General features: G+C 55.3%; 9 protein-coding genes across 18 annotated transcripts in view; 5 read left to right on the top strand and 4 right to left on the bottom strand.

The window, feature by feature from the left end:
• The window catches only part of LOC139322808 (tumor necrosis factor ligand superfamily member 10-like), a 7,483-nt gene extending 2,802 nt beyond the window's left edge, over positions 1-4,681 (bottom strand). The window contains exons 1-5 of the mRNA XM_070952048.1: positions 4,415-4,681; positions 1,274-1,420; positions 957-993; positions 703-798; positions 1-218 (exon numbers count right to left, since the gene is read on the bottom strand). The exon at positions 1-218 is cut by the window's left edge and continues 2,802 nt beyond it. Of these exons, the coding sequence (XP_070808149.1) occupies positions 1-218; positions 703-798; positions 957-993; positions 1,274-1,420; positions 4,415-4,681 (765 nt within the window). The remainder of the gene's footprint in view (positions 219-702; positions 799-956; positions 994-1,273; positions 1,421-4,414) is intronic.
• An 8,167-nt stretch (positions 4,682-12,848) lies between these two features.
• Positions 12,849-22,362, top strand: CCNB3 (cyclin B3). Its single transcript, XM_070951938.1, has 13 exons — positions 12,849-12,879; positions 13,187-13,277; positions 13,573-13,692; positions 13,950-14,033; positions 14,193-14,311; positions 14,673-14,790; positions 15,123-15,221; positions 15,436-15,528; positions 20,053-20,190; positions 20,982-21,137; positions 21,270-21,419; positions 21,784-21,914; positions 22,188-22,362. Exons 3-13 carry the CDS (start codon positions 13,603-13,605, stop codon positions 22,255-22,257), a joined length of 1,248 nt encoding a protein of 415 aa, XP_070808039.1. The 5' UTR covers positions 12,849-12,879; positions 13,187-13,277; positions 13,573-13,602; the 3' UTR covers positions 22,258-22,362.
• Positions 22,363-24,761: 2,399 nt separating this feature from the next.
• On the bottom strand, positions 24,762-48,896 carry DGKK (diacylglycerol kinase kappa). The gene is made up of 29 exons (XM_070951717.1): positions 48,714-48,896; positions 38,104-38,214; positions 37,586-37,666; positions 36,549-36,653; positions 36,257-36,389; positions 36,067-36,173; positions 35,826-35,951; positions 35,255-35,357; positions 34,445-34,607; positions 34,121-34,229; positions 33,433-33,572; positions 33,162-33,243; positions 32,967-33,058; positions 32,396-32,495; positions 31,934-32,162; positions 30,627-30,728; positions 30,313-30,412; positions 29,254-29,361; positions 28,490-28,586; positions 28,197-28,304; positions 27,778-27,891; positions 27,549-27,683; positions 27,160-27,326; positions 26,595-26,715; positions 26,344-26,430; positions 26,123-26,242; positions 25,659-25,776; positions 25,094-25,224; positions 24,762-24,836 (listed from the first exon to the last, which is right to left on the bottom strand). The coding sequence occupies exons 1-29, from the start codon at positions 48,894-48,896 to the stop codon at positions 24,762-24,764; spliced, it is 3,447 nt and encodes a 1,148-aa protein (XP_070807818.1).
• A 5,671-nt stretch (positions 48,897-54,567) lies between these two features.
• On the bottom strand, positions 54,568-69,255 carry SHROOM4 (shroom family member 4). The gene is made up of 11 exons (XM_070951709.1): positions 69,085-69,255; positions 65,779-65,930; positions 62,333-62,464; positions 58,999-61,123; positions 58,764-58,825; positions 57,547-58,230; positions 57,136-57,236; positions 56,793-57,054; positions 56,226-56,397; positions 55,726-56,004; positions 54,568-54,867 (listed from the first exon to the last, which is right to left on the bottom strand). The coding sequence occupies exons 1-11, from the start codon at positions 69,253-69,255 to the stop codon at positions 54,598-54,600; spliced, it is 4,410 nt and encodes a 1,469-aa protein (XP_070807810.1). The 3' UTR covers positions 54,568-54,597.
• Positions 69,256-73,340: 4,085 nt separating this feature from the next.
• Positions 73,341-76,446, top strand: BMP15 (bone morphogenetic protein 15). Its single transcript, XM_070951710.1, has 2 exons — positions 73,341-73,668; positions 74,408-76,446. Exons 1-2 carry the CDS (start codon positions 73,341-73,343, stop codon positions 75,256-75,258), a joined length of 1,179 nt encoding a protein of 392 aa, XP_070807811.1. The 3' UTR covers positions 75,259-76,446.
• Positions 76,447-79,756: 3,310 nt separating this feature from the next.
• On the top strand, positions 79,757-96,238 carry PHKA1 (phosphorylase kinase regulatory subunit alpha 1). 3 transcript variants are annotated; one of them, XM_070952137.1, is made up of 33 exons: positions 79,757-79,964; positions 81,384-81,542; positions 82,445-82,492; positions 82,684-82,852; positions 82,994-83,076; positions 83,512-83,592; positions 83,902-84,000; positions 84,229-84,375; positions 84,490-84,543; positions 84,999-85,121; positions 85,247-85,342; positions 86,118-86,225; positions 86,657-86,735; positions 86,988-87,122; positions 87,372-87,481; positions 87,814-87,958; positions 88,095-88,173; positions 88,337-88,512; positions 90,152-90,328; positions 90,495-90,583; positions 90,883-91,022; positions 91,366-91,522; positions 91,607-91,686; positions 92,087-92,165; positions 92,246-92,375; positions 92,524-92,625; positions 92,811-92,926; positions 93,303-93,341; positions 94,144-94,188; positions 94,271-94,441; positions 94,759-94,812; positions 95,067-95,267; positions 95,561-96,238. In XM_070952137.1, the coding sequence occupies exons 1-33, from the start codon at positions 79,887-79,889 to the stop codon at positions 95,732-95,734; spliced, it is 3,723 nt and encodes a 1,240-aa protein (XP_070808238.1). In that variant the 5' UTR covers positions 79,757-79,886; the 3' UTR covers positions 95,735-96,238. The 3 variants fall into 3 exon arrangements, with proteins under 3 accessions (XP_070808238.1, XP_070808240.1, XP_070808239.1); XM_070952139.1 differs by having other exon boundaries at positions 88,337-88,416; XM_070952138.1 differs by lacking the exon at positions 93,303-93,341.
• Positions 96,239-96,837: 599 nt separating this feature from the next.
• On the top strand, positions 96,838-101,647 carry HDAC8 (histone deacetylase 8). 7 transcript variants are annotated; one of them, XM_070951852.1, is made up of 11 exons: positions 96,838-96,920; positions 97,055-97,107; positions 97,206-97,336; positions 97,427-97,568; positions 97,674-97,786; positions 99,237-99,314; positions 99,440-99,548; positions 100,027-100,199; positions 100,635-100,729; positions 101,089-101,194; positions 101,289-101,647. In XM_070951852.1, exons 2-11 carry the CDS (start codon positions 97,061-97,063, stop codon positions 101,309-101,311), a joined length of 1,017 nt encoding a protein of 338 aa, XP_070807953.1. In that variant the 5' UTR covers positions 96,838-96,920; positions 97,055-97,060; the 3' UTR covers positions 101,312-101,647. The 7 variants fall into 7 exon arrangements, 6 of the variants coding, with proteins under 6 accessions (XP_070807953.1, XP_070807951.1, XP_070807952.1 ...); XM_070951850.1 differs by having other exon boundaries at positions 96,846-96,963; XM_070951851.1 differs by having other exon boundaries at positions 96,846-96,951.
• Positions 101,648-102,235: 588 nt separating this feature from the next.
• Positions 102,236-107,489, top strand: RPS4X (ribosomal protein S4 X-linked). Its single transcript, XM_070951676.1, has 7 exons — positions 102,236-102,268; positions 102,605-102,682; positions 103,877-104,057; positions 104,626-104,723; positions 105,409-105,580; positions 105,830-105,987; positions 107,315-107,489. The coding sequence occupies exons 1-7, from the start codon at positions 102,266-102,268 to the stop codon at positions 107,414-107,416; spliced, it is 792 nt and encodes a 263-aa protein (XP_070807777.1). The 5' UTR covers positions 102,236-102,265; the 3' UTR covers positions 107,417-107,489.
• A 23,283-nt stretch (positions 107,490-130,772) lies between these two features.
• Positions 130,773-134,110, bottom strand: part of TSC22D3 (TSC22 domain family member 3) — a 7,578-nt gene continuing 4,240 nt past the window's right edge. Inside the window, exons 1-3 of one of the 2 annotated variants that reach the window (XM_070951688.1) lie at positions 132,375-133,303; positions 132,231-132,282; positions 130,773-131,769 (exon numbers count right to left, since the gene is read on the bottom strand). In XM_070951688.1, coding sequence (XP_070807789.1) covers positions 131,521-131,769; positions 132,231-132,282; positions 132,375-132,496 — 423 coding nt within the window. In that variant the 5' untranslated portion in view covers positions 132,497-133,303 and the 3' untranslated portion in view covers positions 130,773-131,520. Of the gene's footprint in view, positions 131,770-132,230; positions 132,283-132,374; positions 133,304-134,110 lie in introns of those variants that run through there. The other variant, XM_070951687.1, reaches the window with a different exon arrangement.

The following is a 134,110-nucleotide window of genomic DNA, read 5'->3' on the forward strand; positions in this document are numbered from 1 at the left end:
CACCAGCTGGTGGCCCAGGGAGCGGGCATCTGCCCCCTCGGTGGGGTAGCGGAAGTAAATCTGGGCATAGACGTAGTATTTGCCCGCCTGGCTCACCTGCAACTGCCCGTCCTGGTAGGTGAGGTTCTGGAGGTGGGCATGCATGGTCCTGCTGGCCCAGTGGCGGATGGGGTGCTGGCAGGACTGCTGCAGGTCAGGGAACTCCGGTCCCAGGCCTCCTGGAGTTGGGGTAGAGACCCAAAAAGTCACCCCAGGTGGTGGAAGAGATGCACACACAACTCTGGAGCTTTTTTGGGGGGGAGTGGCTGTGTTCATGAGGACACCAAGGACAAAGAGCTGAGAAAAACCCAGCAGCCTCACAGGCTTTCCAAGGATGACAGCTCACACTCAGCCAGCCAGCCTTCCTTCCCTCCCTCTTGAGTTGAGCCAGGCCCTGCCCCAGCCCCTCTCTGGGAGAAGCCCAAGGGAGGCCCAGCCAGGAACCCCCCCCCACCTCCTGCTGGCATTAAGGGAACCTGTCACCTCGTCTTTTGCCCAGCTGTAGAGAGGCAGGCATAGGAAGGGCCCAGGACTGCCTGCAAGGACCAACTGCAAAGGTCCACTTGGTGAGTGACAGCTGCTTGGATCTTGTGCAGCCCCAAGAGGCCCCCCAGCCCCCAGGACACCCCAGCCAAGGAAAAGGCCAGTTGCCTGCAGACTCACCTGGCTGGGAAGGGCTCGGCCTCCTGAGGGTGAGATGTGCCAAGGGCCGGCTGCCCAGCTGCCAGCTGGAGTTCCTCTGCTTCTGAGAGGCACTGACTAGGAAGAAAGGGGCACAGGGCAGCAGAATGAGAGAGGGAGGGGAGCTGCTTGCTCATCTCAGGGCGGGAGGCTCTGCAAACCACCTGCCCCTTAATCTGCCTCCTGACTGGTTCTCCTTCACCTCCAATCGCTTTGCACCCCATTGGCAGACTCACCCCTCGGGGCGCTTCTTCGGATGACATTTTCAGTAATCTGGAAGGGAATGAGATGAGACTTAAGGCCAGGGTCCAGCACTCTGTCCAACGGGGGTCGTTCTGGATTCCCCCCACCCACGGGGTCAGCCTTCAAGTGGATAGGATGGGGACGGATGCCCAGCCGAAGGGGGGGGGGGGAACCGCTGCTTGGGCATATTTTGGAGAGGACTGGCCTAACCCCCCACCTCCCCTCAGCTCTCCCGGCAACCCCACCATCTGCACTCCTTGACTGGGCTCAGGACTTTGGGCTCTGGAATCCCAAAGGAGAGGCCTCTCACCATGGCAACATAGTCCTGGATGCCGAGTGCCAGCTTGAAGCACGGCTGGCTGCTCATCAGCTCCTCCAGCTCAGAGAGTTCCTGCAGCCTGTTGAGCAGCTGGAGGCACCTCAGCTCCTCCGAGGTGCCCTGCGTTTGGGCCTTCAGCTAGGAAGGAAAGATGGAAGGGTCAGCTGGGGGATCCCAGCAACTGGGCGGTGGGGGAAAGGTGGCTTCCCACTGCTCTCTCCACTCGGGTAGGTGGCCTCCAGGTTTCCTGAAAGTTTCCCTGCCACATTTGCTATGAGGATGTCCATTTAAGGACATGGCAGAGATCTTTGCTCACCAGGCTTGGCATTAGGTTGTGGCCCTGGAAATGGCAAAGGATTCAGGGGAACAGGACACCTGGGGGCCTCCCTCCCTTTGCCATGAATTCCCCCCCCCCCAAGCCCACAGCAGATGGAAAAGGCTGTTTCGTTAAGCCAAAGGGGCAAGCCTGGCCCAAAAGCCCCAAGGTGACTCACTCTAGCTGGCATGCTGGGCGCCCAGCCTGAGACCAGGAACTGGGCCAGGTGTTGCAAAATCAGCACCAGTTGTAAACTGCACACACAATTGCTGCTGGGCTCTGGCGATGCCAGTCAGCACATGTCCTGAGCCAGAGCTCCCGCAGGACCCCCACCAAAAGAGCTCGCTCAAAGAAAGGTAAAGAGCACCCAGCAGCCTTTGCCCACCAGTGTTTTTTCGCTACTGCAGGATGCTTCTAATCCTTTTGCAGATGTGGGGCTCACGTTTAACCCCCGAGTGTCCTGAAGTGCCCCAACCCCAGCCAACCACGAATGCTGTTCCTGCTTCTGCCTGGGGGAAATGCCCCCCTTATCTGCAGCATCGACTTAGCTGACTAGCAAGGCTAGGGGTGCTGAAGAGTCACAGACAAGGCGGGGGTGGGGGGGCTTTGCGCTTTGCTGTGAGGAGCACATCCGAGAGGCTTTCTGGGCAGCACAGGCTCCCTGGGTGTTTTTGCAACCTGAAAAGATTTGGCATAGCAATTAAGAGAAAATGAAAGCCAAACTAAGCCTGTGAGTTGCTCAATTCAGGAAACTTTGGCCACACCCATCCTTCCCTTATGGCAAAACAAGCAGATGCATGCAAAGCCCTTTCTCCCAAGAGCTAGCAGGACTGAGGGCTGGGCAGAGAAGGCCTGCGAGAGTTGTAACTTGTAAACATTGTGAGCAAAGGGCCCATGAAACTGGCCCACAGCACAACCGCTCTGTAAGCCGCCTCTCCTTGCACGGCCTTCTAGTTGGGGTCCAGGGCGACGGTGCAAGCCCCAAATGTCAAAGGGAAAGGGGTGTACATTGGCAGATACCCCCCTCCAGCCCTGGGCAACTTTCTGTTTTGGAAGGTCTATAAAAGTTGTAAGGGCAGATTCCAAGAAGTGACAAGGAAGTGCCTTTCCTGGCTAGGTTAATTATTAGACTGAAAGTTTACCTCCAAGTCAGGACAAGACCTTGAGGGCCCAGCACAGTGGCCATATGCTGACCCCTTGACTCAAGAGGAAGGCTGGCCTCTGGCCTCCTGCTTGCCCCTCTGAAAATCACAGAGCCCCATTCAGGTCTTCTGATGTTCTGGGCCGAGCATCTGATTGAAGTGAGGTCCTAAGTGTGCCTCAGTCCCCCACAAGGAGGCTACAGTGAATGCTAGCCCTGCCCCTCAACAGTCCTCCGGCTAATGCTCCTCCAGGCTCTCAAGAACCAGGACTGGTCTGCTCCTCCAAGCAGTGGAAACCCCACAGCATTAACCAGTGGAGAAGTGAGCAGAAGCAGCTCAGACCCTCCCTCTTGGCGGAGCTGGAGAACCCCCTTCCCCCCTCCCGCTCCTTCTCCAGCCAGGGTGGTGGGTTTGTGTTGCTACAGGACTAAGCCAAGTCTCTCTTGTAAATACTTTTGCCCTGGACCCCACACCCCTGCTCCTTCCAGCAACCAAGGCTCAGACGAGGAGCAGATCACGGAGGAGGGATTGTGCAAAGCCCGATCTACAATCTCCTCCGCTCCTTATCTTTGCCCTTGGGGGCATCAGGCCCCTGGCCACAGCCCACTTGCCCTCTGATTAGCTCAGAGATGTGGAACAGATTGGGGGAGGGGGCAGCTAGGCAATCGGAGCATGGCAGGGGTCCGGAATGAGCATCCTGAGCAAATGGGCTGCAGGAACAAATCCTGCAATGGAAACACAGCGCATTTGGCTTCCTGTTCCAGTCAAATTCGGATTTTTTCCCTCTCATATTCACTTGAAATCTGCTTTCCTATAAATTCAATCTGTTGGTATTCCGTCTCTCCCACAGGTCTGTTCCTTCTCCCTGTGACCTCTCTCAAGCCCCTCTCCACTCCCAGGCACTGTTTCTCTCAGCACTGAACATACCAGATCCTCTCTGCCCCACGCCTGCAAGCAGAGGGGAGGAGGCTCCAACAAGGCAGAATGCATGAAGCAGCTGCCTGACGTCACTGGAAATTACATTTCTCTATTAAACCAATGCTTTTCCTTCTTTTTTTCTTTTCTTTTCTTCTCTTTTCTTTCCAGCCACGTCACCCGGCTAGTTTGCATTCAGCTGGCAACCTGCTACTTGCTCCCCCACCTACATGTTGCATTTCATTTTTGTTTCCCAAACAAAACCAATTGGGTCTTCTCTGAGTCCCTTTCCCTCTCTTGCTTTGCTAAGCCCTCAGGATCATTTCTGGGCTATTCAGTAGCTCCCTGGAGCCGCAGATTTGATCAGCACCTTCCAAATTGGAGGTGTTCCCCCTTAGTCCTCAGGCCACCCAGGCGCACTTCAGAGAGGGGAACCCCTTTCCAGAGATGCGTACACCAAAGGCGCCAAAGTTGCTCTGGCCAGAGCTCCCGGCTGCCGTCCGCTTCCTGCCATAGAACGACTCGTAGGTCGTAACTCTAAATGCTTCTCTAGGACGGATGTCCGGAAACTCTCGGGACAAAAGTCGAAACCTCCTCCTCCTCCTGCGCGCCATCCTCTCCTGCGGCCGCCCAGAGCCTCTTTGGGGCTCCCTTGGCGACTGCTCGCCTCCCGCCCGCTCGGTCGCGCTGCACTTTCCCCCAGAGCCCGTCCCGCACAGCGTCCTCGGGCCTCCTTTGTTCCGCCGCTGGCCGGCCTACCTTGGCGATGGACATGGTGAAGTAGACGAAGAGGCCGGTGGCCGAGGCGATCTGCAGCGCCACGATGCCCATGGCGGCTACGGCCAGCCAGACCGGGCTGCAGCGCTGGCGGCGGCGGCGCTTCTCGGGTTGGGCGGGCGGCTCGGGCTCGGAGCCGCTCGGGCTGCCCAGCATGTAGGCGGCCGAGTCGCTGCTGTCCGAGCGAAAGTACTGCTGGCCCGCCGGGGCCGCCGCTGGAGCCAGCTCGGGGCCGCGCCACGGAGCCATGCGGGGAACGGGCGGGGAAGGCGCGAGCGCAGCTGCCGGCCACGGAGGCGCTCGCCCGGCGGCCCAGGGGCGTCTGCGCTCGCGGCTGCTCCCTCCGCAGGGCGCGGGGAGCGCTTGGTGGCGGCCGGCCGGGTCCGCCTCCTTGGCAGCGTGCGGAGGGCGGGGCGGGCGAAGGGCTGGCCGGCGGATAAACAAAGCGGTCCGCCTCTCCCCCGGTGCCCCTCGGGGTGGGGGCGGGGAGGAGCGGCCTGCGGAGGCTCTCGGAGCCCAAACGAGGCCGGTTGAAATAAGCGAGGACGATTTTGCATGCCCGTCTCTTGGATTCCTTTCTTTATTTATCAGATGGCTACATTATTATTGTCACTTGGGCTCCACATTGTCTTTTCTTTCTTCAACAGCCCAAAAGCAATCTGGGGCTTAAAATCACGGTCATTGGCACTGCTAATATTTTCATATATATATACATGTGTATATATATATATATATATATATATATATATATAAAAGTTTTTTTTATTTTTTTAAAACAAACAAACACATAATACATCAATCCTCCTCAGTGTTTCTTCCGTGACTTCTTCTTTTTATTCCTCCTCCTATCTACATTTCTTTCTTAATAATTTCTATTTCTGTATTACAATATTTATAACATTCTCCTTATTTAATTATCACAATCTTTTCTAACCAATCATAAAATTTCCCCCGTATCTTATAATAATCCGTATTCTCTCTCTCTCTTTAATCATCAAAGTTAATCTATTCATTTCTGCACAATCTAAGATTTTTTTTTTTATTGAAAAAGTTTTACAAACAAATAGTTTTTAGCTAAATGTTGTGTAGAAATGTATAGTCTATAAGGGGCGGAATAGTTTATTGTGATGTAAAAATTTATAGTGCACAGGGAGGGGAATAGAGAGGTGGTAAAGTATGACATAATATAATGTGGATGGATTTCACCTTGGGGAAGTCATGGGGAGGGAGGGATGGGGGGGTTAGGGAGGGATGTGGGGGGGAAAAATGGGGGAAAAATTTGTTGTTTGAATCTAAGATTTTTTTGATTACTTCTCCTTCCAAAGGGATTTTCTCTGCTTTCCATCTTTGCGCAAATGCTATCCTCGCTGCAGTTATTATATGTATAATCAAGTATATATTTTCTTTACTAATTTTCTCTGGTAGTATACCTAATAGGAACAGCTCAGGTTTTAAATCAATGTGTTGTTGGATCATTTCTTTTAACCATGCCTTAATTCTGCTTCAATAGTCTCTAGCTTCTGGGCATGTCCACCACATATGATAATAAGATCCTGGTATTTGATGGCATTTCCTATATTTAGCTGATTTGTCTTTAAACATTTTTTGCTAATTTTTCTGGAGGCATATCCCATCTATAAAACATTTTACATCTTTATATGCAGTGGACATTGTTAGTTTATAGTTCTTTTCCCATAACTGTTGCCATCTTTTGAGCTCAATTGAAGATCCACAATTTTTTGCCCAAGCAACCATTATTTCTTTTACTTGTTCTTCCTCTAATTTCATACTAAGCAGAAAACTATAGATTTTTAAAAATTATTTTATCCTCTGTTCCCATGAGTATCTTATCCAAATCTGTCATTTCTAAATAAGAACCATATGATTTTGCATCTTTTTCATATCTTGCTTGTATTTGCAGATGCGTATACTAGTCCATCACAATCCCTTGTTCTTCCTTTTCTTGTTTCCCTTTCAATTCCCCCTTGTCTATAAGTAAATCTTTATATCTAAAAATATTTCCAAAATTAACCATATTTGGGTATATCAATGCTTCCATTGTTGATAACCATATTGGAATTTTCACGTAGTATTTATCTCTAACCTTCTCCCATACAAATAACAATGCATTTCTTACATAATGTCTATGAAAATACGTATGTATCTTACTTCTACCAAACCATAAAAATGCATGCCATCCCAATTGCAAATCATGTCCTTCCAGAGTTAATAATCTTATATTTCTCAATGTAATCCATTCTTTCGTCCATGTCAATGCTGCTGCCTGGTAATGTAATTCCCAATTTGGCAGTCCAAATCCTCCCCTTATTCTTGCATCTTGTAGCATCTTTATATTAATTCTTGCCTTTTTTTCCTGCCATATAAACTTCCTCATTATCTTGTTGAGGTATTGAAAATAAGTCTTTTTAATTTTTATAGGAATTGTCTGGAATAAAAACAATAACCTCGGTAATATATTCATCTTAATTATTGCTATTTTTCCCATGATAGTTGCAAAGTTTTCCATTTTTCCAAATCTTTCTCAATTTGTCTTTTTAAATTATAATAATTATCCTCTTTTATTGTTACACATCTTGAAGTTACTTGTATTCCTAAGTATCTCACTTTTTTCACAATTTGTATATCCAATTTTTCCCTTAATTCTCTTTTTTGTTTTTCTGTAATATTTTTACCAATATTTTTTGTTTTCTGCTACCTCTCCATATTCCTCTATATGTTCTAATAATTTGGGTCCTATTTTTGGGGTTCTTCCAAAATAAAAACTAAATCATCCGCAAGGCCTTGTAATTTATATTCCTCTTTTTTTAATTTTCATCCCTTTTACTTCTTCATCTTGTCTTATATTTCTATTTGTACTTCTAGAGTCAATATAAATAAAAATGGGAATAATGGACATCCTTGCCTTGTTCCTTTCGTTATTTTAACTTTTTCTGTCATCTCTCCATTCATCATTATCTTAGCTGATTGTTTATCATATATTGTTTTTATAGTATTTCATAAATCTCTCCCCTTCATAAGAGACGTTTCCTCCCTTTTGTGGTCATTCTGGTATTAATGCTGTTCTTTCACAATGATAAATAGTTATTTGCAAATGTGTTTAGTTCTTCAAATAGTTACAATCAGTGGATATTAACAATCAAGCCCTGCGAAAATCATTTAAAAAGAAAAAGAATGATTCTTCTCCTTGGTTGTTGTTTCTCCATCCTGTGTTACCAGCCTCAGCGGGGGGGGGGGGGGCTTCTGCTCCCCTCCCTTGGGCTACGCAGTGAAACCACAGCCATTCTGCTGATCCTAACAAAGCCTGACTTGCAGGAAGCTCAACATCTGGAGTAGGGCTCCTTCCCAGTATAAAATCTGCCTTTGGAACAGAACACTTTTGGAGCGGGGAGGGGGGGTTTGCAAAAAATTTACTTTCCTGTCATGTCAGTAGAACCGGTCCAAAAGTATCAGCAGTGCCAGATTACAGAGAAGGTCATTGTTTTAAAAAACCATTCCACCCCTGCAGTCACCTACACATCTAATAGGGCTATGTGGGTAAGTCTCCCCTCCCAGACCTTCCTTTTGCTCTTGGGAGGGAGGCTGGAATTCCCTGCTTCACCTGCCTGAACTTGCAGAGCCTTTGGGGATTCTGCTCTGGGGCCGAGGGGCGGAAGGCAGCCGGCTTTTCCAGCCAGGCCAAGTGGAGCTTCCCACACACTGCCAGGAAGCCGCCAGCTCAGGGCTGCCTGCACATTTCTGGGAAGAAGTGCAGAGTCTGTAGAGGCAAAACTGTCCCAGTCCCAAAAGTTTTCAATAAATGTTTTCTTCTTGGGGAAAAACCACAAAAGCAATTTCATTCCATTGTCATCCTGAAGTGCAGTGAATGTGTGTGTGGGAGGGGAAGGGGGGGCTCTCAAGAATCCAATGTGATTTGCAGCAAGACTGCTGGGCACTTGTGAACAGAACCGCAGGGCTATTCTTGGCGCCTGGGCTAACCTATCAGTCCTCCCAGTAGCCTTGAACCTGCCCAGGAAGGTTGAACATAGATTCCATCTGTCTCTTGTGGTTTCAAAGCACCCAGAGCCCCGAGGGTTTCATGTCCAGGGCTGTGTATAAGCAGCAGGCGAGGGGCAGCAATAGAGAGCCCAGGAGTCATTTTGCTCTCGGCCCATCAGGGTAAAAGGGGCAGGCTGAGGCAGAAGGCAACGCAGAGCAGCCCCATCCTGATTCTTCATGGGACACAGGGTCCCAGCTCAGGTCATAGAGGCAGCACTTCACTTGGGCAAAGAGAACTGCTGTCTCAGCCACCCTTTCCTCCCATCAGGAGGAGAAAAACCACTCCGCTTGCGAGGAAAGTTACTTTAAGTCTGACTTGACAAATCTCTGGGAGGGGCTCCCCATCTGCTCAGGGAGGCCTTGGCAAGAGGGAGCAGGACCCTAGGTGCTGTCTGGCTGTGGAGGAAGAGAGCCCCCCAGGATGCGGCTGGCTGGCGTGTCTGGCCTGGCCATCTCTCCACTAACAAAAAAAACGCTTGCGTAAGGCAGTCTGGAATGCAAGGAGGCCATTATTTGATCCAGATGTTTGGCCACTTTGCTCCCCCAAGGAGGGGTTTAGCAGATGCTTCCACTCATCAGAGCCAAAGTCCAGCCCAGAAGAGAAAGTAGAGCCTTCCCCGGTTGCCTGGGAGGCCTGAAGGAGGAGACCCCTCCTCCAGCCCCAACTCAGCAAAGTACATGCAGAAGAACGGCAGAAAATAATAGAATAGAATTTTTTATTGGCTAAGTGTGATTGGACACACAAGAGATTTGTTCCTGGTGCATAGGCTCTCAGTGTACATAAAAGAAAAGATACGTTCATAAAGAATCATAAGGTACAACACTTAGTGATAGTCATAGGGCAGTGGTGGGTTTCAATTTTTTTTACTAAAGGTTCTGTGGGTGTGGCTTGGTGGGCGTGGCTTGGTGTGAGTAGCAGGGGAAGGATACTCCATTTCCTCCTGATCATTCGGGATCAGAGAATAGATGGGGGCGGGGCCAGTCAAAATTTTTACTACCAGTTCTCCAAACTACTCAAAATTTCCACTACCGGTTCTCCAGAACTGGTCAGAAGCTGCTGAAACCCACCTCTGTCATAGGGTACAAATAAGCAATCAGGAAACAATCAATATCAATATAAATCATAAGGATACAAGCAACAATAGAGCCTTGGTAGCACAGTGGACTAAAGCACTGTTATTAACATCTGCTGCTTGCAATTACTGCAAGTTCAAATCTCACCAGGCTCAAGGTTGACTCAGCCTTCCATCCTTTCTAAGGTAGGTAAAATGAGGACCCAGATTGTGGGGGCAATAAGCTGACTTTGTATAAATATACAAAAGTATGAAGGCTATTGCTTAACGCATTGTAAACCGTCCTGAGTCTCCGGAGTAGGGCGGCATATAAATTAAAGCAAAAAACAAACAAACAAACAAACAAAAAAAAAAACAAAGTCACAGTCCTACAGTCATAAGTGGAAGGAGATGGGTGGTGGGAATGATGAGAAGATTAATAGTAGTGCAGATTTAGTGAATAGTTTGATAGTGTTGAGGGAATTAGTTGTTTAGCAGAATGATGGCGTTCGGGAAAAAACTGTTCTTGTGTCTAGTTGTTCTGGTGTGCAGTGCTCTATAGCGTCGTTTTGAGGGTAGGAGTTGAAACAGTTTATGTCCAGGATGTGAGGGCTCTGAGGCCTGGCAATGGGAGCCTCCCCCCCATGTCTGGATCAAGTTGGGTCCCTCTACAGACGACAAAGGAGGTGGCCAGATTGGGTGCCCCCTTTATCTTCTGTGGAAAGCCACATAAATCCAGCTGCCTCTGCATGAAGCTATTCCAGCCCAGTCACTGGGACATTTCCAGAAGTGCTGACCCATCGCCCCTTCCTCTGGTTCATGAGGCGGCACTCAGTGCTGAGGTAAAGAGGACCCAAGCAGCTGCCTTGGGGGGGGGGCACATGCGGTTGTGGGGGTAGCCATTAGAATAAGGGGACTCCTCGAGGGTCTCTATTGCTTGGTCTTCTCTTCCTCTGCAAACACCAACTGATAAGGAGCCAATGGCTCCTTATTGCAACCTGCAACTGGGCCATTGCCAGTTGGCCTTACTAGCTCAGAGGTTTATGACTCCTACACCCACCCATCCCCATTTATTGGAAAGCCTAGGCACATCCCTTTGGCCCCTAGACTGGTCTGGGTAGGAAAGCTGTTCAGCCTCCATCCCAGTGGTGAAATCTAAAATTTGTTACTACTGGTTCTGTGGGTGTGGCTTGATGGGCGTGGTGGTAATGTGACTGGGTGGGCGTGGCCAATTTTTTTTTTTTTTTACTTTTAAAACCATTTTTTCTACAACCTCTTCGGTAAAGAGGTTGTTAAAAAATGCTTTGAAAAGGCTTTGACGATCCCAGCTGAATTGCCTGATTGGCAGAGACTATTTTTCTTTTAAAAGCCTCTGCCGATCAGGCAACTCAGCTGGGATCGTCAAGAAGCTTTTAAAGGCATTTTTTCTACAATCTCTGAAGACGTTGTAGAAAAAATGCTTTTAAAAGCCTTTGACGATCCCAGCTGAGCTGCAAGATCATCAGAGGCTTTTTTTTTTACTTTTAAAAGCATTTTTTTCGGCCGAAGAGGGCTCAGTGGGGCATGGGGGGTGGGCAGGGATTTTTGCTACCGGTTCTCCGAACCACCAGCCTTCATCGCTACCGGATCAGGTGATCTGGTCTGAACTGGAGTATTTCACCCCTGCTCCATCCCCTTTCATCTTCAGAGAGGCTCCTCCTGTCCACTCCAAGGCAGTTTTGAGAGAAACACCCCCACCTCTCTGTGGGAGGACAGAGTCAGTAGGGGCAACTGCTTAGATCTTGCTCTGACGGCCACCTTGCAGGACTTGGCCAGTTGCCCTCCTGCATCAGAACCACTCAGCAAGATGGCTGAACGGTTGAAATAGTTAGCTCAGCAAAACTGGGAAAGAGCTTTCGAAGCACTTCATGGGGTGCAGGCTGAGTCTGATACACACACACACACACACACACACACACTGGGGGCCACATTAAAAATCATTTCCATTGCAACTGAGTTCCACAACTGCAACTGTTCTGGGAAGACAAGCAACCTTGTCATCCAATCAAGGTGGCTGTGAAAGACCACTTGGAAGTTTTGGGTGGTTTGGCAGAGATAGTCTTCCCCAGAAGGTGGCAATTCCCTCCTTTCTTTTCTTCTTCATTTTCCAGTCTGTCCAATCTCACCAATCTGGTTGGTTCACAAGGCTAGCAAGAGGGCACCTGATGGGTGGTTGAGATCCAATCAGAAAATGTACTCCATCTCTTTTAGGATGGAGGCACAGCACACATACTTTTAAAATGAGTAACATGAGAGAAGGCTATTACTGGGCTAATCCTCGCCTGGATTGCCGGGCGCTGAAGAGAAAATCTTCCCTGGGAAGGGAAAAGGAAACAGCCTCATGGAGATCTGCACAGGCCGGCCGCAGCGCTGGGCTGCTCTGATGGACCCTGCTAACCACGTTGGGCTTCCTGCCTTCTTGTTAATGTTTTGCGGATTCAAAACAGATCCACCCTGTCTGCATCCTGGCTGGGTGAGGGTGATAGGAAAGAGGATAAATCTTTCTCTCCCTCCTAAGCGCACTTTGCCTGGCACTGCCCCACAGAGTGACCCGTTCCTTACTCTCTCTGCCCCAGGCGGCTCAGGCCTTGACTTTAAAGGAGACCCCCAGGAAAGGCCTTTCTAGGCTTCGCTTGCGGCTTGCTCCGAACCAATCCGATGTCATCCTGACCTGACCCAGGGCACTTTATCATCTACCGGGAAGAAAGTCTGGCTCCAGGGCTACGGGAGAAGGATCCTTTTCCTTCTCCAGAAACGAAAATAAAAATTTGTTTGCAGCCCAGTGGAATGTTAAGAGGGCGGAGATGCTGTTTTGGAATAATCCTGTACATGTTGCTGAAGAGCTGGGCTGACGGGCACCTAGGAACCTTCAACATGTTACGAAACCTTCAAGAGTATTTTTGCATCCTAATCAGGAAGTCTGGGTGAAAAAGCAAACCCAACAGCAACAACATTGTTGTGTTTTGACAATGCGAGATTGCAGAATTCCTCCTCTGGCACTTCTGACCGCCCAGCAAGGCGGAAAGCGAGCGCTCAACAGCGCCGCCCCGCGCGGGGGCTGCCGCCAGGGCGAACCGTCCTCCTCTTCCTCCCGGTCGGCTCCGGCGCGCGACTCCTGCGGGGGACGCGGGGCGCCGGCGGCTTTCCAGGGGCAGCCGCGGCTCCAACGGGCGGAGCGCAGAGGCTGGTTCCCAGTCTGCCCTGGCCGAAGGGAGCCGCTGCTGGACGACGCGAGCGCCTCCCAGGCAGCCGAGCCGAGCCGAGCCGAGCCGAGCCGGGCCTGGCCGCCTCCGCTGACCGGTGCGGGCTCCCAGACCCCAGAGCTTGGCGCTGGGTCTTTCGGGGCTCCTGGCCCTTTAAGGCCAGGGCCCTTCCGCCCCCTTCTCGGCCAATCCCACTATTCCGTTCCCTGGGGGCCCCGCCTCTTTAGGGCAAGAGCTAGATGGGCCTCCCCTTCCCCATTGGCTGCTAGGCTCCGTTTTTTAAAAAACCCTTAGGCCCCGCCCTTAGCAACTGCATTCTCTCCCGCTCCGGGATTGGCTGCCGCGGGGCCAATGATGTACGCTCTTTACAAATGTAGCAATTTTCAAATCCGCATTTTGTGCAGCGAAGAAAAAGGAGGAGGAGGAGAAGAAGAAGAGAGAGGCGGCGGCGGCGGCGGCGGCGGCGGCGAATTTTCGCAGCGGCTTCAGCTCCAGGTGAGTTTTGCTGGGGAGACCAGAAGGGGCGCCTTCAGCCGGCGGGAGCCCTCCGTCTTCACCTCCCTGACCACCGCCACGCGGCTGGGCCTCGGATGGTCAGGCCGGGTCCCGGATCTCCTCCCTTAGCCCACCGAGAGGAGGTGCCCGGAGGTCGTCTGCCCCGGCTCGGGGCTTCCAGCTCCCACTGAAATAGCCCGTCGGGAGAAGCGAGGGCGAAATTCCTTGTCAGAGGTGCTCGCGGGGAGGAGGAGCAGCGCTTCCTGTCCCAGCCCGTTTCTCTCCCCTTCTGCAGCCCTGAAACGGGAGGCCCTCAGCTGGAAGGATGCCCCCTGCGCGATCCTCCAAGGGCTTGGGTAGCAAGCAGGTCCGATCCGGCCGAGGAGCAGGGGTGGAAAATGTGCAAGCGGACAAGGTGAGCTAGAGTCCACCCAGCCAAGAGGTGCACCAATCGCACACGTGTGTGTGCCTGCTTGAGTGCACGTATCGGGTCGAATTCAATCCCTGCAAAAGGAACTGGGGCACTCCGTGGAGAGGAAATCTGCCTTTGGCCTCAGGTGGCATATTTTCTCTGAAGAGGCCGGGTAGCTGTGCTTACCCAGATGACTGAGTACGCCCAGAGGAGAGCCAGGCACTGCACTGAGTGGCCTCCCGGTTCCTCTTTGATTCTAGGAGGAGATTTCTCAGGTGAAACGATCCCCCTCGTCACCCCAGGGGGCACCCAGGAAGCGATCGGCCTTTGGCGATATCACCAATGTAAGAAGCATGGGTTCTTGTGCATTGCCTGTGGTCTGCTGTCCCTTGCCAGCTTTCCCTGCCTTTGATGGCTCACCAGTTCTGGGACATGAATTCCAAGCGACCACCCGCTGGGTCTGGGGCGGTGCTGAGCAGCTCCTTCTGGTCTCCCCCTTACAGGCTCACAAGGCCCAGGGCTTTGTGGGGAAGAAGGAGCCGGAGAAGATGATTCCCAAGAAGGCCTCCAAAGGATCCACTGCGCTGAATGTGGCCAAGAACAATGAGACCAACCTGAAGAAGTGAGGGCTATGCTGCTGCCTCTTCTGCCCATGTGACTTTCCCGGGTGGGCCAATGTCCCCATGGCATCCTTTGGTCTCTGGTGTCTTCAAGGTGCATTTGTACAAGGATGGCAACTTCAGTGCCCTCTTTGAACAAAAGCCATGCTGGCACAGCTGCCATTCTGTTCTCGCCAGTCTGGACACGACCCCAAAGCTCTCACCTTGAACTTTGGCAGAACTTGATTGGCTGTGCCAGCAAGTTTCCAGTGTGGTGTTAATTGAAGGCTAAGAAAATGGGAATGCCGGGGATTCTCCAATTCCTGCCAGTCTGGATGTTGCCTGCAACCGGCCCCAATTTCTAACCCCAGCTGCCTCTTCCAGGTCCCTGGACAAAGCATCCTCTGAGGACAGTCCAGCTAAGCTGAGCCATGTGGTCAACAGTGGCCTCAGACAGGAGCAGGTCGGCCCGCTGGTAGTGGTGGTAGCACCAGCAGAACTGGTAGGGAAGCAGTGCATTTGTGGGTCCCTCTGGCAGGGCCTGCCTCTGGGGCACATGGCTCTCCTGCAGGCCATAGTCCTGGTACCTCGGGCACAGGGCTCATGCTGTCATCCCTGAGTGACCCCGGGACTACATTGGCAGCCCGAGACTCACTCTTTGCCTTGTGGCTGACCCAGGAAATGGGGGTGGGGTGGGGAGTGGACGCTTGGGGAGGGCAGGGTACTAGGGGCTGCATGCCAAGGGCTTCCCTCCAGTTTAGGGCCAAGGCGGGTCCTGTCCCCCCATTCCCCACCCCAGGCAGGGCAACCTTTAAAGAAATCTCTCTTATCCAGGTGGCTCCAGCTGAGGACATCGACAAGGGGCAGCTGGACGACCCCTATGCCAATGCTGAATATGCCAAGGACATCTTCGAGTACATGCAGGAGCGAGAGGTGCCTGCCGGTGGCCAGGGGAGGGCTCCCCTTCCTCTACCGCTCCAGACTCAGTTCCACTGGTCCTGGCCGGAGAAAAGAGAGGAGCAGGAGACGTTGACGTGAAAGCTCACTGTGGCCTCTCGCCCTCCGAGCCAGCTTGAGCAGAGGGGCTTCTGGTGCTGCTTCCTGGGGATTTTCCTTCCCCTCCCTCAGCAACACCCTCCTTTTTCAGAAGAGTTTCCTGCTCCCAGACTACATGAAGAGCCAGCCGGACATCACCATGGACATGCGGGCCATCCTGGTGGACTGGATGGTGGAGGTGCAGGTGAGAGTGAGAGAGAGAGAGAGCCTGCAGGAGGAGGGCTGGGTGGCAATGGGCAAAGTGAGCCTTGCGCAAGGCCGTTGTGCGGTTGTGGCTAGTAGGAGGGGTGCCTGTCAGAGTTTGTTGCAGAAATCAAATCCAGAAAGCACACACAGGTAAACTGATTCAGCAGGTTTCATTCACTTCTTTATATACATAATAATACATGTTGGAAATGATTCTGCACAAAAAAACTTGGATCGGTAAGAAAAGTTTATTTATCCAAAATAAAATAAAAAAGGCAGTTTGCAAAGTGCGGTGGGTCTTGGCGGGAAACTTAAACAGTTTACAGTTGGCACGAATACCTCATCATAGTGCACATTTTTCATCTGTGAAAAACTTTGTGCCACTAATCTTGCTTTATATTGTACCTCACTATTAGGTAGTACTTTCTTTTTGTATACCCATTTGCATCCTACAGCTTTGCTATCCTGTGGCAAAGCCATAGATGTGAACACTTTATGTTCATCCATGGATTTCATTTCCTTGTCCATGGCTTCTTTTCATTTTATTTGTTCCATTTTGAGTAATTCCAATACTTCCTTATAGTTTCTTGGCTCATAACATACATTACACACCTTTACTTTACTAGCAGAATACCTGTCAGGTGGAATCCCCTTGTTCCATCGCTCTGACCTGCCTGGCATCGACTGCTCCTGTGCTTCAACCCTCTCTTGCTTCATATCTTTTTCAGCTTCTCCTCCCTGAACGCTGACACCATCACTAAGCGAGTTACCATCACTAAGCGGATCACCACCATTAAGTAAATCACTGTCACTAAGTGGATCATTCCATAAATTTGCATCAATTCTGTTCCAATTTTGCTCTGCAAAGCTAGCAGATCTGGAAATCACTATTGTTTTGCTCCCATCACTAAAGCGATAGTTTTTTGAACCTGGCTCATAGGCCATAAACCTGAGCTTCCTAGTCTTTGGTTCTCCCTTTCTTCTAACTGCTTTTGCAATATGTACCCACGCACTGCTTCCAAAAACCCTTAAATGTGCCAGAGATGGTTTTCTCCCATATAGCACTGCATATGGAGTATCATTAATAGAGGAACTCCACAGCCTATTAATGAAATAGTTAGCTGTCAACATGGCTTCGCTCCAATATGACCTGCTCAGACCAGAATCCTCCAGCAGTGAGTCCTTCATGGTGTGTAAGACTCCATTCCGTCTCTCAACTACACCATTCTCAGCTGCTGTATACAGATTTGTGTGTCTGTGTTTTATACCTAACTGTCCCAACCACTGTTGAAAACTTGTTGACATGAATTCTTAACCTTTGTCAGTTTGCAACTGACATACCTGTTGTTTATACCTTCTTTCCATGAAGCTTACACATTGCTTAATTTTTTTATATAAATATTTTTTATTTTTATTTCTTATAAAACACATAAATGTACAATCTCTTTGACCATTCTTATCACACATATTATCTTTTGGTTTCCAATCATTGCTGAAATTTCTGTAGCATCTCTATTTTACTCTTTAGTAAATAGCAGAACCCAAACCTGCTGTGGTCATCTACAATGACCAGCGCATACTTTGCTCCTCCCAAATTGGCTTGCATTGGCCCAACCAAATCTGCATGTACCAGCTCTAGAGCCCTGTGGTCTGCCGTGTGCTTCACTTACTTACTGGGAATGCTTTGGACTTTGATGCTTTACATACTGCACAATCCAAATATGCCTTACATCTATTTAAATTTAACCCTTCTCCAAACTGTTCCATCTTTTGCAAAACTCTGAAGCTGACATGGCCAAGCTTTCTGTGCAAGAAATGAACAGTTGAATCATGTGGTGTTTCATTTGCAAATGTTTGGGCACATTGAACCCTTTGTCCTTGCAACATGTAAAGATTATCCTCTTTTATGCCCTGTGCACATACATTCCATTTCTCTTTATGAGACACTTCCCATTTGCAAATGTGGCCTCAAATCCTTGCTTGTCTAAACTAGAGACACTCAGCAAATTAAGCTCCATTTCAGGCACACATAATACATCATTAAACCTCTTTTCCAGATATGGAATTTGCACACTGCCTCTTCCAATGATCTTAGCCTTCTGGCCATTTGCCAAGGCTACTGCATCTCCAGCAGCTGAATCCATCCTGTAAAACAATTTAGAATTATTAACAATTGTTTGACTTGCCCTACTGTCTATCAACCATTTGTCTCTGCTATTGCAACACCAACCTGTCCATCTTGCAATTTTCCTTGCAAACAACTTTTCCTTTGCAAACTCCTCCTTTAAATGTGTTCTTTCACCACAAATGAAGCACCGCCTTTGGTGCTGGGCTGTAATCTGATATCTTCTACTGCTACATTTATTTTTTTTCAAAGTTTTTTATTTTTATTTCTCAAACACATTTACATGTACAGTCATTTATTTAACATTTTTCATTCATCTTTTCACTTTCACTTTTTACTTTTTCAGGACTGCTACATTTCTCTTTGGAGATATCCAGTCTTTTTTTCTCTGCTCCTTGGGCCCCCACCTCAGGAATTCCTCCTCATGGCTCTTTCTATAATGGCATTTGTTCTCCTCAGCAATCAAACAAGCTTTTAAAGCCTCCAAACGCAATTCCTGCTCTGGTTTGCACTCAAACACTGCAGAAACAATGTCCTAAGTTTCATCAAGACTGTTTAACATTTAACAGCAGCTTTTGAGATTCAGGAAACTGCAATCCATGCTGTTCTAACTCCACAAACAAAGTTTGCATTTGTAAAAAATGCTGTTCCACAGATTCTCCTGGTTGCAAACAGGCTCTGTATAATTGTCTTGATAATTGAACTATATTGCATGCTGACACTCTCACATGCACACTTCTTAAATTTCAGCCAGGCCTCCTTTGCAGTTTCAAATCAGCTACGTTGAGAAATTGTTCATCTTCTAAACTTAAGATGATATAAGCCAGTGCTTTATCATGCTGCTTCTGCTCTGCAGCTGCTAAAGGTGCCTGCTGTGGATTAATAACCATATCCCAGAGCCTTCAGGAAACATTCCATCTTTGCAGCCCAGATAATATAATTCTTCTGTCCCAAACGAGGCAGAGAGCTCTCCTTAAATTCAACAGCAGCCATCCTGCAGGCCTTTCTCTACCTGGTTTCTCTTTTAAACACAGGCAGACTCAGCTTAATTACAGTTCAATCTTTCTGTCTGCTCTGGGCCCATAATCTGTCAGAGTTTGTTGCAGAAATCAAATCCAGAAAGCACACACAGGTAAACTGATTCAGCAGGTTTCATTAACTTCTTTATCTATATAATAATACCAAGAGTGGTTCTTCAGATCAGTTCAGAATAGAATAGAATAGAATTTTTTATTGGCCAAGTGTGATTGGACACACAAGGAATTTGTCTTGGCATATATGTTCTCAGTGTACATAAAATAAAAGATACATTCATCAAGAATCATAAGGTACAACACTTAATGATAGTCGTAGGGAAACAGTCAATATAAATCGTAAGGATACCAGCAACAAGGTTACAGTCATACAGTCATAAGTGGGAGGAGATGGGTGATAGGAACGATGAGAAGATTAATAATAATGCAGACTTAGTAACTAGTTTGACAGTGTTGAGGGAATTATTTGTTTAGCAGAGTGATGGGGTTCAGGAAAAAATGGTTCTTGTGTCTAGTTGTTCTGATGCGCAGTGCTTTATAGCGTCGTTTTGAGGGTAGGAGTTGAAACAGTTTATGTCCAGGATGCGAGGGGTCTGTGGATATTTTCACAGCCCTTTTTTTGACTCGTGCAGTATACAGGTCCTGCATGGAAGGCAGGTTGGTAGCCATTGTTTTTTCTGCAGTTCTAATTATCCTCTGAAGTCTGTGTCTGTCTTGTTGGGTTGCAGAGCCAAACCAGACAGTTATGGAGGTGCAGATGACAGACTCAATCATTCTTTGTAGAACTGTATCAGCAGCTCCTTGGGCAGTTTGAGCTTTCTGAGTTGATGCAGAAAGAACATTCTTTGTTGTGCTTTTTTGATGACTTTTTGATGTTGGGTGTCCATTTTAGGTCGTGAGATATGGTAGAACGTAGAAATTTGAAGGTCTCTACTGTTGATACTGTGTTGTCTAGTATTGTAAGCGGTTCAGAGAGGCAGACTAGACTAGTTCAGACTTGTTTGCAGCTTTAGAGCTCAGAGCTTAATACAGAGCCACGCCCAGGCTCTTTCCAGTTTCAGTTTCAATTCAGCAATCAGCTCCCATTGGCTGGCTTAGTTGCTATGCCTATTCCTTGGCTAACCTTGTTATCATGTCTCCATTCAGTCCCCATTGGCTGATCTATTTCAGTCTATGAATATTCATACTCTGAATGTGGTGAGAGTGTTACCACCTCCCTCTTGGCGGGAGTCCCTTCCAGCCTTCCTGAGCTGCTTCCGTGGAGATTGAGGGTCCCTTGCGATGTCCTGAAAGGGGGTCCTGGGAGGGAGGAGACGTTTGGCCGTCCACGTTGCCCTCCATCAGCACCGTTTTGCACCTACAGGAGAACTTTGAGCTCACCCACGAGACCCTCTACCTGGCAATCAAACTGATGGATCACTACCTGGTTCAAGTGTCGGCCATGAGGGACAAGCTGCAGCTGATCGGTTCCACAGCCATCCTCATTGCCTCCAAGTTTGAGGTGAGCCCCCGCTCCCGAGCAGGGGTCAGGAAAGGCATTGGGGATCTTGGGAGGGGTTGCTCAGGGAGTTGGCTCCAGTCACCCCATGACTGGCATGTGCTTTGGCTCTACCACATCCTAGAGCAGGGATCGGCAACCTTAAAACAAGAGCCACAAAGGTCCTAATCGGAAGCCCCCGTTCAATTCTGGAGCCGACCAGAAGTCGGGTTCCCCCACCATAGAGTCTCCTCCTAGCATGGCGTCCTTTTTCTTCTGCCGATTGGAAGTCTGTTCCCCCCCCCCAAAGAGTCTCCTCCTAGCGTGGCATCCTTTTTCCTCTACCTGTCCTAAACAAAAGCCCTATCAATTATGGAGCTGACCAGCAACAGGGAGCCACAGCAGAGGGATGAAAGAGCCACATGTGGCTCCAGAGCTGTGGGTTGCTGACCCCCGTCCTAGAGATTTACTCTGGGCCTTTTGTTGTTTGCTGCAACAGTTATTTTCAGTGCCTCTTAAAATGGTGGAGGGAATGCTCTGAAGGTGCAGATATGGGGGTGGGCGGGCATGTTTAATGGGGTTCTCATGTTTTCTGGACATTCAGTGGGTCCTAACCACAGAGCATCTGGAAGCATCGCTTAGAGCATTGTCCCCCTGGGTGCAACCTCTGGGCACCCCCAATCACTCCTCCCCCCCAAAATCTAGCCAGGAAGGAATTAAATGGGCTGGGGCAGCGCCAGGGCTTTCCTCCCAGGGAAGGGGGCCAAACGATCCGGGGCAGCTCCCGATCTTCTGCTTGAGTTTCCTCTCCACAGGAACGCTGTCCCCCCTGCTTGGATGACTTCCTGTACATCTGCGACGATGCCTACCAGCGGGAGGAGCTGCTGGCCATGGAGAGGAGCATTCTGCAGACCCTCCACTTTGACATCAATATCCCCATCGCCTACCGCTTCCTCCGGCGGTTTGCCAAGGTCAGTGGGGGACGATGGGCCTGGGGGGGTGGCAAAGTGGGTGAGAGATCTGCTTGTGGGCATCAGAAGCTGCCCTTTGCCAGCTGGCTGAGTGCCCCATCCCTGCCCTTCACAAGTGGCTGTTCCTCCCAGTGTGCCCGGGCTACAATGGAGACCCTGACCCTGGCCCGTTTCATCTGTGAGCTGACCCTGCAGGACTACGCCTTTGTGCAGGAGGGGGCTTCCCGCCTGGCTGCCAGCTGCCTCCTCCTGGCGCTCAAGATGAAGAACCTCGGTGGATGGGTGAGGATTCCCCACTTGGATCTGTGGGCGTCATGTCACCAAAGGAAAAGTGTGTGCAGGGAGGAGGAAACGGGCAGAGCCATGCCCAGCCGAAGGGAAGGGAGCCGCTTTCCCTTTGTGGTGGCAGAGATGGGCAGGGGACTCCTGGGGGGAGGAAGCAGAAAGCAAGGAAGATCAGGGCCACAACTGGGCAGGTGAGAAAGGGGAGCATTTCCTGGGGCCGGTTCCCCTCCTGTTCTCTGCCCAGGTCACCTGTCAGTTGCACACCTGTGCGTGAAGCAGCCCTTCTGCATGAGCAAGTGCAGCCACTCCCGTCCCTGCCCCCCCCCAATCCCCCCAGTGCCACTCCCTTATGTCTTGGCAGAGCCCAACACTGCAGTACTACAGTGGCTACCACGTGCCAGACCTTCTCCCTCTGGTCAGGAGGCTCAATTTTCTGCTGACTTGTGGCCAGGATGACCGGCTGAGGGCCGTGCGCAACAAATACTCCCACCGGTGAGTGCTTCCTCTGGGCCAGGCTGGGCCCTCTCTCCTCTGGGAGTGGGGCGGGGGAGGAGAGGTTCTGGACCCCAGTGCAGGAGGGCTAGATTGGGGGGAAGTGTAAGCATCCAATAAGCAATTGCCGCCCAACCCCCGACTGCACTTGAAAGGTGGAGCTGGTCGCCTGCTTCAACCTGCCTTTTTACCCCTGGGGGAAGCAACGGGAGCACTTGGCCCCTCTTTTTCTTCTGCCCTTGTCCGCTGACCCCCTCCGGCCTTGGCTTGCAGGGTCTTCTTCGAGGTGGCCAAGACGGAGCTGGTGAGCATGCAGGCACTGGAGAAGGCTCTGCAGAGCTAGCCCCGGTGCTGCGGGTCAGGGCGTCTCCAGCTTGGGAAACTGGAGCCAACCTACCCTGTAAATAGATGTTCAGTCTATGAAGCTTGTAAATAATTGTTTTTTAATGATGGAGGGGAAAAAATGAAAACTGTTATGGGGAGGGGGGGGGGAATTGTGTGAAAAAAATACAAAGCTTTCAATAAAAGAATGTGAGTGCAACCTCCCTTCTGTCTGCCTTCAACAGGCACCTCAAGAGCCCCCCCGGCCTTCCTTTGCTGGACAAGGCCAGCATGTCACTGGCCTGGCTCAGCTGGAGGGTCTCGCCCTGAGGGTGGGTGGAAACGCCAGCCACAAAGCAGCTGCCCGAGGGGGGTGGGGATTCACTACCTCTGGGTGCAAACACACACGCACGCAAGCACACCCAGGGAATGTGGAAGAGAAGACAGAACATTATTCCAAGATCAAATCCATGTTGAGATTTATTTTTGCAACCGTGATGTCTGGAATTTGGAACCACAGTCCAGGGTCTTTTCCCCCAATTTTAAGAACAATACTTCACATTCCCTTATTTTTCCCACTTCCATCCTGTGCACTGGAAGTGGCTCCCGTCTCTCTCCCCCTATCAGGCTATAGGGAAGAGCAGCCGAAATGCAGAGGAGGATTAAATGGACATCTGATAGCACCCACTCCCTCTTTTGCTAGGCTGCAGCGAGTAATGCCCAAGTGACACAGTAGCCAAAGGACGCACAGCTGGAGAAGAACTCAGTTGGCCCATTGCCCCATTTTCAGGGGCGCAGAGATTCCACTGGGTGGTGGCTCTAGGTTTTCTTCCCATCATTCTGGGCCTCTAGGCAACCACAGGCAAATCCTCCATGGTGGCATCTCTTTCCGTCTGCTTGGCAAATCCCAGCCCTACTACTTTCCTTGGGCATTCCTCCTCGCCGTGCCTGTCGGCAAAGGAGACCGGCTGCTGTGCCCCAAGAACCGAGCTGGTTGGTTCATTTGCAGCAGAAAGGGAGATGCCAACGTCTCCACTTCTTGTACTCATGCAGTAAAATCACTGTTGCACATGGACACACAATGACAACCAGCTCCCAGCAGAGGGGCCCTGCCCAGCTGTGCACACACGACCAACATGGGGAAGATCTGGCCCCACTGCCTGCCGGCCCACTTGGTGTGGCAGAAGCAACCTGTCCCTGCAGCTGCCCTCCAAGGCCAACAGTGGCTGTGCCAACCCTCGGCTGGAAACCAGGCTGCGAAGGCCAAGGCATGAGGGCTGCTGTCTCAGCCAAAATAGGAACATGTCCCCAAGTGCCAGTGCGGACAAGGCAGCTTCCCCTGCAGCTCTGACTTAAGTAGCTGATCGAACACTACCGGTGGGGGGAGTTGGTTGGTCTCTGCCCCTGGGCAGACATCTGGCACGCCCTGGGCAGCCCCTCCACACCAGGGCGGCCCGTAGTGGCTGAGGGGCTCTCCCAGAAAGCTGCAGGCTCTACATACAGATTCCAAAGTGCATTTGCGCAATACAGGTGAGAAATAAATTAAGGTATATATTACTCTTTAAATAATATCTTCTTTCCAAGGTATGTACATTTTTATCACACTTTCCAACAGATTGGATCAATGAGGCAAAGATGCAGAGGGAGCAGGAGGTGGGGAGAGGGGCACAAGGGCAGGCAAGCTGGCCCCACAGGGCCCAGTCTGCCGTGCAGGCGGGAGGGGCAGCTCCAATTGCAGCCTCCAAAGGGCTTCCTGCTTTCCCTTCTCCAAGGGGCCTTCACAGCAACATGAGGTGTGTCTGGGGAAGGAACCCTCTGCTTTATAAGGAATGGCTTCAGCTTAAACTTTAGAAAGTTTAGACGCCAGATCAGGAAAGAAAACTGGATTTGGAATTATTGGTCTGCTGAACTGCCTCCTGGATGCCACCAAGGAGCTTCAGGGACCAGTGAGAAAAAGATGTCAGTGGGGCCAATGCCAGAAGTGTGTATGGGGGGGGGAGGGCTGGTTGGGCAGGGGGTCAGCAGCAAAGGCAGAGGCCTTAGGCTCTTGCTCAGGGGCACCCTTGCTCCCGTGGACCGACTGGAAAAGCAGAATTGCTTGGGTGACTCTTGCCAGTAAAGACAGCTTTCCTTGCCCAACTCTGAAAGTGGCACCTCAAGAAGAGGGTGTTGGAGGCACTCCAGCCAAGTGCCATCAGCCTCCCCGGCCCTGACACAAAACCGAGTGCGGCGCATCCACTGGTGTGTTGAAGACAGCCCCCTTGTGTCCCGGGAACAACGGCATGCATGGAAGAAGCACAATTCAAGCGTAGGAAGGTGACCACAACAGCTGCCACACGGAGGGGCCAGAAGACGTGGAGGCCAGGAAGGGCAAGCACAGCCATCATCTTTGGCAAAATGTGGAAATGTAAACTCCAGGGGTCCTTGCAAGAAGACCTTGGCCCGGTGCTGGTGAGGCCCGGCAACCCGGTGGACACAGTGAAGATGGATGACGGCCACCAAGCCATCTCCCTCGGAGGACCTTCCCTACTGCTGCCCGGCAGGGTCCTTAATTCCCTGGAGGAGCCTCTTCACATGGCCCACTTTTGATATCCCAAGTTCCTGCAGGCGGGGAGAGAAGAGAGCTGCTCAGGGGAGCACTGCACCCCCCTCCCCATCCAGTGGGCCCTTCTCCTCCCAGCTCTTCAATGTCCCCTTTGCACCACTAGAGGCTCCATGCAAGGTTGGTTTCTTCTGCAGCCATCTTCATGTTGAGCTCCCACAGGGCCCCTCTCCAGAGAAATCCCCCTCCCATTAAAGGAATGGGGTAGAAGAAGCCAGCCCCCTCTCCCCCCTGCAGGCAGGACTACGCGGTGTACCTTCAGGTCTCTCCTCTCCAGCAGCATCAGCTCAGAGCCCTGGATGTCATGGCGCATAAAAAGCTCTTTGTATTCCCCTAAATCCAGCGCCTCCAACCAGGCGGCCACCTCCTCAGGGCCCCAACTGTCCACTGGCAAAAAGGAAAATTGCAGGATGGTTGGTTGGGGAAGGGAGGGGCTAGAACAGAGATGCGTGTGTGAAGGCAGAGGCAGGCAGATAGCAGCATAGGAAGCTCAGGCACAAGGGAGGAACAGCAGGAAGTTGGGGGGGAGGGTTGGAGGGGATTTGTTGATAGATCAATGACACCTGCAAAATTTGTGCCTACCCTGGGCAGGAAGTCCAGCACTTCTGGGCTTGGGCATCTGTGCCCCCTCCAGATGGGCTCTGCCTTGCCCTGGAAAAACCGCACCCAGGCCACCAACTGCTTCCCATCCACCCCACCAGCTACGGGGATGCTGCATCATCGTGTTGGGTGGGCTAGCTGGTCCCTCCCAGGTGCTCCTTTACCAGATGCTGAAATGCCACATCCTGCCCTTCTGGGGTCTGAGAGGACCGCCAGATTACCTGGGGTGAACCCGCCAGACCTCTGCTTTTGGAGCTTCTCCTTCTTGGGCTTGGCAAGATTAATCCGTAGCTTCAGGCTGCCCTTGTTGCTGCCCCCAGGAACCTCCGGGCCCATGACCTGCCAGGAGGAGAAACTGCTGCTAGCAGAACCAGAGACCCTCCGTTCTCTGCCTCCCTTCCCAGGACTTTGCCAGGGCATGGCAGCCAACAGAAGGAAGGCAGTGGCAACGGCAGATGTGACTCGGCTTCCTTTCCCTGCTGGCTGGCTTGGACACCCAGCATCTCTGCCCCCTAGCCTTCCCACCCTGGAGCCTCCAACCAGGCTGGCCAAAAGCTGGCCCGGGGACTCCGGAAGCCTCCTTCCAAGGCAGCCAGTTGGTTCCTGCATGGAAAAGCAGCCACAGGCCGAACGACTGGCTGCTGTAGCTCTCTGGGAAGCTGCCCCCACCCGTACATGTGCCCACCTCCTCAACTGAGCTTGAGACGGGGGCCATCCAGTGGACATCAGAGAACCTCTGCAACTCCTGGCTGACAGCGCCCAGGGCCTGGTGGATGGCGTCCTCTTGATGGGGAGAATCCAGCTGCTGTGAGAAAGGCTGTTGAGAGGGGCTGCCTTTGCCCCAAGAGAGGGCAAGGGATGTGTGGGGCACACAGGAACCTCCAGAAGCTTCTGTCCCGCACTCACCTGCTTTCCTTCCAGGAAAGCCTGGGTTTCGGTGCACAAGGCCTTCACACTGACGGACACCTCCACAGCTGTACTCCGGCTAATCAGCTGCAGCCCGCCCCCCCCCGGCAGGAAAGAAAGGAATCAGCAGGGGCTGGCAAGGAAAGGCAGGCCACCAGCAGCCAGGACTCAGGGGAGAGACATCCAGAGAGCATCCCCAGCCCACAAGTGAGTCCTTCCACGCCCCACATGAGACAGCTCCCCGCTCTCACCTCTGGAGCTCCACTGCTGTTTTTGCAGGCCAAGACCTCGCTCAGGGCTAGTGAGCTGCTGTTCACGGCGTGTGCCAACTCCTGCTCCATGCCTTTACGGGACTTGGCAGCCTCTCGTATTCTGCAAGGGGGAGAAGGAAATGGCCTCTCAGCCACAGAGGTGGCAAAGCCAATGGCAAGGTAATGTCACTTCCCCCCCATTCTTTGTGAACTGGTCCCTGTTGAATGCAAGAGAACGCAGATTCTGGGAGTCGGAAATCCACGCATCATACATTTGCCAAGAATGAAAACCTGGGTGTAGAACAGCTTATGGTGAATGTCCTTCCGCCAGGAGCTATGCAGGACTCCCTCCTCCTGCTCCCCCAATTCTTTCAAGATCTCGTGAGGGGGGGCTAGGCTGAAAGAGCACTTGGCCCACAGAGGCTCCCCAATGCCTCCCTGTCATCCGTGGTGGGGAACAGAGGCAGCAAGGCATCTCCCACAAGCACAGACCACAAGCTGGGGAGCAGCTCCCCGTGGCAGCCTTTGCAGAGGTGCCACTTTTAGGGTCTGGCGTGGTTGGCACCTGCTAATGAGGGTTTCAGTGGCTCGGACCAGCTGCTGCATCTGAGCTGCCTCCTCTTCCGTCAGGTATTCCATGGACTGCTGGGAGCTGAGCCGCAGCCGGGATGGGGCTCGGTAGGCCTCCCCCTTTTGCTTGTCTTCCCATGATTTCAGGGTGCTCTCAAAGGCCTGCGGGGACACAAGTTGGCCATGGCTGACGAGCAGGGCTGTGGTCCTGAGTACGCAAGCCCCTCCCACACCGGCCAGGATGCTAGCAGTTTTAGACTTGGCCAGTGGGCCAAGATGCTCAGAGTCAACAGGACTGGCTCTCCCTCTTAGCCGACAGCCCAACAATTTAGCCACTGCCAGATTCCTACGGGACCACCCTCCACTCTGCAGTGGGTTGCTCACCCTGTCCCTGGTCAGCATCTGGGCACGGTTCTTGTGCTGGATCTTGATCACGCCTGGGGGCTGTATCCAGGCCTCTCCGTCCACTTGCACTGGGACCCCTTCGTCTCCCCGAATTGTGATCTTCACCATCCGGCACTGGGGAGGAAAAGGGGCGATGGGAACGCTTGTCCACCTTGTAGAATAGCCACAGACGTCTCAGGCAGCGGGCCCTGCACAGGCCCCATCTCACCTGGGCGATGCGGTGGTGCTGCAGATTGATGACCCGAGAGACCGCCATCTGGATGCTCCCGAAAACAGCCACCACCTCGAGTTTCTTGTCATCGAAGGAGGGAGCTCCGAAATTCTGGCAGGGAGAAGGCCGAGTTTCATTGAGCCAAACCCTGGGAAGCTCCCCTCGGGGCAGTTCTGCCCATGTTAAAGTGCAGACCTCCTGAGTCCACGCAATTCTCAGCCAAGTAAGTCAAGAGGCTTGTTGTGCTTCTTATGTTGCAATATTCTGTTGCAATATTGCAAGAAACACAAGAGGCTTGTTGTGCTTCTTGCAATATTGGCAGTGAAGCCAGCCTCCCCCAGCCCTCCACAAACACAAGGAGAAGCCGTCCGTGGCCTCTGTGGCCAAGAGGCAGGTGCAGAGTGCCAGAGACTCACACTGTCTTCCTTGGTGCCTCCCCAGAAGTTGATGCCGCCTGCGTAGCTGGGAATGTTAAGCACGGCGATGCCCTGCAGGCTGGGCAAGGAAATGGGAACCCCGTCGCACTGGAAGAGAGCGGAGAGAAGCGCTGAGGGTCCTTTTCTGAAGGCACGTGGAGCCGGAGTGCCTGGAGAGAGCTCCAAGCAGCCCCTTTCTCTTGGCAGGAGGCGCCTATCAGTAGGCCCAGGCCCTGGTGCTTGGACAGCTGACCTCCTTCAGGCAGGAAAGGCAGCCACCACCTTTGCAGTACCTCAAGTTGGACCCGCTGCTCCAGGTTCTTGTAGGTCCGCTGCAGCAGCTCCTTCGTTCCCAGGACCCCGTACCACATCATATTTTTGGTGCGGCTGCTGCAAAGGCAACCAAACAGGGAGTGTCTTTCTGTTTTCTTCCACCATGATTTCCAGACCCCTAAAGCCTCCTGCAGCGTGGGTGCCCTGCCCAGGAGATCATCCCCCTGCTTGGCTTTCCTCAGTCCTGCTGTGTTTAAACTGCTCTTGGCCAACTCCTCTTCCTCCAACTCCAATTCCTACTCCCAGCCAGAGAATTAAATGGGTTTTCCCTCCAGGGTCAAGCAGTTAGCCAGCTCCAATAGCTTTGCAGGACCTTTGGACATGAAATAAGTAATGGCACAATTATTAGGCTCCTCCCCAGATCTCCCATTCCTGGTGGAAGAGTCTGGCAGGGGCTTCAGGGGCCAGGACACAATTGCCATGTTTCCAAAGATTGACAGGGCCCCCAAGAGGCTCCTGAAGCCGAAACTCTGGTGTGTCCCTGAGCAACCAGAGTGGCTTCCCTTCCACTGCTGGAAGTGGGCTGCAGCCGTGGCCCAGACAGCTCTCCAGCACCTGTCTCCTCCTGGCCTGGGACAAAGGGATTCCCCAGCCAGCTGTCAAATGCAGTCACAGTCTCTGTCTACACATGGACCGGCCAGGAGAAAGAGCTTTGAAGCTGGACAAGGGAGGCTCCATCTCAGGGTCTTCTGGGCTTCCGCCTTTGGCAGCATTTAGACTTTACCTGCACTTCTTTGGGTGCTCATCCCTTTTGTTGTTGAATTCCAGGGAGATCTTTGCATCCAGGCCGATGCCAAAGTAGTTATTCATGACACACCTTTCAGAAAATTGTCTGGAACCGGCAGATGGAGGGAAAGGAAACAGTTCAGCAATGAGCATTGAAGCAGAACCAGGAATACAGCACCAGAATACAAATAGTGGCTCAGTTTTCTCAGTTTCTGAGCACTGCAGGGAGGTGGGCAGGAGCATTTGGACACCAGCGCAAGAGGCACGGGGGGGGGGGGGGCTAGATGGCTTTAAGATCAGAGCCCTGATTGATGAGACTGTGCCTTCTTCCAGTCTCCCAAAGCAGGCTAAAATTAAACGAAGCCCTGGCTAACATCCAGAGACCTGTTTTATCAGTCTCCTTGAAGGATGTTAATGGACTGAGGTGGGCCAAGCTTTTCAAGGTCACTTTGAAGTGGTGGAGGCTGTCCAAGCCTTTTTTTGGGGGGAGGGGGGATTTGCTGAAGCAGATCTGGCCAGCAAGGAGATGGGCAGCCTTCTTCATGGGGCCGTTCTGCCCCCTGTGTGAGCCAGTTGAAGCCAGGGAGTTTCCCATGCAAATATCCCCAGCCCATGGCAAAAGTGGACTGTGCGAACATGCAAAGCCCACTCTGGCTGTGCCTTGTTGAGGCTAATCTGAAAAAAAGAAGTGTGAGCTTTGGGAAATTCAGTCTCCGTTCTGGGTGCACAACAGGAGACCCCTTGAGTGCCTGAAGCAGGTGACAAAGCCAGGATCATCCGGCTGTGCCGCTCGTCTCTGCCAGAGCCGATTCCAGCCCAGGGGACCGTTTAGAGCTCTTTAAGATGGACACGGCCATTGGGTTAAAATGTGTTTGCTGGAATGACTGTTTGCCATGCCCATTTGGCATTGTTAAATGCCACACATGGAGGGAAGAGCCGAGAAACCTTTTCTCTCACTAGCTAGCGATTCTTGCAACACGGAACTGCTCTCCCACCGTGGGCAGGTCGGAGAAGCCTCCGAGGCGGCCCTTCCTCCACTCATCCAGAAGAAACTCACACAGCTTCGGGGTCCTCGGAGAAGGGGGTAGGGGTGAAGTGCTCAGGCTGATCCAGGAAGAGGGAGGAAGTGGTGGAGATGACTGTATCACGGCGGGACTCTGGAAGAGACACAACCAGAGAGTCTGAGCAGCTCAGGAGAGGTGACTGGCCTCGACTTAGCCCCCCTGCCACTCCACACCCACTCAGGATGGAGTGTCTGAGCGATGCCTAAGCTCACCAGAGGCAAGAGACACCCTCCCTCCTTCCCTCCCTCCAAGGCCAGGCCCTGTGCTCCTTCCCTCACAGCCCCAGTCAGCCATCTCAGAGTCTTACTCGGTGCTTCCGTCTCCTTGTTGAAGTCCTCACCACTGTCCTTCTTACTGGCCACCGAGAGGCTCCGGTAGGTCTGGGTCTGCTTGTTCTGCTCGTCCACCGCTGGCAGGAGGAAATACAAGCACAAGTCCAGCTTACTCTAAAGCAGCAGTCACCAACTGGTGGTCCGTGAGAAAATTTTGGTGGTCCACAGAAAAATTAGTTGCATGTTTTTATATTGCACTAAATCAGGGGTCCTGAAACTATGGCCCCTGGGCCGAATATGTGCAATGAATATTTGTGTTGCTGCAGAGAGTCTCCCCCTTCGGGGTCTTTTTGTGTGGGTCAGAGGGTGCACAAATTTCAACTTGGGGTCTGCTTCAAACTCCTGGTACGGGGCTTTGGGCAAAGGCTGGAGGGAAGTGCCACTGATGGCGAAGAGCCGGAGGACCTTGTTCCAGTGGGACTGCATCAAGGCCTGGAACAGGCTGACCATCTCAGCCTGCTGAGCCTCCAGGTGCCTGAACCTGGCCTTGCACTCCCGCAGGTCTTCCCTCTGCTTGGAAAGCCTATGCTCGTAGTCCTGAGTGAGGTGCTCCTGCTGAGCCTCCTTGGTCAGATTCCATTTGAACTGAGCTGTTTTGCCAACTCTTTCTCATGGTGGCTGCTTAGCTCCAGCAACTGCTTCCTGTTGGGACTCTAAGGAGCCGGGGCAGGGAGGCAAGGAGAGGACTGGCTGGCAGGAGAGGGGTGAGTAGAGGCCGGCAAGGCGCCCCCCGCCCTGATGTGCATGACATTGAGTTGGCCATCGAGTTGAACACACCCACCCAGTCACATGACCACCTAGCCACGCCCACCTAGACGATCATTAGGCAGATCATATTAGTGGTCCATGGGATTTAAAATTATGAATTTAGTGGTCCCTGAGGTCCGAAAGGTTGGGGACCCCTGCACTAAAGAGGGACTTGCAGACCCTGCAGTGTTCTGGTTTCCACAATCAGCACATCAAATGGGATTCTAAAAGGACTATTTGCTCTACAAGTAGCAAAACTATCTGTATGGAAAGGACGGAAAGCACTAGCGCAGCAACGGTAGCAGCAGCTGGCACTGGAAGCAGCGGCCCCTCCACCCAAGCCAGCCCCAGGGGCCTTGGCACCCAGCAGACGATCTCCACCAAGGTTCTGTTGGGGACGCCATTCTTGTAGTCCTGCCTGCCCACCCTCCAGCATGTTCGGGCTGTTGGCCCACCAGAGCCAGTCTCTATGCCAGTCCAGCCTTGCGCCTCCATCCATTTCCTGGCTGGCCACAGAGGCAGGGCCACATCTCACCCTTTTCCGTCTGGTCGATGATCTGGCGCAGCGCCTTCTTGAGGCTGTTGGCTCTTAGCATGAGCTGCTCCTTAGACTTGAAGATGCGAGGAGGCCGAGGGCTGGGCTGGATGGGGCTCTGCTCCTTGACCTCGGGAGCTGCAGAGCGGCCTTCTGGGACCACGATGGCCTGCGACTCCTCATTCAGCTCGCGGACCAGCGAGTCCAGTTTCTCACTCAGCGTGGCACACTAGAAGTGGGCAAGGGGGATCAGCTGTGCGGGCTATGCCTACAGCTGCAACACCACCACTCCCGGCCGGGCCCAAGTGGGGAAGGTAGGGATACCCCTGCACACACACAAACACAAAGGAAGGGATGCCCAGCAGACCCCCGGCTCTCCTCCCAGCATTTTCCCATCAACGCTCTTCCAATCCTACCCCCGACCCTCGCAACTCTGCTCTTATCATCTGGGCAGCCACTCGCCTTGCCAGCCATGATGGCTGCTTCCTGCTTGTTGTCAGCTGCCTGTCCATAAGCCTTCCCCACATCAGCTACAAAGTCATTCACTGTCCCACACAGAAATCTGGGAGAAAGAGAAACCGAGGTTGCAACTCCCAAGCAATTCAGCCGGGCCCTCGAACGGAGCAAAACCCACAAGCAATTGGGGGCAGCTTCTGTTTTCTGGAGGGGAAACTCAGAATGACACAGAACATCCGTTATACTTTAAAATTCTCACTAGCAAAGTTAAACTGATGAGAGCTGCTGGATATACGGAGATAAAATCTATGTCCGTATAGCATGGGACGCACTCTCAAGATAGACAGTGTGTATTAATGTACATTCGCAGAAGCTCAGAGGTGTGGGGAAAAGCAACAGGCTCCATTCTGCGATTCTCACTGGAGAGGAAAGTTCTCAAGACAACAAGGCCAAATCTGCAATGGGGTTTGGAAGGGGTGGTTGGAATTGTGCAAAGGTTGTTACGACTTGCAAGCTATTGTTGAGGTGCTTGCAACTTGTATTTGCCCCATCCCAGACAGAACAGCATTGTTCTTACTTTGCCGAGGAGATCACCACCGAGTGTTTGTCGGACTCCAGGATCTTTGCCAGGTGGAGGGCCACTGAGTCAGCATAGTGAGAGATCTGAGCCTAAGGGAAGAGAGTCCATGCCACTGTCCCTTAGGTCAAGTCCCTCAGAAGGGCCAGGCAAGGACACGGCACCCACCCCCCTTCAAGCAGGCCTCCTGCCAACCTGGATGGTGGGATTCTCGCTCTCGTCTTCCTCGAGGGTGGGGGGCGACTGCTTGGGGGCCTCGTAGGTCAGGACGCTCCACCTGCAGGGGAAATGAAGGGGGTCTGCAGTGCTTCCCACCCAGGCACGTGGACATGGGAGGGTCCTCAGGGCTGAAATGGCAGGGCCTGTCCCCGCCCCCCCCGGACAGGAGCCAAACATCCTCTCCCTGCATCATTCAGCCCTTGGCCCTCCTTTTTGGGGAGAGTTGTGTGACTGCACCGTTCCTTACCGGTCCAACATTTTTGTGGTGGCGCGCTCCAACTTCTCCAGAACCTGCAGCAACTGCGTATCATCATCGCAGAGGCTGCCCCAGCCCAGCACCCGGGCCAGGTCATTCCCAGTGCCCAAAGGCAGGACGCCAAGCTGGCACTGCAGAAACACAGAGAGGTGGTGAGTGAGGTTGGCACAACTGAAATGGCATGCAGCTTCATCCGAGGCCTCTGGGTACCCTCAATTCTTCCTCAGTTCCCCAAGGCCTGCACCTACCCTCCCTAATTCTCCAGACCAATGTCTCTACAAGGGAAAAGCAAAGGGGTTGGGGGCACCTTAAAGCCAACCTGTCTTCTGCAGCAAACATTTTATGGATGCCAAAAAGACAGGTTGGGAGGGGGGATTACTTTTCCCTCTGGCTTCGCTAGTTTCCCCTCCCCACAAGTATCAACACTTACACAACAAATTGTATGCAAAGCTCTCTTGAGCTCAAAAACCCTCCAAGACTGCCAAAACCTCTTATTTGCCATCTGTTTCTGCACACACAGTCACACGTTTTCTCCTCCTGATTTGAATTCAAGAAAGTGCGTGCGTGCGTGTGTGCGTGCATGCAGGCACTCTAGATACAGAGAAAGAAGCCAAGAAGCTGAGTGTGTTGCACAACTCTTGACTCGGCTGGGTGTTGGGCTTTGGGGGGCAGCCTTCACCTGCTTGTGCAGTCCCAGCGAGTCAATTTCCGACAGGACCCAGCCAACGCTGCCGTCTCCGCCACACACCAAGATCCGAAAGGTGGAGAACTTCTGAAAGAGCCGCAGCCTGGCCAGAGGAAGAAGGAAGAGAAGAGGGCAGTGGGCAGTGAAGCATCAGCAGGCAGGCAGCATGGAGCCTGCTGCAAGGAAAGGGGTGTGTCACCCTGCCCACCCACCCAGCCAAAATGGCCCCGAACGTGGGTGGAGAACCTCAACTCTTGGGCTCCCTCGGCCATCACCCAAGGCAGGACAGTGGGTGGTCTGAAGAAGCGGGACCCTTACCCAAGGTGTGGCCCACCATTCATGAGATCAAACACTTGGGCTGGATTGAGGAACTGCTTGAACTTGCGCAGAAATTTCACCCCTTGGTTATCCCCACTCTTGGAGTTGACAAAAGCCAGAAGGGGGCTGGAGCAGCTGGAGGGGCAGGTGGCCTTCCAGAATCCTGGCACAGGGAAAGAAAAGGCTGTGCTTGTGGCTCCCGACGCCCGCTCGCTCACCTCCCCTGCCATTGCTGGGTGTTTTAGCCACCGGGACAGGTGCAGTTATTGCTCGCATAGATTGGGGATGGATGAGAGCATCACCAGAGGCTGAGGAAGGAACCCCAAACTGGAAAAAAAAGCCCCCAATCTAGCTGGGCTGTCTTCTGAGTAACAGAAGCCTCTGCTTTAGCGAGGACAAGAGAACCACAAGGAAGGAAGGATGGCAAACGTTTGACAAGCCAGAAAGCAACAGCCATATTTTACAAATTAGAGAAATTGTAGGGAAGTGCACCCATGGCAATCAACAGCCAGCCCAACATCTGAGCGGCCCCAACAAGGAGGGCTGCTGGCCCAGTGGATGGAGGGCATCTCCAGCAGAGGGTGCCCTAAGATGCTCTGCAGCTGAAATGGATACACTACTCCGAGCCATCCCTGGCCCAGGGAAGGGTCCTGCATCTCAAAACTCCAAAGGCCCCCTGCGCATGACAGGTTGCTGGGCCTCAGGTGGCTCTTGGGGACCTTGTTCCCATCTGAGGGGGCCAGGACTGCGACTGCCAGGGTTCCCAACTGCATGAGGGGACCCCAGGCTGCTCCCAGCCACCCCTCTTACCATCGGAGTCAATACTGTTGAGGCCGGTGGGGGGGATGATGGAGACCTTGTACTGGCCCAGGGGACACTTCTTGCCCAGCTGCTCCCTGCAAGTGCTGTGGACCTGGAGGGGGGCAGAGGAACCCCTGAGTAAATTTCCCCCAGAGAACGATAGGGAGCTGTGGCCTTCAAGCTATGCAGGCTCCTGGCCCCCAAGTCCTGAGCAGAAGAGCACAAGGGCTTCTGCAGGCCACTCCCAGGGACCCCAGTGAGGCGAAGGAAGGCAAGGCTACTTCCCCTTCTGCAGAGCGAAGACGTCCGGGCATCCCTGGAACAACCATCCTCCTCTCTTGCCTGCCAGCTCCACTGACCATTGAAAATGGGTTGAGTCCCTTCCGGAAGCCCAAGCAACCCCCATCTCTCTCCTCAACAAAGAGCTTGGCGTCCTTCTACACCCCCCAAGTAAGAAGAACCCCAACCTTATTTGAGGGGGAATCAAGCTCTGTCACCCTCTTCTCTTGTCCAGTGCATATGGGAGGCAGAGATTTAGTCAGAAAAAGCCAGGCATTTAGGTGGGGGGGGGGTTGCTTACAACAGTTTTGCACCAGAGGCAGCGCCAGTCCTGCAGCCTCCGGACACTGCCAGAAGTCTTGTCACACACAGCACAGCGGGCACCTACCGGAAGGTTCCCCTCCAGCCACTGGTGGGGCATGGCCACCTGCAATGAGAAGGGGCAGGCTTCTGTCTGCACATCCAGCTCTCTCCCTTATGGGAGGGAAGTGGGGGAGGGGGCTGGCCGGCTGATCTGGTGCCCAAGGAAGCGCCAGACTCACCCCGTCTTCGTCCTCAATGATGTCGTTACCAATGGAGGCCAGCGTGGTCCATTTGCAGCTGTTGGTGGCTCTCACTGCGCAGCGTTTGTGGGCCTTGAACTTACACACTGCAAGAGAAGGGAAGAGGAGCTGCTGCCGGAGGAGGAAAGGGAGGGCCGGCCCTGCCCCTCTGCCAGGGAGAAGGGCCTACCTTCACAGGAGAGGCCGTGGGATGTGACGCCGGGCAGAGCCTCTCGGCAGACGTTGCAAAAGGTGGGTCGGGCGTGGGAGCAGGCGTACCAGTTGTGCATGCCGGAGAAGTGTTCCATGTTGAACTGGGAGGCCTGGAGCAGAGCACAACAATTGGGGGCTGCAGCCACGGAAAGCACTCGCCCCTCTGCCTGGGCTGCTTCCGGGACCCTGATCTGCCCCAGGCTTATTGAGAGGTTAAATCCAAGGTACCCCACATGGGCCCTCCCAGCAGGGACCCCTTGCAGGACCACCTCATTGATTTCCCATTTCTGGACAGACTTCAGGGCCCCGATCCAGTCTTCCATCTCCTTCCGGTTCTCTGCACAAAGGATGAGTTTTCGGAATGGGGTGATCACCTACGGGAAGGGAGGCAGAAAAGTCCTGCAGATGCTGTTGCTGACACCAACTCAAGCCATCTCTGCTTCCTGAGTTGGCCAGTGGTGGGCCCCGATGAGAAGCCCCCTAGCCCTGGCGACCTCTGACCTGCAGCCTTCAGGTCCAGGATGCTCCAGAGCGAGAAGCTCTTAGCAAGTCCTTAGCAACACAGTTGGCTTGGTCCCCCAAGTATGTGGGGCTCTGTTCCCCCAGATGCTGTGGCAGTCATGCCACGACCCCAGTGGGTTAGGTGAAAGCAGCATTTGAAGAAGCTTCTTAGGGTGAGCCAAAAATCAGGAGCCCTTCTTTGGATTGTACCTGTCAGCCGGATCTCCAGTATGGGTTTCTGCTTGCTATCTGCTGCCATAGAAACGGGGAGGGGGGGCATTTGGGATGGGGAAGTGAGCTGGTGTGTAGTAGTCCCATGAGAACTGGAAGGGACGGACAGACAATCTCTCCAGCAAGAAGCCTCTGGGTGACTCTTGGGGCTCAGCATCCTTTGACATTCGTCGGAAGCCATCTCGGCTGGGGCTGCTTTGCCTCCAGCCCAGCCCTGCTGGCTCTCTGGGTTCCAGGCAGAGGGAGGTTTGTCCGCAGTGCCTGTTTCTGTATCATTTGTAACACGGGATGCCTGCCGGTGCTCCCAACATGGGCTCTACCTCGGATTCTTTCCAACAGCCACCCACCTACCCAGCCTTCAAGAAAAGAAGACAGGTGCGGAAATATAGGACGAAGGGAGCTACTGTGATCTGTAGGGCCCAAAACAGGGAACGTGCTCTAGGAATCCCAGCCGAGTTGGAGGATGATGGGTTGGGGAAGGAGAGAGAAGAGACTCCTGGGTATGACTCCAACGTCAGGCTTCTGACCCCATCTAATCTACTGGGAAGGCTGTCAGCTGGCGTGGTAGACTTACTGTAAAGCTGTTGTTGATGTTCTTGGTGCTGGTTTCTGCCACGCTGGCATCTGACAGGTCCACTTCATCAAAGATCAGTGACTAGAAGAGCAAGGAGGAGGAAAGGGAGACGTAGCCTGAACTCCAGAATTTTGGAGGCCAACTGTGGACAGTCCCTCACCCTGCTCAAGCAGCTTCCCTTTCACTTCACAAAGGACATCTTGGCTCGGAATCAGATCAAGAAAATGGGCAGAGCCCCCATATATCCCTTGGTTAACCCCAGGATATTCAAGAGAGTCTTGTGGCTGTTTAGTGCAGATTTCAAAAGATCTGTGATGCCCATTCCACATAGCCATTTTGGTGCCCTCCCTCCCTCCCTCCCAGCCTTGTTCTTGTTGCGCAGATCTGGGTATCTCTGCACAGGGCAAGGCAGGGAATATGTTAGGTCTTGGGAAGAGGCCAAAATGTGTGCTCTCTAAAATGCCCAGGGCTGCCGGGCAGAGACTGGCAGCCCTTCCATACCTTGCCGTCCTCCTCACCTTGGAATCTTTGGCATAGTAGAGGGTCCGGCCACGCAGCTTGAAGAACCTTCTCTTCCACCGCTGGAAAGAACTCGTCTGCTTCAACAAGAGCCCCTCCTTCACACTCTTCTGCAAAGAGATTGAAAATGTGGTTCGTTGGCATCGGGACCTCACCGGGCGATTCAGACACAGCTGCCAGGATTGCAGCAGCCTCTGTGAGTAAGTGGGTCCAGTCCTGGGTCCCCACAGCTTCCCACGGTGGCACCCTCAGCATCTGGACTTCTTCAGAGCAGGCCCCCCTGGTCCACCCATCCCCTGTTGCCTTTGTAATGTCTATATGGGCAGGTCAGGAGGCTGCCTTTCTGCCAAGTGCAGCATAGGGAGGAAGGCTGGGCACCTCTGGCCCCACCTGTCCTTGCCCCAAGGCAATTCCCCTCCTGCCCTCTGGCAAGGCCAAGTCTCCACTGCAGCCCCGGCTGGGTGGGCTCCTTCCTGCTTCTCTCCTACCAACACTCCAAAGGAGGGCAGGGCACCTGGGGCTACCGCATGGCTGCAGCAGGATTAGCCGCTCCAAGGCAAGGAGGACAAAGGTAAGTTTTTATCGGAGAGTTCAGTGCCGAGGGATCAAGAGCTCCACCACAGGAACCGGAAAAACCTGATCCTCCCTTGGGGAAGGAAGCTGAGCACCCTCTGCCCGGGGAGAGCCCAGGCAAGCTACCCAGCACTTTTGACCTATGACGCAAAAACCTCAACTGGGAGAGGGCTGTACCATGCTCTTCCGGTCTTGACAAGAACAGCTTCAGCGACAGTCGCCTGTCTCAGTCTTGGGCCACCCTGGCTTAGAGGCACAATCCAGTGCAGCCAGAGAACACCAGTTAAGGAAGGTTGAAACACTAATTCTGCTACTTGGAAGCTCAAGAGCATTCTTAGGTTTCCTCTGTCCCCAAATGGCCTCAGCACCCCTGTTGAGCCCATCAAAGAATTCCTCTTCTTCTTCCAACAAAAGGTTCCCCGCCCCCAGTGGGGTCCTCTCTTGCCCAACAGTCTCCCTGGGGTTCCCAGGGGAGCAGGGCAGTCTGTCCGTATTCTACTCCGTCTTTCAAGAATCTGCCCTCAGGAACCAAAGCGTATGCCCAGTGTTGTGATCCGCCAGCAGTCTGCAGAGCTGGCAGCAGACTTGGACAGGGAGGAGGCTGGGGAGGACAATGGGCCAGTCCTGGAGACAGGAGGGCCCGGATGAGGGCTCTGCGTCGGAGGCAGAGATGGGGCCAGGGCCATCTGGGAGTGATGTGCAGACTCCGGAGCCTCTAGAGGCAGATAGCAGAGAGGCAGAGGAACAGGAGGAGCCTGCTCCTAGTGCACGCATGCGAAGAACTGCCAGAAGGCAAGAGCAGCTGAAGCAAAAAGGACAACTCAGGAGTAAGGCCAGGAGATGATTGGCCTTCCCATAAGGCTTAAAAGAGCAGCAACGGCTCTTGGGATCTTTGTAGGAAAGCAATGTTGCTACATTTCTCTTGCTTCTGAACTTTTGCTAAGAAAAGCCTTTGACAGGGTGCCAAAGGAGACAAAGGTTGGTGATAAGGCCGAAGGACTGTTTATGAAGAATTTGTTTTGGACTTAATTTGGACTAAGCTGAGAATGAAGTAATTCTCAGCTGTTGTAATAAAATATGTTTGTTTAGGACTGATTGTGTCTGGTAATAACTACTTGGGCCCCGGTCACAACACCCTGCTGATTTGATCCCATTTAGAAAGGTGACTCCCAGTTTGCCAAACAGGAGCTGTTCCTTGAGCCCAGGCTGCTGGCTGGCATTGTGACTGACAGTTAACAAGAGAAGAACAAAATCTGATCTAAGCTGCTCCTCCCCGAGTGAAGGCTGATGTTGATCAACTAACAGCCAGCCACAGATACATTTCTGACCATGGTACTTCTCGAAAAAGGCAGAGCTGTCCCAGGGGTTCTGGGGCCCAGCTTCTGCTCATCCAAAAGGCCCTGCCGGAGCTAACCTGACAGCACAAGGGCTCCACTGGGCCGGCTGCTGCATTCAGGACTCCAGATTCCCTCTGGGGACAACTGATCTCTGCAACCTGCCTGGCAAGGCCCCTTCTGAACATGGCGTCTTGAGCATCATTCTTCTTCATACCCGAAGGGCAAACTTGGGGATGCTCCTTCTTGCACCGGGGAGCGCTTGTGAATGACCAGGCCAGAAAGAAAAGGAGGAGGAGGATTAAGTCTAACTGGACCTTTGGGCAAAGAACCAGCCCTTTCCATGGCACGAACCACTCATTGGGGAGCCTGGAAGGCCAGAAATGCAGAGAGCATTGGCTCTTTTGGGGGGCGGGGCCTACCGTGGCTGCTGCACAGAAGCTGCCCCTCCAGGTCCCCGCCACGGGCTCAGCCTCTCCAAGGAGGTTACTTCACCGTGCGCCAGAGCCTGGGGCTGCCAGTCTGCCATAGCAACACAAACAAAAGGGTGAGGAAGCCCGGCTGGATTGGCAAGGATTGTCCAGCCCAACCCAGCAACTGCGCGCATCCACATCCCCCCGGGTCCCCCGTGTCTTCAACCTGGCAAAGGAAGGACTTTGGGGAGTGCACCTCTTCTTCACACACCGGACTTGACTCCAAGGAGTTCCTGTCTGCTTCCATCCTCCCCCCCCCAGGCCAGCACTCCCCACAAAGTGCCCTGGAGAAGCTGACCAGGGCCAGGAGCCCACAGCCCATCCTTTTGACAACTGACAACCCCGTGGCAGCTTGTTTGCCATCAGTAAACAGGCAGCGGCTGCATGAGGATGCTGTTGACACCTGTGCCAACTTCTAGCCCGGGACCCTGGCCCAGGCAGCCCGTGGGCACGTCTGGCAAAAAGCAAGCCAAATAAATGCAGCAGCCGAACTGCTGGCCGGTGCAGTTTTTCTTGGCTCTTCTGCTTTGTTCCTGAAGCTTCTTCTCTAAAGCTTTGTGCAACAGAGGCAGAAACCTTTCTCAGCACCCTTGGGACAGTGCTTGCACTTTGCTTTTGGAAACATTTGTATGCCACCTTTCAAAATGTTACATGCCTGAAGGGCTGGTAACACGCTAAATCATCAAAATTCAGAACAATCATACACCATGAAACCTGATTGAGGTAATAAAAGAGCCAAGGCAGTTAACTTGTTTCTGAGCAGCAGACACACCAAGAGTCACCAACATGGGAGTTGGGCAGCAGTATAAATTTGTTAAATAAATTAAATATGAACATGTTCCAAATGAGCGCAAGAAGGCAAATGAATGAACGAACAAGAGTGGGGGTGGGGGTGGTGGAGCGGAAGGGCTCTTCATTCAGAGGGGGCTGCCAATTAAAAAAAAAGGTGGGGGGAGAGGAAAGGGGCTCTGACCATTTTGTGCCTTGATTTATTTGGCAAAGGGGCTGTTTCTGCTGGGGGCGACTAGCCAGAAAAAGGCCAGGCCAGGCTTGATGGCAGCGGAGCAAGGACCCCCTGCTGAAAAGGGCTGCGTTTTGTCTTCATTGTGACTCAGGAAACACGACTGCAATTTCCACTTCTGTTGAACGGTTGCCACTCCTTCCTGTCTTTCTCACACATGCCTTTTTTTTTTTTTTTCACAGCTGGGCATTGCAAAATTCACTGAAACTGAAGGAAAGTGAGGCTGCTGCTGCTGGTGGCAGAGGGCTCAACTCCAAGCCCCCCCCTCTGCCTGTGTCTTGCCAGGGGAAGTGGCTGCTGCAAACCCCCCCCCCCAGGGCCAGGGCTGGAGGAGTAGACCCAAAGAATTGGGCCCAGTGGCACAAGGCGGCTCCCGTGGCCCAGAGGCCCAGAGGCCCTCAGGTCTCCCCTCCTGCAGCAGCCTGGAGCCCAAGTGGGGGAATTTGTCCCCAGGGCCTGCAGTGGGTGAGGGAGGAAAGAGGCCGCTGTCTCGGCCGTGAAGATCGCGGGTTGCCAGCCGAGAAGGCGACTGTGATCTGACGTCAGTATCCAGAAGAGGAGGAGGAGAAGGGAGGTTGCGTAGGGGCTGTCCTGATGATCAGCACATTAAACCCTCTTCTCCTCCCCCTCCCCAAATTAAGTATCTTTCAGCTCTGAGATGGCTAGTCAAGACCGGCAGGGCAGCCACCGGGGTGCAGACTCAGGCAGGGAGAAGAGCTGAGGCAGAAACGAGGGTGTTGTGCTGCTGGGCCCCACACTGGTCACACCCCAGGCGGCAGCAGCCCCAAACATCTTAACACCCAGGGCGGGTAGAGGGGCAGGAACAGCTCAACAGAGTTTCTCGGGCTGCCTGGTCAGAGACTGAGGGAAGTGTGGGGCTGGGACAGGAGGGCCCCCGCTCAGACCAGGAGGGGCAGCTTGGGATGCCAGAGCTGGAAGCCTATCCTCGGCTGCCCCTCAGGAAGTGCTTGTAAAATGGAGCCTCCCGGCCTCTTCAGGGGCCTTCTCTGAGGGGACTTGCTGGAGATCCCTATTTAACATATTAGGTTGCCCAGGGTGACAGTGTAAAGGGACAGGTAGTTGTTTATCCAATTTGAATTGGGGTGCTTCCATGGTGGGCAAAGAAAGGCTGTAATGGACTCCTGAGACCCCCTCCCCCAGGAGACCCACGAGTTGGGCAACCTTGGCAGCAAGCAATCCAAAAGCAAAGCCTACCTTTGTGGTGGGGGGGGGAATGAACCCTCGTTTCATTCTCCAAGGAGCAGCAATGGGGGACTGACTCCTGAAAGCGGGATAGACCCAGGCAGGGCTGCCCTGTTCAAGGATGGCCTGGCACAAAGAGGCGAAAAGCCAGAGGGCTGCCCTGATCCTGGATCCTTTCAGTCATCTGACAAAGTGCTTCCAACAGGCAGAAGCAGCATAATAGCAACCCATCAGGAGGAACCTCCAGGCCTGCTAAGTGCAGCGCAGCCAGGAAAGGGCAAATCTAGAGAGGAGGGGGCAGCCTCACAGCCCCCCCACCCAAGGAAGGAAGCCTTGAAGCTTGGTAGCAGGGCACATGTCCCCTGTGGTGGCCACTTGGCCTGGGCAAGGCAATCTTTGGGTCTGCTCCCTACCTGGGAAGAGCCCAAGCCTCCTACCCAGAAGCCAAATGGTTGCTGCCCCAAAAGCAGTGCCCCCCACTTGCAAGAGCCAATGCCCCACCCTACTGCTCTGCCTCTTGGCTCCCCACAAGGACACTGCTACTTGGGTCCCTGTTTTCCTTTGCCCATCCAAGTGAGAGGCCCGCAGTCTGCAGGGCCCCAACGAGAAGGGCAGACTGGGCCAGCTGCTTTTGCTAGGTGCAGCCCCCTCTGTTCCCTGGCGGCAGCTCAGTGGGGAGCGAGACCCCTTTCTCCTCCTTCCCTGCCGCTGCTGGCTCCTCCTTCAGGCCTTTGTTAGGGGACCAGTTGCTCACCCATCAAAGAAAGACGATACCCTTCCTCTACTGGGATGCAAATCCTCCCCCCTTTGCCAGGTATTCTCTTTGTACCCCTTTAGGGAGCTTATGGCCATTGCAGCTTGTTCTGGGAAGGAAAAGAGTTTCCCGCTTTGGGGCAGCAGGATCCAAAAGACGGGACGATGGAGGGAGCTCAGCTGAAGGGGGTCTGCACCCAGAGGCAGTGGAGGAAGGCGGGACATCCACCCCAGAGGGTGCCCAAGAGTGCCCTAGAGCTGCTCTCTCTCTGGGAGGGCCTTCACGCCCTGCTCATCCCCCTGAGCGGCTGTAGGCAAGGACCCCCCAGGGGAAGTGTTGGCACTCTGAGGTGCCTCCGCCCGGCCATAGGAGCGCTCTCCAGGGTGCTGGGAACAGGCAAAGCCAGGCATTCCCGAGCCGGCTGCCTGCGTTTGGCGGTGCCTTCGCTCTGCCCCGCCTACCCCCCCCCCCCGGGCTTCTGCTCAGCTTCCTTTGGTCAGAACGAGCCACCTTCCCCAGGCTTGTTCTCACACGGGGGGCAGCCCAGGTCTGCTCCATCTGCCCAGAACAAAGCACCCCACAAGTTGGGCAAGCCTGGGAACCAGACAGATGGCTGCCCCAGGCCAGTAGCCCCCTCTTTCTGCTTCAGCGTCTGCAGCGGTGACTCATCACAAGCGAGACTCACAAAGGAACACGCTGCTGCCACCACCACCACCACATTCACAGCACCAAGTGAGCCCTCTCCTCCAAGTGTGATCTGGCACGGCTGCTGCCCCCACCCGAAAAGGAAAGAGCGAGAAAGGGGCGTCAGGGGAAGAGGAACCATTCAGGTTCCCTTCTGGTCAGCAACGGCTTCCAAAGCAGCCCGTAAGCTCCTTTCTCTTACAAATGGTCCAGTCATTCCCTCTCTGGCCAGCAACACACAATTGTGTGTGTTGCCTTGAAGAAAGAGAGAGGGGGGAGAAAGAAAGGGAGAGAGAGAGAAGGAAAGAGAGAGAGAGGGAGAAAGGGAGAGAGAAGGTGTGAGAGGGGAAGAGAGGGAGAGAGAGAGAAAGAGAGAGGGGGAAGAGAGAGAGGGGAAGAGAGAGGGAGGGAGAGAGAGAGAGGGAGAAAGGGAGAGAAAAGGTGAGAGAGAGGGGAAGAGAGGGAGAGAGAGGAGGAAGAGAGGGAGGGAGAGAGAAGAGAGAGAGAGAAAGGGAGAGGGAGTGGGGGGGAGAGAGAGAGAAAGGGAGAGAACATGAACCAGCTGGGAACAGAGCTCACATCTTTCTGTCACTGGCCTGTAGACCATCAAGAAAACGGAAAAGATAAAAAAGAGGAATAAATGCTATTTCTATGCTGAAGACAGACCCTGGAGAGATGTTTTCCCTAGAATCTGGGGCATTTTGGCCCCAGGTGGGGGAGAGAAGATGGAGGCTCTGCGTCAGCCTTCACCAACTCAGCCCTTGGGGGGTGGGGGGGCAGAATGGATGGGGGTGAACATTTAATTCTCAGAAGTCTTGGTTACAAAATGTTCCAAAGTGCCAGGATGGAAAAAACTAATTTAGATAAATAGAGCCATGAAGGACAGAGCTTAAGCCCGTGAGATCTACTTGGGGCTGGATTTCTTTTTCATATCTGTGAATTGAGTGCAACCATTTGGGTCCTCATGCAGGACAGCGACTCAAGAGGCAGGCCAATCTCCGGCTTTACACTAGGACAAGGCTGTACAAATACTGTGTGCTAGTGCAAGCCAGGCTAACACAGTTAACAGTTTGCATGTGGGAGGGCTCAGAGAGCTGCCATCAGAATATTCCTATCTATCTGTTTAGCCAGAGAAAACAAAAAAAGGGAGATTTCAGAGCTGAGAGATAGCAGCTGCTTCCGGCCAGGTACCTTCCTTCCAAACCCTTAAAAGGAATGAAAATGTGAAGTCAGCCTCCACAGTCCAGAACTGGAGGGCAGTCAGTGTAATATTAGTTTAAAAAGCATTTTGGATGGGAGCCATAAAATTACGGGCCGATTCCACATTAATTAATTAATTGAAAGCATTGTTAAAGCTAAGTAATGCCTTTAGGGCTAATGCGGTTCCACTGGTCTTCCAAACAGCCCATCTCCCTCCTCCTCCTCCTCCTCCTCCTCCTCCTCTGCTGCCCCTGGGCCCTTCTTGTCCCATTCCCAGAAAGCAAAGGCCACCACAGGGCGGGCACTTTTCACTGAGGGAGCAAGAAAGGGGGAGAACCCAAACCCTGAGCAGGTCAGCTGAAAAGAAGGCGGAGGGCCTGCTTCGGCCAGGGGCTGGGAGCAAAGAGAAGCCAACTCTGGGAGGGTCTGGGACCAGAAGGGAGGCGACAGGCACCCCCACTTCATGTCCTGCCCCACCAGCTGGCATCGACCAGGCAAGCGGCCCGTCAAACTTGGCGACTCTGAGCAATGGAGGAGAAAGCGCCAGACTCTTCCGCAGGAGACGTGATGGAGAAGAAAGCCGACAGCCCATCACGCCTCTGGATCTGCTTTGGGAGCAGCCATGTTTGGAAAACTGTGTGCATTGCAAAGTGTGAAAAGAGCTCCCAAAAGATGCTCTAGAACTGGAAAAAAAAAAAGAGCCTGGCATTTTGGAACACGCTTTCAACAAGAGCTAAGCCTGCTTTAGTTGGGAAAAAACCCGTGACTTCTATTTTGTTATATAATTCTTAGCACAGATAGTCCTCGACTTACAACCCTTCATTTAGTGACCATCTAAAATTACAATTACAAAAAGTGGCTTATGACCACTTTGAAAACACCAAGTGTTTTTCACACTTATGACTGCTGCAGCCTCCCTATGGTCGCATGATCAAAATCCAGCTCCTTGGCTCCTGGCTCATAAATAGGAGGGTTGCATGTCCCAGAGTTTATGTCTTCACCTTTTGCCACCTTCTGACAATGGGGGAGCCAGATTCACTTAACAACCATGCTACTAACTTAATGATTCACTTAACAACTGTGACAAGACAGTTCATAAAAAGGGGCAAAACTCACTTAACAACGGTCTTGCCTTGCTTAGCAACAGAAATGTTGGGCTCAATTGGGGTCGTACCTGTATTTTTCTCTTATTGCTAAAAAGCTGGAAACCCCCCTGATTTAAAGGTGTTGGGAGAAGACTTGGACTGCATCTTCACAAACCATCTGCTCCTCAGGACGGCCTCCCCCATGGGCACCATCTGTCCAGGAAGAGGGGACCTGGGCAGAGGCAAGGTTGGCAGAACTCATGTAGTGGTCAAGGAAAGGCAATGCCAGAGGGAGCTGAGGACCAAGACCAGCGTTCCTCCACGGGGCTGCAGTTCCCCAGGCGTGGCCGGCTGATGCACTGGGAAAGCAGCCAGGTGGCACTGACCACCCACTCCTTCGGCTTTGCTGGCCCAGAAAGGGTTAACCATTTGGTGCGCTTGCTGAAGCACATTGCCAGCCACCAACCAGCCCTTGTCTCAGGCCAGTTTCTGTTGCAGCAGTTCCCTCTGCTCTGCCTCTCACAGAAATAAGCTTTTGACCTTTCTTGTGTTGGGGATGTCAAGCAACAGTTCCAGGAAGCTGACCATTCCCCCCCCATGACTAGCTGATGAGGGGTACAGAATAAGCAGTGGGTGTCTTCCTGGGCAAACTCTGACCTCGTTAGACCTGTACAACTCTGAGCAAAGGCAATCCGAGGAGTGCGGGAGGCCTTCTCAGTTGCTGGTTGATGACCACAGAAAATGCAGCCACAAGAGGCCTTGCCCTCTGATGCATTACAGCCCAGCTGAGCTCCTCCTGGGTACCTGGCAAGCTCTACATCAAGTACACGAACATCTGTCTGTAAGGAGTTAGCAGGAGGTCCTCGGTAGCCCTCTGGACCAATGGCCCAGCTCTCCATCGCCTCTCACCAAAGTCAGCAAACGAGGATGCTGACCTCATGAGAAAAAGCCTTCCTGGGTCAGCAGCTCCTTCAGTGCCTCAGCCACTGCACCTGTTGTTCCAGGGTCCACTGCCTCAGGATAAAGCCCCCTCCCCCTCACCACGCACCCAGCCCAGCTTGCAAAGAGCAGACACAGTTCTGGCAAGCATCACATTATTAACTCGGCTGTCAATCGCTCCAGCATTTCAAGGTTGTACAAGTCATCAGCTGGGGTGGATTTCAGAGAAGCCGCATCAGCTAATTTCTGTAATAGTTTATAATTGATTCCCCCCATTGTCTCCAAGAAACAATAAAGCATCTTCCTCCTCCACCAGCTGCCTCATCTCTGGCTTCTAATACTTCCCGCCGGGACCGTTGTGGTCTTTAAGCCCCCAGGAAGCTCTGCTGATCCCTCACCTGTGCTGCAGGACAAAAGGGGTAGAGGGGGTGTGTGGGGTATATGTGTCTGTGCCTGTGTGAGGGAGAAAGGTCAGTGGGAATGCAAGATGCAGAGCCAGGCACCCAAACTTTCTGCAGGGAGGCAGAATTCTCTTTCCTGCATTTTACACAATCCTCTGGAGAGGAAACAAGTTATTCCACAATGAGCTCCGACTACTCCAAATAGCCAAAAACTTGGGAGGAACTTTTGCCTTTTTTAAGTTATAAAAATGAAAGGGTGCTCCCTGTAATCCCCCAGGGGAGTCTTGCCCCGCTCTTAAGACATATCATGGCTGGTTTCAGTTAAGCCATTCAAAACCCAACTTTGGAGGAAAGAGGAAGAAATCTGAAACAGCAACACCTCTGCAGAACTGGCCTTTGGTAAACCTTCTTTAGAAGGGGGGGTTGTGGGGGGGTTCTCTTTTTTGCTGAAAGTAGCCCCTTAGCCAGAGGGTTAGGGTCGATTAACCTCTGCATTAACCATGGTTTAACAAGTAAACCACAACTGGTGGGTTTCACAGAACAGGTTAAGCCACAGGATCAGATTTACAAACCAGACAGAACCAAGTTCAGACATTGAACCACCTGAGGCTCCACTCCCGCTGCCACCAAACCAGAAGCCAAAACGGACAGAGAGCAAAGCCGCCGCCGGATTCTTCCACAAATCTCCTGGCCAAGTTGACAATCTGCTGCCCCCAGGACAGGAGTCAAGGCAATGCCACCCGGGTGACTGGGCCCAGCAAAGCCAGCCTCGGCATAAGATGAGAGGACCCCATACGACAGGAGCAGCTCCGCGACATCTGTCTTTCTCCCCGCCCCCGCGGAAAAGCCCCCTCCGTCTTGCCGGGCTACCGAGCCTGAGGGCAGCAAAGCAGAAAGCAAGGTGCTCACTCGGGAGAGCCAACCGGGAGGCGCCGCTCTTACCTTGGCCCTCATCTGGCCCGAGGTGGAGACTTTGCGGATGAGCCTGTGGGAGCCGCCCTCCTGCTCGCCTTCGCTGTCCGAGGACTCCTCGCCCGGGGCCAGCCGGTCCATCTCCAGCGAGACCACCGACTCCCGGCCCTTGCGCAGGAACAGCTCTCCCGGGGGGGCCAGTTTCTCGGCCATCCTCCGCTCGGGTAGACGCCGCGGTCCTCTAAAGGAGAGGCAGGGGCGGGCGTGAGCCACGGAGCCCTCCGGAACCGCTTCCTCTTTTGCACCCTCCAGCCGCCAAGAGGGAGAGCAACCCGGCTCACTCTCCTCCCGAGGCCGGGGGAGCGCGCACTCGCTGGCCCCCGTCTCCATTCACCTCCTTGACTGTGGCGCTGGGGGGCTGCGGGGCGAGAAAGCCGCCGCCGCCGCCGCCTTCCCCCGGAGTGACCGCGTGGGGCTTGGCGAACAGGTGGTTGGCGGGGCGGGGGCGGCGCCGGCCCTTGCCTGGTCTGCGGGGGCGCAGCCGCCCGGCCCCGACTTCGTAGCGGGCGACCTACCGCGTAGCAACGGCGGGAGAAACCCCGCTGGCCCGAGCGGAGGCAGCGTCCCCTTCTGCGTCTCCGCAGCGCCGCGGGGAACGCGCGCGCCCGTTTCGCCCTCGTCACCGGAGCCTCCAAGCCGAGCGATCCGCCACCACCGCGGCACGTGTTGCTTCCTCGGCGCTTGGCGGTGGCCACAAGCTCTTGCTTCCTCCCGCCAGCCGCCGCTGCAGTCTTCCCTGGTCCCGCCCGCCGCTGAGCAAACAAGCCTTTTCCCCGCCCCTCTCCCATGCGAAGCGCTCAAATGCCTTTTAATCCGGATGAACGAACCCCGAGAAACGGCCCCAAATCAGGCCCTGCGACGCCGCAACAGCCTTGGCCCCGGCAGTGGGGCTGCGGAGGCGACCCTCTTTCCCGCCTTAGGAAAAGGCCCGAGGGTGCCTCCCCGCCCCCCTTCGCCGAATCAAGAAAAGATTGGAATCGCTTTCGAGAGCGGCTGCGGCGGTTGCGGGGCCCCGTTGTGCTCTCGGCCTGCCTCTCAGCATACTAAGCCGGACTTGGTCGACCCAAATGTCCACCACTCGCAGGCGCCTTGCGGGAGGAGGGGGGGCGAACAAGAGATGGATTCAGGGGACGTAGCCGAGGAGGCGGAAATCCCGGAGCGGCCTTCGACGAGCTGCTCGCCTTCCCACCAAACCCTACACCACCTGCTGAGCTTGCGGGCGGAGTCCGCAGGGCAGACCCGGGAGGCCAGCTAGACCAAAAGCAAGAGGCGAGTTTGGGTCTCGGGATGAAGACCCGAGGACATTTTAGGCCGGGCCGACCTGCGTGTCCGCGCGCTGAGCGACTGCTTCGGGGGGAGGGGGGGGTAATGAGAATCCAGGCAACGGGCTTAGTTAGGTAAAGTTGGTTTGCTAAACCTGCGGGCAATAGCACGCGTGACGCGGTAGGTAGGAAAGGTGTCCTGTTGGGGCCGGGCAACTCTGCCCCCCCCTCCGCCCAGACGTTGCAGCCTCTCCCAAGAAGTTTGCGTCATCCACAAAGAGCCCTGGATCCGGAGCGGTCAGCAGGCAGCGCCCCCAGTTGTCCTCGGCCACTCGAGGCTGCTCCACTGCATTGCGCTCGGGCCAGTGAGGGGAAAGCGCCCAAGACCGGGAAGAGCGAGGCCACCTGCAGACCTCCTGGTCATTCAGAGAGTTGGAGCTCCCTCCAGGCGCCCCGGTTCTACCTTCCTTTCATCTCGGCAACCAGGCGCAGAGTCTTGCCTCCAGAGCCCCATTGGTCAGAGCACCTTCATCTCCCATAACCTCCAGCCAATCGAGAAATGTATGTTCCTTCCAGCTCTAGCAGGCCAGCAAGTGGGGCTGGAGGCATTGTGGGAAATGGGCCCCTCTAGAAACCTATCTATCCTGCAAGCAGGGCAGCTAAGAACCCAGCCAAGGAAGACGGAAGAGGCAGGCAATGGCCCAGGGGGACTTGAGGTGTGCCATTCCAGCCAAGGAGCAGCCAGGTGGGTCTGCCTGGGCCAGGGTCAGCAACCTGCGGCTCTGGAGCTGCATGTGGCTCTTTCACCCATCTACTGCGCTCCCTATTACTCAAAATATGTGTCACAACCACCAATGTGCAACGCCCGCCGGCACACAATTTATTGAGCTTCTTAACCTCTGGTAGGCCAACCATGGAAAAATCCAAGAAAAGTTTCAGAAGAAAACAGGACATTTAATTCAACTACATATGCTAATTTTGTGGAGTCAGGCACGGGAAGGGTTTTGTGGCTCCCGGTGTTTTCTTTTCTTTGGGAACCTGGTCCAAATGGCTCTTTTGAGTGTTTAAGGTTGCAGCCCCCTAGCCTGGCCAAAGCCCCTTGCGTGCAGAAAGGGCCTTGGGCAAATGACCCTCCAGGTGACCTCTTGCCCTGAGGCAAGCACTGTGCAGGGAGAGGTCAGCAGTAGTTCCCAAAGCAGGTATGAGCATGTTGGGGGTCTGCTCCAGCTTCAGGCAAGAGCCCGCCCCCGCCCTGCCTTCCCCTTGACTTGATGGTCCTAGCCAGATGCACCACAGGACAGAGGCAGAACCATTCAGTCTTTAAAGCCTGGCTTGCCCACCCCACCCCTCCCCTCCCCTCCCAATCAAGCATCTTGCTGTGGTGAATGGCGAGGGAGCTCTGGGAGGCAGCACAGTCCCTGCCAGCCCAATTTCCCTTGGTGAAAGGGCAGGTGGGCTGGGCAAAGCTTGGCTGGCCATTAAAGGTCAACCGTGTCATATTCATCAACGGATGAGGGCCCAAAGTCTGTGCTTCAATGTGCTTCCGCGACCTTGAATTCTGCAGCTTCCACCTTCCAGCCTTGGAACTTGCTGCAATTAAACACCATGCTCTGGCTCTTTTCTGCAACAAGGGTTGCAAGGCATTCTTCACCCCTTCGGCCCCTAATGCGCAGGGCTGTTGCAGCCTGGCCTCATTCTCAATCCTGCACATGAACGTCTGCCCACATTTCCAAGGCTGTTGCCTCCATGAATCATCTGAAGCCTCGAGAGGAGCCCATCATGCAAAGCACTCGGTCCTGGAAATCTAGCCAGTTGCCCAGCCTGTGGTCAGAGGCTACCTGGTGAGCCTTCTGCCTCTGCTCAGAGCAAGCGAATCCTGCCAAACTGCCAGCTGCTTTTCCCTTAGAAGTGGGAAGCCCCCTCCCCTATCTCATGTGCCTTATATACAAATAAAAACCATCTTCCCCCTTTCAAAGCAGGCTGGTGCTTTGGATGCTCCTGCCCCCCCCAACAGAAGCCACACAGAGCCAGGGGCCCAGTTAGCACCAATTTAATGCAACACATGATTCTGCTTTTTTCCCCATTCCCATAATTGCAACCATAGCCAAGGCACAAGCTGCTGGAGGTGGTGGTGCCTTTGGAAACACAACTGAAGAGATCTTGCTGTGGAAATGTTGGACAGGAACCATAGATTCTTTGGTGTGTAGGAAGCACAAAATTACAGCCAGCAACTCAAGCATTTAATCACATAGCAACATGCCTCCAGAGTTGGCACTTGGGTTCCACCTGCGCTGAGGAGGGGCTGCTTGGCTAGAGAGCAGCTGCTCAGAGTGAGCCAGGCAGGGAGAGGGGCAGAAATGGGCAGGGAACAACCCTGTTCCTATCAATAAGTAAAGGGAGCTGCAGGTGGGAGACACGAAGAGGAGGAGGAAGGGGAAGCTGGTAATCGCCAAGGTCCCCAGTTGCACAGAGATCCTTCCCACTCGATGCAGCGCCCTGTGTTGGACAGCCAGAAACTGGGCCTGGAGAGCCATTGGGCAACCTGACCCCTCTTCAGCACGCGTAAATGCACCACGCTTTTACAGCCAACTCCCCACAAAAGGCTTCCGTCTCGAGCAAGCCAGAAATACTCGAGAGGAGGGGGGGGAGTAGGCAGCAGGAGGTCAGATTGGAGAAGAAGACAGGGTGAATTTCCAAGTTCTGCCTGGGAAAAGCAGAAAGAGGCTGACCTGTAACTTTGGCTGCTGCCTCTACACTCCAACTTCCAAAATGGTGGACTCGCACCCACTCCCAGGGCCGTTACAGGAGCAGCAGAGGTTAAAGCAGAAACCAAGAGCAACTACCAAGGGGCCCGTTAGTGATTATGGGCTGTCGTATCCGACTACTTTTCCAGAAGGTACCAACGGGCAGGCGTTCAAGTCCCTCAAATCCCAGATTTTCCAAAAGAATAAAGGCCGGCTCAGCCCTTCAGAAGGATGGCGAGCCCCTCCTTAGGAGCCTAAGGCGGGAAGCAGTCAAAGCCCAAATGGCCTGGGTCACTGGCTTTAGCTTGGCCACCTTCTGACGACCTGGAGCGTTCAGGAGCTGCAGTCCCAGCTCTAGAGGGCAGCACGTTGAGAAGCTGGCCTGGAAAAACTGAGTCTCCCTGTTGGAGGGTTAAAGAGGGACAAGCCATCCTCCTTCCCTGCTTGTTGGGAGCCCAGGCAGTGGGATTTTCACTCCTCTCGAGGCCCAGAATGCTAAGGCAGCCCGGCCGGGGTCTTATTCCCCTTCCTCGAAGCAAGAACGGGCAGCTGTGAGTTCCAGGCAGCCCAGCGCTGAAGAGGTTAAGCCAGGCAAACTTGGCTTCCTGCACTGGGCCAAGGACAATGGAGAGGAAGAGGATGTTACAGTCACAATAGCCATGGCAGGATCCCAAGACATTCCTCTACCGCAAATACAGGAGAGGTAGGAAGAGAAGCCCTTGCTATCCAGTCCCGGTTCACCCTCCCCCCCCCAAGTGTTCTTGCCAGGGAATTTCAGCTTTAGGCCATGCCAGGAAGGTGGAAGGGAGACCCTCTCCCAGGTCAGGGTTGTCTGGCCAAGGCCGAGGGAAAGAGCTGGTAACTGGGGCTGGATTGGCTGTTGATCCCGTCGATCAATTAAGGCAGCCAGCCCATAACTCATGAGAAAGGCAGGCTTGGGTATATCCCTGCTTTCCCTCCACCATCGCTGGCTTAGGGGTCTGACCACACCCCACTGCAAAGCCGGGCCTTTCCAGGCCTGATCCTCACCTGACCCTGGTGCTGCAGGGGGCATCTCTCTGGCCCAGTTTTGCTGCTGGACAGCTGCCACCTGAGCCCACGCAGGCCTAGCCGCAGGAGAAGGGCAAGGTGAGACCCGTGAACTTGGCTGCTGCTGCTGCTGCTGCTGCTCTCAGCCTGATCCCTCCCACGGGAAGACTGAAGCAGCAGCCCCAGGGCTTAGTTGGGGACATGGGCAGGATGCAACAAAGATGCGATGCCACTGGCAGGGCTCCTTGGGCCAAGGCAGGACTCTCCGGGAAAGCCGCTGTGGGCATGGGCTCCGAAACAGCCCGTGCCAATGCTCTTGGCCACCAGGCCCTCGCCTGACCCAGATCCAGATCCACATTTCACTTGGAAACAAACTCTAACATAGCAACAGCGGAAAATAAATAACATGGAGCGGCAGAAAAGGGATCTTTGAGGCTTGTAGGCACTTAAGGTGAGCAACGGGTCAGAAAGTATTGTGAGAGGGAGACTTTGTCCATGCAAGGCTGCGTGGCCCCTGGAAGGGATGGGGTCACCTCGTCTGGCCAGCTGGGTAGTTTGTGGAGAGGCTGCGAGGACCCCCACTGCCGCTTCATTCCAGTGACTCAGGAGACCCGCAGCCATCTTTTCTGGATCCTAACTGCAGGAGGGGCCATCTTTGTGGCAAAAGGCACGTGGGTGGCAGCTTCTTCCTTGGCCAGAGGGCAGGAGCAGACACAGCTCTTTGGCAAAAGGCATCATCTCTTTGTAGAGGACAGAAGGCTGCAGAGGCCCTGCAGTTTGCAGCCAGCCCTCACCCCAGCCAGTGGGATCCAGGTTCCTCTAGGGCTTCCTGGGCCTCCGAGGCAGGCTCTCCCAGAGACAACGCAGCTGCTCCTCACCCAGCTTGATCTTATCGTCCAGCTGCCGTTGCTGGATTGCCAGGGCGGACTTCATGCGCACAAAGTGCTGATAGTCTTGCAGTTGCTCAGGGGGCAGGCAGCGCGAGACGATGGCAAAGACGAGCTGCTCCCGCTGACCCACATGCTCCTGCAGCTCCTTGGCATCCTCCAGCTGCGCTGTCAGCTGCCGCTTCTTCTCCAGGAGGGCCATCTTTGGGCAGGGGAGAGGAGGAGGAGGAGGAGAGAGACCTGGTCAGTGCTGGCCACGCCTGGGACCTCTTCAGGTAAGGAGCCCCAAGCTGGCTGCAGAGCCCAGGGCTGGATCCAAGAAGCAGCATTGGAGTTCCCACCATGGCAGGAAAGGGGGGAAAACCGGCTGTACCGCAAACTCCTGGCCTTACAGTTGCCAGGACTGGCACTGCCAAGGCCCCGGTGAAGCAGTGCTGTGCAGCCCAGAATCATCAGCAGTGGGCTGGGTACAATGGTGAAATCCAATTTTTTTTACCACCGGTTCTATGGGTGTGGCTTGGTGGGCATGGTGTGGCTTGATGGGCGTGGCTTGGGCATGGCAGGGAAGGATACTGCAAAATCCCCATTCCCTCCCCACTCCTGGGGGAAGGATATTGCAAAATCTCCATTCCCATCCCACTCTGGGGCCACACAGAGGTGGTATTTGCCGGTTCTCCAAACTGCTCAAAATTTCCGCTACCGGTTCTCCAGAACCTGTCAGAACTTGCTGGATTTCACCCCTGGCTGGGTACCCTTTGATGAACAGGAAGGCCAGGACTGTGGAAATGCATGGCTGTTTCTATCCAAAGGAAGAGTGGCATAGCCTTCCTGGGTGGAGCACCACCTTGTGCCCAGCAGGCAAGGAGTGAGCCTCTGCCATTGTTTGGGCCTGGGGGTGTTCCAGCAGACATAGCCAGGAGTCGCAACAGGGAGCAATGGAGGACCCAGGTCAGCTCAGCTGCAGGGAAGCTCCGCTCTGCCAGGACGGGCCAGCCAGCCTCTTCTGTACCATCAGCACCCTGCCCAGCAGCCTGCCCTCCCTACCCCCCTGCATGCCCACCTTCTCCTCCTCCTCCTCCTCCTCCTCCACATTCAGTCCACTGAGGGCGTTCTCCACTCGGGCCAGCCTCCCAGACAGCGAGAGCAGCAAGTTGACCACCTTGTCCAGGTCGCCTATGACGAGGCGGAACTTCTCCAATTCATGGGGCTTGCAGGCTCCCTTGATGTAATTCTCCACCTCTCTGCCAAGGGCCACATTGGCACTGAGGTCATCCTGCAGGCTCTGCTGGGCCTCCTGCAGCACTTCCAGTTTCCGTCCAATGCTCTCGATCAGCTGCACCTGCAGAGTTTTCCAGGGAGAGACAGTTCCAATTAATGGCTGTCGGCCCAGCTGGGGCTTTGCAGATGCTCCCCCAAGACCCCTCGCTGCCCATCTGGAGCCAAGGACCCCCATAGCCAATCCCCTGCAACTTTGCTAGCCTTGAGCTGGCTGCTCAGGCCCTGGACTCTCAGGCTCAGTGATCTGCAGGTGGCAGCTGGGCTGGGTGGGAGTAAGCTCACCTTCTTCTGAGCCAGGTCATGGTCCGGCTCCTCTTCTGAAGAGGCTGCAGCCAACTCAGAGCGGTCCTTTATTTGGTTCAGCAGCTCAGCCTTGCCCGCCAACAGGTTGAGGTAAGCCAAGGAGGAGGGGGCCGCTCTCCCTCCAGTGGCGGACTGGGGAGACTTCTGCTGCCTGCACAAAAGAACGCATTGGGGGTACAGGTTGGGGGGGGGAGAAAAGAGGCTGGTTTTATATCGTTGCGGGGGGCCACAACATCCCTGTAAAGAAAAGGAGGCTCCAGCAGCCCAGTTGCATCAGCCTGTGCAATTCCTCTTCCTCTCTCATTGCTTCAGGGCAGCAACATCCCTGCTTACTCTCTCCCCCCGCCCCCCCGCCCCCCGGTTTTCTAATCCCAGCAATCTGTGAGAAGGCTGATCTTTGGGCCAGAATCACCCAAGGGACCTCTCCCCAAGCCAGGTTCACTGTTGCAGCCAGGGGTCATGCTGGCTCTCATGTTGACTTGCCTGACTCTTCTGCATATGACTCCCTCCCCCCCCCACGCATCTGAAAAGCCTGAAGATGCCTACCTTTCAGGGCAGCTGGGACCACTCCCAAGCAGTGACCAGCCCTGCCTTGGCCAGAGAGGGCAGCTACTTTCAGCAAAGAGGTCACCCATCACCTCAGCTGCTGACCGGAGTCCAAAACCAGAGCTCAGCACTCCAGCCAGAGAGCGGTCCTTGCCTGCCACGTCTCTCATCAGCTCCTCCGAATTCAGGCGCAAGGGTGGTGGCCCTGATTTGTGACTCTCTCCTGCAGCATCTTGGGACACAGGCACACCCTGTTGGGGATCTGGTGGACACAGAATGTGTAAGCCAGCAGTGCTGCCCTCCAAACCTACCCTATGACAGGCCCCAAAGGGAAGAGACTCACGCCAGGTAAGGGGCTGCTCTGAGGGGCTGCCGGTTGGCATCTCCTGCTCCTCAACCCGGGAAGGCTCCTTGGCAGCTGCCCCCTCCGAGGAACTGGCCGCCCTGTAAGCACAGAACCAACCCATCCTTTGTTAAGGCCTGGCCGTTCCCTTGGCAGGCAGAGCTGGAGGGCGACCGATTTCTACAGGGGACATTTGCGCCCTTCTCTGCCCTAAAGGGAAGAGGAGAGACAGGGAGCGCCTTCTCACTGGCACGGCTGGCATAGCCCCCATTCTTGCCCTCCCTGTGCCTCAAGTAGGCATGTTAGACATTGGTGCTTGTGCGGGAAGGGCTCAGCTTCCTGGGGACACCCCTCCCAACCCTCCACCCTTCTGGGACCCAGGACAGCAGAAATCAACGGAAGACTACTTGCCTGGATGGGGCGCTCCGGTCACTTGCCTCAGCCATCAGCCACTCCCAGGTCCGGGGTGGTGACCTGTGGCAGTAGTAGTGGGGGCTGTCTTGCCCTGGGAGGGAAGGGGCACCATCGGGTCTTGTACCAGGCAGCCGCAGGCACTGCAGTTGTGGCCTATTGTGCCACAGATGCTCCGCAGGGAGGCTCTGAGAACGCTCCCTGGCCACTTCGAAACCAGGCTGGTCCAGGGCCCAGGAGTCCTGCACATGAACGGGCAGGCTGGCCTGGGCAGGGAGAAGCTGTTGGTGTGATGTGGCTGGGCGGTATTTCTCCCAGTTGGGTGGGGGAGGGCGTGGAGGTGGGGGCCCCCTTCTTCTGGCTTGGCATGGTGGTGACTTTGGTGCCGTCTCCTGCACCTTGGCTAATGGGGCTTCTTGCCATTCCCTTGCAGAGACACCGGCAGGTTCGGTGCAGAGGTGGCTCTCCGAATAGGCCCTTTCACGCAAGGGGGGTTTGTGGGGCTCGCTGAGCCCCCCTTCCGAGCCCCCCTTCTCCGTGACCCACTTTGGCTGCTTGCAGTCCCAGGAGAAGTTGTGTGTGGATGGGGCCCGGCAGAAAGGGGGCCCAGTCGGTTCGGTGCGCTCAAAGCAGGTCCAGAAGGGGCTGACCCTGGTGAAGGCCACCTTGTGCTGCAGGAGCTGACTGGAAAAAAAGAGGAGGGGACTGCAGACACGACCGTGGGTGGGAGCTGCCTCCTCCCGCCCTCAATGGGCGAGGCACACTTGCTCTGAGGAGGGAACGAGGGTCTCTTAGCTTTTGGGGTCCACTCATTCTGGCCAAGGCCACTCACTTGGCCAGACAGAAGTGGATTAATGGCAGCCAAGCTGGGGTCTGCCTCAGTGCCACAAGTTGGCCTCCCCCCTCCCCAGGGCAGCTGCTTCTCAAAGGCAAGTGCCCAGTTGGCCTCCTTCCCCCATCAAGTAGGCCTGTGCTTCCATCAGAACGCCCGACAGGGGAGACCGGCCAGGATGACCGGCGGCTCCAAATCGTCTCTCGCAGGAGATGCGCCCTGCCTGCTGTCTCTCAGGCCTCCATGTGAGGGTGAGGGAAGCAGGCACAGGTTAGGGCCTCCCCTCTCTGAGAGGCCCTCAGAGACCACCCTCCAAGAGGCAGCATAGAATGCCACCCCACCGGTTTCTTTAGGGTCAACCCTGTTTCTGTTCTGCCTGGCTTACCTCACAGCATGGCTGCTTGCTCTGTTCACAGCTGGGGGCTCCCATTCATCCGGGGGGAATTCCTGGGAGGCAGGAGAGTGAGGGGAGGGGCTGGAAGGGGCCACAGAGCCCCTTGACCTTCTGCCCTCCTGGCCTGGGCAAAGGGGATGAGGCCAGGCAGCCAGTGAAAGCCCATCCCAGCAGCTGAGCTCCTCTCCCCCATCCCCCACTGGTGGGATTTGAATATCCAACTTACCACCTGAAAAGGCTTCCTTGCTTGCCAGGGACCTCCATCCTCCACAAGTTTCTGCTGACCTGGGCAATAGCACTCACTGCAGCAGCTCCAGGAACAGGGGTGACAATGGTGGGCACGATGGCTGGGTGGCACTGGCATGCTCCTTGAGTGCAGCAGGGCGCACTCATCTTGAAAGCTGTAGGCGCAGGCCTCTCGGATCACGCATGAGCAAGGAAGAGCCCACCAATGCTCAGAGTCCACTCCGGGTTGAGCCAGGGACTTGCAAAACCTCACAATCTCTGGCTGGAAATCCTGGTAGACGGGAGGCGAAGGTGGGCATCGGTAGGACTGATCAAGGGAGTGACGCCGGGAGTCCCTGTGCTCAGTGCTTCCCGGCTTCTCTGCCTCGGGGGTCCGTGTGCTGTCAGGCCTGCCCTGAAGAGAGCCATAGGGCCTGGCGGGCAGCAGGCGGCTCGTCTCCTCAAAGAACTTCCGTCGGTCGGCAAAAGGCAAAAGGCCGGGTTCCTCCAAAGGCAGCTGTGAGGACAGCCCTGGCTCTGACTCCTGAGGCTGGAGCTTGTGCTCCGGGGACCAGCGCCAGCGGCCGCCTCCCCATCCTCCCACATGGGCTGGTGGCAGAGGCTTCTCCTTGGGCACCAGGTTCCCAGGCGTCGTCTGGGGACTGCTTGGGGCTCTCTCCTCCCCAAACACGCTCAGCTCAGAGCCCCACTGCTTAGGGGACACAGCCAGCAGTCCAGAGGAGCCAAGGGGTCTGCCCTCCCCTAAGGGAGGAGGCAGGGCAGGAGCTGCGGTGTGGGCGGGGGACTCCTCTGCCTGTGGGGCAGGTTCCTCTTCGCACGCTAGCCCCACGGGACCTTTGGCCTTCTGCAGCTGGGCTTTCCGCCACTGGATCTCATTCCGCAGGTTTGTGGCAAAGCGATCACTGCGCCGACGGATCTGTGCAGAGCGATGCTGGCTCTTCTGGGTAGCTGGGAGGCCCCTTTCAATGTCTGGCAAATGATCCATGCGGGGGGCTGCCTGGAAGCCTGGCCGGGGTGTGTTGGCATTGCCAAACGCTGGCAATGGTGGGGAATCAGTCAGGAGGATGCTCTGGGGCTTGCCCAGTGCCATGCAAGCGTCCTGTGGAGAAGCGGACCCGTCTTCTGTGGTTGGGGGGGAATCCAGCTCTTCTGCCGGCTCACAGGGCTTCTGGCTGCATTGGTCCAGATTTAGATGTGGCTCTGGAGCCTGCAGGTCCTTCTGCTCCTTGTGCAGCGGGGACACTGTCCAGCGAGGACCCTCCTGGCCACGGGAGACCTCCAAGGCCTGCAACTGGGCCACCAGCAGGTGTTCTGGGACGCTGTGGCGATGGCCAAAGGGCCCAGCCCAGTCAGCCTTCCAGGAAGAAGGGGGCTCTGTACAGTTATTTGGCTCCACCTCGTGGCCCTTCTCTTCAGGGGAGTCTCTGGGGCTCTCAGCCAAAGGCGAGGGGGACGTTTGTGGGCTCTTCTTCATCTCAGAGTGTGACTCTGTGTGTGAGCTCAGCAGGTAGTACTGCTCAGTGAATGGAGAGTCCTTCAGGGGGCCTGTGGTGGCCAACTGTCCCCCAGGCCCATGGGGATCTCGGCCAGGTATGCAGAGGGAGATGTCCGAGCTCCACCGATTCTCGGGACACAAACAACCTGCGTGGATCGAGGGTCTTGGGTCTTCCAGCAGGGAGTTACACGCACGCAGACTGTCTTGTCTCACAGGTGGGTAGGGAGGGGCGGTGGCTGCTTTGGCAGGGCTGGGAAGAGAGCCTGACTGAACGCTGGAGGGTAACCGGACACCAGAACCTGGGCACGGCAGGCCTGCAGGCTCTCCTCCCGTCTGCAGATAGCGAGGCTCTAGCAGCTGGCTGGGCTGGGTGCCGTCCACGGAGCCGGCCTCTTCAGGTCGCAGCGCAGAATCGGAGGTGCTCGAGCTGGCTGAGAAGGAGCTGTAGGCAGAGTCCCGCTTGCTTTGGTACATGGCCTGGTCAATGGGGGACAGGCTGCCCTCATAATAGGTCTGGCTGGCCGGGTCCAGACTTTCCATGCTCCCGAGGGAGCTGTTCTTTTCTGTGGTGCAGTGGGGAGAGAGAGGGTTCCACGGCAAAGGCAGGTCACTGGGGGCGGGAAGAAAGGGGAGGCCCCCACGTCACAGGGGCAGGGTAGCCCTGCCTGGTTTCCCAATGCACTCTGACCCATGGTTCCTTGCTTCATGGTGCAGCAGCAGCCCTTCCCACTGGCCCGCTCCCCAGCTCCCCCCCCAGGCTGTCACTTGACTTCCCTCAACCCTCTGCCCTCCCTCTCAGGGCCCCCAGCTCCTTTTGATCACTGCCTGGAAGGGAGTGTCCCACCATCCACTGGGGCTCAGGCCAAGAAGGGCGACCCGAGGTGCCACCAAGGACCCAGCCTTTCCTGCTTGCCACTGAGGAGGAGCAGCAGCGATGGCATCATGGGCACATCAAATCCAAGTCTTCCCAGAGATCCAGAGTAACCCTTTCTGTCCAGCCGCTGACAGGCTGTAGCTCCCGCGGGACAGCTGGTGCCAACTGGGGGCTGTGTGTTCCGCACCGCAAAGAACCGATCCCAATCTGGGAGATGACGAGTAGGAGCAGCTCCTCCAAGAGAAGTCCTGTCCAGGCTCCTCAGGCTAGAGGCACTGCCCTCCATGCTGCATCAGAGAGTTTTGGCAGCTCCTTTTGCCCGCTTGGCAAGGAGCTGAAGCCACTGCTCCCTTGGAGGGGAATATTTGTAGCTCAGGGTCGAAGGGAGGGTCCTTGGTGACATTACCTAGTTTGAGTAATGAAATGTCTGCAAGGAAACAACCACGCCCAGAGAACTCCTCTGCCTGCTGGTGGCCTGCATGGTGCTGGGACGGCCCCTTCCTGATGGGACAAAAGGCAGCCAAGGCCTCCCGGGGAAATGATGCCCAGTCACCTCCCACGCTCAGGAGCGCTCAGGATGGGCACAATGGTGCCCACTCCAGCCAGAGTGCTGGGAAGGGGCCAGTTGGCCAGAGAAGAGGCGCTGGGGCTGCCCTACAAGCCCTACAGGGAAGCCGGCTAGCAGAGGCGCCTTTGGAGCTGTGTGGGCGCAACCGGGACCCTTCCTGTCCTCCCAATCTGGGCACAAAAAGCAGGTGGGGCAACGGAAGCTGGTCATCGCCTCCCTGCAGCACCAACAAATCCTGCTATGCTCTCTCAGCCCGGGATGCCAAGGGGAAAGCCGGCTGTGCCCAGAGAAGGGCACCTTGCCCTCTGATGGAGAAGACCCTCAGGGGCCAAGTAACTGTCCCCCAGCCCCCCATCCTTCTTTCCTCTGGCGCTCACCTCGTCTCGCAGCCCAAGTGCCAGGAGAGATTCAGGGGGTCAGCAGTAAAGGTCATGGCGGTGCCCTCAGTCCGGACTTCGGAGAGCTTGGCTAGATGCCATGAGTGGGGCCTGATGATTGGCACGTTCCTCCTTCCAGGCAAAGAAAAGGAAAGTGAGGGGCAGGAACCCGGTGGGGCGTAACACTTGCTGGGTGAAGCCAGCTGCCCCTCTGCCCTGCGACCAAGAGTGCCCTTCCCCACCTCCCAAGCCTCTCTTTGGCTCACCGCTGCTCCCTCAGGGCGGTCCGGGCCTTTTCCTTCCCAGCCCCACCCAGCTGGATGGTTGCCCCCTGCCTGAAAGGCAAGCTGTGCTCTGGAGCAGAGGAGGGGGGCACCAGGAGAGACAAGCCAGAGACTGTGCTCCATATCACCAAGGGCCAAGGTGCCTCGCGGCCATCCACATCTGCCCAGTTCCTGCCAGCCCAGCCGAATGCCATTAACAAAAGCCACGGTGACCTCTTGCTGGAAGCGGACGCTCAGGTGGGAACTTCTGGCCTTGTTGTTGGCTGGTGCCACCGAGGGTGAGCCACTCCTTCAAGGCAAGACCAGTCCGTAGGAAGAGCCCCCCCGGGGCAGGACAGAGTGGAGGAGGAGGGCAGGGCAGGGGAAGGGGGCCCTGCAGCCAGAGCACTGCCTGGCACAAACATGCTAACAGTGCCATGAAGCCAGCAGCTACCAGACGAGAACCCCCAGAGGGGCATCAGCAGGAGCCGTGTGCACCCCTCTGTCCACCCAGAAGCTGAGCCCCACGCCCTGTGGCGGGACCCAGGCTTTTCATTGCCATCGCTCCAGTCAAGTTAGCTCTCCACCCCAAAAAACCCCCAAAGCCATGCACAATCAGACATGGAAAGGAGAGCCCCCCACCCCCCATGCAAGTTCAATACACACCTGTCCCCGGCAACCCTTAGTGAGGTCTGGCAAGGCAGCTGTGCCCAGGATCCAGCCCAGCCCAGCCGGCCACTGCAGGCAGCTAAGTGGGACTGGAAGTGGCCGGCCCAGCAGGGAGGGCTTCCTGCCTCCTCCAGGCTCCTGGAGCCAGTTCCCATCCTCATCTCCTCCCAGCCAGGAAGCAGTAAGGAAGTGATGTCCAAGCAGATAATTTTGCTGGCAGCGGCAATATCAGAAGCCGAGACCCCAGGGAAGGGGCTTCCTGCCTCTTGGAGCGGCCCCTTCCCTCCCCTCAAGGCAGGGAGGGGGGGAGGAAGCCTCTCTTCCTCAGGGCTCCGATGCCCTGGGCCACCTGCCTGCAAGGAGAGGAGTGGGTGGGTGAGGATCTGCAGGATGGGGAGGGCAAGCGCCTGGCCTGGCAGGAGGAGAGGGGGAATTCCAGAATGCCTCTTGCCGAAAGCCTCCAGCTGAGCTTCAGGACTGCCCCCCCCCCACAGGAAGTGGCTGGGACAAAGTACAGGAAGGATGAGATCATTGCCAGCTCAGTTTGGGGGCAAAGAAGAAGCAGGGGCTGAGATGGAGCAGAGGCGCTGTGGGGCCATAGGCACAACCCCTGCCTCACTGCAAAGGGCAAGGAGCTCTTCTATGTTTCTGGAAGGCGGTGAACTCTACGAATAGCAGCCTGGAGAAGTGCCAAAAGAGACTCCCCCACCCATGCTCCACTCCCAAGACAGTCCAGTTATTCTGGTGCCCCCTCCATGATGATCAGGCCAGAACCTCTCCCCCCAAAAAAAGAAAAATAAAACTCCAGAATCCCAAACTGATTCAGATCTACAGGCTGGAGCAGCCAAGAGGTTTGCCCAAACTACTGCAGCCTCCCGCCCCTCCCGGGGCCCACTTCCCCAGCCAGCCCCACTCCCACAAAGAAGGGAGCTGCGTAGGAGCCACTGGCCCTCTGCCTGGTGTAACTCAAAGGGCATCTGATCAGGACACCCTGAAACCCCAGAAGGTCATCTCAGCTCCTCCTCCTTCCAGGACCAGCCCTGGATCCAGAGTGACCAACCAGGCCTCTTCAGTGGCAGGCAGACTGGGGGGGGGGAGGGAGGGAAGCCCCTCCCACAAGACCTGCTGGTCCCCACTCTGGCTATTCTTGGCTTCGGCCTCGCAAAACTCTGCGAGTTTTTAGTCTGCTGGGCCTTCACTTGTTTGCAGTTCCTTTCTTTTACTGAATTGTTTTGTTTTGAATTGATGCAAACTTGCCTCGAGCGATGCAAGTGGTCGGGAGAAGGGAGAGATGAATCCCCAGGTGGGGCTTCTGGAGCCTTTTGGTACCTCAGCATTTTCCCCAGGGAGACCAGGGGAAAGCGCAGCGGTTTCAGGAGTATGTTTGAGTGGATCAATGATGCCTGTTTGCTTTTAGGAACGTGGTCAGAAACTTTTGGTTTCCCAGCAGCAGCAGCAGCAGCAGCAGGAGCTCCTGGTGCTCAGAGAGAGAGCAAAAGCCCCCTTCTTTGCTGGCTCTGGCTGCAAAGGCCAGGAGATGGAAGGAGCCTCCTTGGTTGCTGGCTTCACTGCTGAGCGAGCCAGTTCTTGGATGATCCCCCAAAGGGCAGCCGGGGCCTCAAACAGGCTTGATTGACCTGGAACTGATCTGTCTGTGTAGAGAAATCCCAGACAAATAAAGAAAGCATATATTTGTCTTTCTGTACTTTCTGTTTCTTAAAAGAGAGGCTGCACTCTGCAAAACCTAAAACCCTGCAGCAAGGGTAAAATCCAGCAGGTTCTGACAGGTTCTGGAGAACCGGTAGCGGAAATTTTGAGCAGTTTGGAGAACAGGCAAATACCACTTCTGGCTGGCCCCAGAGTGGGGTGGGAATGGAGATTTTGCAATATCCTTCCCCTGCCACGCCCACCAAGCCACGCCCACCAAGCCACACCACACCCACCAAGCCATGCCCATAGAACCGGTAGTAAAAAAAATTGGATTTCACCACTGCCCTGCAGGTTTTCCTGCCAACAGCATCGTCCCACGCGAGGATGCATCTTCTGCATTTTAGAGACATTTAGTTCTTACTAGTTGCAACGTTAAAAACTCAAGCGCCTGAAGGACTGGCATGCTTCGGAGGCAGGAGAAGAATAGAGGAGGAGTTCTTTAAAAAACCAATCTCTGCTCAAGGCAAAAGGTGCTTCACACTGCCTTTGCCAACTCAAATTGGTGTGCAGTCCCAAATTCCTGCCACAGGATGGCAGCTGCAGCCAAGCTCAAGGAGCTACAGGCACATGCCAGGCCTCCCCCCTTCCCCACAAGTGGAAATCTGTGGAAGGAGAGCCTTGCAGACTGGACTGCAGCCCCCTCCCCACATCTCTTTTGCTGTGGCGAGAACAGTGCCCCCCCCCAGCCCCAGAGGAAAGCCACGCACCACTCAGGAAGACCTCTTCCCTGGCAGGAGAGGCCAGTGTGGGCAGTATCCTGATGTCTGTGTGTGTGTGTGTGTGTTTATGTGTGCGCGCGCTCACCTCCGGATGATCATCTTGAGCGTGCGGTAGGAGCCTTTGATCAGGATGAGGGCTTCCTGCCGAGAGCCATAGAGTGGGGTGCCGTTGATGTTCACCAGCTCATCACCGGAGCGCATCTTCTGCGAGAGGGCCGCCTTCCCCCCATCCTCCACCTGGAAGGGTAGAGACAAGGCGGGAAGGGTCACCTGCCAGCCACTGCAGGACAACGGCTGGGCTGAGGGACCAGCTTGTATGCCCATCTGGGCAGCTCACAGCAAAAACATATAAGAAACAACAAATGATTTGAATCGGCTCTCGCTCTCCAGTAGACGGGGATTGCTGCAATCCCCTCATGCAGGGGAGAAGGTCCCCCCACTCACCAAAGGAGATCCACCATGGAGGCAGCAGCTGGAGGATCCCCTCAAGGACTCCTACAGGATCAGCCCCCACAAAGAGTGGCTCTAGAGTCAATGCTGCTGCAGGTGTCAGCCTGCGCCCTTGCCCCGAGACAAAACCAGGGCTGAGGCCCAAGCCGAGAAAGAGAGTGGGATGGGCAGCCCTTCCCTGCCGGTCACACGGTCTGCAGAGAAAGGGCAGGGGCTCCCCGTGGTCTGGCTGAACAAGAGCCAGTTGTGCTGGCCACAGGAAACGGAGAGCCCACAAGGCCTGGAGATATGGCAGGGAAAGAGCCACACCCAGTGGCCGAGAGGAGGGGAAGCAGCCAGGAGGAGGCAGAGTTAACCTCCTCCAAGAGGAAAAACCTGGTCCAGCTCCTCACAGAGATCTTGTGCCAGCTTCAGGCACAGTGGCTGGCCAGCCTCAGAGATGGGCCATGGGAAGGGACCCTTCAAGAGGTTCCACGTTGCAGCCATTTGTCTTGGGTGCAGCGGAGACTGCCCGCCTGCTTAGTCAGATGGAGGGGGAGTTCTGGAACTGCCCTTCTAACAGGGAAGGCCCTGGTTTCAAGAGGATCTAGACCAGTGGTGGGTTGCCCCCGGTTCAGACTGGTTTGCAAGAACCAGTAGTAAAACTGGCGGGAGGCTCCGCCCACTGACCCAGACTTCATCAAAGTTGATCTGCACATGCGCAGAAGCATCTGCACGTGTGCAGAAGAGCGCGTGGGCGCAATGCAAACTGGTAATAAAGATAAGTAGAACCCACCCCTGGTCTAGACACCCACCATCCTCTCAAATCTGAGAGGCAGGACATTGCTCCCACTGACTGGAGACCTGGTAGGAAGCTGGGTTTGTTCTTCCAAAAGCAAAGCGTGGAGAACAGCTTGTGGGCTGTGCTGATGAGAGTCCCAGGTGGGCTTCTCTTTGTTCCTCCTGGGAAGACTGGGAGCTTCATTTCCCACCCTGAAGCCAGATGGTTACAATCTTCCAGCAGAGAGCTGTGGCCTGACGTTTCTCCCGCACAACTCTAGTTCTCCAGGAGTCCAAAATAACTTTTAGCTTTTCTGCACAGAGAAAAGTTTTCTTGCCCTCCACACAGAAACTGGAACCCCAACGTGGCCCTTTAATCCAACGGAGACTGCAGGAGCTCCCAGCACACAGGCTAGCCTGGCTTTTTCCACAACTGGTGCCTTCAACCCAGCCCCGGTGCTCCTTCTTTGTGCGTCAGAGCCCAGCCTCTAACGCACAAAGACCAAGCAAGTGTGGGAGACCAGTCCCTCCTGTGCTCCTGGCCAGCAGGAGGAGAGAAGGATCCTGCAGGGAGCCGGGTGGGGCAGGCCCCACTGAGCTTGGATGCTTGGAGGGGGAAGCAGCAGCAAGCCAGCTCTCCGGAAAGAAGCTGAGAGAGTCCCGTAAGGAGAAGGGAGTTTGCCGGCCGGCTGCTAATTATTACACAAAGCAATCCTTGTTCCTGCTCATGATTTTGCCAGACGGAATAAAGGGTCACTCTTCCCTGATCTGGAATCAGACCTAGCGGGAGCATTTTTTGCCCTGGGGTGGGGGGGGGCAGTAAGTGAGTCCCGGCTCCCCCAAAGGCCCACACTCCAGACTGGTCAGCCCTCTGGGGCTGGGTGCCTGGAAAAGCCTTTGGGCCATACCTCTTGACTAGGGCAAAGAACGTCCAAGTGAGGCAAAGATCCCCACACCAGAACATGATGGCTGCATTGTGGCTCAGGCGTTGCAGAGGAGCGACCATAAACATGCCAGTGCAGAGTGTAGGCATCGGTGGATGCCAGCCATCTGCGCAGAGCAGCCCCAGGAGGTTGGCACAGGCACGGAAAGAGAGCACGGAGGGGAAGCAGGCTTCATGGACTCCCAGGGTGCTGTTCCCCAGGCAGAAGAGTTCTTGCCCCCCCCCAGCCCCAGCAGGATTTCCTCTGGAAAGATGGAGCCCTTCCCAGGAGGGTTGGGGGCAGCCGGGGACTCAGGAGAGGCACCCGACAGATGAGGCATTTTTGTGCGGTGGCGAAAGGGACCCTGACACAGCCCCCTCCTCTCCCACCCCCCAAAGTTAACCCTGGTTCTTCCCCAGAGCCTCCCAGCCCAGGGCAGCCACCCAGTTGCCTGTTAGGAACTCCAGCCCTGCCGGCACACAAGGGCAGTTAATCATTCATTCGCTGCCTCGGGGCTGTTACTGCTCAGCACCGGGCTTTGGGGCTCCCTCCGGGGGAAGCCTGGCATGCGGCTGGCAACGGGAGAGGCTCAGCTCCCTTTCCTTGGGGAAACACGCCGCCCCCCAAAGAGGCTCCTGGGGAAATTCCCGCTGGGGGGCGAGGTTGACCCCCCAGGATGGCAGTCGCCACGAGGAACTTGCCCTGCCCTCCCCCAGCGCTGCTTTCCCCCGACAGGACGGGCGGGCGGCCGGAGCCCCGCGAGGCCTCGCCTGACGACCGGCTTTTCTCTGCGCCCCGAGCCGAGCCTCCCCGCCGTCTTTCAGGGAGGCGGCCCGGGCATCCCACCTCTCGGGAGAGCCCCGGACCGGACTCCTGCTCCGCCCACTGGCGACTTTCGTCCTCAGGGACCCCTCAGCAACTTGCGAACCGCGGGGGCGGGGCGGGGAGTCGGCGGAGTTCTCATGGCGGGAGGGCGGGGAGGGGAGGGGGGTCTCCTCGGAGCGGCGGAGCGGCGCCCAGAAACGCCGTAAAGTTCTGGCCGAGCCCAGCGGGTCGCTCCAGCCGAGTCGGAGGCGGGGAGGGAACGAGGCGGGCCGCCGGGGAGGGCGAGCAACGCCCAGGCAACGAGGGGGAGAGGCGGCTGGGCGGGAAGGCGGACTCCAGGCAGGCAGGCAGGCAGACAAAGAGCTGCGGTTCGCGCCGGACCTCCCAGCGCAGGCAGCGGGCGGAGAGGAGCCGGGCCGGCGCCGCAGACTCACCTTGGAGACGATGAGCGGCTCGCCGTGCTCCAGCCCGCCCCTCAGGGTGAAGCCCCAGGGCGCGCCGCCCGCCAGCTGCACGTGCAGGTACTGGAAGGAGACCAGCAGGCGGCTGGCTAGCTTGGCCTGCGGGGACGAGTCGGGCTCGAGTTGTCCCGACGGCCGCTCCATGGCAGCCTCCCCTGTCCCGGGCCTGACCCGCGGCGGTGCTCGGCATCGACGGGACGCGGCGCGACGCTAAGCTCTGCCTGCTGGAGGGCGGACCGGCAGGCGCCCCCGGTGGGCGTGTCGCGGGCGAGCGGAGGCTCCCGGCCGGGCCGGCCTGGCCCGGATCCTGCAACGCCCCGGCCGAGGCGCGCCCCCAGCAACGGAGCCGCTCCGCCTCCTCCGCTGGGCTGCTTTGGCGCGCGGACTCCTGTGCTGGGCGGGGGCCGAGCCCGTGCCGGCCCGGTGTAGACGAGCTCCGAGCGAGCGCATCCTCGCCTCCCTGCACGGCGAAGATATGGAGCGGGGAGGCCTTGGGAGCAGGCTTGAGGATGAAGCTGTGCCCGCCGGGGTGATCCCTTCCCGTGTCCAGGAGGGCTTTTTCAGGCGCCTCGAGGCCGAGGGAGGAAATCCAGGCTGAAAAGCGCTCTGCACCTACCTCCAAGGGTAGCCCCGGTGCCAAGAGATCGCTTGGTTTGCTGGTGCAGTCGAGTTTCCTGGCTTGGTGTTGAGTGCTAAAAACTGGTTTTGCCACCCAGCCTGGCCGTCAGGGGCAGCGCTGCCAACTTTCTTTCAGCAGAAGGAGTCACATTCGGGCATCCCCAGAATGCTCCTTTGTTCCCCAGCTGCTCCACAGAGTAGGTGCCACCCCTTGGCTCGGAGAACACCACAGTCCTGGGCATTGGCAAGCAGGGAATGTCTCCAGATTTGTGTGGAGGAGGAGGAAATATGCTGTCAATTGCAAAGTCTCCAGTCCCCTTCAGTGCAAGAGGGCCTGGGACTGCGGGGGGGGGGGGGGGGGGGCTTGGCTCCATCCTGGAGTTGCTTTCTACAAGCATCAGGCACCGTTTGTGTACAACCTGTGGCTTGGTGGGCCTGTTGGGAAGGATACTGCAAAATCTCCATTCCCACTCCACTCCAGGGGGAAGGATATTGCAAAATCTCCATTCTGACCCCACTCGGGGGCCAGCCAGAGGTGGTATTTGCTGTTTTTTTGAACTATTCAAAATTTCCGCTACCAGTTCTCCAGCACCTGTCAGAACCTGCTGGATTTCACCCCTGCTGCCAGGCCTAAAGCTGCCCTCCTCCTGCAGGCTGCTTTAGCTCCTCTTCCCAAGGGTGAGAAAGCCCTTTATCCAGAATGTCAGGGTGGGGAAGAGAACTCATCAGCTGGGGGTGCAAGGCAGCAGGCAGTGTGCAGAGGGAGCCAAGCCACCATTTTGGGCCATTTTGCTTTGGCTCGTGTGAGCAGAGCCCTTATAGCTGGCTCTCTCTCAGCCCGGCAGAGAGCCTTTCCTCAGGCTGGCTGCTCCAGTGGTGGAATTCAGGTTTTTTTACTACCGGCTCTGTGGGCGTGGCTTGGTGGGCATGGCAGGGGAAGGATACTGCAAAATCTCCATTCCCACCCCACTCTGGGACCAGCCAGAGGTGGTATTTGCCAATTTCTCCGAACTACTCAAAATCTCCGATACCGGTTCTCCAGAACCTGCTGGATTTCACCCGTGGGCTGCTCCCTTGGAGAGCTCATCCAGGGCATTGGATGGCCTGGAGAAGGTCAGCCTGAGCTGATGGCTGTGGTCAAAATCCAGGGGAGGGAGAGAAGAGAATCTTGCCAAAACTGGTAATTTTATCACGTTCTGCTGTGACCAATTTGAGCTGATCTTTAGGGGTCCCAAAGACTTTGTGGGCTGCAACGATTGAGCGTTTCTCAGCTGATCTATGGAGAACCTGGAGTGGTCATTTTCAGGCATGTAATTGACTTCATGCCTACATCAGAAGCATGAAGTTTGTCTATGTACATAAGAGGTTTAGACACATACTTGAGAGCAAGTTTCTGGATTGTTGTTTGTGCTGGGAAAGAGCTTGGCTGAGCACCAGAAATTTCCCCTCCTTGCAGAACCCATTGGTAAGTTGGCAAGGATGTGCTTTTTTGTCAGGGGTCTCCAACCTTGGCAGCTTTAAGTCTTGTGGATTAAACACGAAGTTTACAAAATGACTGAAAAGCCCAGAACCCTGGACTTTGGAGTTCTTCTGGCATCCAGAGATTCAATGGTGGGGAGGAAATCCCTTTCTGCTGCCCCAGCAGAACTGACGAGCTGCTTCTGGCTGCCGAATCCCCTTGGCTGCCCTCACCTGGTGGGGTGCCTCCGCTCCCCCTGCTCTCTGCCATGAATTCTTTCTCTGGGCAACCCTTGCTCAAATGTCTCCCCTGCTTTGGCCCAGGGCTCTTCAGAGCCACCCCAAGGCTACGGTGTGATTGAGATGAATCTTGGATGGAGCTCAACTGCCTGACTTCTTTGGGTGCAGAGCAAGTTCCCCCTGGAGACCCTTTGGAAACAAAGCCGCTGCCCCAGAAGCAGCAGCAGTCCTGCCCAGACGCCTTTGGCACTGGCTTCCAGCAGCCAGAAAATCAGCTTCTGGCAGCCTCAGGTGGAAGGAGGGGCACTTGAAGAAAGAGGGCCCTGCTACCCCTGAAAGGAGACAGTTCTGGGCCACTGTAGAAGACAGATGCCCAAGCTCTGGACCCAGACAGCTGCTCCAGTCGGGAATGGAGGCTCTCTAGCTCAGCCTGCCCCCCTCTCGAATTTTGGGTCCAGCCCAAAGGCGGAAAGACACTCCCTGCCTGGGAATGCAATGCTGGTGCCAGGGGTAGAAGGGGCGGGAAGGGCTGTGCCATTGGAGCCGAGGGGGAGAGGCTCCAGTCTGCCTTCGAAGGGCCAAAGGAGAGGAAAGATGGTGGCTCCCAAGGGCCCTGAAACCATTCTACTGATGCTTTTACCCTGGTGGGTCTGATCCTCCCCTGGAGTTTATTCTGCCCTGCTTTTATGTTCCTTGTTCAATGCATTCGGCTAGGATTGTTTATTTTGTTTATAACTTTGATTTTATACCTTTGAAAGGTACAAAGGCCTAAATAAATAACGAATTATTGTTGTCAGTGATTTGTACAGGATAGATTTTAATCACCCTGTAGAAGCCAATGTTGAAAACAAGCACGGAAGGTGAGCCACTTCACTCAGGTTTATATATACACAAAACACACAAAAGTGCCACATTCACCAAGCCAGTAAAAACACTTTGCACAAAACGATAAAGGCTTAATTTTTTTTTTTCCGGCATCGTGTCTTGGGGATCAAAGTGTGCTTAGCTGAAGCTGCAGAAGGTGGGAAAGGATGGAGAGGGAAGAGGCGGGCTAGCACAAAATAATTTTGCCTGCCTTTCCAATAAGAAAGATAAATAGAAGCCTGGCAGGCTTGACCAAAGGGCAGAGATTCCAGGCAGCTGGGCCTCTTCAGTGGAGTCAGCCCGGCTGCATGCAAGCCAGGCCTCCTTCCTGCATCTGCCGATTCCCGCCAGCCCTTCAGTGCTGGCCTGGAGCCATGAGCGCCAGCAAAGGCAGCCCTGGGAAGACGCGGGTCCCATTCTTTTGTGGGTCAGGAAGGCCGAGGGCTCGTTTTAAGCTGATGTCATCACAACGGCCCGCCACAAGGGGGAGCAGGAAACAGCTCGAGTAACGGGGGTGGCTTTCCAGATGTGCCTGGACTCCAAATCCCAGAGTTCCCGGTGGGCAGCTGAACATAACTTCCCATTCCTGCTCTGGTCTGGAGGCGAGAGTAAGGCGCTGATGGACAGCCCGCCTTCCCAAAGACTTGATGGCTGCGGCAGCGGCTTCCGTGGCCAGAAGGGCCGGCATTTTTCTCGAAGGGAAACGCCGTCGAGCAAAGGAGTGGGCTGAGCCCCCGGCGCCTCGGCCGCCCAGCCCGCAAGCAGGAGCCCCCGGCCCTTTAAGGGGGAGCGAGGCCCGCCTTTAAACGGAGCCGGCGCCGCCGGCGCGTTGCTTCTTCGCCCGGCGCAGCTTTCTTGGCCCGCGAAGCCGGCCCGGCTGCCCCGCCCGCTGGCCTGGCCTGGCCGTGGCTGCTCGGGGAGCCTAGCATGGGAGTGCGGGGGTGAGGCTCGCCCGCATCCCTGCTTTCCCCCCCGGGAGACGATGCTCCCGTGGGGCTCCCCGGCTCCTTCCTTGTGACCCCGCGCTTCAGCGCAGCCGGAGGGCCGCCATGACGGGGCTGCGGCCGTGGAGCGTTGCTCTCCTCCTGGCCCTGCTGGGCCCCCTGGCGCAGGCTCTGGAAGGCGCGAGGGAAGCGGCGGAGGCAGAAGGGGCCCCTTCCCTGCCGCTGATGCAAATGCTCCTGAGCCAGGCGCCCCCCAGATCCTGGCTCCCCGGGGGAAGCCGGAGGCGAGCCAGCGGACAGCCGCTGCGCTACATGCGGAACCTCTACCGGAGCGTGGCGGACCGGCACGGCCGGCCCCGCAGGGACGAACGGCTCTCCAGCAACACCATCCGCCTGGTCCGGCCCTCGGCCAAGGCCCGCCAGGCTGGGGCAGGTGAGCTGGGGCCGGGACCCTCTCCGGGGCCGCCTGCTACGGGAGCTGGGGCTCGGCGCCTGCTCGACCCTACTGACCAGTCGAAGGGCGTGGCAGTCGGCAAGTCCCGGTGGAGGCCAAGGGCCGTGTGCTGGGCTTCAGCGCGCTCTCGAGCAGGCCGCTGGCCAGAGGAGCCCCAGCCCGCAGCACCGCTGGACCCGGTCGGGGTGGGACAGCTGCCCGGGCAGCAGGGAAGTTGCCAGCCTGCAGCCCAGACTGCCAGCCCTACCGGGTTGCCCTGCTCTGGTGCGTTGCCTCTAAGCAAGAAGGGGCTTTCCTTGGCCAGGCGGTTCATGCACCACCTTCTGCATCTGCGGCATGAGCTGCAGTCTGTCTTGCACACTACAGTGACGGAATATTTTGAAATGGGGCTCTTTTACGGACACTTATTCCAAAGGCTCTGCTGCCTCCCCCAGGCTGAGGGCTGCTAGGCTCTTGAAGGGCCTTCAGAAGTGGGGTGGGGTGGGGGACTCTACTCAGCAGGTCCTGGGGGTGAAAGCAGCTTCTATGATTTTTTATTGTGGATGCCCCAAAAGTGGCATGCAGCCCACCCCAATTGGGGAGATGGACTAACGGCATCACAGGAGAATGGGCAGGGGCTCTTCTTTAGGAAGGCTGGGGACCCCGTGGGGCCTAAGGTTGGCTCTTGGGCCGGGCAGCTTCTTCTGCTCCAGTTCTGACCCCTTCTTTGTACCAGCAGGCCCCTGGTTCATCTGGGCCCTTGACTACCGCCTGGAAGTGCAAACGCCAGCCCAGCGCCTGGTCAGAGCTGTTGCTGTCTACGTTCAGCGTCCATCCTCGCCTAACGGCCCCCTCTGGTGTACAGCCACCCCACTCCCTGGTGGAAGCGCCCTGCCACAGGCGGCGGTCAGCCCGGCTTTGCTGAAGAATTCCACCACCACATCTGCTGCGGACAGCTGGGTGGAGCTGGACCTCTCCTCGCACCTCCAGCCGTGGTCCTGGACTGCCCAGAATAGCCACCTGCTCCGCCTGCATCACGCCTGCGCCTTTCTGGAATGGGCCTGGGGCTCTCCCCGCAGGCCTGGTGAGGGAAGCCCCCCCTCCCTGGAGGATCCCTTCTTGCTGCTCTACCTCAATGACACTTGGAAACCCCTCCGGGCTCCCATGGGAGGGGAGCTCCCACAGAGCTCTGCCCGTGTCCACAGGATGCGCCGAGCTGAGAAACTGGACCTGGATCTGCCCCGCTATAGCCGCCGCCGCCCTGGCACCAAGCAGAACGAGTGTGCCCTCTACCCCTTCCGTGTGACCTTTCGCCAGCTGGGCTGGGACCATTGGATCATTGCCCCCCACTCATACCGGCCTCAGTACTGCAAGGGAACGTGCCCCCGGGTCTTGCGCTATGGCTACAACTCCCCCAACCACGCCATCGTCCAGAATCTGATCAACGAGTTCGTGGACCCGAACATCCCTCGCCCGTCCTGCGTGCCCTACGAGTACAGCCCTGTGGGCGTCCTCATGATTGAGCAGAATAACAACATCCTGTTCAAGGTGTATGAGGACATGATCGCCAAGTCCTGCACCTGCCGGTGAGCAGCCTCATCTCTGGCAACAAGCTGCCTCCTTCCCTGGGCCTCCGCTCGCTCCCACCCACTGCCTCACCGAGAGAGAATCCAGATTTTAAGGCATTTGGCAACTTTTCACTTGGATCCAAGACCCTTCTTTCTGAGGGGCACAGAGGACTAGCACCTTGGTTGGGCTGTTTTACAAAAGGATTTTTATGCACAGGTTGGCAAATTCTCCTCCTCTTCCTTTTTACTCCTGGAATGATTTCACCCTGCCAGAGCTTGGTGGAGAACAGTTGAAGGAAGCGCAGCTGGCACTCCTGGGAAGGGCTGCGGTGAAGCAGGTGGGTCCATGGGAGGCAGGAGATGCAAAGATCGGCTGTCCTGGGGTCGTGCTGAGGCATGAAGGGTCCCTCCGGTTTCCCTCACCAGCACTTGGTCTCATTGCCTGCATAAGCCTCTTGATGCCGGGGGCCACCGTCCCTTTTGGCCCAGAAGGGTGTATCCTGTATCCTGCAGCCCAGCCTGAAAAAAATGGGTGTGCAGGTGTTCCAGCCATAGGTTCCCCCCCCACAGGCCCTTTTCTCTCCCCCCCAAGCCAGTGCCCCCTCCTCCAGCAAGAGCTGTGTGGTCTCTGGACTACTCGAACCCCCCTTTTCTGTTCCTGCTGCTTAAGGGGTGCTGCTGTGTGGCCAGTTCTTTGCTCTGCTGCTTCTACCTCTCACACTGCAAATAAAGGCACACTCACACCTGTCTGCAACCCCGGGAGATGTCAAGCAGTGAATTCCTGAAAGAATTTGAGAAGAAGACCTTCGGGTGGGGGAAGAGCCCCCTGGAGGTGCTCTGCTCCCTAAGAAGGTTGTTCTGGAAGCAAAGGGGACTTTTAAACCAAGGGAGAAGGTGTTTAGGGGTGTGGCTGCATCGCAGTGGGTTGGGGCCCTGCCCAGGAGAGATGGTTTTTGGGGGCTTAGTTGGTTGAGCCTTCCCTGGGAGCTGCCTCCTCCCATCCTGGGCGTGGTGGAGTCTTGGGTGGGAAAGAGCTCCTGACTTGGCCTTGACCTTCTCATGCACTGGATGATGGAGCAGGCCTCCCCCTCCGCTGGCCCTCCCCACGCTTCCAAGGCCTTGTCCATAGTTGTCTTTCTCTTCACCCTTACTTGTTTGTACCTGTCGCCTACCTGGCCTGAAAAAACTGATAACTTGAGAAAACTTTCTATTTATTAAATGGTATATTTAAATGAGATCCTGCAATAAATGTAGTTTCTGTTTTGCTAAAGATGAATGAAGCCTCTGATTTGGGGAAGAAGGAAAAACGGTGCTGGACGAGGGAGAGGGGAGGAGCCCAGACTAGCCCATCTGACTAGGTGGCTCAGTGGCTAAGACACTGAACTTGTCGATCAGAAAGGTTGGCGGTTCGAATCCCTAGTACAGATATCCTGTGTGAGCAGGGGGTTGGACTAGATGACCTCCATGGTCCCTTCCAACTATTACTGTAACTGACCCACAATTCAGCTCCGCCAGGCGATTGTTACATCTGCAGCACAGAATCAGCCATTCCCCAACTCGTGGCTCATAGGTCCTTCTCTGTGGCCACCCAGGCGGCCTGAGCTCTTGCCACCAGTTGCTGTTCCTCTCTTCCCAATAGGGCTGATCTGGGGCAAAGCAGGAATCTGTGCAAAAGGGCAACAATGTGGGCTACCCAACATGTTTCCAACTGGCAACTGGGTGCAATTGAGGGGGGTGGAAGCAATTCCAACTCCCCAATATCGGCCATCCCTGCTTTGCAGTCCCAGCTGGAATGGGCATGATACAACCCCTGAGGAGAGGAGCTCAGGCCTCTGGTTGGCTCTCTTGGTCTTTGCTTCCCCAAAGGCCACAGAGCTCAGGTGCTGGCTGGTGGCAGAATGTGAGCCATCTACTATTAAGCACATAATGGTTTATAACGGAAGGAAGATGAAGGATGAAATGTTCCCGTACTAAAGCACAGACTATCAGCAAGAACATATGAGGAACAAATTTGCAGATGTCACAAATTGGATAAAACCCTAATACTTCAGTGTCAGAAATACATTTCAAAACAATGTTACAGAGATGGGCTAAAAACAAGGGAAGAAATCATTGCAACGCTTTTCAGGTAAGAGAAGGAGGAGTGAGGATATCTGTCTTAGTAAAATTACTTGTGAAAAAGTAGAATAATAGACTGTGAACATACGTAGTTACAAAACAACAACCCCTCCTCCACCTCCACCCCTTAAAGCAAAGCAGAGCAAAGGCAGTGATGGGCTGCACTGTTTCCAAACCACAATTGCTCCACTGTAGCTTGGTTGGACCTAATTGCAAGTCCTGTCAGTTCTGGGTATGACTCACAGAAGGAGTCTGCTAGAGATGAGCAGGCTCAGAAAGGGCCAGGAGGAGGAGTGGGTCCTGAACAGATGCTAAGCAACAGAAGGGAAGTCTCACTGACTCGTTTTTTTGTCGGGAAAACAACAGGCAGCTATCGCACAGGAGGAGTAGAAGGGCTTGGTGTTCCATAAGAGAGGAGCTTTTCTGTCTCCTGCTTCACACCTGTTATCCTTTATCCATGGAGCATTTGTGGAGTCTGATTTTACCACTGCTACATCAGAGTTAATTGATTCCCATTGCACAAAGGCAGGGTTTTGAAAATAGGCACTGACAAAAAGCCCTCCCTGCATTTCATCTCTCCCAGAACTCTGAAATGGAAATAAACACCAGTATTACAAATTGCCTCTCCTTAACTACTTATTAGAATTTGATAGAGCTGAAGATCGAGTGAAGGGAGTTATGATAGCGTGGGCAAAAAATGTCGGGCATAGTATTGAATTGGAGGATTGGGAGAAAATTTGGAATAGAAATTATAAGATAACTAAATCGGCAAAATACAAAAAGAACCAATATAAAACGTTCTATCGCTGGCACTTGGCACCTTCTAGGTTAGCGAAGATATATCCAAATTTAAGCCCGAACTGTTGGAAATGTGGTCAAAAACAAGGCACCTTTTATCATACATGGTGGTTGTGCCCTGAAACGAAGAAGCATTGGAAGAAAATACATAGATGGTTAGAGGAAATAACAGGACATCAGATAGAATATACCCTGGAACTATTTCTCCTAGGGATAGCTAAAAGGAAATGCAATAAAATAATAATATATATCATTTTACATATAATAACTGCAGCAAGGTTAGCTTTTGCGCAATGTTGGAGAAATACAAATATACCTCCCGAAGGTTTAGTAATTAAAAAAGTATTTGTGCTGAAATGGATAAATTAACAATTGAACTGAAAGAACAAATAGATTCGGAATACTACGCAATATGGGAGAAGTGGTACAATTGGATTGAGAACAGAAAAAAGGAAAAGAAAGAGACAAAATAGAAGTAGAATTAAAATGTATAGTAAAAATGTATAGAGTGTATTTGAATTGGAATAGAATAGAATAGAATAGAATTTGTCTTGGTGCATACACTCTCGGTGTACATAAAAGTAAATATGCGTTCATCAAGAATCATAAGGTACAGAGGAAAGGTTGGAGTAAAGGTAAAGGGTAAAAGAGCAGCCCCGAAAAAGTAAAAATTAAAAATGAAAGTTAAAAGAAAAGGTGAATGAAAAATGATGGAAATAACTCTACATGTAAATGTGTTTATGAGAAATAAAAATGAAAAACTATTTTAAAAAAAGAATCATAAGGCAACACTTAATGATAGTCATAGGGTACAAATAAGCAATCAGGAAACAATATCAATAGAAATTATGGAATGTTATGGTATGTAAATGGTCGCAGTTCTGCATAAGATGAGTAAGATTTGTTTACTTGTAAAAATGCAATGAAATATTAATTTAAAAAAAACAAAAAACAAATTGCCTCTCCAATGACCTCACGTGAACCTCATTGTGACCAAAAACATCTGGGAAAAGGAATGGGAAGAAGCGGCTCCGGATTTCAACATCCATCCTGTCCGGACTCCTTGCTTTCTGCCAAGAAACCGGAATCCTCTCCGTTCAGCTAAACTCCTCGCCTAGAGGCCTCACCCGCCCTTGGGCGCCTTGCCCTAGAAAGTTCGCCAACCCTGGGCAAAGAGGGCAAGATCGTCGCCAGCTCGGAACTTAGAAGATTTTTCCAACCACCTCCGCGAGGAAAGGTGCAGCTCCCGCTCTCGGCAGCAGGCGGCGCGCGCCTCCTCCCCGCCGGCCCCTGAGAAGTAAACTTCCGAAAGAAGCGGCTGGTCCTGGCAGGGCGGTAGTCTTCGGGTGCCGCGACAGGCCGCCCCCCAAGCGGCTGGAAACAGGACTTCGCTACGCCGGGGGCTCCTCGTTCCACTCTTTCGCTGGGGGGTGGGGGGTGCATCTTCCTCCGCCCGCAAAGCGAGCGGGAACGCGAAACCTGCTGGCTACAGGGCTTCCAGGACCGGCCGGGAGACGCAGTTCCCTCTTTCTCCGCCGGGGCGGCGCCTGCGTCTGGGAGGGGGACTTCCAGCTGGCGACCCCCCCCCCCGCCCGCCTATAACAGGTGCCAAAAAGGAGGGCGGGGCAGCTGCTGCCGGGCTGCGGCGGGGCGGGCCCTGGGCGGAGCGGGCCGTGCCGGGCGAGCTGCGGAGGCTCCGGAGAGGCAGGCGCGGCGGGGTCGAGGAGCGCAACCATGCGGAGCAGGAGCAACTCCGGGGTGCGGCTCGACGGCTACGCCCGCTTGGTGCAACAGACCGTCCTCGGCCACCAGGTGAGCCCTCGGGGGCAGCGAGCGGGCCAAGCCGCCCCCCAGCCCGCTACCTCGGGGCCCTTCGCTCTCAGCTCGGTGGGGGTCCCGGCGCCGCGCAGCCTCCGGTTGCCGACCTCCCAAGCGCTGCCCGAAGTTACATTCAGCTGCTGGGAACTGGAATCCCGCACGACCAGAGGCGGCTCGGGGCACAGAGGTGGCACCCGGGGTCTGGGACCCCCCCTTCCCGGGAGGGGCTCCGGACCTGCCCTCGACTGCCCCGCCCGCCCCCCCCCATGCGTCTTGCAAAGCGACCCCCTGCACACACTTTGGCTTAACGCAGTCTTCAGACGCGCCCGGGGCTACCGGAAGGTGAAGGAGCTCCTGGAGGGAATGAGGAAAGCATCTGCCCCACAGACTTTACCGCCTCCGTGGGCTTCCCGGTGGGGGACGGGATACGAGGCACTTTTTCACCAGTGCCCCGCACCCCCCAGCAGCCCTTTTGAAACCGGGAGAGTCTCCCAGGAAGCCTTGGAGATGGAAGAGCTTCCTAATCATTTCCGTCCCCGTTTGGCCTTTTGCCAAAAGTTTTGTTTCCAACACCTTTGTTTTCATTGTGCCACAGTTGGAGGATGTTAAGTGCCAGCTGATTATGGCTCCACATGAATCTATTGGAGGGTCTGGGTTGAGGGTACCCACTGGGGGGGGTGTCTCTTCAGGAAGGCCTCCTTTCCCAAGGGAGGAAGAGGGGCCAGAGACTCTTCTCGCCTCATGAATGGACAGGACTCAAGCAGTGCCAGGCTTCGCTGCTCCCCAAACTGCAAAGGAAGGGAGGCTGGCAGAGCAAGCCCAGAAGTGATGCCATGAGGCTGTTGGCAGCCAGGAGAGCTGTACATCCGGGTGCTGGCTGGGGCAGCCGGTGGCAGCGCCCACTGGGCAGAGGGAAGGAAGCCAGCAAGGATTCTGGCTGAGTGTTTTCAGCAACCACCAGCGGTCAGTGGGCCGGGACTCCTGCCTTCCAAAGGTCTGAGAAGTCCGATGAAGTGGTCATTTGCACGCTGGACCCATTGGCAGAATGTGTGGAAAGGGTGAAAGCATTTGAGAGGGTGGGGTTACTTTGAGCAAGCTGTAGCGGGCCCAGAATCTCCCCCCTCCCCATTTGCTGGTGGTTCTCTAGATGTTGGCCCCCAAGCAGCTTCTGTGGCGGTCCTGACCAGGTTTGCTTGGTCAGCAGCCTCCGAAGGAGGGTCGCGGTGGCCCCTTGGTCTGCAGGATCAAAATCAAGGGCACCTTCTGGGCAACTCTGATCTGCCTTGCTCACCAAATGTGCTGTGGATCACAAGGACCCTGACATCCATAGCAGTAATTACCACCACTTGTGCTGCTCTCTGGTCCTCCTTTTTAAGCCACCTGCCCTTCTCTCCCTTCTGCTTTTGGCCCCAGAATCCCGTTACAGGGTTGCTTCCAGCCAGCTGCGACCATCCAGACGCCTGGGTCCGAGATAATGTCTACAGCATCTTGGCCGTGTGGGGGCTGGGGTTGGCCTACCGGAAGAATGCGGACCGCGACGAGGACAAGGCGAAAGCCTACGAACTGGAGCAGGTACTGCCCTCAACAGAGAGGGAGGGGGGCTGTGTGGCTGGCTGGCTGGCTGGCCGCCCATTGCAAAGCCCTCATCCTCTGTCACCAGCCAGTCTAGAACAGCTGCTGACCAATCCCCTCTTGTGGATAGGTTGGAAAGGGCCGGAGTGGGGGAGGCTGGGGGGATTTTGCTTTTTCAGCGCCCGTTACACGTTTCTTCCCTCTCGGGGCTGAGTAGGCAAGGTGTGTCTCACACAGTTCCCTATGAGGGCAGCTTAAACTGGTGAGATTTGGGAGTATGCTCTCTTTCTTGGGGGCAAAAGCTGCAACACTGCCCTGTGGCCCCCAGGAGCCATGCAGGAGGGGAAGGGTCTCTCCTCTAGAAGAGCAAACGGGCCTTGCCTGAACTGCTAGAAAGGGGGAATCCTGGGACAAGCAGGCCTCCCTCCTGGCACCACGAATGCCCTGCAGTGACACCAGTAATCTTATCTCCTGCCTGTAAAGGTCAGGCTGGTAACACGGGATCTTGGGGCCAGGGCTATCCACTGAGGTCAGTCTCCACCTGGGCCTGGCGGTAGGGGCGGCTGCTCTCGGCTGCTCCTCACCCAGTGACCAACTGGCTGGAATCGAGCCCAGTGAACCCAAGTTCTTCCGCTCTTTCGGCTGCCTCCTCTTTCGGGGGCTTCTATTTATGATGGCAGGACAAGTGGGTGTGGGGGAGGGTGATAGTTTATCCTGTGCCTCGTATGAGCGTAGGAAATGGGGCTGCAGAGATCTGGGTGTCGATAGCCAGGCTGCATCAGCAAGTCAAGAACAGGCTGCAGCAGATGAGCCGGCTTTGGTTACAAGCTGGACCTCGGAAAGGTCACCTCGCCTCTTTGGCCGCCCTCCGACCGCTGCTCTGCCCTTTCCTCCTCTTGCAGAGCGTTGTGAAGCTGATGAGGGGCCTCCTGCAGTGCATGATGCGGCAGGTAGGGCTCTCAAAGGGCAGCATGGCTGGCAGGGGCTGTGCCACTCCTGGCCCCAGGGCAAAGGTGGGCCCCTGAGTTTCTGCTGAGCTCGTTCCAGGCCTTCTGCAGGCCAACAGCTGGCTTGCCAGGCCACTCACTGAGGCCAAATGCCAGGGCAGCCAACTCCTCTTGGCCACGTGCTCCTTGTCCAGGTGGACAAAGTGGAGGACTTCAAGTACAGCCAGAGCCCCAAGGACTGCCTGCACGCCAAGTACAACACCTGCACCTGTGCCACCGTGGTGGGAGATGACCAGTGGGGCCACCTGCAGCTGGACGCCACTTCCCTCTACCTGCTGATGCTGGCCCAGATGACGGCCTCTGGTAAGGCCTGCGTGACGACCTCTTCAGGATAGGGACGGGCTCTGCAGGCGGGAGGGGGCAACCCTGGCTCTCCTCTGGCCTCACAGCAGAACACCTGGGAGGGAGGGGCCCCAGCTGTGCCTTGCATCGTCTCTCTTCCAGGGCTTCACATCATCCACAGCCTGGATGAAGTCAGCTTTGTCCAAAATCTTGTCTTCTACATCGAGGCCGCATACAAGACTGCGGTGAGTGGCATGTGGCTTGTTGCTCTGGGAACCTGAGGGAGGGGGGAAGCCGTGGGCAGCCCTACTTCCAGAAGGCAGGCTTAGTGGGGAATGGCTTTAATCAGCAAGAACTTTGGGGCATTCGAAGTCAAAGGGCCTCGGCCAGTTGGGATCCAGCAGAAGAAATGGGAGGAAAGCTTCTACTTGGCTGAAAAAGCACAGCTGCTTTCCCAGGGATGTTTGTTGCCTTTGGGGGTGGGGGTGAAGTCCAAGCCAGGTGGGGCACAATTTGGCAGCCGGGCTAGGCACCCACCTTGGGCACCCACCAGTGCAGCCTCCACCGGACTGCTTTCCTCTGGTACCCGGCTCGGCTGCTGAATGCTCTGGACCTCACGGCCGAGAGCGATAGCCTTCTGTGTCTTCCAGCATCATCGACATGTTAATGTTGTTTGGCAGGACTTTGGGATATGGGAACGTGGCGACAAGACAAACCAAGGAATTACAGAGCTGAATGCCAGCTCAGTGGGCATGGCAAAGGTGAGGGGACCCTGGGCTGCTGGAGGGGCTCAATCCCATTGTAGAGCAATGTGCCCCATAAGCTTTTCAGGTGTAGGATACACTCCCCAAAACCTCACTGTCCCCAAAGCTATTCCCAATTTTAGGGAGCTGCAGGAGTCCCAGGGCAGGAGCATTTGCCCCCAGTGTCTGCTGCTTCTGCCAGGAGGGGATTCCTTCAGCAACTCATCTGCAGTTCCTTTCCTACGTCTTCTGGTGTGCCAAGGGTTTCAGAGTCAGGAGAGACTGTGCCCAGCTTGCTAGCTGTAGATTGTCTCAAATGCTTCTTAGGCAGCTCTGGAGGCCTTGGACGAACTTGACCTCTTTGGCACCAAGGGGAGTCCAGAGTCAGTGATCCACGTCTTGCCAGATGAGGTGCAATATTGCCAGGTGAGGGGCAGACTGGACCCCTCTTCGGAGGCCTTGGATTGGGGGGGGAGGGGGTCGCAGGCAGCTGAGATTGGCAGAGGCTCCCACTTCATGGGGGCTCTTGGGTCCGCATGCCAGGGCCCCGGTCAGTGTCTGCCCTGGGGTGTGTCCTGAGCTGCAGCCCAGAGCATCTGGATGCTGCCAGTTGCCTGAAGGGCTGCACAGCGTCTTCTGGTTCTGTCTCGGCAGTCGATTCTGCACTCCATGCTGCCGAGGGCCTCCACCTCCAAGGAGATTGACGCCAGCCTGCTCTCGGTCATTTCTTACCCGGCATTTGCTGTGGAGGACACGGACGTGGTGGAGAAGACCAAGGAGGAGATCATTGCCAAATTGCAGGCAAGCTCTTCTGTCCTTGGCTGCCAGGCTGCGGTGCTGGGGGCAGCCCAGCTGCCGATCAAGCTGCTGTCCTTCAGCTCTCCAAGAGCCTGACGAGTCCCCTCTTGTTCTCAGGGCCGTTACGGTTGTTGCCGGTTCCTCCGTGATGGCTACAGAACTCCCAAGGAGGTAAGTTCCAGCATGCCAGTTCCAGGCCCCAAGAGGTCTCGTCTTGACCCGCTTGTCTCTGGGCAGTCCGCTGCAGCACACTGCTTGGCACAAGTCAGGGCCCACACGCAATCAGGTGGAGCCTTTGCATTTTTAAAAGCTGCCTGCGACAGAAGCAAAGCCGTTGCATGTCACGGCTGAACAGGGTGGCTGGAAGTTGACCTGCGCTTTTTACTGAGCAGTTGGCAACATTTTATTGCTAGGAGAAACGTGGTTTGTTCTGGGGTCAGACATATGTTGTTTGTGAAAAAGCAACAAGACGAGTCAATATTGGGAAAGGGGGTCGTGCCCTGTGCAGCTTCTGGTGCGGAGGTTCCTCTACCGTTGTACAGTTCTGCCCGGTTACCTTTGAGAAAGGAAACGAGATGCTTCGCAGCTCCCCCACTGATGCCCCCCCCGCCTGCCATCCCTCTCAGGACCCCAATCGCCTCTACTACGAGCCTGCAGAGCTGAAACTCTTTGAGAACATAGAATGCGAGTGGCCGCTCTTCTGGACCTACCTGATCATTGACGGCCTCTTCAGCGGCAATGTGGAGCAGGTGAGCTGGGCACTCTGCTGTGCTGGAGCATCGGGGGCAGGGGGGCAGGGCTGGCCGGGAGAGCGGGACCTGCACCTGCCTGGGTCTTCGTGAATGCCAACCTCTTCCCACGGCTCCATTTTCAGGTCCAGGAATACCGCGAAGCTCTCGAAGGGGTCCTGGTCAAGGGGAAGAATGGGCTGCGGCTGGTACCGGAGCTCTACTGTGTCCCCCTGGAGAAGGTCAGCAAAAGAGAAGTCTGCCCCCCGTTCCCCTCCCCCCCCCGCAAGAAGAGATGCCTGCCTGCCTGCGGCCATTCCTACAGAGGCCAGACGGTGAAGCATCCAAGGGCCCGACGGGGACTAGGGCTTAGGACAATGGCCCCCAAGGGGCCTGGCTTGTTTGTGTGGCCTGGTTTCTGGCATGCTGCAGCCCAGGACTGGTCCGCAGCCAGGAGTTGGGGAGTTCTGGTTTAATGGATACGTTTACATCAGTGGTGAAATCCAATTTTTGTTACTACTGGTTCTGTGGGCGTGGCTTGGTGGGTGTGGCAGGGAAAGGATACTGCAAAATCCTCATTCCCTTCCCACTCCTGGGGGAAGGATATTGCAAAATCTCCATTCCCACCCCACTGGGGCCAGCCAGAGGTGGTATTTGCCGGTTCTCCAAACTACTCAAAATTTCCGCTACCGGTTCTCCAAAACCTGCTGGATTTCATCTGGTTTACATCTTCCTGGTTTACATCTTCCAGTCCAATTTTTTTTTCTGGATGCAAATTAACAGACAAACTGTCTTAGCATATTTGAAGCGGGCCTTTCTTTGAAAGCATCTAAACTTGTTTTTGGAGTTTCCTTACTAGGTTTTCAGGGCTCCTGGCAATCCCTGGGCACCTGTGCGTTCTCTGGCTTTTGTGTTTCCTCAGGGTGTGGATTGGGCCAGCCAAGCGTAACTCCTCTGCAGCGCCAGGCCTTTTTCTGCTCTCCCAAATCTCAAGTCTCTCTTGGTCTTTCCTGGTAGGTGGAGGAGGAATACAGCCACCCCCACACCGTGGACCGCCTTCCCGTGGGCAAGCTGCCACTGATGTGGGCCCAGTCCCTCTACATCCTAGGCTGCCTCATGGCAGAGGTGAGCTTCGGCCCCGTCCTTGCCTTGGACTCGCCTGAAGCTCTCGGTGGGTGTCAAGGGGCATCTCCGGGCGCCCTCCCCAGGGAAGCCCAGCTCAGCACTAACCAGCCCTCTGGTAGCTTCCCCGGATGCCAGCTGGCAGAAGTTCAGCCGTGGGTGGCTTGTTATTGCAGCTGCCTTCTCTGGGATTCCCGAGATCAACATCCAGCCTCAAAGAGGTTTTCGGCAGGTGCTTTGCCTGCGTCCCGGCGAGGCTTTCTCAGGGCAACAGTAACCTATTAGTGCAATGAAACCTCCACCCTCATGAGCAGTATACCTGTCCACCCAATGGCAGAAGCAGACTTTTCCTCTGGGTTTTGTGGGTGGCCTTCCCAGCAGGGCCTTGGGGTGGAGGAGTGGGCCCTTGCCATAATCCATGCCTCTCCTTGCAGGGATTCCTGGCTCCAGGAGAAATTGACCCCCTGAACCGCAGGTTTTCGACCATTCCCAAGCCAGTGGTGGTGGTGCAGGGTGAGAGGGAGCAGGGATTCCCAGGGTGGCTCTGCCACGGGATTTCCCCACCCAGTAGAGGCGGATGTGGAAGGCTGGCACTCTGGAGGGGCCCTGGGTGGTTTGGAGAGTGCTTGCATGGGCCAGGCCCCCTTGCCTAGCCTGGGGCAGCCGGCCTGCCCTCCTGCCAACTGCCAGGACCCCCTGGGGGGAACAGGGCCCCTCCAAGCCCTGCAGGTCAGCCCTGACCCTGCCCTCCTTTCTCCCGGCTAGTGTGCCTCCTGGCAGAGACAGAGGCCATCCAGGCCATCCTGCGCGAGGAGGGCATTCTGGTGGAGACAGTGGCTGAAGTCTACCCCATGCGAATTCAGCCAGCCAGGATCCTTAGCTACATCTACGCCCGCCTGGGTGAGCCCAAGGGAGGTTTGGAGAGACCTCTTCCCTCTCCTCTCCCCAGAGTTTTGCTGGTGGTGGTTGGGGTAGTGGGAGGGTTCGGGGTTCTCCATGTTTGACCAGCAGCTGGCCCCTTGTCCCAGCAGCCCCTTCCTCTATTCTGCCTCTTGACCAGCCACAGGTAAAGTGGCCCTGCAGGATGAAGGGGGGCGGGGGCGGGGGGGCTGCTTCTGCAGTTGAGCCAGCTGCCCTGTCTCTTGGCAGGCCGCAACAAGCGCATGGGCCTCAGCGGGCGCCCCCTCCGGCACATGGGGGTGCTTGCCACATCCAAGTTCTATGACGTTCGGGACAACATTTTTGCTTTCACCCCTGAGGTTGGTGAGGGGAAAGGGGGGTGGGAGCAGGGTATCCAGCCCTAGGGGGAACCGGCACCAGGGCATTGGAGAACCTTGTTGGTGTTTGGGTGTGGGTGGGCGTGCTTGTATTTTCAATTGGGGAGGGGCTAGTTCAAGAACCTGGCAGTTCCTCCCTTTTTTCCTGGAACACAGCCAGACACACAGATCCCCCCCCCCAACCCTCCCTGTAAACCCCCAACAGCTCTTGCATATCTTGCTCAACACCTGAGATTGAGGGGAAGGGCTTTCTCCACCCCACCCACCCCCACCCCCGTGACCTCTCTTGGCGTCTGTCCTGCCTGTCCCTGCAGTTCATCGACCAGCAGCAGTTCTACCTGGCTCTGGACAACCAGATGATCGTGGAGATGCTGCGGACGGACCTTTCCTACCTGTGCAGCCGCTGGGGCATGACGGGGCGGCCCACCATCACTTTCCCCATCTCGCAGACCATGCTCGGTGCGTTGCCTGCGCAGTGGAAGGCTGGGCTTTCAAAAGGGGGTGGGTGGCAGTGGCAAGCCTGGCTGGGGCACAGTTTGCCTGGCCTTCCTCTGAAGAGTCGCCAATCCCTGGCTGCTTTTTCTCCTTTGAAAAGACGAAACGGGGACCAACCTCCACCCAGCCATCTTGGCTACGCTGAGGAAGTTGCAGGATGGGTATTTTGGAGGGGCAAGGTAAGCTTGAGGTGCCTTTTCCCGCCAGGGGTGGTACAGAAGTTCCCGTGGGGAATTTGAGATAATGAGCCCATGGGCGCTCCTTCGAAGGAGGGGACCTTACTCCCTCTGGCACTGGGACTCTTTCCACCTGTCCTTCTCCCTCTACTTTGGCTCCGTGCAGGATCCAGACTGGTAGGTTGTCTGATTTTCTCACCACTTCGTGCCGCACCCATCTCAGCTTCATGGATGCTGGGCTGGAGGGTAAGCTTTATGCCGATGACTATGGGCTCAGCCTTGAGAGCTTCCGAGATTTAGACCCTGAGGACTGGATGCATGGCTTTCAGTTGACAGAAGATGGTAAGGAGACGGGACCGTCCCTGCTTCCTGCACTCGGGTGTGTGGTGATCAGGAATGCCGGACCTCTTAATCCAGACAGTAACACCACAGCCTCCTAGCTGGAGCATAACTCACGGTTGTCAGCCCCGGTAATTAACCTCCAACCCGGCCTTCTAATGTCCCTTCTGGGTAGGGGCTCTGTGTTCCTGGGCTGAAGAGAGCAGGTGGCGTCATCCTGGTCCATGTGGGGAGCCAGCCTGGGGAGAAAGCCAAAAGGCTCTGAGTGCGGGGGAGAGGAACCGCAGGAACTCTCAGGTCTCTCTGCTCAGCTAGGAGAGCCAAAGGCAAAGGAGGCAGAGGTCCCTGTTAAACTGGGGCCTCCCTGGGCTGGGATGGAAGAGGCGACAACCAGCAGGATAGCACATTGCCGCTAGGCAGGTCTAGGATGAAAAACTTGCTGGTCATCCCAGAAGGGTTTTTTCCACCTGACCAACTATACCTCTGAACAGCTTCCCTATGAAGCCATCAAAGCAGGGGTGAAATCCAGCAGGTTCTGACAGGTTCTGGAGAACCGATAGCGGAAATTTTGAGCAGTTCGGAGAACCGGCAAATAACACCTCTGGCTGGCCCCAGAGTGGGGTGGGAATGGAGATTTTGCAGTATCCTTCCCCTGGAGTGGGGAGGGAATGGGAATTTTGCAGTATCCTTCCCCTGGAGTGGGGTAAGAATGGGGATTTTGCAGTATCCTTCCCCTGGAGTGGGGTGAGAATGGGGATTTTGCAGTATCCTTCCCCTGCCATACCCACCAAGCCATGCCCACAGAACCGGTAGTAAAAAACATTGGATTTCACCACTGCATCAAAGTGTCTCTGCCAGGACTTCACTGCCCCTAAGACAAATGGGAAAGCAGGCACTGGGTGGGCTCACCCCCCGACAGCGATAGATGTCTCTGCTGGCTTCTCCTGCTGCCACAAACACCCTCCTCCTTCTCTGGATTCCTCTGACTCATCACCCCATCATAACAATGTCTGTAACCAGCCTGCGGTCACCCCCTCCATACCACCTCCGAATACTGGCATGGATGGTGCATTGCTGCATGTCTGCAATGGGGACAAATGCTTCACCTTCTGGGCTGCTGCATGCGGGAGGTGGTGGGCTGGGTGTTAGTGCCGAGTAGGGCCCAGCGTGGGTGGTGAGTCACCCACGCAGTCTCGGAGAAACACAGGAGCATCGCTCTGGCACTCTCAGCCTGCAGGTTGCGGGAGAGAGTTGGACTTCTTCGGGGGGGGGGAGTCGCTCTGGCAATGAAACATGGAGGGGTGGCAAGATGTTTTCCTTGTGGAAAATGGCTTTGTACCCAGCTGGTGGGCCCAGGAGCGTGGAAAGGGCCATTGTGGCTCTTGTGCCATCTTTGAGGGGGGCATGAAATGGTGTTCCTTCCCTGCTTTGTCAAGGACTTGCCTGGCTGGCACCACCTTGCAGGCCTTGCAATAGGGGCTCCTCTGCCTGTTGGGCTTTTTTGGGCTTGCACTCTCCCCCCCTTCCCCCTCCCCCCCCGTCCTGGGGCTGTCCTTTGGTTTGGCCAGGAGCCCTCTGGACAGGCAGTTCCACTCCTCTGGACCTCTCTGAGGCTTTCTCCCTGTGGCTCCTTTCCATGCAGCTGACCTCTGCGATGACGTTGCCCAGTACCTCGACCAACTTCTCCATCACTCCACCCCCAAAGTCAGCCTTCCACCCACAGCTCAAACAGGGGGGCTGAATCGCTTCCGTGCCGCTGTCCATAGCACCCAGGACCTCCTGTCCCTGATGTCGAAGGCAAAGGAGCTGCATGTGGAGAGTGAGCATCTGCCTCTGATAATAGCCATGCATAGCACACTGGGGAAGGGTCTCTCGGCCCAAAGACCCTTCTCTTCTCCTGAGCCCTGCTGGCCGATCACTGTCCAGCAAGCAGCCAGCCGTGCCACGCCCTGAAGGGGAGGGCATTGTTTCTGTCTCTGTTGCAGACATCAACCTGTACATACCCTCCAAGCTTCTCCTGGACGATAAGCCATCTTCTCACTTGCTGGGTTCTGCCCCAAAACAGGAGGCCCAGGTGAGGTTCCTGAACGTTGTTCCCTGTCTCCTTGGGCTGCTTCCATGACCCAGAGGGAGGAGCAGGAGCTGCCAAGAGCTCCCCTGCCCCCACCTGCTGCTTGCCAGCAAATCGGGGGAAGACTGGGGGCCCTGGGGGCCATTTGCACCTTCCCCTCCTTCCAGGTGCATAAAGTGGCTCAGCCGCATCTCTCGGTCCCCTTTCCTGGTTTTGGAGCAGCTTTTCTTGTAAACTCCAGTGATGAACTGATCAAAGAGCCATCTTTTCCCCAAGTCCCCCTGTTGTCTTTCCTCCACAAGGTGCCTGTCCTCCCTGGCAAAGTGAGTCTCCCCAAGGATGCAAGTGGGAAGGTGGACTGCCAGGCCTTGGTGAACCAGCTCCGTGAATGCCAGACGCTGCAGGACCAGGCCAGCTGCCTCCATCTCCTCCACACCCTCAAGTAGGAACCAGGCGGGGCCTTCCCCTTCTTTTCACCTTGCAACCCCGGGGGAGAGGGAGACTCACCCTGGAAAACTCTGCCACAAGGGCTGCCACCACGGGGCCTCCTCTGGAAGGGAATCTGCCTGGGGCTCCTGCAATGATTCACAAAGAAGGGAAGAAGCTCATTTCCAGCAGCCTGGACTCCTGTGTTATGCCGGCCCTGCCTGGGGCGGCCTCAGCAGCAACCGCAGTCCCAGTTCCGTTGGGCTGCTCTCCAAGCAGGTCGCTTGCTCTGGCAAGCTGGGTGCCCGCTGCTGCCCTGGACGGCCCCTTTCTCTAACCAGATTCGGTTCTGCTTTCAGGGGGCCCGACTGGGACACTGAGATCCATGGCACCAGTGGGGCCACCGTCAAGGGTCTCCTGGTGGAGCTCTACAGCAAAGTTGGGGCAACTCGCCAATGGGCCCTGATCCGCTACATCTCTGGCATCCTGAAGAAGAAGGTGGAGGCCCTGGACGAGGTACTGGACCTTGACCTGGGACGACTGGGTTCCTTTCGCTCCCTTCTTCCTTCTTCTGCCCACCTGAGCAACTCCTCTCTCTAGGCCTGCACAGACCTCTTGTCGCACCAGAAGCACCTGACGGTGGGGCTGCCCCCAGAGCCTCGAGAGAAGACCATCACTGCGTGAGTCCCCGGCCTGATTGTAGGCTCTGGCTAAATTGTTACCATCTTCATTGCTTAAACAGACAGAAAAAGAAAGAAAGTCTATCATTATAGCATCCGTTACAATTCTATAGTTACGTAAGGTAATGATTCAAGTACAAGGCAGTTGGCGGTGGGCAATTCTCCCCAAGCTTCTCCCACCTGGAGTCCTTCCCAGGAGGAGGAGGCAGAGTCATGCGTAGGTCAGCTCCCCTATGCTAAGCTTTCCCAAACTGGGTACGGCAGCCTCCTGGGCGTTGAGTTGCTCTAATGTCCAAGGGAGCGGTCCCTGCTCGGGCTGCCGAAGTCTCACTGGGGCAGTCTGGAGGTTGGGATTGGTCTTCTGTGGGCTCCTCACAATCCCGTCCTGCTGCCTCCACAGCCCCCTGCCCTACGAGGAGCTCACCCAGCTGATAGACGAGGCCAGCGAGAAGAACATGAACCTCTTCATCCTGACGCAGGTAAGCCACGACCAGCATTTCTGCGGGTGCCGCCATGGCCGGGTCTGCCAAGGGCTGCTCCTTCCTCTCTCTCTCTGCAGGAGATCATGGTCTACCTCGCCATGTACATCCGGACACAGCCAGCCCTCTTTGCGGAGATGTTCCGCCTGCGCATTGGGCTGATCATTCAGGTGATGGCGATGGAGCTGGCCCAGTCGCTCTGCTGCTCGGGTGAGTGGGATCAGCCTGGGTGCTGCTGGGCCAATTGGAGGCTTCTTTTGTGTCTGAAACCACTTTGTGGCTGCAGCGAGGGGCCTTTCAGGAAGGGGGGGGAACCGTGGGTTGATCAGCTCTTCCTTTCCTCTTCCTTTGGCTTCAGGTGAAGAAGCTGCCGAAAGCCTGATGAGCCTCAGCCCTTCCCATATGAAGAACCTTCTCCACCACATCCTCAGTGGCAAAGAATTTGGTGTGGAGAGAAGCGGTGAGCTGCTTGCCTCGGGTGGGGGCTGGGAGGGGTCCGCCGTGTACGGCAACAGAGCCAGCCCAAATGGAGGCAACCAGCTCGGGAATCCTGGGGCTGGTAGCCCAGCTATCTGAACTCACCTGTTGATGGAGGTGAGGGAACCCAGGCTGGCATTTGAGTCTTGGGGCCTGATGTTCCTGCAGTGCGGGCTACGGATTCCACCCTGACCCCAGCGGTTTCCATCCGTGAGTTTGGGGCTGTGGGAGCAACAAAGTCGGAGCGCGCTGGCATCGTCAAGCTCAAGAGTGAGATCAAACAGGTGGGCTGCTCCTGCCTGGCCTTGCCCAGGCCGGGAGGAGAGTTTCAGAGGCAGGAGGGTAAGCGTGTGTCCCACCGGGACTGCTGGCAAAGGGGAATTTCTGGAGAAATTGCAGGTTTCTCCACCCTGGCTGACAGCTGCTCTGCTGAGCCCCAGATGGGGATAGGGGCTTCCTTCCCTTGTGGGGCAGCCAAAGGTGGTTGGCAGAACTGGGGGTTGGGCTGCTTTTGAGCTGACTCCTCTACTATCTCCCCAGCCTGGGCAAATTTGCTCCTTTCTTCCAGGTGGGCTGGGCTTTTCCATCTGGGGGGAGGGGCGCGTTAGTGTCAGGGAGAGCAGTTTCCTCTCCACATCTAACACCTTTTTTCTCTTCCAGCAACTGGATAGAAGTAGGCGGTCTTTGTCCGAGATTAAGGTGAACCCCCCTGTGTTCCTTTCAAAGGGCGGCTGTCTCGTGACTCTCTCGCCTTACAGGGGGGACCTGGGCCTGCAGGAGCCACAGAGGGCCTCGAGTGGGATGGGGGTGGTGGCTGAAGGACACCTTGAGTGTGGCAAATGCAACTGCTGCTTCTGGCAGAGGGAAGGGAGAAGGAGTGGGCTGACCTTGACTGGACAGGGCCAGCCCAGGGTCCGGAGGAGACGGCAAAACCAGTGGAAGCTCCTGTTGAAGCCCTTTGGCTCAGTTCCCCTTTCCAGCCAGTTCTGGAGGTGGTGGAGGCAGCTGGGCACCTTAAAACTAGCTTTCCCCCTTTCCTGTAGCAGTGGGCATTCAGGGCCCTCAGGAGAAGGGGCTCCTTGGGAGCACCTCCCCAAATGTGGCCAATCAGTGGGAATCCATGGCCCAGGAAGCCTGTGGAAGCGAGGGGCACATGCTGCAGCCCATGGGGTCTCCATACAGAGCTGAGTTTGCCTGCTTGCCTTCTGACTCCAGGGGAGCCGCCTCATGAGTGGCCGTGTCCCTCCCTGGGCCAGGCAGTCTGGACTGGAGCCGCCTGTGCTTGCTTGGCTTCCCTTCCCAGGGTCCACAGCCCTCCCCTGTGCTGGCTTTTGAAAGAAGAGGGTCCGCTAATTTTTCTCACAGCTTTGCTTTTAACAGATAAACCGGCCGTGGCTTGGTGTGTCTGCTCGGCTCTCACGCCACGTTCTCCCTGTGCTGTGGCCGTGGCTGCCTCGGGTCTCCTAAAAGGGCTGCAACTGGTCTCTTTCTTTCTTTCCAGGCTGGGACCCTGCATTCCTTGGAAGCTGGAGTGGGCCCTACCCAGGCAAGTCCTCCCTCCCGAGCTGCTGCTTGGCCACAGGCTGCTTCTGCGGGCATGGCCAACCCTCCAGCTTTTTTCTCCACAGTTGTCCGGATCCTCCCTCACTCCAGGCAGAAGAGATCCCGCTCCGGCCCCAGTGGATTCCTCCGCCAAGGACGGGCGCCAAGGGCAGTGGCTGCGGCGGCGGCGGCTGGATGGGGCCCTCAACAGAGTCCCAGTGGGATTCTACCAGAAGGTCTGGAGGATCCTGCAGAAGGTGAAGGGGGTGGCACCCGTCTGCTCTCCCCCCCCCCCAATATCAGCTGCAGCATAGCAGTACTGTCCAAGGCATTGGGCCGCCTGAATGGAAGCTGCAAAGAAAGGAGGCCCCGGATAAGAGGAGCTCTGAACGGTGCAGCCAGGCTAAGCAGCTCCTGTGGGCAGCTCCAAGCTCACTGTCAGCTACTCCGGAGGATGAGCAGGAGCTGGCAGAATTGGGGCAGCAGGCCGGGCCTCCTGGCTCACCTGAAAAGCTGAGACCATTGAGACAAAATGGCCTGTGGAAACAGCTGCCTTTCTCCTCTCCTCCTGCAGTGCCACGGGCTCTCTGTTGAAGGCTTTGTTCTCCCTTCTTCCACAACCAGAGAGGTAATGGCTGCACTGCCCCTTTATCCTAAAAAGGGGGGGTGTTCCTGTTCCCCAAATATTGTGTCTGCAGGGGGGTTCCTCCATTGTTCCTCCAGAAGTTCCTTCTGGCTTCTGGGGAAGACTCCTTTCCCTGTTCTGACCCTTGATTGGGTGCCTCGTGGCTATCAGGAGCCGTCCGTTCCTCCTTACAAAGAGCCCCATTTGGGGGCAGGTTAGAGACCGCTCAACTCAAGAGAGGCTTCCTTTGGCCATAGATGACTCCTGGAGAAATCAAGTTTGCAGTCCACGTTGAGTCCGTGCTAAACCGAGTCCCTCAGCCTGAGTACCGGCAGCTGTTTGTAGAAGCTATTCTGGTCCTGACACTGTTGACGGATGCCGAGGGTCCCAGCCTCGGGGGCCTGGTAGCTGTGGACAGGATTGTGCATGTCGCAAACGATTTGTTCTACCAAGAGCAGGTTGGGGCCTCTTTTTGCTGGGGCTTCCCTGGCCCAGGGAGGAAAGGCAGGCTGCATGGCCTGGGTGTTGAGGGAGGAAAGGCTGTAGAGCATGGCTGCTCACAATCCAGTGGGTGGAAAGTTGCCCCCAGCTTGGCCTGCTGGACAGAGTCCTTGGGCTCTCCGCTGCAGCTGGAGCAGATGGGGACATAAACCCAGCCAAAGAGAGTGGGATCTCTGGCAGACAAGCTGCTTTTGTCCCCTACCTGCTTAGCCCCGACAATAACACGCTCTTCTTCTTACGTTGCAACCAGAAAATCCTGGGGGCCGATGACCACATGCTGGAGAAGGACTCGGCCACTGGCATTTGCAAGCTGCTCTACGACAGTGCTCCAAGCGGCAGGTTTGGCAGCATGACCTACCTCTCCCGAGCGGTGGTTACCTGCGTGCACGAGTTCCTCCCAAGCAGTGGCTGCACCACGCAGTGAAACTGCCTAGATTCCTCAGCAGCACCAAGAGTCACCTTGGGGGTGCGATTCCCTGGCTCCGCACCTTGGAAGCAAGCAGCACAGCCAGCCACTTTCAAGAACTGCAGCAAGCAAGATGTGAACTGGGAGGTGTCTGGCCCAGAACTTTTCCCATCGGAAGGGGTCTCTCTCTCCCTCTCCGTCTCCCGACAACAGAAGCCATGAGTTGCTGTTGGACGGTTCTGGAAGTTGGAGGACTTTACTTTCCACATGAACCAGGAGCCCCACACTGTTCTTAGGGAGGGCTTCTCCCTTGGAGGGGCTTTTTGTAGTTAGTGTCAATCACGGGTGCTTTGCTCTTTCCTGGAGAGCAACTCCATTCGAGACGGGATGCTGCTTTCTCTACTCAGTGTTTGGGGGAGGGTCTTTTCTGCCACATGTGACACAGCATTCTGGGAAGAAAAGTCCCTGGAGCGTCCTTTGGGGCAGGCTGGAAATCTAGGTCTGGCATTTGCACAGGTGGGGTGGGAGGAATGACGGGGGCTAGTTGGGGGAGTCGGGGAGGGGCATCTCCCTTTTGGGGGGGGGAGGGCCTGATGGCAGCAAACTGCAGAACCTCAGAAGGGTCTCCTCTTGATCAGGTTAATCCCCGAGCCACTTCAGGAGCCCCCTCCTCTTTTGGGTGGTGTGGTTGGGGGCTGCTCTGGCGCACCTGCGCTCCACCTGCAGGGCTTTGACCACCCTGTGCCCAATTGGCCTTTTGAACACAAGGTCTTTTCAGCCCTACCAGAGAGGCGGGCTTTGTTGTGTGTGTGTGTGCCAAGGACCCCCTTGGCTTTGCGCCATGTATTCTGGCCACGCTGAACCCGTTTTTGGAGGGCGAAAGTGGGGAGGGAGGCGCGGGTTGCGAGTCCAGCGCCCTGTGTGGCTTTCAATAAACCGCTGAGCTGGAGTGACAACCGGTCTCCGAGTTTGATCCTTGCGCGGCGGCCTCTAAGACCCTTTGGGGGGAGAGGGCGGCTAGGAGAGGCGGGGGGGGGGGAGCGCTCAGCAACAGCCCCCCCACGGCTCCCCGGCAAGGCAGGACTTCATTTCCCGGCGCGCAACGCGGCAGGAAGCCCGTCCCGAAGCAAGCGCGCGCGAGGCTCGCTCGGCCCGGGGCGCTTATGGACGGCTTGCCGCCGCCGGTCTACGTGTACGGCGCCGAGTACGTGGCGCGATGCGACTCCCTGTGCAAGGTCCCGCGGCGGGTGCGTGGTGGTGGGGGGCGCTTGGTGGGGAATGTTGGGGGGCGCTGCCCGCGCGGGGAGGAGCTGAGCCGGCGCCCGTCTCTCTCCGCAGGCCAGCATGGTGCACGCGCTGGTGGAAGCCTACTCGCTGCTGCAGCACATGAGGTAGGCGGGCGGGCGGGCGGGAGCAGCGGCGCCGTCGTTGCCGTCCCGGGCTGGGGGTCTGGCCGCGGAGCCCGCCCGCCTGAGCGTTGCCTTCCTAGGGTCGTCCAGCCGCGCCCCGCCCGCATGGAGGAGATGGCGGCCTTCCACACCGACGCCTACCTGCAGCACCTGCAGCAGGTCAGCGAGGACGGCAACGAGGACCACCCGGACTCCGCCGAGTTCGGACTCGGTGAGCGGCGGACGGAGACCCCGCGGCCCCCTACCCCGCCGCCGCCACGCCCTCGCTAATTCGTCCCTCTCCCCTCCTCTCCCCCGGCAGGCTACGATTGCCCGGCCAGCAAGGGCGTCTTCGAGTACGCGGCGGCGGTCGGCGGGGCCACCCTGACGGCGGCGCGGTGCCTGGTGGAGGAGAAGGGCCGGGTGGCCATCAACTGGGCCGGCGGCTGGCACCACGCCAAGAAGTACGGGCCGGCGGGGGGGCGGGGGGGGCGCTGGGAACGGCTTTCCCCCGCCCTTTTGCCTCTGCGCCCCGGGCGGCCTCGCCGAGCTGCAACGTCTCCCTCCAGGGACGAAGCTTCGGGCTTCTGCTACCTGAACGACGCGGTGCTGGGGATCCTACAGCTGCGCCGGAGGTTCGACCGGGTTCTCTACGTTGACCTCGACTTACATCACGGGGACGGTAAGGCTCCCCCGGCTTAAACGGGGTGGCGGTGGTGACCGAGAAGGCGCTCTGCCTGGAAGCGGGTTTTCCCCAAGGCAACGACTCAAGGAAGTGAATCGCCTTTGGATATGAATCTCTGGATGGCAAAGCCGAAGGTGAACAAAAGGGGGAGGGGGCGCCGTGGAGGGCACTCTGGAAGGGGGTTTCTAAACTGGCAATGTCTAGATCGGGTCAGCAACCTGTGGCTCCAGAGCCGCATGCCTCTCTTTGGGCCCTCTGCTGATGGAGAAGCGGCCAGGGCAGAGACAGAGACAGACAGAGAGAGGAGGGGGGGGGGGAGAGAGGGAGAGGAGAGAGAGATGTGTCAAAAGGATTTTGTGGTTCCTGGTGTTTTTTAACAATTGGTTTTCTGCCCTAATGACTGGCTGGGTAGGTGTGGCTGGGGGGGGGTCATGTGACTGGTGGAAGTGAGTGAGTTGAGTTGGCCACGCCCACCCAGGTTTTGTGGCTCCCAGATGTTTTCTGTGGGAAAGGGGTCCAAATGGCTCTTTGAGTATTTAAGGTTGCAGACCCCTGCTCTAGATGTTCTCCAGGGTTTCTTCCAACCCTTTGATCCACTGGGTGTATCCTGTGACCTCCAGGTCCCAGAGATGTTGCAGTGCTTTTCTTGGCTTCAGTCCTCTTCCTTTGCCTGTTTTGGGACTTTTTTCTGTTATTTCTCTCAGTCTTTCAATGCCTTTCAGGGAAACTGGGCCTGCCCATGTCCTGACAAGATACAGGTAGCGCTCGACTTACAGCAGTTTGTTTAATGACTGTTCAAAGTTACCGTGGCACTGAAAAAAGTGACATTGCCATTTTTCACACAACTATTGCATCATTCCGAGGGTCATGCGATCAAAATTCAGTCACTTGGCAACTGACTCGTATTTATGACCGTTGCAATCCTGGGGTCACATGAATGGGAAAGCCAGATTCACTTAACCGTGTTACTAACTTAACAACTGCCATGATTCACTTAAGAACTGTGGCGAGAAACATTGTAAAATGGGGCAAAACTCACTTAACAAATGTCACGCTTTGCAAAACAAATTTTGCGCTTCATTGCGATCGTAAGGGGAGGACTTCCTGTAGTAGAGGGGGTGTTTGGTTAATGACCCATTCAGTGACTGTTCTGAACAAGCGGTAGTTGGAGCTCTGGCCACCATCACACGGTCATCCTTTGTGGTCTGTGCTAGCCTTCAGTGAGCAGAATCCTTGGGAGGTGTCTGGAGGTTGGGATTGCTCTGGCTGGGTGGTGGGGTCACCTGAGGTCACGCTTTATGGCTGTCACATCCTGGTCCCAATTGCCATTGTTAACTGAGGACTACCTGAAAAGGCCCCATGCCAGGTGCTGAATTCTGACGGGAGCTGGGCGAGACTGACTCCTGGTCGGGCACAAAGGACGTCTCCCTCTTTGCTGTCTGCGCAGGTGTCGAAGACGCTTTCAGCTTCACCTCCAAAGTTATGACGGTATCCCTGCACAAGTTTGCTCCTGGATTTTTCCCAGGCAAGTGATTTCTTTACCACGTTGGATTCTGCCTTGCGGGAGGATGCTTCTTTATGGGGAAAAGATGGAAGGGTGACCCAGCCTTGCATTTCTATGTGCTGACCTGAGCCTTTCTGCCTACTCAGGAACAGGAGATGTGACAGAGGTGGGCTTGGGGAAGGGGCGCTACTACAGCGTAAATGTACCCCTTCAGGATGGCATCAAGAACGAGACGTACTATCAGATCTGCGAGACGTAAGCACCTGTTCATCCGGGCCCCTCTGCTCAGGAGGAAGAGTTCCTTCTGTCTGGGCTTCCCTGCCCTGTGGGAGGAAAGAGCCGAAAGGCTGAATGGGCCCTTCCCTACCCCAGAATCCAAGCTGCTGATTCGGCTTGGCTTGCCTGCTCAGAGTCAGGAGAAATTGGGGGGAGGGGGGCTTTCCCCTGGCAGCTTTGTCTCGTCCTCTTTTGGAGTGGTCCCACTTGGCAGCCCACAGTGGAATTTCATTTTCTCAGAATTGCTGGCATGTTTAGTGCCGTTTCTTAAGGAGTATCCCAGAACGGTAGCTATTCTAGAATCTTTGCCTGCCCCTACGTTTGTCCTTCCCGGGCTTTGCCCTCCCCCCCCCCAGTAGGGCAAAAGATCCTCGAGAGGAGTCCACAGGGAGGGATGGCTGACCCTCAGCAGGGGAGAGATGGGTCCAGCAGTTTCCCTCCCTGTTTCATTCTGCAGGGTGCTAAAGGATGTGCATGCCGCCTTCCACCCTGAAGCTGTAGTCCTGCAGTTGGGAGCAGATACGATTGCGGGGGACCCCATGTGTGCATTCAACCTGACCCCAGAGGGGATCGGCAAGTGCCTGAATTATGTGCTGCAATGGCAGCTGCCGACCCTTATTCTGGGGGGAGGTAAGCAAGCGAGAATGCAAGTGTGGCATCAGGCACGCAGGTGCAGGGAAATGTAGATCGGGGACGGAGCCCCAAAGGTCGGCTGCGCTGATCACGGTCTAGTAGTGGGAGGTGCTTCAATTTAGGGGCAGCCTGGAATCTTGATTTTTTTTAAAGTCAAATCCTTAAAGATTCCATAGCGTTAAAAATGAAATGGCCTCAGCACAACGTTCTACATCAACTACAGTGTTTCTTGCTGGGTCAGTGAAGTGGCTTCCATCAATTCTGCAAGCCCACCGTTTGCATCACTGAGCCAGTCGGCTTCTGCAGCTGCGCGATGCTTCGTGCTCTTCTAACTGGGACTAGAATGGCTGTGGTGGGCAAGTGCTTTTCACTTTCTTTTCTCTTTGCCCTCTTCCTTATGTGGTGTGGTGTCTCGTTCCCTCCTGGAGACAGGAGGCTATCACCTTGCTAACACTGCCCGCTGCTGGACATACCTGACTGGAGTCATTCTGGGGAAAACGTTGCCCTCTGAAATTCCCGATCACGAGGTAAGGCTCAAGCCCCCCTTCCCTGCCCCAAGCACAGGAAAAGGACTTCCCTTAGTCATGGACTCCCTGTGAAAATAGCCTCTGTTTTATTTACCTTGGGTAGCCGAGAATGCTTGAGACACTGCAATACACACATGATGATATACGTTTGAAGGAACTCACCGCTGCTCAAGGCAGAGGCTGGGAATGCAGGGACAAAGTGGGTGGCTGGCCCAGGGCAGCCAGGCACACGCAGGCCACCCCAGGCTGGCTCCTGAGAAAAGGCCTTCCTCTCCAGTGCTTGTTGGGATGCAGGTGGGGGAAGGGGGTGCCAGGGTTCCTCCCCTTTTCCCTTCCACCTGACCTTCCCTCTCGGGCAGTTCTTCACGGAATACGGTCCTGACTACGTGCTGGAAATCACTCCAAGCTGCCGGCCAGACCGGAACGAGCCTCAGCGCATCCAGGAGCTCCTTGGCTGTGTGAAAGGTGGGCCCCCTCTTGCTCCAGTCTGGAGGCTGATCTGAGGGTGGGACCGGAGGGCTCCAGCAGGAGACAGGCTTGGCATGTTCTCTCTCTGCAGGACACCTGAAACATGTGACTTAGTGGGAAAGAGGGCTCCCTTCTCTCCAGAGCCACTGCACCAGGGAGCAGCTGTCGAAGAGTCTGCAAAGAAACTGCACGGAAATGCGAGTCCTTCAGGCTGCGGTCCGGGAGTTGTTTGTGCAGCTTGGAGCAACAGGGTGTTAAAGGAAACCTCCCCCCCTCCCCCAGCCTGGACTTCCAGCCTCGTCCCTTGCAGAGGCAGCTCATTCTGGAAGGAGTGGAAGGCCCCAGCCCTGGGCCTCTTGGACTGGCAGGAGCACAGCAAGATGAGCCCCCTTTCTGTTGGTCTTTTTTTAAACAGCTGTTTGCCTTGAAATAAAAAACTGGATGACTTTGCCTTTTCTCCTGGTGTGTGTTCCTTACATTCTCCTTGGACTAAGAGCTGTCAATAGCGTTTTCCATCTTGTGGCAATGAGTCCCACCGGTTTCTTTAGTGAGCCTCAAGATTGCACTTGATGGGAGTGACAAGGAGGAAAATGCTCCCCCACCTGGTGACTTCATAGAATCCAAGGCATCTCCTCCTTGTTTTGCTTCTCCATTTCCCAGTGAAGCATCCTCCAGCATTGCCAGCACCCGGCTTGCAGGTTCCCTGGGTGGCCCTTTGGGCTCTGCAGTCAGCTGCCCCCCTCCCCCATTCCTGGCAGTAGTGGCCCCGGGCGGGAGATGCCGCAGACGGGAATTCCAGATGTGGCTTGTCAATAGTGGCCGCAAAGAGTCCCCTTCTCCAATTGCATTGCGCATGTGTGCTCTGACTTTGGAGGCCGTGTGGCACTGCGCTGCGTGGGCGGGTGGAGGTGATGGAAAGCATCTCTCGGAGTAAGAACCATTGTGGCCGCTTGGGGGAGCTGGTCGCTGTCGCCTCTGAGACTTTCTGGACGCGCGGAGCCGCCGTACTTCAGCCCGGATATCCGGCCGGGGGTGGAAGCTGCGGCCTTTTCTCGGCGGAACGCGGCCATGGTGAGTACGCGGCTCTCGGCTCGCACCTCCCGGAATCCCTCGCCATCCGTCGGCCTACTCTGAGCGGAGCGCCCCGGTTGGAGGCAGGAGGACCGGCAGCCCGGCAGGGCACCACGCGGCCGCTGTTTGGCAGCAAGAGCCCTTCCCGGTCCCAAGGAAGGCCGGCTTCGGAAGAAGCGAACGGAGGGGCCGGGTCGCTCTCGCAGACGGTCTGCTCCAGGCCAGGAATCCGAGCCGGGCCGCCGCAGCTCCGTTGAAGGGCGGCTGCGTTCCGGGGAAGGGGCTCGCTTGCCTTACCCGACCATCTCTAACTGCTGCTTTGCGTGGTTCTTGCAGGCTCGTGGACCCAAGAAGCACCTGAAGCGGGTGGCCGCTCCGAAGCACTGGATGCTGGACAAGCTGACAGGAGTCTTTGTAAGCTGGACCCTTCAAGCACGGGGTGGGGGGGGGGGGTGGGGGGGCCGATAGTTCCCTGTAACGTGGCCTGAAGGGGCTGCTGGCGCCGCTTCCGCTCTTGGGCTTTGAGCGATTTGCAGAGATGCGGTTGTGGTAGAGGCCTTCCACTACAGTCATCCTCCTTGCATTCTTGCTCCAAATCACAACTTCACTGCGTTGTTGTTTAAAATAACGCTGCAATTTATGAGCGTGGCATATACTGAATGGAGGAGGAAAGGAGCCTGCTGTGTTAAGCTTTTCCCACAAAAGCTGCCTGCGATTGATGCTTGTGAGCATCCCTGCCATGTGGATGCCTTGTCCTCTTTGCTGTGTGCTGAAGGGGGAATGGCAATAAAAACTCATTTTTGAGTGGAATTATAGCTCTGGATAAAAACTATTCAGAAAACTATTCAATTGTTCTGTATCTTCTGCCAGAAGACAACAGTCCAAAAAAGATGGTAAGCAGGATGGGAAGAGTCTCTGAGAATGTTATGCAACTTTCTCAAACAGCGAGATTCGAAGATGTCATCCGGGGCTGGTAGCTGAGCCCGGTGATATTCTGGGCAGTTTTAATGATTCTCTGTAGAGCTTTTTTATCCGCTACAGAGCTGCTCCCATACCATGCAAGAATGCTATATGTCAGGACACTCAGTGGTGCTGCGATAGTAGGACAGAAGTAGATGCTGAGATAGATTTATCTTCCTGAGCATTCTCAGGAAGTACAGCCTCTTCTGTATAATGTGATGACCAGAAGGGCTAGGAATAGCAACACCCACGTGGGGGAGGAAGCGCACTGGGAGATACTGGCTCAGCCCCTTGCCCTTCTGGGAGAGACTAAAATATTTATTTATTTATTTTTAAAACTTTTATACCGCCCCCTCTCCCAAAGGACTCAGGGCGGTGAACAGCCAAAATTAAAAAACATACAATATAAACATTAAAATACTATAAAAACAAAATTAAATTTATCTTTGGCTTCCCCAATTAAGCAGAGAGTGCAGACAAAACCATTAATGAGTGCTGTCTCTTAATATCTTTGAGTGAGGGAAAGTCAGGCTACAGTTCAGCTAAATAAATGGTGGCCGGTTTCATGGCTCATTCCTGCGTTCTCGAAATGGCTTTGCGGGAATATTGTGGCTCGTGTGTGACTTTCCACTTTCTTTGTATTTACAGGCACCCCGTCCATCGACAGGACCCCACAAACTGAGGGAATGCCTCCCACTTATCATTTTTCTCAGGAATAGGCTTAAGTACGCCCTGACTGGTGATGAGGTCAAGAAAATCTGCATGCAGCGGTTTATCAAGATTGATGGCAAAATCCGCACAGATATTACCTATCCGGCTGGATTCATGGGTTAGTGAAAGTTAGTTCGTGCTGGGCTGGGGAGGGCAATCTGTAGATTAGAAGAGGGAGAAGTGTCCTTTTGATATTTCCTTAAGCTTGCTGCTCATCCAGGAAACGTAGTTCTGTTGTTTAATTCTAATAAAATGCTTTGAAAGAGTCCATTCCACAAATAATGTATCCAACATTAAGTAACAGAGCTCACCTTCTCCAGCCTAGGGTATCCCCAGTTGTTAGATGTCAGCTTCCATAAACTAGGCCAGTTTCTGGGTAAGTGGTTATGGAAACCAGCCTGGCCCATCTCCATTATGCAATAGCCCTCACTTGCTTCCAGTTTTCCCCATGTGGCATCTGACTTGCTTTGGCCTCTTTCCCTGGGTAGTTTTCTGTACAGCCTTCTGTCTTTGAGCTATGCCACGTTTCACTCTTTAGATCTCAGAAGAATCAAAACCTCTCCTGAGATCTGAAGAAGCAACACATCAAAAGACAAAACCATGCAGTGGCAAAGCCATGTACTTTCTCTTTTGGAAGCCAAGGACGTGTCTCCCAATGCCTTTGTTTTTGGCTGATTCCTTATCAGATGTGATCAGCATTGAAAAAACAGCTGAGCACTTCCGCCTCGTGTACGATACCAAGGGACGCTTTGCCGTTCACCGCATCACGCCAGAAGAAGCCAAGGTAAGCCTGCTAGCCAACCAGTATTGGAAAGACGGAATTGTATTCCTTGACTAAGAAACTGAATGAATATCAATCAGAATAAATGTGCTCTGAAACTGGGACGTTGTTGCTCCTGAACATTTGTCCTGATGTCTTTTGTTGTTGCCTTATTTAAGTCCTGTTTTTGGAGGGTGGTGAGTAAAATTGACCTCTGAACTTTCTGAGTAGCAGATGGGTGGGGAAAATTCCTTCATTTCCTGGAGTGCATCTTGCCGGGTTCCTGCTCTCAATGCTGAGAGGATCTGGGGTGGGACCGTCCTCGGGAATGGTTTTTCATGCTAGGCCTTGAGTCCCAGGATAGGCCGAGGTAATACAATTTGGAGGGTTGTGCTAATGCAGTCATATCTGGCGCAAACCTTGTTCCTTGGACCTGCTCCCAGGCCCAAAGAATTAGCGGAAGCTCCTTGATCCTCTCCAGATCCTCCTTCAATTCTAGCCTGCTGCCTGAAGGAAAGGGATTGGGAGAGTGGCCTGAAGCATCTGGTGGGCTCCCTGCTCTAAGCAGCAGGGTCTACTTCCCGGCCTAACACTAGCTGGCCGGCAGATCAACAATAGGGGAAGACTTGTCTGCTGTTCTTTTAAAAGCTTTATAATGGCAGAAGCCCCTTCTGGCCCAAGTAATTCTCTCTGTTGGTTGTCTTCCCAGTACAAGCTGTGCAAGGTTAGAAAGATCTTTGTGGGCACCAAAGGAATTCCTCACCTTGTCACTCATGATGCCCGAACAATCCGGTACCCAGATCCCCTCATCAAAGTGAATGACACTATCCAGATTGATTTGGAGACAGGCAAGATTACAGATTTCATCAAGTTTGACACAGGTTTGTTTTAAGTGACTTAACTGTGGGGGGTGGCCAGACTCCCATGGGTCTGTTTTTTAGGGGTTGTGGTTTGTGTCTTGAGGTGTCTGCCATGGAGAGCAAAACACCTGCTCTTTAGACGTGGGCTAACCATAGTTTTTGTGGGATAGTGTCTGTGTTCATGAAAGCCATTCTGTGGGGCCAAGGGTTAGCCTTTGGTTAGAGAACAGGGATGATCTTATGGGCAACTTCTTCCTTTTCCACCTGCAGGCAACTTGTGCATGGTGACTGGAGGAGCTAACTTGGGGCGTATTGGTGTAATCACCAACCGGGAGAGGCATCCTGGTTCATTCGATGTGGTTCATGTTAAGGATGCTAATGGCAATAGCTTTGCCACCAGACTGTCTAACATCTTTGTGATTGGAAAGGTAAGCTGCTGGCAGCGGTTCTGCAGTGCATGATAGAGAATTGGCCAGGCGCTTCTCACGACCTCCTTTGAGGAGCAAAGACATGAACAAGGAGAGCCATTGTCGGCCCTCCTGATTTGTGGGGAAGGGGCCTGGATCTGTCATCCGCCTTCCCTCCTGGTTGAGCAGTTACGGTGTTGGTTTCTACCTGCCAAGAGGGAACTTGTGCAAAAGGATGCATTCTTAAATCATACCATCATAATTTTATGATTTCTGAATTTTATTGATAAAATTCTCAAATTCTTAATCAGTTCAGAAATCATAAAACTATTCAGTATATCTTTGAAAATGAAAGCCTAAATACCCTGAATATTTCAAATGTCCTTGAAGAAAGATTGCTTGAATCTTTTTGCGATGGGAGCAAGAACTGTTTTTTTAAAAATGAGTTGGAGCACAAGTGTTCACAGATGGGAACATTAATGGTAAATAACTACTAGGGTTAGATTTTGATCTTGAACTAGTATTAGTCTAGTCCATCTGGTGCAGGGTGGATAAAAATCAATGATTTTTTTAAAAAAATCAAAAAAATCAGATTTTTTTAAATTTAAATCGGATTTTTTTTATTTTTATCAAATTTATTTTAATAAAAAACTTTTGGGGTAAAAATCTATCGTAAGATAGTTTTCTATTTAAGATACATAAATAATTTAGTTTATTCAGCATGAAATGGAGCTTAGTTATGTAGTATGAGGCTGTATATTCTGCAACACTGGGACTATCGTTGAGTCAACAGTGGGTCAAAGGAGTAGCAGAGATGGCAGTTGCTCTTTAAAAATTATGATTTAAATCGAGTTTATTTAAATCAAGCCTTTTTACTAGTGATTTAAATCATGATTTAAATTGTGATTTAAATCAACTCGATTTAAATCAAATCCACCCTGATCTGGTGAGAATTGTCAGTTTGATTTCTTTTTTTTTTCCTATCAATAATTTGCTTTCTCAGTTTGTTAGATTGTATCCCTCAAAATTCAGTTCTATTTGTTTATTAAGGATGCTTAGACTGAGGAGCACCGAAAGCCTCCTCTTCTGATCTGATCCATGCTGATCTGGCTATTGGAGGGGGGGAATGGCCCAGTGGCTTTCCAGAGATAATCTTGCAGAGCTGGAAGTGGATCATGGCATTCTGGAATGTCTAGAATCTCTTCAGTTGGGCCCAATACTACTGACCACCTCTCAAGCAACCAGATCGTTATGGTTCGGAAGAAAGATAGGATGTTTTGCTTCTAGCATTCCCAGGAATGGCGGGGCAACGTATTTCCCCCTAACGTGTTTCCCTTTCGAACTTCAGGGTAACAAGCCTTGGATCTCTCTGCCTCGTGGAAAGGGAATCCGCCTGACTATTGCTGAAGAGAGAGACAAGAGGCTAGCAGCTAAACAGAGCAGTGGTTGAGCCCCTGAGGTGCTGTGCAAAGCCCGACCAGATTGATTTCCGGTGTGATAAATAAACCTTTTCCATACTTCTCTCTGGGCTTCTCTCTCCTTGTCTGCCTTGGCTCTCCTAGAGCCTTTCTGTGTTCTACAGTAGAAAATATGACGACATGGGGAGCAGGGAATTTCACGAGGCTTCCGTCCTCAGGGTGCCTTCTGCTGTTCTCATTTCTCTTGGGTTAGTGGCCAATTCTGGCAGAGGTGAGTTTTCAGTTAAATATTTCTGTCCTTGTGGGGAATTACCCCACCTGGGGCATTTTGTTCCTATGCCACAAGAGACAGAGGACTCTTAAGCCACCATCTGTTTTCTCTGTTCATGAAAGAAACAGCCAGATGCGTCAGGAAGGTCAGTCTGTAGAGTTTATGAACACGTGTATATGCATGTGAAGGGAATATTCCGAAAGCATTGGAGAAATGAGGAAGAGGAGGAGGCACTTACTGAAGAGATTGCAGTTGGTTACATAGGATTTTATCCTTAGCAAGTCTTGCACGTTTACTGGGTCAGCTCTTTCTGGCAGTTTTTTATAAAATCTTTTTACAAAAGGGATCTTGGTTCAGGCCGCACAAGGATTTGAATCTGGGAATAGAGGAACTAGACTGGCCCTGCATTGCAAAAACCTCTGAGCTGAGATCTTTGGGGGCTGTAGATGATTGCTTGGGAAGGTTTGACCAGAATATCTTGCCTTCACTGATTTCCAGGGTTAGCAGGGCTGGCCTCAGCCCCTTACGTTCGCTTTGGTTTGCATCCGGTGCTCCCCTTGCCGTGTTCCAGATCTAGACTTTGCAGTAAACGGCCGACCTCTGTGTGCTCAGAGTCTTCCGAATGTAATAGGTGCTCTGAATCCTTGGAAGCCAAGCTGCCGGAGTCACTTCCACCAAAGTCGCTGTCATCTGAAAATGGCAACACCAGAAGCTTGGTTTGTGACTGGCAGCTAAGTGCCCCACCTGAACCCTCCATGGGTGGGAGGGGCCAAGCACTGTGTGTTGGATCAAAAGAGCATCAGAGGGTCAGTCAGTGTTCTCTAGGGGATGGGGGACCTGTTGAAGCCAGCAGTAGCAACCTGGACCAGGTAAGGACGGGATAATTTGCAGCGGAAGGCCAAATTGAGGGAAGGGGCTGGCAAGGAAAGGTTTCAGAGGCTGCAACGGTAACGGGAAACAGCAGGTTCTCAGGCAACTGAATGTCTGAGTTTGCAACAAAGGGTTCTGTTGTTACCAAGTGATTCTTGCAGCCCAACCTTGAATTAACAAATGACTCTCCCGGGCTAACTCAAAATGCTGTTAGTGCTCACTGGCTCTGCTTAGTTCTTGGGTGGATAGGAGCCCACTAGAGTTGTAGGCCAGACTAAGGGCTCCAAGCAAGCCCCAGAAGAAATAGCAAGGTGCTCCATGCTGCTGCCGCCAAGGGAAGCCCGGCAGTGCCCCTATTGCCAGAGGAAGGGGGGGGGCTTCTTTGAGGCCTCCTTAGCGGGTCAAGCAAGCGGAGCTGAAGTGAGCCATAGAAGCTGTGGGACAGAGGAGCCTCACCCATGTGTTTCTGCAGGCTCCCAGCAGCTGAAGAGGACTTGCTGTCTTGCATGGCCCATTCAAGCGTGTCCACCGCATCGGCCAGGGCAGCCTCCTCTGAGTCCTCAAAGTCCCGGGGCTCCCAGTTGTCCTCGGAAGCTGTGAGGAGGAAAGAGAAATGGGCTGGGCTGGGCTGGGACAGGTCCTTCCTTCTCCAGAGCCTTTTCCAGCCCAGAGCCTGGCTCTCTTTAAGAAAGACTTGGCTTTTGGCAGCATGCTGGGTTCAAAGAGCAAAGGAAGAAGGGTTCCTGAAGCCTGATCCAGCCCCTTCCTGCACGGGGAGGCCTGGTCTTGTAAAAGAGGCACAGGGCTCAACATGCTCCTGCTTGCCCCTTGGCATGGGGGGGGGGCTGGAGGGGAGAAAGGAGGCTGGCATCATCTGCGGGCAGCACCTTCTCAAGGATGCCTTTGGTCTCCCACGTTATTGACAAGCTAGCTAGGGCTGTTGGGGTAGAGGGACTTTCTATCCTCACGGTTTACTCCAGACTGCACTAAACTGCCAGGTTCACCGGAGGTTTTATGAGTTCTCCCACGCACGATGGCATTTCAGCTTCACTGTTGTAATGAGCTTAGCAACAGAGCGCACGCAGACTCGCTTTACTGCAAACTAGGCAGGCGGGCCGTGCTAGTCTTAGGGTGGCAAAGGAATCTGGGAACACTTTGCGTCTGACAAAATGGGCTTACAGGTTTCAGTTGCCTCGGTGTTGACGGGGAGATCTGCATCTGAGCTGCTGCCGACGGAAGAAGTGCTTGTTTCTTCAAAGTCGGCCGAGTATTGCGAAGCACTGCTGCAGACACTCAGGCTGTCAGTGAGGTTCCAGCCGTGCTGCAGAGAGGGGAGCCAGGCAGAGCCGGGTGCCTCGGCTGCACCGCTTGGGGAGCCCCGGGCGCCCTCTGTGCCAGCCTTGGGCAGACTGGGCTTAGCCCCCTCTCCTTTGGGAGGGGCTTCTGGCTGCAGCTGGTTGGGTAGCCGAGGCTCCCGGTGGAGGAAGTAAAGGCTGAGGTGCTGCTGGACGTAGGGGAAGGTGAGGATGGTGCTGGCACTGGGCCGGACTTCGGGGTCCTTCTGCAGGATGCTCTGGATGAGGCCGTGCAGGGGGGCCGGGTAGCCGGCCGGGACAGGGCTGGGGCTGGAGTTCACAATCTTACGGAACAGGCTGATCATGCTGAAGGCCTGGAAGGGCGGCTGCAGGGCACACATCTCGAAGAGGACACAGCCCAGGGCCCAGATGTCCGCTTTGGAACTGTAGGGCAGGTCCCTGCAGAGCTCGGGGCTGAGGTAATAGGGTGTGCCCACAAAGGTGCTGGCTAGTTCCAGGGTGCCGTCCATCACCTTGGAGATGCCAAAATCCCCCAGCTTGAGAACGCAGGTCTGGGTGAGGAAGACGTTGGAGGCTTTGATGTCCCTGTGCAAGATCCTCAGGGCGTGGATGTACTGCACCGCCAGGGCCAGCTGCACGAACCACCGCATGATGACACTCTCCGGGAAGGGCCCCCCTTTCTGGATATGCTGGTCGAGGGAACCCCCGTCGCAATACTCCTGCACGATGAAAACATGCGCCTCCTCTGTGTCCAGGAAATGGCCGTGGCAGGCCACCACGTGGGGGTGCTGCAGCTGCCGCAGAATGGCCACTTCCTGCAGGATGGCCTCCTTACTGCGCAGCCGCTTCCCGGGCACCGTCTTGACCTTCTTGACGGCAAAGAGCTGCTTTGTGCTGGCATTCCTCATCAGGAAGACCTCGGCGCTGGAGCCCTGGCCGATGCTGAAGATGGGCTCATACTGCTCCATGCTGCCCCACCGAGGCCCCTCTGCCCGTGACCACCGGGCCGACCCCTCCCTTTACCCATGGCCGGAGGAAGAGAGGGCCAGGAGCAGGGGATACTCAGCCACCAGCCTGGCCTTGGCTTCCAGGGCATGGCTGAAGTCAGGCCAGAGTGGCAGGGGAGCCTGCATCATAAGAATGACTATGACACCGCCACCCTCCCAAGCTGGTTCAACTGCAAGGCATGGGAGGGGGAGGGGGCTGAGGAGGACCCGATCTTTCTGTGCAGCTGCCAAGTGAATCCCCTTCTGATGTGCAGGAGAGGGATAGCAGCAGCCCAGGGCAGAAGCAGCAAGTTTGAGGGTCACAAGTATCAGGCATGTGCTTTCTGTAGCCCCCTCCTCCCTCACGACCTCCAAAGAGCACCCTGGCAACATTTTCCCCATTGTCACCGTATCCCCAGTGGGGGCCATCACTTCCTCCCAACCCCTTACTGAGAAGATGGAGTCTCCACAGCTGTTCTGCTGTGAAAAGTTGGGCACCCCAAACCCTGTCTGTGGCTTGGTCATCCATCAGCCAGGTGGCCAAGAACCAAAGCTGGACAGGTGCTTCTCTCAATGGGGACAGCGGTTTTGGGCCACCGTTGTCACCCGCTAATGGCATGCTGCTTGGACCACCCACTGAGTGACCGGAGTCGATCCCCTGCTCCCTAGAAAGTCATGCAGATGTCTGCTCCCCCCCCCCCGGCTTCATGCTCAGAGCCCAGGAGCTGGACACTGCTTTCTTCCAGGGGGCACTGCTGCCCGCTTGCCACATGAGGGAACTCTTTCCCTGCAAACCAGGTTGCAGCCCAGGAGGAGGGTTTCCAGATGCTCCCTGGTATCCCCGCCCCCTCCTGGCCAAGGAGTCGGGGCACATTCTGTTCACTCCCGGTGCTGCCTGCAGATTTGGGAAGGCAGCTGAGCTCCTCCCAGCCGGCAGGACGACTCCGGAGACTGCAAGACGCAGACCTGGGAGGCCAGAAACATTCAGAAAAGGCTCATCCTTCTGCCCATGGCCTCTGGTGGATGAGGACGGGGGTGCTGGTCATGTTCAGTACTGTATACATGGGGAAGGGTCTTTGGAGGGAGCTGTTGTGGCAATTCAGAACATCATATGGCCCCAAAGAGGAGTTTCAAATGAAAGTCAGGGACTGAACTCATCTCAGTAACGTACCCGAAGTGTCCAGTGGGCAGACGGCAGGGGTGAAATCCAGCAGGTTCTGACAGATTCTGGAGAACCAGTAGTGGAAATTTTGAGTAGTTTGGAGAACTGGCTGGCTGGAGAGTGGGGTGGGAATGGGAATGGAGATTTTGCAATATCCTTCCCCCAGGAGTGGGGAGGGAATGGAGATTTTGCAGTATCCTTCCCCTGTCATGCCCACCAAGACACACCCACAGAATCGGTAGTAAAAAAAATTGGATTTCACCGCTGGCACACGGTGTTCCTTACAGGTGGTCTAAGAACCTCAGAGCAAACTCAGACCAAATTCTGAATTGTGGCTGTTTGATACCAGTTGCTTCTCAAACCCAGCACTCTCTGGGATGCAAGAGGGCAAGACTGCTCATTTCTTAGCATCTTCCCCACGGCACAAGAAGAGCTCTGCATCTGCGGGGGCAGAGGGCAGTTCTTGACTCTCATCAATGGACCTTGGGCCCCTTGTCCTTTCACCCTCATGGGCACTTTCTGAAATGGGGCTGGAGGCTTGCGTGGCACGTCCAGGGCTGCAGGAGATTTAGGAGTGCCTTAAGCCTCAGGGACCACCCCACCCCACCCCATCCCCGCTTGGAAGTTACGATAGAGCCGCAAAGAGATGGGGGAAAGGTGAGGGGAGACAACATCTACTGTTGCTCTGCCTCCAGGAAGGGGCTCAGCCATGAGACAGGCCCCATTTTGCCCCTCCCTGGAAAGAGATGGTGGCCAGAAACAGGTGCTGTCCCCACACCCTTTTCTCTCCAAGTGGAAACCTGCAGCTTTGGCAGTCCTCGAGGGAGCTATCGAACTCTTCGCATGGATCGGATTAAAAAATAACCGTGATTTAAGGCACATCCAGGGAAGGTGAGGCTATCAGAACGCTGGTCTGAGAGGGGCTACGATGCAAGGCCTCCCTTCCCTCTCATCCAGAGGTAGGGTACGAGTCCTCTTTCTGCAGAAGGGGCTCAGGCAACAGCCCAGAGCCCCTAGCCTGCCTCGGCTGGCGTTTCTTCCCTGCTACACCACTTCCTCCAGCTCTGGTACTTTCAGGATTCTCCAAGGCTTCGGGTGGGGGGTGGGGGGGGGCACAGAGAGGCGTGACCACACTGACGTCAGGGAAAGCAGAAATAGGGGAAGTGGAAGGCGGGAGAGTTGGGCATCTCAGCAAAGAACAAAACAAATTGACGACAACACAGAAAAATGTTCTCAGTTCCACGCTGTTATGTAAGAAGACTCTGGAGGCAGGCGGGGTGGGGGGGGGGGAATGTGGAGCACCCTCCCAAGGTCCAGGCTTGCAGCCTTGGCTTGTCTCACAGACCATGTCCCGTTTCAGGAGGTTACATAACAGCCCCCTGCATTCTGCCCGCCTTGCGGTTTGAAAATCAGCCTTGGGACGCCATTCTGGGTCAAATTCCCTGTCTTGGCATAAAGCGTGGCTTTGCAAGAGCTCTGTTCCCATCTGAGAGAGTTGGCAGGGGAATGGCAGCCCCTGGTGGGTCTTCCTCAGCATCGTCTCCCTGCATCTGAGACCAGGTTAAGCAGATGCAGATTTCTGCACCTTCCTCAGGTAACACTGACATGTCCATTAGCTCAGAATGCCAGGCCACTATGGCAGAGGTCTTCAAACTTGGCAGCTTTAAGATTTGTGGACTTCAAGTCTTAAAGCTGCCAAGTTTGGGGACCCCTGCACTATGGGCTTCAGCCATGAGGCTCCCTGCCTGTCTTGGATCCCGGTGCCAGGCACATATAGCATACCTGTCAGGATTGTTGTCAGGCAGTCCTCAAGGAAAAGGCCAGGCTGTGAATGAGCGAGCCTCACAGGGCGTCTGCCAAGCCCAATTAGGCCTCAAGGCTGGTCCACCAGAAACACCAGAAAAGGGTTTTTCCTTCTCTCCTACATTATCGGCATGGAGGTGGCTTTGACATAGTCCTTCCAACTGCAGCCAGAAGGCAGGGGGAAGAGAGGACACACACACAGCTGCAGCTTTCCCCACCCTCTCCATAGGTCCAGAGCAGCCTCAGCGGCTACCGACAGTGAAGAGGAGAAAAGAAGCCTCTGAAATTGCATGGCCTGCCACCTGCCACCCTTCCCTGGCATTCTGCAGAAAGTGGCTGCTCCTCTGTGTGCAGGGTTGGGTGACCAGGGACCAGCATCCAAACAGCCTTGCCGGCCCCTTGTAGCCTCCTTCCGGGGCCATTTGGGTACCCTGTGGCTCTCGTGGGTGTTTGAAGTGACCCAAATTTAATTCGCACCTGGCACAGTGGCAATCCGTGTGGGCACCTTGGGGTTTTGAGGGGACAGAGGGAGTCGCGTGCCTGCCTTGGCTGGGCTCGGAGAGTCTGTAGGCTGGGGAGCGCCTGCCCCGCCCCTGGGCGCCATCCAGAGGCTGCTGCAATCCTGGCACGGAGCTGCTTCCAAGCAGCCGTTATGCAACCTGTCCCTTATTAGCATGGAGGACTTCTTGTTCTCAGCTTCTGCTGGCAAGTCCTTTGTTTTGGTGCTGCTTCTGCTGCTCACCAAAAGGGCAAAGAAGTGGTGCTGAAGGGCGCTTGCTCAGTGAGGGGGGCAGGATACAAATGTGTCCCCCCCAGAACAGTCACCGAACAGCCCCTTTTTCCACCCAGGAAGGCCCCAGAGTGGACATCGCTTGCCCTCGGTTGCAGCGGCACCAGTCAGAGAAGTCACCACCTGGGCACGAGCAACTGCACCTGGCTCCACGTGGCCCACTTGGTAAAAACAATCTAGCCCCATAAAAAGACACCCCCCCCCCATTTCCTGTGACCTCCCTTTTCACAGGCAAAACAGACTTTCACTTTTGGGACTTTAAACCTGATCGTCTTTAATTAACAATTGAGACTCTGTTATTGCTAAGAAAGAGGTCATAATTTAGACTCTTTGTGCCAATCCTGCCTTTTGTCACCTTGCCAGATGGAATAACTTACATAAGTTATGATGTGTCGGATCTGCAAATAAACAGAATGAGAAGAGGGTATTTACTCAGCCTCGATCTGCAAACTTCAAAATGGATCGACAAAGATTGCAGGAGCACAGGTCTCAGAGAGCCAAGGGGAAGAGGCATGTATTGGCAGATGTTTCTCCCACAGCTCTCCATGCCCAGACGCTCTAAGTCCCTGCACCATCAGAGAAGTTATAGACCATATTGAAGAAGGAAAACTGAAGAGTCACCTGAAGAATCAGAAGTCCAGCCCTCAAATGCCCCCCAGAGAGAAAGAGAGAGGGATTTCCCCCCCCCCACACACACACCCTGAATCTACAGCTCTGCATGGGAAGACAGGTGTGCAGGAGCCTCTGGGCTTTGACAGCCGGAGGGCAACTGGGCTCCCCAGGTCAACATCGAAGGCAAGGACCACTTACTGCCAGGCCTGGAAGCCCTGCTGGCCTGGAGAATGGGCCAGGCAGACCAGCTTCTGTACCTTGTGCTGCTGACAGACGGGCAGGCAGCTGGAGGGCAAGGTGGGCAAAGAGACAGGGCTGAAGCTTCTGGCCTTTTATCCCTGGGTGCCAGCTGGAGGCCCTCAGGGCCCTCCAGAATAATCCCTGGTTATAATGCTGCCTCTGCCCATTCTCCCTTCTGGGAGGCCTGCAGTTGTTGCCCCTTACCTCCTCCTCAGCTGCCATCTTGGCGGGGGGGCTCCCCCCCATTGATAGCCCCATGCCAAAAGCTCCCTTGGCACCACCAGGAGGTCGACTCTGCCCTAGACTCAAATCTCGGTTGCTTCTGGTAAAGGAACATCATCTCTGGGAAAGAATTTGCCCACCCTCTTGGTGATTAAACTTTCAGGAGCTCCCCCCTCCCCGGGAGTGAAAGAGACCAAGTGCCCTATAGCTGGGGACTTTCCTTGGCAGAGGCAGAGGGAGAGGGCCCGAAACCAAGCAATCCGGACGGTTTCCTCTCTGCCTGACAGTCTGTTCGTTCATTCCTCATGGATGAGATTTCTCAGCATAAGAGACCTCATAGCCCCCTTCTGAAGCACCTGGAGAAAGCCGGGTGGGGGTACCTGCAGGAGTGAAATCCAACAGGTTTCGGAGAACTGAGAGCAGAAATTTTGAGTAGTTCGGAAAACCGGTAAATATCACCTCTGGATGGTTCCAGAGTGGGGTGGGAATGGACATTTTGCAACATCTTTCCCTGCCACGCTCACAAAGCCACGCCCACAGAACCAGTAGTAAAAAAAATTGAATTTCACCACTGGGGACCTGGGAAAGACTGCCCCAGCCAGCCAGGTGGTCCTTGCTGGCTCTCAAATGGCATCCCCGGCCCAAGCTCTGGGAGGGCAGGAGGGAAGCCCCAAAGAAGCCGGGAGGGGCCTGAGGGGTGAGGAAGGTGACCAGCAGGTGGAGGCCCTCTCCTGCTGCTGGGAGGGTATTCCCCGGTTGACCCTGCTGGCCAACCTTCTGCAGCTGGGTCTGAGAGGGCAGCCTGGATGTGGACCAGGGGTGAAATCCAGCAGGTTCTGACAGGTTCTGGAGAACCGGTAGCGGAAATTTTGAGTGGTTCGGAGAACCAGCAAATACCACTTTCTGGCTGGCCCCAGAGTGTGGTAGGAACAGAGATTTTGCAATATCCTTCCCCCAGGAGTGGGGAGGGAATGGGGATTTTGCAGTATCCTTCCCCTGGAGTGGGGAGGGAATGGAGATTTTGCAATATTCTTCCCCTGCCACACCCACCAAGTCACACCACACCCATCAAGTCACACCCACAGAAACGGTAGTAAAAATTTTTGGATTTCACCACTGATGTGGACCCACTGGAGGAAGAAAAACATGGCTTCATAAAGTGTCTGGGGTCTTCTCTCCGGTTTCCCCCTTCCCCATAAATAAATTTAGCAAGGTTCCTTTGTGAGACACTTTGAAGCTGGAGAGGAGTTTGGGATTGGGCCTGAGGGGTAGAGAAATGTTTTTTTTCTTTATCCCAGGAAATCTCCAGGTTTTGGAGCTGTGAACAGCTGTCAAGAACGCTGCTGATTCATTTTCCCAAATATTTTACTCTGCCATCGGGGCAGGCAGGAATAGAAAGCTAGAATAACAAAGTCACAAGCAGTAATTTTTTTTTTTTTTGAAAAGGCACCATGGCCAGAATATTAGCTTAGCCGCACTGACCCCGGATGATTCTGGCTCCAGGATTCTGTTTTCATTCTGCCTGGAAGACAAAGGAGCGCAATCGGATGCTTGAAGGGAGGGATCCTATCCAGAGCTCTCCCACACAATGAAAGCCTTCTTGGGGTGCAGACTCCCCGCTTTCTCCTCAGCTCTGAGAGCGGCCCATTGCTTACGTGTCTCCCAAGGCTGCCCAACCCCGCAGTGCCAACCCGAAGGAAGCCCTTTCTTCCACATGGAGCTGGGACTGGGGTAGAACGGAAGAGCCGAAGGGAGGCTGGAGGGCCCTTACTGGCCCTTCTTTTGTGGCCCTTAATTCCACCCCCACCCCCCTGGCCAGAAGGCACCCATACTGCTTTCCAGGACAAACCTCCTTGCTGGTGTTAGAACTGGCATAAAGGAAACAACTGATACCCAGCAATGGCTGTTTAGGGTTGCACCAGTTGTGAAATCCAAATTTTTTTACTACCGGTTCTGTGGGTGTGGCTCGGTGGGCGTGGCAGAGGAAGGATACTGTACTGCAAAAATCTCCATTCCCACCCCACTGCAGGGGAAGGATACTGCAAAATCCCCATTCCCTCCCCACTCGGGAGCCAGCCAGAGGTGGTATTTGCTGGTTCCCCGAACTAGTCAAAATTTCTGCTACTGGTTCTCCAGAACCTGTCAGAACCTGCTGGATTTCACCCCTAGGTTGCACCTCATCTCCAGGGTTGCTGTGGAAGCCCTGCCTTAATCTAAAGCTTATGCTGCAAAGTCGGGGGAACAAAGCCCCCCCCCCCCCCCCCCCCCGGAAAAAGCCAGCAGAAGTGAGCCAGCTCTGTTCTGCCTCAGCAGCCTGCTAATTGCTGGCTCCTTTCTCTAAGGCTTCCTGCGGTTTGCAGATAAGGCTCTTTCTGAACATCGTGTTCAAGAGGGAGAAACGTCATTGCCTAATTATATAACTGCTGAGGGTCTTGTTTATCTGCGGCTTCCTTGCCAGGCAGCTCTGCCTGCTGCCTGTGTTGCCGTCTGGAGCTCACCTGGCACCTCTGCAAGATGGGCAGAAGACCCCCAACAGCGGCTGGGGATGGGCTTTGGTGGTTCTGAGGCGAGGCAGCGAAGCAGGATTTGGCTAGTGGTGATAACAGGGGCTGTGACCTTGCAAGCCGCTCTTTGAAAGTGCCTTTATACAAGCAACAAAGCACCCAGATGTTGCAATATTGTGACTGTCATTAATCACTCAGCCTTGTTTGTGCAGATTAGAAGCCGTATTTGCATACACCTTTTCACGGGGTTTGTTTTGCTTCTAACAGCAAACCCTTGCAGAATCCCGAACAGGAGACAAGATTCCTTCACCAAGCTTGGGGAGGGGGGGGAGATCAAGTGGTCTCTGCACCAGTTTGGGACTTTGCCTGATTCTGATACATCTTTTCAGCCATAAAGGCACACAAAACAATGAGAAAAACAAGAGAGGGGCCAGATTTTTGTGATGTTGATCTTGGGCTTTGCCTCAGCCAACCGGGGTGGGGGGAGAGGGGAGGCAGGCTCTGTGCCAGAATTAGCCACAGTTTCTTTGTAGTTAACAACACCTAGAAAGCGGAAATCAGAAAGAACAAACTGATCCTGAGGCAGCGGTCTCTGCTTCTGCTTTCCAGGGTCAGCAAAACATGAGCCAGCCCTCCCTTGGTGCAGCTGTTTTCTTGTGGGGGTGGGGGCTCACCAGATGGGCTGAGCGAAGGAGTATGACAACAGCCCTGAGCCTCTTGAGGCAGCAAAGGGCTCTCCGGCTCTGCCTGAGGATCGCCACGGTTGGCATCAGCAGGGTCAGGGGCCGCTTCCCTTCAGCACCAGAGCAGCTCTTGACCCCTTTGGGCCCAGGGCAACCCACAGAAAACAGCCCCTCCTAAGGCTGGGGTGGATGCTTTCTAGCCGGGGGCAATTTTGCTCACCAGCTACTGTCTGGCTGCAATCCTGTCCTGTCCTGTCCTAAGGATGGGCATCAAGAGTGTGGGCATACGATGCTCAGCTGCATGGTCGCCTTCTGCCCTCCCCATGGGGGCATTGGAAAGCAAGAAGGGGGCAGCGGAATGAAAGCAGCTCTGGCCCTTTGGAGTTGGCTGCCTGCAGCCATCCCCAACCGGCCCCACCAGTGGTGTGGGGTCCATGGTCTCAAGCAGGGCTTCCTAAGCAGTGAGCTGGGCCTTTCTCAGGCAGCTGCAGAGCCCAAGGAGAGCAAAGAGGCTCTGAGTGACTTCGTTGCCGTCCATCTCCCCTTCCCCAAAGTTTCTTGTCTGGTTTTCATTGGTCTCCGTTCGGGGTGTGTGGATTTGTTGGGCAGGTGTGGACATCCAGACGTCCTGAAAGGAGGAGTGATGCAGCCTCTGACTGAGGGGCTGGGCCTTCCCAAGAGACACCCCCCCCACTCCTTCATTGCTGCTGCTGTTGCTGCGGGGGGGGGGGGGTGGGGGTGGGGAGAGCAGAGCCTGTTGCTGGGCAGCAGCTGTGGGAGCCACAAGGGAGAAGCTGCGGTTTCTTTCCTCTGAGGCAAACAAGGCAGCCGCCTCAGGTCTCATCATATGAGTCTAATTCACACATGGAGGTGGGGGGGGGTAGCGGGGGAGCGTTACGTCAAAGGGCTCTGTGCAGGCTTCCTTCCTCTTTCTGCACCACGGTTGGTATAAAAGGACCAGAGCTATAATTACCCTCCGTGGGCTTCTTCCCATCTGCTCACAGACGCAGCCCAGAGAGCCTCTTCCCCAGCGCCTCCCCTTGAATTTGTGCGGGGGGGGGGGGGGGCTGGGGAGGCATGCACAGCAGCTTCTGCCTCCTGGGGAGCCCAGTTGGGCCGACCTCAGTTCAGACAGCGAGCACTGGGGAAGCTAAGAGCCTGTGGAGCCTCTGCCTGAGGAGGAGCAGCTCTTCTGCCATGCTCACCCAGTGGCACAGAGAAAAAGCCTGCCGTGGCCAGGCCACCATCCACAGGTCTCCTGGCTGTGGCCCCTTGTGGACTTTCTTTCTCGGCTCTGCTGCCAAGAGTGCCAAGGGTCAGGGCAGCCTATGGCCTCTGTGGAACTGTGGCTCTGCCAATCTGGCTTGGGCAGCGTTGCCCATTCTCTCGGTAGTTAAAAATGCTTTAAAAAGTAAAAAAAAAGTTCCGAAGATTGCGCGTCGTTCAGCTGATTGTCGGAATTTTTTTTTTTACTTTTTTATTACCGGTTCTCTGGAACCGGTAGTAAAAATGCTTTTAAAAAGTAAAAAAAAAGGCTCCGAAGATCACGCGCCACAGCTGATCATCCCCCCATGCACTGTTCTACTTACCCCAGGCCTCCTTTTGGCGTGCACTGCGCACATGCTCAGCCAGATTTTACCACTGGAAGGACTCCACAGCTTTCCCAGAGAAGCTGGCCTCCTGACCCCAAGGACGCCCCTTTGGCTGCTCCTGTGGAACTCTGGAGAGGAGGCCCAGTGGCACTGAGCACAAAGGGTGCTTGCTGCGCTCCCTCCCCAAGTCAGTTACCCAAATGCTTCTCCTCTGCTCTGGCCCAGGATGCTCTGAGGACATGGCTGGCTCCCAAGCCCCACAATGAATGGCCACAGCAGGGGTCCTTATTTATAGGGCCACTTCTGAAACAGCCGATCGTCCCACAGAGGGCAGGGTAGAAATCAAACAGCCCCACATTCAGGAAGGCTCCACCCACCGTCCCCCCCTCGCTGCTCTACTTACCTTCCCAGGCCTCCTTTTGGCGCGTAATGTGTGCATGCATGCAGCACGCATTTGGTGTGCATTGTGCATGCGTGCACAGCATGCATGGCATGCAGTGTGCATGGGCGGCCAGCAAACCGGTGGCAAACCGGTTCAGATTTCACCACTGGAGGAGACCCCTTAATACAGGCCAGCAAGCTGGTTGCACTTCACCTGGGAAAAGGATGGACTTTCTCCAAGTGCCAGGGAGGAGGGCAGGGTGGGCTCAGCCTCTGCCTCACTAGGACCAGCAGCCGGTTCCAACCCAACTATCCGGCAAAGAGACCCAGGAAGCTCAGCCATTCAGTGGCATTGGCTCCCCAAGGCTCCAGTGCTGCAGGCTGGGAAGTGGGGATGCTCTCCAAGGAAGCATCACCATTGCTCTGACAGTTCTGTGCACAGATTCCCCTGCTCTGCTCCCATTTCAAAGGATTTCTGATCTAGAGTGGGATCCTCCTTTCCATCCACGCAAGCCAGGATATGAGGCTGGAGACCTGCACTGGGGTCAAAGGGTCTGAAAAGGCTTGTGGCAGAGCTAGGGCCATCACAGTGCCAGGCATCCAGGGCCACAGTAGTTGGGTGGGCTGGGCCAAGGTGTAGCTTCAAGCCATAAAGCAGAGAGACAGGAATCTCACCTGCTTCCCTTGGCCCCTTCCTTGTTCGGCCAAAACACAGCAAATCATTCTCAGGGTGATATTTCCCTTTTCCTCCTTCCCAGGTGTAGGCAATCCCGGGCATCTTTTTCAGGTTCACTTTCCTTATGGGGGGGGGGAGGGAGAGGATGCTCAGAGCAGGAGCTGACACTCAAGTTGGAGCTTAAAGCAACATCTCGCCTTCTAAACTGCCATGAGAAGGAATGAAGTGGGGGGGTCTAGCATTTCCAAAAGAGGGGCAGTGGCCCTTTTCTTTTCTGGTGGATGCCAGAGAGCGCCAGAGCCTCTGGGCCCTCCAAAGCCACCAGTGGTGCTATTGCTGAATCCTGAGAAGCTGCTGGCTTGAAAGGCCACCCCTGGGAGGCCAGCATCTGGCAGGGATGGACATATTTGAGACATTATGCAAAGGCTTTTCTATGGATGAGCCACCCTACTTGCAACGGTTCAGGATTTTCTTCAAAATATGCATATGGCATGTTTAAAATGATGCACAGGCACGCTTTGATTATTGCTGCCTGATTTGAGCACCAGACCCATCTTGGGTGTCTCCATACCCCAGCTCCTCCCAAAAGCTGTCGGCCGGGCATTTTCCCAGCTGTCGTGCAGTGTCTTTGGAAATGTATATCAAGCTTGACGTCAAAGCTTCCCACGCTTGGGGTCATCCAGCAGAGGCTCCTCCTGGCTCCCAGTGTGGTTACGCAACTCCTTTTGGCGGTGCCTGTGAGTCAGGCTTCCCTCGGTCACAAAGGAGACTTGCCCCTCTCTCCTGTCGGAGTTTCACCCCAATGCACGCTGACCCCCCCCTCACTGCTTCAGTCAGCTTTGCTTGCCCGCTTCACAGCCCAGGGAGGGGCTAATGCTGTGAAGTCCTCGTTTACTGGGGGCAACTGTATCCACACCTTGTGGATTGTAGGATTCAGCAGGATGCAATGCAGCTTTTAAGAGCCACCAGGCCTTTCACCAGAGCTGACTGTGTCTGAATGACCCAGCCTTGCCAGAGTCTGCTTTGAGCCTGGAAGCCCAAAGCAAGTTTGGACAAGGCCCTCTGATGGAGCATTGAGCTCTGGGGAGGTGGGACGGAGAGAAACCCCAATGGACCCCTTATTAACAGGAGTTCCATTAATGGCTCCCAACACATGCAAGTGAAATGGCTGGCTATATAAATTCAATCAATCAATCAAATAGCAGAGGAGTTTCATCTAAAATCCCTGATTGGCAGAATTTCTGCAAGTGTCCTGCACCTTTTAAGAAATGTGTTATATTCACGGTCAAGACTGCACTCCCGCGATGTGGGCCAATGTTTAAAGATTTATATTCCTGTGTTGCACTTGCTGAGTGCTGAATAGTCTGGAGGTGATGTCTACGGGCAGGCAGGTAGACAGGCTCCTAACGAGATGCCCAGATTCTGCCCTGCCCACACCACACCCATCCTGAATGATAGATTCGGGGCAGGTGCTCCCAGATCTTCCCCTTGCCACAGGGTCTTCTTTGGGGCCACGTCCTGCTTACATGAAGAAATGACAGTCCTGCGATCTCCGTCTAACGAAGGTGAAAAGGGCCACACGTAAGCCACACACACGCAATCGCTAGTCCTGCTGTTCTTCCCGTGTGGCAGCTGGGAGGATGCTTCCCCTCCAGGCGTTCCGTGGCCTGACTTGGGCCTCGGAAGCTCTACTCGTGCCGGTCCGTCTTACGCTTGTCCGAGGAAAGTTCGGTGGGCTGTGGGACCCACCTGGCTCCAGGGAGGAGCCTTTAGGATGCCACTGCGAGGCTGAGCTACGGCCTGGCTGGCTGGCAAAATCCCCGCTCTCCTTCCTGGAGCTCGGTGTCCCCCCCGCTGACTGCCACTCTCCACCGGGGGATGCGGGGTCTTTGTGGGAGCAAGCAGGCCGGCACCAGAATGGAATCGGGCCTTGGGGAGATTCCCAATGCACGGAATGGCCTTCAGCTCCACCGACCCATCGGACTGGGAGGCTTTGGCAAAAGTTGCCTACCTCTCAACTTGAGGGAGCCCCGAGCATATTTTGTAAGAAAGAAGAATTTTTCATAATTCGTAAGAAAGGCAGCCCAGCCCATGCTCGGTGTCCGGGGTATGCCTGGAGGCGCACCCGTTAAGCCCGGTGGGAAGGCTGGAGAGATTCCAGGGAGCCCGCTGCCTGTGTGGAGGTGCTCTCTCCCTCAACGGAGCCCTTTGGCTTTGTGGCAACCAGTCTCGGCAGATGAGAGGGGGATGACGCCCCCATCTCTCCTGCCAAGGCCCTGCAGACCCAATTGGCCCACAGCTGAGGGCATTTGCAGCTGCCCTTCCCTTCCTGCTGCTCACCCGTCCACCCGCCCTCAGCCTGGACTTGCCGCATCAGCAGAAGCCGCTTCTAGGCCATGCTGAACCGGAGTGTGAGTTTGTGTGTGTGCTTCCAAGAAATGTGTTCCTGGGCGCTTGCCCAGTGGAAAGTTGGGATGGACTTAGAACAGAAGTAACACGGAAAACAAGCTTCAGAAAAACAGGGAGAACTTTGGCTCAGCGGGATTGTTGTTGTTTTCAACCTTTGATCTATAAATAGCGTTTCCTGCTCTTCCTTCATGGACAGCTGCCCTGATTCCTTCCAGATGCCGAGTTCCTGGGAATTCAGGCATGACGTGCACCAGAGCTGCCTGGCTGGACAGGGGAGAGCAGGACTCTGGGGAGGGAGGGCTGCTCTAGGGGCCCAGCCTGTGCCACCCCTCCCTCCATCTACTGCCTCCCTGCTTCTGTGGGGCACTAGAGGAAATGGCCTGGGCTCCAGTTTTTTCTTACCTGAAGTTTTCCACCTTGGCTCCCAAGGGGTTTGGCTGCAGGTCCTCCTGGCTTTGAAGATCCCCAGAGACGAAGTTTTGGGATGATTTTTTTGCTGGGGGTTTGGGAAGCTCGAGAGAGGCTGCCATGGCATTAACACTACCCATGCCAGGCAATGTTTGTCTGCCACTCTCCAACTGGAGGGAATGTACCTGCAGGGACAGTTTTCAATTTGGGTCCCTGAGTGCTGGGTTGGGCACAAAGACTCCCTCACCACGGGGAATGTGGGTGCAGGGAGAATCTGCCCTCTGTATTTGTTTGCCTTCCAGCCATCAGGAGAGTCAAATAAGAAGCCGGGGGGGGGAGTTGGGGTCTGGAGAGGGCACTATGGTGGTGCGGAGGGGTGTGTGTCAATCTGCTTTCATAGTGAATGCAGAGAAACAGGAGAGCCCCTTTAAGTGCCCATCAGCTTTGCTGAGGCTGCTGGGCTTGGACCCCTTGGCAAGTGGGCAGTCAGATTCCAGCCTGGCCGAAGTTGGCAGTTTCCCTAGGCCAGTCACTCCCCCTAATCTTCCGAGCAGGGAAGGGACCTTTGAACGTTACACTCAGATCTTGCAAGAAAAAGTAATTCATTAAATGTACAGTAAATATACCAATAGCAAAAAATCAATAGCACCCTCTGCTCCAGAGAAGTGCCACCGGGGAAAGCTGCTACCCTACAACTTCAGAAAGCGGATCCCCCTGAGTTCCCAGAGTCTCCCTTGTGTGAAAACGTGCAGCAGCTTGCATAGGAAATCTGGGTTTCTAGGGCATGACAGGGTTTGTTTGTTGAGGGCGGTGACCCACATGGCTCAGGATGTCCAGGCTCCCTCTCTTGGCACTGCTGCAGGAATAGGTGGGGGGCTGTGTAGAGGAGAGCCACATGGAAGGCACATGGCTCTCCCTCCCTTGGATGGCAGCTGCCTCCCTCACAGGCTGACAGAGGCCCAGCAGGCTGGGAGAAAATGTGGCATGTGCCTCTTGTGGGAAGAAATGGGAAAGCATTGTAGGAGGTAAGCAAAGTAGCCATTTAATGAAATCCAGCAGGTTCTGACAGGTTCTGGAGAACCGGTAGCAGAAATTTTGAGCAGTTCTGAGAACCGGCAAATACCACCTCTGGCTTGCCCCAGAATGGGGTGGGAATGGAGATTTTGCAATATCCTCCCCCCAGGAGTTGGGAGGGAATGGAGATTTTGCAGTATCTTTCCCCTGCCACGCCCACCAAGCCACACCACATACCCACCAAGCCATGCCCACAGAACCGATAGTAAAAAAATTTGGATTTCACCACTGGACAAATCCCCCCCCCAATTAACCAACTTGATGAGAAAAGCCCAGTCACCCATGAGCAATGTGGCCAGGTGTGGTCAGTGTCATTCCAAGCCCCCGGATTCGGAGCGGGAGAAGACCTGAGAGAGGCAGGGAGAGGTTCCAGAGGGAGGACCCAGACGCAGGGCTGGAGCAGCTCCAAATTGTCCCTGCTTCACTTGGCTGCATTTGGGCCTAAGCAAAGGGCCAGCAAAGACCATAAAACCAAAATGGAACATAAACATGTCGGGAAACGCTCGTCTTTCTTCCTGGAAACCTGCACAATGCTGAGCTTGCAGGAGCAAAGGCTGAGGCGGTTGAAGGGAAGGGAGCAGTTTGGATCAGGGAGATTGGGGGGGGGCTTCCTTCCTTTTGACTGACAGGCATCTTCTTGCTGCAGCCCCTTCCCCCAGTTCTTCTGGCCACCCCTTCCTGGAGAACCAGATATAATCTTGGCAGAGAAGCTGCTCTTCCTACACCTAAACTGCTGGTTTGGTTGGGGGAGCTCCAAACCGGCCCAAAGCCCCCCAAGGATGCCTGTGCAGAAGAAAAGGCAGAGCCTCGGCCAATGGGACGCCCTGCACCCTCCATCCAGGGTGCTTCTTTCCCAGTAAGCAAAACAGGCTCAGCCATGTTTACACAGGAAGGCACGTCTGATTTTTGCTTACATAACTGTACTGCTTGTGCTGCCATTTGGAGGGGGGGCTGGTTTGGGGAGGCAGATGTAGGTCACCAACATTCTGGGGCAGGAGCCTTTTTGCAGCCATCTTTCCCCCCCTGCACTGACTGGGATCCGGTGCGGGGAGATCTGGCCCAGATCAAGGCTTTCCTTCCAGAAGGCTCCTGCTTTGGGAGGCAGGTGGTACTCTTGGGCACTGCCATGGTTGAAGATCTCCCCTTGACCCCTTGAGCAGAACTGACCTCCTGCTCCTTCCAGCAGAAACTTTAGAAAGCTAAACCTCATGGATCAGTTAAGAACCAGGAATAAGGCTGGGTTGCGACAGGGCAGGGCAGTCTGTGTCCCGTCTGCCCCCTCTCCAGGCCAGGCCTAGGCTAATCACTCAGCACTCCGTGAGATCCCGGCTGCAAGCAGACTTGTAGGAATGCAAGCAGCCATTCTGATGTTGCCATCCAGACAAGTGAGCCTGGTCTGCCACCCACCAGAAAACTGTTGGAAGGTGCAAATCTTTCCATCACCAGCTCAGGACTTGTGCACAGGGCATTTCCTGTCTCTGATTAAGAGCTGCGGGTCAGGCCTCTCTCTAGTTCCCAGTCAGGGGCTGTCTTCGTCTCTGCAGTTCAAGCCCCCTCCTGGAGGCATCTCTGCATTCACCTCGGAGAAGGGAAGGGACCTCGGAGGTCTTCTAGTCCAACCCTCTGCCTAGCAGGAGACACCATACCACAAATGGATGTCCAATCACTTAAAAACTTCAAGTGATGGAGCACATTATTATTATTATTAGATTGTTGAGAGGCACCTGACAGGGACCAGGCCAAAGTCCAAACAGCGTTCTGGCCCAGTGATCGGCAGCAAAGGGGTGGGTGAGGATGGGGAAAGAGAGCCAGGGCCCAGCAGCTGTTCATTCTCTACATTGATTTGGAGGTGCAAAGTTGGTGACTGGGAGCTCATCCAATGGCATGTCTGCCTTGTCATAAATAATGGAGACAGAGATCAGGGCAGATGCCAGCCATGGGTTAGACCAGTTGTGATCCTGGGGGGTTACATGGGCCCAGGCACTAGCTCTGTGATCCATTTCCTTCCCCTTGTGCAAAGCCCTGGGCTGCCCAAACCCACAAGTTCTGAATGCTCCCTTACTGCAGCTGGACTCTGCTTTGAATGACCACCTTGCTTCCCGTAGATCCAGCCCGCCCCTGTTCAGCAGCTGCTGCCCCCTCAGGCCCTTTGTCCTTCTGCCGTGTCCTCACTGCTGAGCATCAGTGCCCGGCTATTGTGCACCCCACTGGTTTCTTTCATCTGGACATGGGGAGGGGCAGGGATTGAAATGTGTGACAAAGATTTTCCATGCCTTCCTCTGAGGAGAGTTTCTGACTGGGTGACCAGGGACAGACGGCCAAGCAGCTTTTGCTTCCGCAGATTCCACCAACCCTTTTCTGCATACTATTGGCAGGGGAAAAGCTCCGGGGGAGGCTGCCTGCTTGAGGGAGGAAGAACATTCCTCGCCTCAAAAACTGCCAAAAGCCCAAAGTTTTTGGCTGGATGCTAGGGGCCACCCAGGGGCCCGGGAAAGTTCTCCTCTGGCTGGCACTTGGCTCGCTGGGAAGAGTGCCTGGTTAATCAGCAACCTGTTTCCAGAAGCCTGCAGACAACCCACCCTGCCTGCCTTCAGAAGCTTCTCTCACCCAGCCCCACTAAACCTAAAGGGGATTGGCTCAGGGTCCCCTCTTTATGGCCAGCTTTGGGGACTAGAAGTACCAGCAAATGAAGCTCAGACTTTCAGCATTTCTAACCTGAGTCTTGGGAGGGGGGAGGGACCAGGTTAGATGGGTATATGGATACTATGGTAGCTACCAGGGGTGGGTTCCACTTACCTTTACTACCGGTTCGCAGCAGGAGTGCACATGCTTCTGCGCAGATCACCCATGATGACGATGTGGCAGGTGGGTGGAGCCTCCCACTGGTTTTACTACCGGTTCTAGAGAACCCGACCGAACCGGGAGCAACCCCCACTGGTAGCTACCTCTTCCTGCTGAATCTGGTTCTTCTTCATTAGCAGGTGTGTGTGAGAGAGAGAGGGGGGGGGGTGGAGAGGGAGGGAGAGGTTTTGTCCCTTCATTCTTAACCACTGTTACGCAGTGGAATAGCTTTTAAAATGACAGTATTCCCAAGGGTCACTTGGATCAGATCACCCCAGAAAAGTGCTCCCCCCCCAACTGGGGCCCAGGGGGCTCTGGACCCTAACCAGGCTGTGTCTGTCCTGCAGCCACAGGTGAATCAATCAATTTTATCGACCCCTTCTGGCAAAGGCTCATCCGTTTCTCTGAATTGTGCAGTATACATTGTCCTGTTGGAGGCAGGATGCTCCAGGCAGACCCACCGTAGCTTTTTCGCTTCCTTCCGCGCTGCATGCAAAGCCTGGCTAAAGGGCTTTGGGTACTGCAGCCTAAGAGAAGGGACCGGTCCGCTCCTAAGTATCCTCTTTAAATACCACCCGGGTTACCAAACGGGGTCATTGCAAGCAATTCTAAGCAATCCTAATCGAGCTCCAGCTGTGCTTTCCTCAAATGATGCGCCTGGGCGGGGCTGGGATCATATCTCCCAGGATTCCCCAGCAGCCGGAAGCAGCTGCAACCGTCAGAAGACGTCCGTTCCCTCCGTGCGTGGGGGAAGCGAGCTTTGTCCGGCCCCTGCATCAGGACGCGTCTTCCCCGCTCATGGCCCAAAAGCCCCGAACGCATCACAGAAGCTACCCCAGCATAGACCGAGAGGAGGGGCGGGACAACAGCCGGCAGGGCAGCTCAGCCCCCACCCCAAGGAAGCTGGGCGGCAACGTCAGATCACCTGCGTTCTACCGGGGCGCCCATTGGCCCAGGCAGCCTCTTGCCAGCTGGTTGCTGCGGTGACGGGCCTTTCGTTTGCAAAACAAGCCGCCAGCGGGTGAGGGGCGCCGTTCGCCCAGTTCCCCAGCGCTGCGGAAGGCGCGCCCCCGCTTGGCTCCATGGAGCCGATAAACAAACAGCCCCAGCCCACGGGCCCGGCGGATGCGTGGGGAAGCGGAGCAGCGAGGAACGGAGGCCGGGCGCGAAGGGGCCAGGCTGGAGCGGCTCGAGAAGGACCGTTTGTCGGGGACGAGGTGAAGATCGAGGGCAGGCCGCTAGTTCCCAGGGCGTGAAGGCGATCAGCCTCTGTATCTCCCAGCTCGTTTCCCCCCAGCCGCCATTCACTGCTCCGGGTCACTGTTTGTAGCAAAAAGCATTTGATGATGCATCGACACGCCCGGCTTCCCAGGGCACCGTTTCCCCAACTTAGCGCCCCGATTTAGCCGTCCTTAGTGCAGGGGCTGCCTTACACCGCACACAGCTGCGGATCTTGCTCCAAGGGTGGTCGAACAAGCCGTCCAATGTCTTTACTGGGAGCCGAGGGAAGCGCCCTTCAGATCTTCCCTATCAAAACCAAATGCTGGGATGACCTGAGCTTTGCAAACCACCAGGCAAGCCTGCTTCAAAGTGCAGGCTGTTGATGAAAGAGGGAAGGGGGGTTGAAACTGGCCATTAGGACCCCTGCCTCTCTTGAACTCACCTCTCCAGTGGGAAGTGGCTCACAGTGATCACCAGCCACGCAAAGCGAGGTGCAGCTGGTGTTCACAGCCGGTCTTTTGTGAGAAAAGTGTTTTTGCAGCTGGCAAAGCATCCATGTGCTCTACAGCAACCTGGCTGGCTGGCTGTTTTCACGGCAGCGGTGGGGGGCTGTATGTAAGCACCCCAACCCTCGAGCCTGCAGGACGCTGGCCTCTGCCCCTCAAGCTCAATTACCCTTCAACACAGCTATGTGACCAAGATCAGGGGCATCTTTGATTGTCCTGGGGAGTCCCATTATCTGTTTTTGCAGGGAGTGAGGGGGCAACTCAGCTTGGGACAATGATGATCCGGCCACTGTCAGGGTCCCACCTCACCCAATAATCCAAAATGGCAGGTGGCTGGTTGCAGCAGCTTTGTAGTGGCGCATATTCAGCCCTGTGGCTAATTTAGGATTCCACTGAACAAGCCAAAATTGGGTTGAACAAAGTACAATCACATTAATCATAGCTATTTCCATTTCCATAGCTTTTTGTATTAATGCTGAATGGTGGCTGCTCTGAACCAGCCATCTAAATGTGCGCCAATGTACAGACACACACACACACAAGGTTTTCAAATGGATTATGGGCAAGCTGCAGCCTAATCAGGTTCTTGGAGATTCTCCTAGTCATTGGAGAAACTGTCTATGTTGTCCCCCACCACTACCCCGGTTTCTTCCCAGCCATACAAAGCTTGGTGGGGGGAGAGATGGAGAAACTGGGATGCCTTTCCCAAGGGATGCTTCTGTTGCTCCAATCCACAGCCCTCCTATGCTTGGTCCCACTGCCAGTGTCCACTATATATTTCTGCATCCCCCCCTTGGGAAAGACGACCGATTAGACAGGTGTGTACAACAAAATTTATTGCATTATCTCACTATGCACCCATCCTCAAGAGTGCACTACATAAGCAAGCTTCCCCCCCAGGGGGTGTGTGAGAGCCCCTTAGCCACCTCCTCTTTGGTCCCCATCAACAGATCCAGGGGCTGCAGGGAACATCGATAAAGTCCCCCCCACAGGGGAGGCTGTTGTCAGTATACAAAAGTCAGTGGACAAACCAAAGCAGGAGAAGCCCCTCCCCTCTGGCCTACAGTCCTCATTCTAGTCTGCATCTTGGCAGCTCCCCACTTGTCCAAGTCTGAAACAGGTGGGTGCAGCACACAGAAGTCTGGATCTTGGCGTGAGGGCTAGTGAGATGCAAGGGTGAAGCCTTGCCAGCACACTAGCTGCTCCTGTTCCTATCCCAGGAGATGTGGGGGCTGCCTTTTCTCTGAGCTGCTTGAAGAAAATCTCCAATTGGATTCTTCTAAATCTTTGCCCACACCTTTAGCACAGTCTCTTCTCTAGGGGTGCTGGTGGGGAGGCAAACCCGGGTCTCCTGCAGGCGGAGCAGCCGTATGCCCATAGCAACTCCAATGCAGCCTTGCTCCTTTTTCTCAGGAGAGTCTCTGGCCAACCCATGGAAGGGGCCGCAGGTGAAGGGCCCCATCAGGCCCCCTCTGGAGTCCTCCAAAGGAGATGCAAGGAAACCACGTGCGCTTGGAGATCAAGTTGAAACAGTTCCGTGGCTCTGCCCACCCCATGGACAGAGCCACCTTACACCGCAGAGCCCGCCCTGTGTTGGGCTGGGGCAGCTGCCCCTTGGCTCTTCTTCTCGGGGGCCGCTGGAGCCTCCAGGGGCAGATGGGAGCGGAACTTCTGCAGCTGCTCAGGGCTGGCCAGGTTCTTCAGCAAGTTGTTCTCCCGCTCCAGGCGGGAGTTCTTCTCCGCCAGCTCCTTGATCTGCTCCTTGAGTACCTCCACCTCCTCCCGCACCGCGTACATCAGGTGATTCTTGACCAGATCCTGGAAAGAGCAAAGAGGAACAAAGTCCCGGTGAGTAAACAGAACTGCAGCTTCTGCGCGAGTTCCGCCCACCGCAGCGGCGCCGCCAGACAAAGGCCCGAGCGGCCGGCAGCTTTCTCGGCTTAAGTCCTCTCGAAGGCGCCTGGGTTCTTGCATCAGAGCGCGCACCCGCCCGCGAGAGCCGCAGTTCAACGCGGTGGCGCGTCTGCCGCCCTCCGGGAAAAAGGGAGACCCGTCTCCTCTCGCTAGCCCTAACATTAACCCCCGGAAACTGAAAGGCATCTGCTCCGTTGAACTCTCCCTGCGGAACTGCAGCCCTTCATCCGGCAGTTTCTTTCGGGGCAGAGCGAAGGGAGCGCGGCGCTCCCTCGCCTCCTCTCCGCCAGCAAGTGCCGCAGCGCAGCCCGTTTGCGGCGGGCGGAGGGCCAAGGCGCGTCCTCGCCTCCCACCGAGACACTCACCATGGCCTGCTCGATCTTGTTGTCGATGGCGACCACGCTGGCCCCGGACGCGCTGCAAGAAACAAGAGAACAGCGTCGCCGTAAGTATCCGAGACAGGCGGGCCTGCCCGGCTCACCCTCTCCCCAGCCCGCCGGCTCCTCTACCTGTTGTCTAGCTTGACCGAGACCACGTCTCCCCCCAGTAAGGAGGAGAAGAAAGAGATGGAGAAGTTGTGCAGCTGGTAGACAGCCACCTCCATCGGGAGCGGGTACACGCCTGTACTCATGGCTGGGCCGAACGCACGGAGAGCCCGACGCAAAAAGGAACACACCGCCACCACAGGAGAGAGCTGCGGCTATTTCGGCGCCCGCCCGCCTTATATAGGGAAGCTCTCGAGACGTCACATGGTCTCAGCGTGCTATGCAAATGAGGCCACGCCCCCTGCCGGACCGCGCGCAGCTGCGCCCGGAGGTGTCGGTGCAATCTAGCCGGTCGAGCCGCGCCCCGCATTTGCGAGCCTCAGGCGAGACGCGCAGCTCTTTCCAGCTGCATCAGCCGCGAGGGAGCTGCAGTCCCGGGGCCGAAGGCGTAGTGGGGGCGGCTGCAAATTGTGGAAGTAGGGTCAAAGCATCTGAAGGGCACCAGGTTGAAGACCCTGCTGGCACTGGGCTCCCCGCGACGTTAGCGGAAGCTCCAGACCGGGACCCGCTGGTCCTTTGTCCAGGACGCCGGTCGTGAAAGCGGATAGCTTCCTTCGCAGGAGACCTTCATCCGATCCGTCCTCGCGCTGGGGACTCGGAGGCAAGTTCCGGGGCTGCAGGAGACATACGGGACAATGCCTCCAGCAAACTGAAGACCCGTTTATCCGCAGGGCAACTTGCCGCCTCCTCATCCCCCGGATTCCCACGTTCGACCTCTTGCAAATCCCTGGCAACCACTGCCCCCCTTTAACCCGCCTTGGCTACTAGTGAAGGTGTTGCAAAAATGGAGGCCGAGTCAGAGATGGAAAGTATTGCCCAAGCGCAGCGCGGAATTAGGTCAAGGTTGGCAGTTATGTAAGAAGCCACCCAAACATGTTGTTGTTGCAACTTGGCGAGGCTGGAGGTGAGCCAAGCAGCGGCTCTCTGACCGCGTGAGGGGGACCTCTAGCGGCCGCTCCCTGTGCGCGCCCTCCCGCCTCTCCCTATAGGAAGAGAGCGTTCCCCCTGGCTCTGGGGGGCTCCAAAACCTTGTCTTCTCACTCACGGCCTCCCTCTGGCCCAGGAAGCAGCAGTGGGCAGATGGAAAGGAGAAGGGAGCCCCCTCGGCAGGCCACTCTTGCCTCGGATCTGCGCGCATGGCAGCAGGCATAGCTCCCTCTTTTCCTTGGCACTGCAAGAGAGGCTTTGCCCTGCCAGAGTGCTCTGAACTCTCCTGCTGGGATCGGGACCGTTGTGTCTTTCCCAGTTCCCTTTTCCACTAGTGTTGCTCCCCAAAAGGGGGTCTTCCCTGCAGGTAGCAAGAGGACTTGTGGTGGCAGCTGAACAGAGCAAGGCCTGTGCTTGGCGATGTGCACAGAGTTCTCTGCAGGGCAGATCCCCTCCGTGGTGGGCATCTGTGCTGGATGCCCTCTGGCAGTAAAGGGGAATGCTGCTCAGGAGCCAACCAGTGGCTGGGGAAGACAGCAGCTCCAGGGAGATGGGAGGGTGAGGTGGCTTTCCTGGGGAAACAGTGCCTGTGCCAACCTCTATCAAACCAGGCTGTCTTTCTCTGCTTGTCTCAGAGTGAGGACTTGTTGGCAGGCTCCATTTCCAGCTGCTTGGCGGCCACTCCCTTTGATGGAGCCCTTGGCAGAACTCCCAGTTCTAGGCTTACTGGCACGCCAGCACATGGCCTGGGCGGGGCATGCAGCACATGGCTG

The sequence above is a fragment of the Pituophis catenifer genome, unplaced genomic scaffold, assembly GCF_029215685.1.
Source record: "Pituophis catenifer annectens isolate HBS135680 unplaced genomic scaffold, rPitCat1.0.hap2 SCAF_11, whole genome shotgun sequence".
In the NCBI taxonomy this organism is placed as follows: domain Eukaryota; kingdom Metazoa; phylum Chordata; class Lepidosauria; order Squamata; family Colubridae; genus Pituophis; species Pituophis catenifer.

What these genes read in the sequence shown, in the direction of transcription:
- CCNB3 (XM_070951938.1), top strand. Translation starts at nt 13,603, where the DNA reads ATGCCCCCTGCGCGATCCTCCAAGGGCTTGGGTAGCAAGCAGGTCCGA. An exon ending in AAAATGTGCAAGCGGACAAG is followed by an intron (nt 13,693 to 13,949) that starts GTGAGCTAGAGT and finishes CTTTGATTCTAG; the next exon opens with GAGGAGATTTCTCAGGTGAA. An exon ending in TCATTGCCTCCAAGTTTGAG is followed by an intron (nt 20,191 to 20,981) that starts GTGAGCCCCCGC and finishes TCCTCTCCACAG; the next exon opens with GAACGCTGTCCCCCCTGCTT.
- DGKK (XM_070951717.1), bottom strand. Translation starts at nt 48,896, where the DNA reads ATGGCCGAGAAACTGGCCCCCCCGGGAGAGCTGTTCCTGCGCAAGGGC. An exon ending in TCATTGAGGACGAAGACGGG is followed by an intron (nt 35,952 to 36,066) that starts GTGAGTCTGGCG and finishes TTCTCATTGCAG; the next exon opens with GTGGCCATGCCCCACCAGTG. An exon ending in CGCTGGGACTGCACAAGCAG is followed by an intron (nt 33,573 to 34,120) that starts GTGAAGGCTGCC and finishes GTGTTTCTGCAG; the next exon opens with TGCCAGCTTGGCGTCCTGCC.
- SHROOM4 (XM_070951709.1), bottom strand. Translation starts at nt 69,255, where the DNA reads ATGGAGCGGCCGTCGGGACAACTCGAGCCCGACTCGTCCCCGCAGGCC. An exon ending in CTCAAGATGATCATCCGGAG is followed by an intron (nt 62,465 to 65,778) that starts GTGAGCGCGCGC and finishes TTTGCCTGGAAG; the next exon opens with GAGGAACGTGCCAATCATCA. An exon ending in GGTCCCAGCTGCCCTGAAAG is followed by an intron (nt 56,398 to 56,792) that starts GTAGGCATCTTC and finishes TCTTTTGTGCAG; the next exon opens with GCAGCAGAAGTCTCCCCAGT.
- BMP15 (XM_070951710.1), top strand. Translation starts at nt 73,341, where the DNA reads ATGACGGGGCTGCGGCCGTGGAGCGTTGCTCTCCTCCTGGCCCTGCTG. An exon ending in GGCCCGCCAGGCTGGGGCAG is followed by an intron (nt 73,669 to 74,407) that starts GTGAGCTGGGGC and finishes TTGTACCAGCAG; the next exon opens with GCCCCTGGTTCATCTGGGCC.
- PHKA1 (XM_070952137.1), top strand. Translation starts at nt 79,887, where the DNA reads ATGCGGAGCAGGAGCAACTCCGGGGTGCGGCTCGACGGCTACGCCCGC. An exon ending in AGACCGTCCTCGGCCACCAG is followed by an intron (nt 79,965 to 81,383) that starts GTGAGCCCTCGG and finishes TTTTGGCCCCAG; the next exon opens with AATCCCGTTACAGGGTTGCT. An exon ending in GCTCAGTGGGCATGGCAAAG is followed by an intron (nt 83,593 to 83,901) that starts GTGAGGGGACCC and finishes AATGCTTCTTAG; the next exon opens with GCAGCTCTGGAGGCCTTGGA.
- HDAC8 (XM_070951850.1), top strand. Translation starts at nt 96,880, where the DNA reads ATGGACGGCTTGCCGCCGCCGGTCTACGTGTACGGCGCCGAGTACGTG. An exon ending in GACCCTTATTCTGGGGGGAG is followed by an intron (nt 100,200 to 100,634) that starts GTAAGCAAGCGA and finishes TCCTGGAGACAG; the next exon opens with GAGGCTATCACCTTGCTAAC. An exon ending in CTGAAATTCCCGATCACGAG is followed by an intron (nt 100,730 to 101,088) that starts GTAAGGCTCAAG and finishes CCTCTCGGGCAG; the next exon opens with TTCTTCACGGAATACGGTCC.
- RPS4X (XM_070951676.1), top strand. An exon ending in TTTCATCAAGTTTGACACAG is followed by an intron (nt 105,581 to 105,829) that starts GTTTGTTTTAAG and finishes TTCCACCTGCAG; the next exon opens with GCAACTTGTGCATGGTGACT. An exon ending in ACATCTTTGTGATTGGAAAG is followed by an intron (nt 105,988 to 107,314) that starts GTAAGCTGCTGG and finishes TTCGAACTTCAG; the next exon opens with GGTAACAAGCCTTGGATCTC.